This window comes from Oryctolagus cuniculus, chromosome 15, assembly GCF_051225735.1.
Source record: "Oryctolagus cuniculus isolate XC-2025 breed Fujian yellow rabbit chromosome 15, ASM5122573v1, whole genome shotgun sequence".
In the NCBI taxonomy this organism is placed as follows: Eukaryota; Metazoa; Chordata; class Mammalia; order Lagomorpha; family Leporidae; genus Oryctolagus; species Oryctolagus cuniculus.
In genome coordinates this window covers 60,940,732-61,080,085 of record NC_142881.1, presented here as the reverse complement: position 1 = coordinate 61,080,085, position 139,354 = coordinate 60,940,732, and the positions used below count along the sequence as shown (strand labels likewise).

General features: G+C 55.0%; 3 protein-coding genes and 2 long non-coding RNA genes across 17 annotated transcripts; 2 read left to right on the top strand and 3 right to left on the bottom strand.

The window, feature by feature from the left end:
- Positions 1–12,891: 12,891 nt before the first annotated feature.
- FAM241B (family with sequence similarity 241 member B) lies at positions 12,892–15,642 on the bottom strand. Of its 3 annotated transcripts, none has more exons than XM_051823848.3 (4): positions 15,488–15,642; positions 14,537–14,602; positions 14,258–14,397; positions 12,892–13,679 (listed from the first exon to the last, which is right to left on the bottom strand). In XM_051823848.3, the coding sequence occupies exons 3-4, from the start codon at positions 14,360–14,362 to the stop codon at positions 13,407–13,409; spliced, it is 378 nt and encodes a 125-aa protein (XP_051679808.1). In that variant the 5' UTR covers positions 14,363–14,397; positions 14,537–14,602; positions 15,488–15,642; the 3' UTR covers positions 12,892–13,406. The 3 variants fall into 3 exon arrangements, with proteins under 3 accessions (XP_051679808.1, XP_089170235.1, XP_051679809.1); XM_089314109.1 differs by having other exon boundaries at positions 14,537–14,786; positions 15,488–15,620; XM_051823849.2 differs by lacking the exon at positions 14,537–14,602.
- Positions 15,643–42,923: 27,281 nt separating this feature from the next.
- On the top strand, positions 42,924–44,746 carry NEUROG3 (neurogenin 3). The gene is made up of 2 exons (XM_051823854.3): positions 42,924–43,013; positions 43,168–44,746. The coding sequence occupies exon 2, from the start codon at positions 43,169–43,171 to the stop codon at positions 43,814–43,816; it is 648 nt and encodes a 215-aa protein (XP_051679814.3). The 5' UTR covers positions 42,924–43,013; position 43,168; the 3' UTR covers positions 43,817–44,746.
- Positions 44,747–58,058: 13,312 nt separating this feature from the next.
- Positions 58,059–77,856, bottom strand: LOC103351351 (uncharacterized). 7 transcript variants are annotated; one of them, XR_016221672.1, is made up of 5 exons: positions 77,731–77,779; positions 76,532–76,594; positions 75,961–76,093; positions 74,908–75,057; positions 72,597–72,845 (listed from the first exon to the last, which is right to left on the bottom strand). It is a non-coding gene; the product is annotated as an uncharacterized LOC103351351 (long non-coding RNA). The 7 variants fall into 7 exon arrangements; XR_016221669.1 differs by lacking the exons at positions 72,597–72,845; positions 76,532–76,594 and adding an exon at positions 58,059–58,414 and having other exon boundaries at positions 77,731–77,856; XR_016221671.1 differs by lacking the exons at positions 72,597–72,845; positions 76,532–76,594 and adding an exon at positions 71,075–71,091 and having other exon boundaries at positions 77,731–77,856.
- On the top strand, positions 77,854–94,674 carry LOC149122011 (uncharacterized). Of its 2 annotated transcripts, none has more exons than XR_016221674.1 (3): positions 77,854–77,992; positions 81,776–81,829; positions 93,530–94,674. It is a non-coding gene; the product is annotated as an uncharacterized LOC149122011 (long non-coding RNA). The 2 variants fall into 2 exon arrangements; XR_016221673.1 differs by having other exon boundaries at positions 93,413–93,544.
- TSPAN15 (tetraspanin 15) lies at positions 93,232–138,159 on the bottom strand. Of its 4 annotated transcripts, none has more exons than XM_051823850.3 (8): positions 137,914–138,154; positions 111,094–111,279; positions 109,871–109,945; positions 103,103–103,198; positions 100,406–100,522; positions 97,028–97,075; positions 95,323–95,439; positions 93,232–93,543 (listed from the first exon to the last, which is right to left on the bottom strand). In XM_051823850.3, the coding sequence occupies exons 1-8, from the start codon at positions 138,007–138,009 to the stop codon at positions 93,409–93,411; spliced, it is 870 nt and encodes a 289-aa protein (XP_051679810.2). In that variant the 5' UTR covers positions 138,010–138,154; the 3' UTR covers positions 93,232–93,408. The 4 variants fall into 4 exon arrangements, with proteins under 4 accessions (XP_051679810.2, XP_051679811.3, XP_051679813.3 ...); XM_051823851.3 differs by having other exon boundaries at positions 93,409–93,543; positions 97,028–97,071; positions 137,914–138,159; XM_051823853.3 differs by lacking the exon at positions 93,232–93,543 and adding an exon at positions 94,175–94,861 and having other exon boundaries at positions 97,028–97,071; positions 137,914–138,152.
- Positions 138,160–139,354: the final 1,195 nt, after the last annotated feature.

The window sequence follows — 139,354 nt, the reverse complement described above, 5'->3', positions numbered from 1 at the left end:
ATCACAAGCCAGGACTCTGGTGCTAAAAACGGCCTCCCGCAAGGATCAAAGCGCCCTCCCGCCTGGAAGGAGACCCCGAGGCGCGTGAGGTCATCACCCGGGCTCCCGAGGGTCGGGGCCTGCAGCCGAGAGGCAGGCTGGCCAGCCAGCTACAGCCCAGCCCTTTGTTATGGTGTCTAATCCCTGGGGTCCCTCCTGCAGCAGGACATCCGCAGCTTCACCCGCAGTGGCCCCCCAGCCTGGCCTAGGGTCTGCGCCAGAACAGCCCACAGGCCTCACCCGCCCGTGCAGCGAGGCCGCACTCAGTCACGTGCCCGGGACACGGAGAGTGCAAGGGGGCCACTTCCCAGGCCTCGCTGTCACACAGCCGCTGTGTGGGGCAAACCCGCCCCGTTCCTGGTAGAAACTGGGACCCAGCACAAGGGACTGCTAGGAGCTGAGCGAGGGGCAGCGTGAGGAACACCCCTGCTCTTCCTAAAGCCACCGTGGACTCCGCCTGCTGTCCAGCCGGTCCCTGACTCGCTGCCTGGACGGTACAGACGAGCAGACACGCGGGCTGGCCCCAAGGCAGGGAGGCACGCCTGTCCGCTTCCCAGCCCACCTTCCCTGCGTCAGAGGAAGCAGGAACACCTGGGAGAAGCTGGCAGGCTCAGGAGCGGGGCCTTCCCTGCCCCGGCTCCGCGGACACAGCTCAGCCCCTGACCAGCTCCGGCTGGTGCCAAGGGGACAGACCCCCCCCACCTCAGACCACAGGCCAGCCCGGGGCCCAGCTGCAGCTGGGAGGCAGAGGGCTCTCAACAAGATCAGATGCGAAAGCAAGCGCTTCTTAGAATGAGAAAGCCCAAAACAAATGGCAAGTTTTAGAAAGCTGACGAAGCCCACAAACAAAACAAAACCCACAACACCACCCCCACAGAGCTTCGCACACTCTGCATCTCCTCTCCCAGGCTGCCCGCCTTGCTCCCGACCACCACACATGGGCCAGCCCACTCAGGTCAACCCCCAGGCGCTGCACCTGCTGGCCTGGCACCAGGTGAAACCAGGAAGAAAGAATGCACCTGGGGGCCATTCCCAGCCACGGTGACCTTGACATGGACCATGTAAGTGCCACAGCCGTGTGCACACCTCTGCCTGAACCCCACTCTCCCCAGCTCCATAGCCCTTAGCCGGGTCCCGGGGACGCCGGGCCCAACCTCTCCAAATACGAGGCAAAGTAGAAGGAGAGGATGTGGATGATCTTAAACACCTGCAGCTGAAACACAGAAACCCACGATCACAGAAACACAGGCCGTGTGGACACAGTGCCGGGGCCCTGGGCTTGAGCTTCCTCCGTGTCGCTGGCTGCCCTCTGCCAGGCGACTTCACTCTCCATTGCCCGCTTTGCCTGACGCTTTGCTGCGTCACAGGGTGAACGTCACCTCCTCCTGACCCCAGCCTGTACTAGGTCCTCATTCTTATCTGGAGAACCTAGCTGTTGGCCTGCTTAGGACTGGTCACCATCAGTGGTGAGGTTTTGTGTTTACTGTGTGGTGTCCATCTCTACCCCAGACCCGTTCTGCAGAGGGCAGGGGCCCTACGTGTCGCGTGCACCGTGCATTCCCTGAGTCCCTGAGGACCCAGTGGAGCCCTGGGAAACACAACTGGGTGGGAAAACCATGAGCCCCTTAGGGAGCCGTGTGACATTTTCTAAGTGTCGCCTCTAAGGCACTGAGGGGTTATCTGGGCTTCCTCCTCGTCACTCATCTCTGCACAGGATGGACCAATGCCTGCCTCGTCCACGGATGCACACACCTCAAACCACAGCAGAGAGGAGAAGACGGCATGCGAGAGATGAGATGGCATCATGGTGGCCGTCACCACGCTACCATGATTGCTAAATCTATGAAAACATACCAAAAGTGTCAGACAAAACACGGCAACACAGGCACAGTGCTTTAAACTAATCAGAGTGAGTTCTGGAAGGTTCTGAATTAGCAAGACAGAGACACAGGATGGACTGGGTTAATCCCTTGTCACACACAAAACACACTGCATGGGGCCGGTGCTGTGGCATAGTGGGTAAAGCCACTGCCTACAGTGCCGGCATCCCATATGGGCTCCGGCTCAAGTCCCGGCTGCTCCACTTCCAATCCAGTTCTAGCTGTGGCCTCTGAAAGCAGTGGAGGATGGTCCAACTCCTTGGGCCCCTGCACCCACATGGGAGACCCAAAGAAGCTCCTGGCTCCTGGCTCCTGGCTTCAGATCAATTTGCAGCCATCTGGGGAGTAAACCAGCAGATGGAAGACCTCTCTATCTCTCTCTGCCTCTGCCTCTTTCTCTCTCTCTCTCTCTAACTCTTTCAAATAAATACATCTTTTAAAAAACCTCATTGCATTATGTAAGTAGTTCTTAGAAATAAGAAATTAGGCTGCAAAACAGACTTCAAAGGAATGCAAGAGAAAAAGAAAAGGGCAAGAGAGGAAAGGAGGGAGGAGGGGAGGGAGGGATGGTTATGGTCCCAGATCTTGGCAAATGAGGGAGGTTTCCTAGCAGACTCTAGTGTCCCCGGGCTGGGCCAGGCTAGCTGGGTTGTCTGCAGTGTGGCACACGTGGTGAGCAGAACTCTGGGGCGGTAGTCACTGGCGGTGGTGTTGCTGTGGGATTTGGGGCTGCGCTGGGGTGGGGGGACGCTGCCCTCACCCCACATCACATCACAGAAGGTCCCCCAGAAGCCCTGGCCCCGGGGAGCTCCGGCCAGTCACCCACTGTCAGAGGAGAGCCAGGAGCCCGGGCCTGCCTCCATGGGCACACAGCCCCTGGTGCTGGGCAGACCAGGAGGGAGGCGACCACAGGTGCTCCCCTCCCCGGGGCCCCAGCTGCTCTGCCCCCCCCTCCTGCCAAGGCCCTCAGCCTTGGGGGCGCTGTTATTGCCTCTCTGAGCCGCCGCACCCCACTTCTGCCTTCTGCAGAGGGCGTTCCCACCCCCTGGCTGGTCTGCAGAAGGCATGGGGGAAAACGACTCATTAATTAATCTCCTGACCTGATTAATCATTGTAAGGGCTTTCAACATGGGGGAGGGCTACAAGGTGCTTATGATTTCGTGTCAAGAACGCGCTCTCTTCTTGGCAGACCAGGAGGGGGCGGGCGTTGGGCCCAGGAGCTCCTGCGCGGGTTCTCGGCCTGGCTGTCTTGGGCGACTCGGCGCTTCCTGTCCCTCCTCTGAGCCCCAGCCTCTGGCCACCCCTTCCTACCGCATCTCCCTCTTCCGACCTCTTTCCCTGGGTTCACAGCCGGCACGCCTCACCTCCTCTGAAGGAGAACGGTGCCTGGGGACAAGCACCTCGCCAGGCCCTGAGGGCAGAGCCCAGGGAAACCTGCTTCTTGGAGGTGGTTTTAGCCATCTTTGAGGGGCGCCTTGTGGCCCTGGCCTGGCAGCCCTGTGGGGAGGGCCTCCAGGTTGGCCAGGAGTCGGGGAATCCCATCGGGTAGGCAGAATTTCTGGAAAGGAGGAAGGAGATGAAGCAAAGAAGACAAACAGTGCCACAAATCACTCCGCAATGAGGTGAGAGTCTCCACGGCAACCTGCCCAGGGCTGAGCACCGCAGAGGCAGGAGATGCGCCATCGCCATGGAAACCACATCCTAGAAACCCGCTGGTATTGGTCCCCGTTTGCCTTGGCAGATGAGGTGTTGGGGGTAGGGGCAGATCTGCAAGGTCCCTGGGGGGTCACTGGGGTGGGGGTGAAAGCGAGGAAAGTGACAAGAGGGGAGGCAGAGAGGAGGGAGGGGAGAGGATGGAGGGAGAGATGGGGAGACGAGGAAAGGAGGAGCCAGGAGCCAGCCACCCTCTCAGCAAGTGCCCTGTGTGTCAGGTGAGAGAACGTGCCTGTGACCTGAGCAGGTGGAGAGGCTGGAGCTCAGGCGGCTGGAGCTGAGACCCCTACTCTCCCTGCTCCCCACCTCCCTTTGCTCATTTTCACTCACGCCAAGTCAGGTAAACGGACTATGCACCCCTCTGATGGGTCTGGAACTGCAGGAGCCCAACTTGGGGGCTGCAGTGCCTCCCTCCTCCTGTCCCGGCTGCCCAAGTACAAGGGTGTCAGAGAAGGGGTGACTGGAAGCTGCGCCCCAAGCAGGTCTCTGACCCTCCCTCCTCCCAGACGTGGGTTTATCTTTCCCCTTTGGCAGCTGGGTGCCTAGCGCCACCTGCTGGTGGTCACTGGAAGCAAGACAACTGTGACCAGAATTGGAAGGACTCCACTGACCAGGGCAGGGCCTCAGGGACCTACTCCTACCTGCCAGGGGTCAGACCAGGGCCCTCCTCCCCAAACCGCCCTCAGCAGCCTGTGAGCCAGAACAACTCTTCAGTCAAGAGGGTCGCCACACGCACCCCACTTGGAGACCACTGCTGGTCATGGACCAGTCCCCTGTGTGATCTGGCAAGTCAGTGGCCTCTCTGGGCTCCAGTGCCTACTGGGACTGAATGACCCCCCGGGGTCTCTGAGTGCCTTGACCCCAGCCAGAATCTAGCCCCTCCCTGGAGGAGACCTTAGAGCCCCTCCCAGTGCCAGCATCCCCACGGGAGCTGGGGTTCAGTAAGCGCTGCTGCAGCGAGCCCAGCACAGGCAGGCACCAGGGTTCCCCACCATCTTCCCCTTACCCGCTGGGCCCTGAGCAGAGAGGCGGAAGCCCTGCCAGACGTGACCCGGCTGCTGTAGCCTCAGAGCACCCAGGATCCACAAGGGCTCCGAGCGCCCTGCTGGGGGAGGAGCCCTCTGCCAGCCAATGTCGCCACCGCCCCTCGTCACGTCAGGAAGGTGAGAGACCGGGTCCCTAAGCCGCTGGGGTGGACATGTGACTACTGAGCTGTCTGCTGGCCATCAGCAGACCTGCATGGCATCGAGGGCATGGTGCTAGCCCAGGAAGTCACTATGGAGGGGGCTCTGGGCCCAAGGGCCATGCACAAACCGCCACCTGCCTGCCTAGCAGTCCCACGACCTCGTGCTGTTTCCCCGCTTGCTGGGTAGGGGTAACAGCAGCATCTGCCTCCCAGGGTTCTGCTGAGGACGGAATGAGGGGATGCCCGTCGAGGCCTGAGCACAGGGCCTGGCCCACGGCAGCACTCGTCATCACACACTCGCTCCAGAAGGCTCCAGTCCCAATTCCTCCCAGTGAGCACCTGCTGTATGCTGAACGCTGTGCTGGCCGGCAGGACTAGAGCAGCAAACGCCAAGGCCATCCATGGGATCCGCGTGACGGAGCAGGAAGAGGTGGCAGGGGCAGCAGAGTCGTCGGACAAGTCAAGGTGCCCGGCAAGCTGGGACAGGAAGCCTGAGCCATCTCCTTAGATGTCTGGGGCCCAGAGGAACTCAGCAGTGAGGAGAGGGCCCAGCGAGAGAACTGGCATCTGCACCAAGCACCTGGGGTGTTAGAGGGCTCCCCGACAGCTTCCACCTGACCCTGACCTCGACTATGACGTCAAGGGAAGCCCCGAGGCCTGGGCAGCAGAGGACCTGGGTTCAAATCCTGCCAGGTTCCTCACTAATGGGGGAGTCTGCCTGGCCTCGCTGAATCTTCGTCTACCCTTACAACGGTGTGCACAGACCTGTCGGCTGTGGTGGTGGTTGAGCCTCAGGTGGCCCCGGGGCCACGGCCTCTGGGGTCCCTGCTTCTCTGTGACCCCTTCCCTGGGACCCTTCTCACCACAAATGTGGCAAAGGTGACAAAACGTCACTCCCCTGATTCTGTTACCCGGCATAGAATTCCGTCTTGCTAGTGGCCTCGCTCAGTCTGTGCATGGCCAGCTTTGAAGACAACAAGTCCTCCAGCTGCAAGAGAGAGCTGAGACCCTGCCCAGAAGGACCCCAGGGGGCGTGGGAGGGGGCTCCTCCCCAGTGAGCCCCCAGCTGGGAAGCCAGGCCCCACTGGGCAGCCTGGCCCAGAAACCACGATAGCAAGTGTGAGTTGCTTTAGGCTGCTACATTTTGCATAGCACACAAAATACCACACACAAAAACAAATGCAAGTGCAATACTGAAGGAAAGGAATAGATACCTTCACTTCTGTGTGCACATCAACCCCAAGAGAGGGTATTATTACCCCAATTTAGAGAGGGAAAGTTGAGGCTTGGGGGCAGGGCTAAATTTCCCAGGCGCACACAGCTCCTGGGGGAGGAGCCCCTGAGGGAGGAGCAGCTCCGGCAGGGGAGAAGTCGTCTCGGGAGACAAGAGCCTGACCCTGCACAGGGCTGGGAAGTGTCACAGAGCCTCTTAGGAGGATGTGCACTGCTCATTTTGCCGCAGGCCATAGCTCTCCCTATTGCCTGGCACCCAGGGCTCCCTGTCACCTGCCACCCCTGGGAACACCGCAGCCCTCAGCCCCACACAACAAGGGCACTGGTGGTTAGAGTCCAAGTGGAACAGGCCCCTTTATCTCAAGGGCTCAGGGACAAAGGGTTAGAGCCCAACTCCCCTGGGGATGGAGGCAGCGGCACAGGCACCTGGAGGCCGGCGCTGTGCAACCAGACACGCTGAGCTACAGGCCACACGCAGCACTTCCAGGTGTGTGTCCAGGTCACCTGGGGGACCCGGCTCCACGGAGAAGTGTAGCAGAGGAAGAACAGCCCTGAGGAGGAGCCCCTCCCCTCCTGCAGCCAGGGCAGCTAAGGGGGAACAGGGCAATCCTGGGTGGTCTTCCTGGGTGGGCGGGTTGCTGCCTCCCTGAGGAGACGGGTGCAGGCAGCTGTCCCGGGGTCTCCTGGAACCCCCGGCTCAGGGCTACACCTACACTGGTCTCTGGGTTTTCTCATCCCTCCCTCCTTTCCTTCTTTCTTCCTCTCCTCTCCGTGACCACACCCCGCAGTGCTGCCTGCACTTGTAACCACGGGTGACACTTCCTGCAGCTGCGAGGGAGACCACGGGATCCAACCTGGCCACGGCGAGCTCTGCTCTGGGACCCACTTCACCCTTTAGCTGGGCCCGCACCTCGTGCAATCTCTAAGTCTTGCTGAGGGTCAGGCCCTCTGTAGGACACTGGGGGTACAAAAAGGACCACGCGGGGTCCTCTGCCTGGTGTGAGGGCGGAACCACAGACCCTGCTCCCCAGGCAGGGGCAACTGCTTGTGGCTCTGTGGCTGGAACCCCCTGCGGTGCATTTTAAAGTCGCCCAGGTGGCCAGGCTGAGAATCTGTCACGGGAAATGGAGCGCTCGGGCCCAGGCACCTGTGGCGTCTTGCCCGCTCCTGACAGCAGCAGAACCGAGTCACTGAGACAGAAGAGGCGGCTCCCCAGAGTTGATGGGGCTCTGAGTTGCCCAGCAGACTCCCTCCCCGGGCCTCTGAGGGGTCCAGCACCGGTCAAGGCCTCAGAAATAAACATCCTAATTGTGCTACCTGGTGAGTAGCCATTCACAAGATTCTCCTGGAATTTCAAAAGCAGATTGCATTGCAGGTATTCTCCACTTACGGTGGCCAATTTCATGGACAAGCGCCACGGGAGGCAAGCCGACAGCACCCAGCACCCAGGGACATGGTCTCGCACCCACCCTGCCTGACTCCCTAGCCCCCACTACACGTGAAGACCCTGGGGCACGCTGGGTAACTCACCCAAAGGCACACAGTCAGCACAGTCTCTGACTCGGCTGTTCCTTGTCCCTTGTGATTGACAGCCCTGTCACAAATGTCACACTTCTCAAAAGCAAGCCCCGGGCACGTGGTTCTAGGGGAAATGGGAGACCGGGATGTGCCGACGTCCTGGACAAGGCTGTGCTGGACATGGAGAGCAGCCTTAGGAAGCACGCAGCCAGGGCAGGCGGCTATTGTGATGGAGTGGGCTAAACAGCTGCCTGGGGTTCCCGCAGCCCGTGTCCCGGTGTCAGGGTGCCAGCCTGAGCCCCAGCCACTCTGTGCTTCCTGCTAGTGCACCTGGGGGGCAGCAGACGAGGTCCCTGTCACCCACGTAGGAGACCCAGAAAGAGTTCCTGGGTCTTTGACCACTGCGGGCATTCGGGGAATGAACCAGCAGATGGGCGCTCTCTCCTGTGTGTGTGTGTGTGTGTGTTTATGTATGAATCTCTGCCTTTCAAGCAAATAAACAAATCTTTTAGGAAGGAAGGAGGGAGGGGAAGGGAAGGGGGAGGGGAGGGGGGAGGGAGGGAAGAGGAGGGGAGCCCTCCCACACACTGGAGTCACCTCCTGTGCTAGCAGAAAGCCTGCCCTAGAAAATAACAAGCCTGAAGCTTCGGGAGCTGTCTCCTGAACTGACCACTCAAATGCAGGAAACCCTGGCCCAAGCCTGGGCCTGTGATCCCGTGGGCAGTTCCCCTGCCCACTTTTACCCAACCCAGGACTCCCGGATCCACAGTTCACCAGAGGATGAAAGGGCAGACCCAGGCCCTCCATCGGCCAGCTATGCCACTTGTCTGTGGCTTTGCTAAGTCTGAGCCATATGTCCGAGTTCCTCTGGGGGAGGACAGAATGAGAGGAAGCTGACAGACGCTCCTGGCCCAGGGCTCAGCCCGGATGACATCACAGTAATGAGGAATTACAGCGGGACTGCCCGTGCCCTCTGCCAGAGCCCGCAATAACCCAGAAGGCTGAGGCTAGCACTTGTCTGGGGCAGGAGTGACGGCCTGGTCTTGCACAGACCGTCCGCTAGGTGGCACCCTGGGACAATATTCACAACTCTTCTGGTCCACGCACCAACTTGGCCAGGGTGGGAGAAGGTGGAGATGGGTGGGAGAGGCAGAAGGAGGGCTGGGAGGGCTGGGGAACTCGCCCAAGATCGTGCAGAGGTGACTGGGAGGTCATCAGCCAGTTCTGAGTTAAAGAAGGTTTGGTGCTCACTCCTCATGGCTTCCCTTAGCTCCCTTAGCCCAGATGTTCATAAAAAGGTGGCAGAGGAAGGCGGCCCAGTGACGAGGGTCAGGCCAGGTAGCAGCAAAGCCCATTAGGCACCTGCTATGGGGAGGGCCCTGCCAGTGGCCAAGGACCTTTGCATTGCTGAGCCTCAAAGGAGCATGAGCTGCCCCCATATTCCCAGAGGGGAGGGAGGCGGCAGGGTCACAATCTGCCTGACAGCCGTGGTGGAGGGGCCCTCGAGACTCACCCTGGGTGCTGCTGTAAAGAGAATCAGGGCCAGGAAATGCCTCTGACTTTACTCATTTGTATAAAAAGGAGAGGGGCCCACACTGTGGCGTAGCAGGTAAAGCCGCCGCCTGCAGTGCCAGCATCCCATGTGGGCGCTGGTTCGAGGCTCAGCTGCTCCACTTCTGATAGAGCTCTCCGCTATGGCCTGGGAAAGCAGTGGAAGATGGCCCAAGTCCTTGGGCCCCTGCACCCACATGGGAGACCTGGAGGAAGCTCCTGGCTCCTGGCTTCGGATCAGCGCAGCTCCAGCTGTTGCAACCAACTGGGGAGTGAACCATCAGGTGGAAGACTCTCCGTCTCTCTCTCTTTCTGCCTCTCCTCTCTCTGTGTAACTCTTTCAAATAAATAAATAAACCCTGGGGCCAGTGCCATGGCTCACTTGGTTAATCCTCCGCCTGCAGTGCCGGCATCCCATATGGGTGCCAGGTTCTAGTCCTTGTTGCCCCTCTTCCAGTCCAGCTCTCTGCTGTGGCCCAGGAGTGCAGTGAAGGATGGGCCAGGTGCTTGGGCCCTTGCACCCGCATAGGAGACCAGGAGGAAGCGCCTGGCTCGGATTGGCATAGTTCCAGCCATAGTGGCCATTTGGGGGGTGAACCAACGGAAGGAAGACCTTTCTCTCTGTCTCTCTCTCTCACTAACTCTATCTGTCAAATTTAAAAAAATTTTTAAATAAATAAATCTTAAAAAAAGTAAAGATAAATTATTCTATCAGTGTTTACTCCTATTTGCACAGCTGAATTCCAAGATCTAAGACACTAAACACAGGGACTCCCAGTGGAGGGAGGACGGGCGGGTGGGATGGGTGGGAGAGGCTTCTGTGACCTTCTGCGTGTTGCCTGACCTTTGAGCCACACGACACTTACCCAGTTTGCCCAGGGTCACACCATGTCCCCTGTGTGGGGTGCTGTTACCCAGCGAGGGGTGGTGCCCAAGTTGACTGAACACAGTGGACAAACTCGGCACTGAATCACGGGGTAAGTCCCCTGCGGTTCTCTTCAGTCCTCTGAATCCACCACGCTGGTGACTCGGCGAGCCGCTAGCAAGGCTTCAACACCCCCAAAGTCCCAGCTGGCGAACATTTGGACAAAGAAGGGGTGAGCTTACAGCCCTGGGCAGTGCAGTGGCTAGCTACGATGCAACACGGTAATACACACCACTACCCAATGCTAACCAGCTGCGGAGGCTGCTTGCTGCTTCCCATGCATCCAGGTACGTGGTGCTCCCACTCTGAGAGGTGCAGGTGAGGCCCTGGGTGTGCAGGCAGAGGACGGACCGTATCCAAGGTCATTCGTTCACAGGACATGGCGCTGGGGATGGGAGCCCAGGCACTGGGCCTCGGGCAGCCCCGCCCCTACCCCTGCCGCACAGCAGAATCTACAGCGGGCTGCAGGCGGGTGAACAGCAGCTCTCCCGGCCCCCAGCCCTGTGCTCCCCTGCATTTGCTGTAAAGCTGCCCTCCGACTTCATCTCGAGCCCCAGGTTGCAGCCCCTTCTCAGCAGGGAGGAAACCATGGCTCAAGAAGCCAAGTGCACCATCCAAGGTCATGGGCCTGCCAAGGGCAGAGTGTGGCCTGAAGACAGGTGCCGGTCAGCCACGGGCACGGACACGGCCTTCCTCCCTGTCCTCGTGGCAGACATCTGAGTGGGCAGAGGCTCTGACCACCACCCCCAGGCCTCCCCTTCTGACTCAGAGCCCCCAGTTAGGAAAACAGCCCCCGCACCAGGGGCACAGAGCCAGGAGAGGGCTCCTTGGGGGACAGGCAAGATGGGAATCACTGTTTGGCCAGGTCCTAGGCCTGGGGTCGCCCTCCAGGGCAGTGGAAATGTGGTCCTAGGTCCAAGGCAGAGCTTGTGGAAGGAAGGGCCCCAGAGGCAGCTGGGCCCCAGAGGCTGGGCAGGACAGACACAAGTCAGAGCCCAGCAGCCCGCTCACCAGGTGCCCCAAGCAAGGAAGCAGAACCACCAGGAAGGGAGTGCTCCCCGCCTCGCCCTGCCCACGGGCCTGGCGGGTCCCAGCCTGTGGCCCCACAAACCCCACCTGATGCGGAGACACAGGCCCTGGGACTGGCCTGGGGAAGCAGACACTGCACTGAAAGCTACGCTCTTGGCAGGGGTGAGACGAGCATGGCAGCCCTGTCCAGGGGTCCTGTCACAGGTGAGTGGGGTGGGGACACGGACGGAAGAGCCACTCCTCGAGGGGGCGTCCAGATAGGACGCCACCGCGGCCGCTGTGGCACCGCCACTGCCCAGTGGGTGCAGGCCAGAGCTCCCGGGTAGGAGGCGCTCACAGCCACAGGGGCTGCCTCTGCCCATGGTCCCGCAGGTGCTGCACTGGAGAAGTGAGGCCAGCAGAGGTTAGCAAACCGCCCAGAGCCCGCCCTGGGCTCCCAGCCTGGCTCAACCAGAGCCATTCTACTGGGTCTGGAGCTCAGCCAACCAATGGAACAAGAAGTGTCACCTCCTCTTGTCTCTCTCCGCTGGATTCCAGCCCCCAGCCCCTCCCTGCTGGTGGGCTGAACCAGTCTCTGCAGACGCGGCCCCTACTGGGCACCCTGCTCTGCGGCTCAGCCTTGCCTTCAATACCCTCACGCTCTTCACCCCAGGGAAGACACAGCTGTGAGCCAGAATGTGTGGATTCAGATTTATAGCCCCGAACTCTCTCTCTACAGAAACTGATCCATCTCACAGTCCTGCAGCACCGAGGAGAAAAAAAGAGAAAACCCGGCCCGGACACATACGCCACAGGGAGAAGGGGGTTTGAGGGGGCTGGGCTGCAGGAGCCGGGGGAGGGGGGACACTGGGGAGTGGGCAAGCCGATGGGCCAGGGCAGGAGACAGCACGAGGGACAGCCAGGACGGAGGCCAGGGCTGGGCACCAGCCTCTTCTTGCCCAGACCTTCCGCCCCCTCAAGGGCCCAGCACCCTCTCTTCCATGCCCACCATAAAGGAAGCACGTGTCCCAGCTGCTGCCAGGAACTACACCCAGAAAACATTCTTGGAGAAGGACGCCCTGTTCCAGTGCCTCAAACCTCCCCCAGGAATGTCTGGGAGAAAGGCCACCACTCGCCGCCAGCAGCCATGGGCAAGGGGCCTGGGGGGAGAGGACCTGCTCAGCGGCGGTGCAGCAGGGCACGGGGTCAGTGTCCAGCTCCCTCTCCCGCCCTGCAACTGCAACACGTGCCTTCCTCCCCGAACGGCCAGCCTCCACGGGGCCTGGAAGTGGGTGAGGAACTTGGTGCCAGCTCAGGCCACGTCCTCAGGTTCCAGTCTCTGAACCTGTAACCCGCAGCCCAGAGCGAGCACCCGGGACCCAGGGCCCCCTCCCCGCCTACAGTGCCTCCATGCAGGCCCAGGAGCGGAACTCAAGGCGTCTTCTCACGAAAAGCAAGGTGGCTCACCCAAAGGCACTGCTTCTGTATGCTGCAGCCAGAGCCGGCGAGAGTCTCCGACCTGCACCCTGGCTCTCCCGACCTGAAGGCCTCCCCAGCACCCCGGCCAGCGGGCCCCTCTTCACCAAGCTCTCCTTTGAGTCCAGCACCTCAGGGTGAGCCTGGAAGTCACACAGTCATCAGGCACAACGTCCACGCCCAGACTCTCCCTGGACCTCCCCTCCCAGCTCCCACCCAGAAAATGTTAGAAGCCCTCTTCAAGGCCAGATGCCCACTGCTACCCTGTTCCCCAAACCCAGTCACCCCCAGACACCTTCAGCATGCCGTCCAGGTCCACGGGCAGCTGTACGGCGAGTGGCCAGTCTCGTCACATGGACTCATTTGTACTTCAATCTATTTATTGGAAATACCACAATAAATACAATGCCAGTCCCCCTTGTCAGAAATAAAAGGCAGCCAATAGAAATACGTCATTGAAACAAAGATGGCGCTACAAAAATCTGGAACCTTGTGCTCGGACCCCGCCCCACGTCCTGCCCCCTGGGAAGAGGGAGATCAGCGGGAGCTCCAGGGGCCTCAGAACATGATGGTACCTGCCGAGTCTCTCTTCTTACACAAAAGGATTACACAAGAACTAGAAAGAGAATTGCTTTCTTGCTCTGATTCTGTGCTCATAAGTAGGCCCTATGCTATCCAGAAATATCTCGAGTGGACCAGGGCACCCGCTCCACACTGTGGGAATGGGAAGGCTGGCCCAGACTCCCTCTGCCTCATGCTGAACCCAACAGGGAAACCCAACCCACAGTCCCTTCTCTGATCACTCAGTCAAGGCACCACAGATCCCCCACCACATGCCGGCTCCCACACCCAGGCCCTGCCCCATCAGCCCCGGAGGTCACCGCTGACTCAGGTGGGACACCAGGTAGACCAGGCCCACCAGCAGGAGGCCACGCACGCCGAGCATCATGAGCAGGAAGAGGAGCAGGATGGAGGTCACCGGCTCCACGGTGTGGTTGCCGAGGTGCCACTGTGGGAAGCCCATGTGCACCAGCTGCCGGTTGAGGTCATTGAACGGGGACTGGGCAGCTCCCAGCCTGGCACCTGCCTGCTGCTGCTGGCGGGGACCAGGACCCCCTGGGGGCGCACCGTGGCCCCTGTTGAGAAAGCTCTGAAAGGTGAAGACAGAGAGATGAATGCGTCCAGAGAAAGCTTCCAGAGACGAGGCAGGAGCCAAGCGGGAGCCCCCGTACAGCGTCCCCGCACCCCCCAGCCACACCCCTTTCCCATCAATCCCCAGGTGCTACTCATTGGAATCTCAACAACCGAGTCACACGTCCCCAGCGCACAGAAAATGCCAGCCCATGTTTCACACCACGCCCGGGGGCAGGTGGCCGGGACAGGCAGGGCACGGCGGTGGGCAGGTGTTCGTACTACTCATCCCCCCTTTAAAACAATGATTCTGTGGCCACGGGCTCATCTCCCATAGTCTTAGAAAGATGCTGGGTTTGCTAACCAGGTTAAAGGAGAAGGGGTTCTTGGGTATGAAGTCTGGGGATGCTGCCTGGGGAGGCAGGAGGCTTGGCAGTAAGTGCACTGTGTTTTCCCCAAGATCTGACCCTCTGTACATCCCAGTTCAGCTCTCTGCAAAGCGGCACCAGGCTAGGGAAAGAGACTTCTGGGAGCTAGAAAGTAACAGGCGCGGAGGAGGCCAGCTGCTCCCCTGCCACGGAGGGCGGTGGTGTCTACCTGCCGGGGACTGCCACCTCTCACTGCTGCTGCCGCCGGAGCACTGGTCCTCACTCGGGGGTCATCGTCCTGCACAATTTCCCCATTGGCCAGGATCCGCACCATCCTTCCAGGAGCTGCTGGTCTCTGCTGGGCTGCACCTGCAAAGCACAGCCAGGGCTTGGGGAAGGCGGCCGGTAGAAGCCAAGTGGCCTGCAGGTCCCCTCCCTTCTAACCCGCCGGGACCAGGACCACAACCCGAGCCTCCTGTCCCGGAAAAGCCTGGAGGAAATAGCTCACCAGCAGCCGAGGTACACTGGCTCCCCGGGCCGAGCTCAGGCCGGTCGCCGCTCCCAGGGGCTCTGCCTGATCAGTACAAAGGGAGAAGCAGATGGGTGCTCCCTCACAGAGACAGCCAGGAAAACTGCCAGAGGGGTCCTTGGCCAGGGGGTTGATGAGCGAGGCCCAGCAGCAGCAGCACGGGCAGAAGAGGACCCCCCCCAGGGTTGGGGGGGACACACAGCTCAGCTGCCTGGGGCCTCACCAGCTCCTGATGGGGAAACAGAACTGAAGCCCAGAGCATGGGACCTCCCCCATGCTCTCAAAGAGTGCTCCCTGGGTGGACTCGCTAAGGGCTGGGCCTGCCCCTCCAGGCCACCGCCCTCCCCCCCAGATCCTGTCCCTTTGGGTGACTCTAGACCCACACAGTCCCTTGAGAAGGGCAGGCCTTGGCGCAGAGGGCACGCCCCTCACCTCTCAGGCAACACCTGTCCAACTCGCGGGGAACACCAGGGCAGATCCCCCAGCCTTCCCAAAATATGGGACCAGGAAGTCTCCCCGAACCCTAAGGGTGCCCAGGAGCTGGGGCCCCTTCCCCGCCACTCCCCGCGTTGCAGTAAAGGCCACCCCCGGTTTCTATTCTCAAAAGCACTCCTGACATCCAAGCCAAAAGGGGTGAAGAGCTCCAGTTCTTCCGCCTGCGGCCCTGAGTCCGGACCAGGCGGGTACCCCTTCGGGAGGCTGCTTGGCCCTGTAGCGGGCCGGGCAGCCAGTGGTCCTCGGCGGGTCTTTGTGCACAGTCATCCTCCCCCCAACGGTGGGCTCGGGCCTCGGTGCACCTGACACCACCGATGCCCCGCCCAGGCCGCCGGGCCCCAGTCCCCGCCACACGCAGCCGCCTCCGAGTCCCAGCCCAGGCCGGAGACCCGGACTCCTAACCCCTGCGGCTCATACGCGCGCGCGGACACCCACCTGCGGGCGCGGCTCCGGCCCCGCGGCGTCCACTGGTGGCGGCTGCGAGGCCGCTTCCTCCCACCTGACCTCACAGGAAGCGCGCGCCGGAGGGACGCGCCCGGGCGGCGGCGCCGTAGCCCCCTCTGTAGGTCGCCGTCAGAACTGCAGCCGCCGGGGCCGGGGGCCGGGGGCCGGGGGCCGGGGGCTGGGAGCTGGGAGCCGGGTCTAGGGCGAAGCGAGGCAGAGAGGGGCGGGAGGCGGGAGGGGAGGGAAGGAAGCAGTTGGGGGGAGAGGGGAGAGAAGGAGAGAGGAAGGCAAGTAGGGAGGCAGTAGGGCCCAAGGAGGAAAAGTCCCGAGAGGCTTGCCCCTGGCCTGGGAGGAGCGGCGGGCACAGCCCCGTTTTGTGGAGCCGGCTCAGTCCCAGGCGCAGCGCAGCGGGGCAGGTGCATCTGCCCGCCTGCCACAGGCTCCCTGGAGGACGTGCCTGTGAGCCAGGGCCGGCGGGAGGGTAGGCTAGTGGGAGAGGGCACGACGGGCAGAAGAACCATGTGGAAGAAGTGACGTCCACCTCTGCCTGCTTCCCGACGTTTTCAAAGCCACGCACGCCCCTCCGTGTGCCCTGTGGCCCCACGGTGCCGCCGGCGGCTCTGGTGTTGTCTGCCGCTGATGGAGGTGATCACAGCCTCACAGGGCTGCCGTGGACGAGAGTCCTGACGTCCCTGGCGCGGGACAGGTGGTAAACATTGGCTCCGGTTTCCGGAGTGGGCAGATAGTTAAGGAGCCTGTTAGAACCGCGTGCCAGCCAGGACCCGGAGGAAGGAACAAGACCCCACCTCAAGGACTCATAGTTTCATAGTTTGCCACCGTGCTTTGTTTGATGCTGAAACCTAAATAGTAAAAAAATGTTGTCGCAGCTCACTAGGCTAATCCTCCGCCTTGCTGCGCCGGCACACCAGGTTCTAGTCCCGGTTGGGGCGCCGGATTCTGTCCTGGTTGCCCCTCTTCCAGGCCAGCTCTCTGCTGTGGCCCGGGAAGGCAGTGGAGGATGGCCCAAGTGCTTGGGCCCTGCACCCCATGGGAGACCAGGAGAAGCACCTGGCTCCTGGCTTCAGATCAGCGTGGTGCGCCGGCCACAGCACGCCGGCCGCGGCGGCCACTGGAGGGTGAACCAACGGCAAAAGGAAGACCTTTCTCTCTGTCTCTCTCTCTCACTGTCCACTCTGCCTGTCAAAAAAAAAATTGTTGTCCAGGTGCTCCAAGAAGCTGAACCTCGTTTGTAAATTACACACTTGGCAGGTGCAAGGTGACTAGGGGGAGCAGTGCTTGCCGGTAATGACGTCTCTTGGTGAATGTCCCAGAAGTGATTGAAGAGAGTGGACATTCTGCTGCTTTGGGATGGGAGGTTCTGTAAATCTCAGTCGTACAGCGTGGGGTGATGGTGTCGTTGAGGTCTTCCATGTCTTTGATGATTTTCTCTGGTTGTTCTATCAATTGTAGAGGGCCAATACTGAAGCCTCTGCTTATAGATTTGTCTATTTCTCCTTTCAGTTCTACCAGTTTTGCTTTCCATATTTTGGAGCTTTGTTGCTTGATGCACACACATTTTGGGTTAATATGTCTTCCTGCAGGACTGTTGCATCATGTGTGTATCTCTCTGTTCTGGTTTTCTGTAATTGGTGTTGCATGACATATGTTTTCCATCTTTTTTTTAATATTTTATTTATTTATTTAGGAGGCAGAGTTATAGACAGAGAGAGAGAGGGACAGAGAGAAAGGTCTTCTACCTGCTGGTTCACTCCCCAAATGAACAAATGGCCAGAGCTGGGCAGATCCAAAGCCAGGAGTCAGGAGCTTCTTCTGGGTTTCCCACAAGGGTGCAAAGGCCCGAGCATTGGGCCATCTTCCACTGCTTTCCCAGGCCAAAGCAGAGAGCTGGAGCTGAAGTGATGCAGCCGGGACTCAAACCAGTGCCCATGTGGGATGCTGGCACTGCAGGCAGAGGCTTAGCCCACTATGCCACAGCACCAGCCCCTATCATTTGACTTCCAACTTGCCTAATTTGTTGTATGGGAACTGAATTTCTTATACACAGCATATAGTTGTATCATTTTTTCAGAAGTAAGTCCATAGGAATATATGCAGAACCATACAGCTTTACAGTTAAAAAAATTCATACACTTCATAATTACAACTTTAGGAACATGGTGATTCTTCCCACTGTGCCCACACTCCCACCCACACTCTCACCCTCTTCCTCTTCCTTCTCCTATTCTCATTCTTATTTTTTACTAAGATCTATTTTTTCAAAGATTCATTTATTTATTTGAAAGGCAGAGTTACAGAGAGGCAGAGAGAGAGAGAGAGAGAATCTTCCATCCACTGGTTCACTCCCCAGATGGCTGCAATGGCTGGAGTTGAGCCAATCCGAAACCAGGAGCTTCTTCCGGATCTCCCACATGGGTGGCCCATCCTCTACCGCTTTCCCAGGCAATAGCAGAGAGCTGGATGGGAAGTGGAGCAGCCTGGGCTCAAACCTGTGCCCATATGGGATGCTGGTGCTGCAGGCAGAGGCTTAGCCCAATATGCCACAGCGCCGGTCCCAAGGTCTATTTTCAGTTAACTTTATACACATATGATTAACTTTATGTTAAGTAAAGTGTTCAACAAGTAGTATATAAAAAAAAAACTGTTTCTCAACAGTCAAGAGGAGAGCTGTTCAAAGTCTTTGCTTCTTGAAGTGTCAATTTCACTTCTACAGATTGCCTTTTGGGTGCTCTATTAGTTATCACAGGTCAGGGAGAACATATGGTATTTTCCCCTTTGGGACTGGCTTATTTCACTAAGTATGAAGTTTTCCAAATGCATCAATTTTTGTTGCAAATGACTGGGTTTCTTTTTTTAATGCTGTATAGTATTCCATGGTGTGCCTACCCCATAATTTCTTTATCCAGTCTTCAGTTGATGGGCATTTGGGCTGATTCCATGTCTTAGCTATTGTGAATGGAGCTGCAATAAACATGGGGGTCAGATAGCTCTTTCATATGCTGATTTCATTTCCCTTGGGTGAATTCCCAGGAGTGGGATGGCTGGGTCCTATGGCAGGTCTATATTCAGATTTCTGAGCTATCTCCATACTGTCTTTCACAGTGGCTTTACCAGTTTACATTCCCATCAACAGCTTTTGTTGCTTGTTGATTTCTATATGTGAGCCATTCTAACCGGGTGAGGTGAAACTCACTGTGGTTTTGATTTGCATTTCCCTTGGCAGCTAGTGATCCTGAGCATTTTTTCATGTGTCTGCTGGCCATTTGGATTTCCTCTTTTGAAAAATGTCTGCTTATGTCCTTTGCCCATTTCTTAACTGGGTTGTTTTGTTGTTGTTGATGGATCATGTTTTTTAATCCACTCTGGCAATTTTGTCTTTTTTAGACCGTTACATTGGACATAAGTATTGATATGTTTGGACTTAAGTCTGCCAACTTACTTTTTGTTTCTGCTTCTTTCCTGTTTCTCATTTCTGTGTAATTTTCCTTGTCCTCTTGTGGGTACTTGAACATTCTCTAGAATTTCATTTTGATTTACCTGTAGCATTTTAAAGTGTATCTCTCTGTATAGCTGACTTAGCCATCACTCCGAGCATTACATTGTATGTGCATAACTTATCACAGAGTCACCATTTTACTGCTTTGAGTAAAGAACCTAATTCCCTTTGCATCCCTTCACTCTCTCCATTAATTGTCTTAAATATTTCCTCTACATGCATTTAGAACCACATTAGACAGTGTTATAACTTTTGCTTTAACTGTCAAATATAATTTATGAAACTCAAAGGGAAAAGGAAAACCTGTTGTAGTTACCTGTATTTATGTTTACCAATTTATTTTTCCTTCTAATGTTCCAAGATTCTTTTGTTTTATTGTTTCCTTTCTGCTTGGAAAACTTCCTCTAACCACTCTTCCTTCCTTCCTTCCTTCCTTCCTTCCTTCCTTCCTTCTCTCTCTCTCTCTCTCTCTCTCTCTCTCTCTTTCTTTCTTTCTATAGATTTGTTTATTTATTTGAAAGGCAGAGTTACAGAGAGGCAGAGCGAGAGTGAGGTCTTCCATCTGCTGGTTCATTCCCCAGATGGCCATAAAGACCAGAGCTGCGCCATTCCGAAACCAGGAGCCAGGAGCTTCTTCCAGGTCTCCCATGCAGGTGCAGGGGATCTTGTATTGCTTTTCTAGACCATAGCAGAGAGCTGGATCACAACTGGAGCAGCCAGGACTCAAACCGCGCCCCTGTGGGATGCCAGCACTACAGGTGGTGGCTTTACCCATTATGCCACAGTGTCAGCCCCTCCAGTCTTTCATAGGAAGTTTCTTGGTTACAAAAATTTTTGTAAGTTCACTTATCTTTTAAATTGATTGATTGATTGATGAAAGGCAAAGATATGGGGGGGGGGGGTGTGCAAGAGACAGAGAGAATCTTCTGTCAGCTGGTTCACTCCCCAAATGCCTGCAACAGCCAGGGCCAAGCCAGGCTGGAGCTGGGAGCCCAGAACTAAATCCGGGTCTCCCATGTGGGTGACAGGAACCCAAGTACCTGAGCCATCACCTGCTGCCTGGCTCTTACTTAAGGCTTCTGGTTCATCTGATTTTTTTTCCTGTCACCGCTCCATCCGGGGAAGGAGAGGTGCAACACCATTGGTGACAGGTGGGGATGGAAGTCTAGGCTCCCCCCAGCCTCCAGTGGCACTCAGGCTGGGGGACAAGGTGCTCCTCACTGGTGCTCGGAGGTGGGGACGAAGGTCCTAGCTCCCTACTTGGACACCTGCTTCACACCGCTCTGCAGGGGCTGCTGCCGCCTCTTTCAGCCCACAAAGGAGGGCTCTAGGCTTAGCCTTGGCAGGTGTGGGTTTTTCTGTGGCGTTTGGCCAGAGTGTAGCAGGAATTTTCCACAAGTTGTCCATTTTGCGAGGTACCTTTCCATGGCTTGACAGTTTTTTGGCTCTCATCGGGGATGTCTGAGCCAGAAGGGAAGCCCAGGGCAAGCACCCCCATGTCCCCAGCCAGTCTCCCCTCTTCACCGCACAGCATCCTGGGTTGGTTCTGCACACAGCGTCCGGGGTCCGGGGTCTTTAGCTGTACTTGACAGGAGGAATAGAGAAGAGTGTGTCTGTCCCGTGTTCCTGGAAGGAGACATCCAATGTCACCGTCAGAGCCGCTAGGACCAGACCCTTGGGATCTAGGTACGGGGCTAACAGAGCGATGAGTGGTCGGTAGCGTCTTGGAAGAGACTCGGAAGCTGAGATCCACATGAGTCCAAGTGCAGGACAATCGGGAAATGATCATCTTTTTAACAAGTGGTGCCGGAAGATGCGAGAAAAAATGAAATTGGGTCCCTACTGCACATATTCATGCATTTACCAAAACTAGATTCCCAGAGTGTTAGATATGTACAGATATATAGATGTCCATATGAATGGCACCATGAAGGTTTGGAACATAAATCCTAAATGATTCCCCCACAGTCTGGTTAGCACTGGGGGCCGCAGTGAGGTTGTACCCAGGAGGACTTGCGCTGGTGGGTGGGGGAGGCTATGAGGAGCTGGCAGTGTTTAATTTCTTGACCTGCTTAGCGGTTTCATGGACTGTATAAAACAATGTCAAAATGCACAAAGACAAGGGAAGGACAGGACTAAAGAAGGAATTGGTTTATCCAGTGGTGGTCAAATAAATGGATTTATTCATTCACTTGAGGCAGCCTGGGTAGGGACTGGTCTCCATGGCCAGTCAACTTGGATTTGAATTCTCTGACTCTGCCACTCTCTCTGTGCCCTGATAAGCTCATCTGTAAAATGGGGTGATGATAGTACCTAATGTGAGGTTAAGAGTTCTTAGCACGCAGTAGACAGTCCAGGAGCTCTGTTACAGGAGCAAGATTTCCTACACTTGTTCCATATCAGAATCCCCTGAGGGTGTGTGCTGGGCTGGGCTGGGTTCCTGGGTGAGCCTTCACAGGCCAGTGGACTCCGGCCCCAGGCTGCAGCCACAGGCCTCGCATGGGTGCAGCCCCTTGCTTCAATGCAGCCCACTGAAATCCGCACCGGCTTGCAGGCCAGGTCCAGGCTGTGCCCTCTCTTAGGCCAAGAGCCCCAGCCTGGGGAGGGAAGCCCCGGGGGACTGGAGCCGGCAGGACCCCTGTCCTGTGTCAGGGCTAGTAAGAGTGGAAGGAGGTGAGGTGGTAGGGAAGGAGAAGTGGGCGACGTGGAGGAGCCAGAGTGTCTTGGGCGTGTTTCGTGCATCCCCATGGCCAGAGCAGAGACAGAGGGTGGGGGTGGGGTGCACAGAAAAGGAAGCCAAGCAGAGAATGAGGCCAAGGGCTTATTGTGGGGTCTTAATTAGGCCTGGAGGTCCCATTGTTCCTTTCAGCATGGAACATATGTTCCGAGCCTGGCTGAGGTTGGGGCCTGGAATTTCAATGGTGCGGACCCTATGGCCTGCGGGGGAGGGGGTATGGAGAAGACCACCCCTAGCCACGTGAGGACAGACAGTGCATCCAGCCCAGCCTCTCCCACAAACCCTGGAGCAGCTTCTCCAGTGACCTGAGCCCCGGCGCCTGCAAGGGGCGGGGTGTGTCTGTATGACAGAGCCTCAGGAGGGCCTCAGTTTCCCAGCATGTGTGTGGCTGAGGCTACAGAGGAGAAGAGGCAGTCGCCAGTACCCAGCACCGCAGCAGGAGCCGCCCGAGCAGCGAAGGGCCTGAGCTCACAGCCAGTCACCCTCTGTTCCAACGTGCGCTCTGCTGCCTGCTGCTGGGCGAGGGACTCCCTCTCTCCACCTGTTTCCTCGTCTGCAGCACAGGGATGAGTATTCCCATCCCCTGGGTTTGCAGTGGGGACCGATGACAAGGATCCGGTCAAGGCTTCGGGCAGAAACACCTGCAGAATGAGTGTACTGCTCTCATCAGCCCGTCCTTGTCCCCTCCTGGAGCCCAGCATCACCACCCAGCAAGCACACTCAGAGCAGAGAAGCAGTGGTCAGAGAGGACCACAGCACAGGCCCGCGTGGGCTGCAGGTGCTGAGCCCGAAGAGCCTGTGCCAGAGGTGGGGGGCTGAGGGTCAGGAACGGGATGCAAGCCTTTATCAGGGGCGCCACAGGGCTTGCAGGCCCTTTGTGCTAGGTGAGGTGAGCGGGACAGCACCCACTACAGAGCAGGAAGCCAGCCCTCCCCTGAGGCCGGCGCTGCCGATCCAGAGCCTGGCTGTCCTCCAGAACCCTGAGGAGCACCTCCTGTTGTTGCCCTGGGTGAGAACGCAGCATGTGAACACACAGGAGAGCCAGGCCTCTGGGCACCCCTTTCCTGAGCTACTCAGACAGCCCTGGCCGCAGCGGCTTTCAAATGCACTCCAGTGGCTCCCCTGGCGGCCTCCCAGAGCCTGGGAGTCTGCAGGCCCTGTGGGGGGCAGGATTGCAGCCAGGGAGCTAAGTGAGCCACAGGGTATTGCAGTGGGGCCTTAGGATGAGGGCACCGTAAGTGGACAGATGCCTGTGCTGCTTCAGCACCGGCTGCAGGGAACAGGTGTGCAGCTCCCCACCCTGGCCCTGCCCTGCGCCGAGTCCAGGGAGGCCTCCTGAGCCGCACACTTCCCTGGAATTCCATCTGACCAGACCTCTGCCTTCCAGATGGGCTTCTTCCTCAGGGGCATTACCAGGGAACTGGATCAGAAACGCAGCAGCTGGGACTTGAACCAGTGTGCTCCAATATGGGATGCTGGTGTCATAGGGGGCGGCTTAACCTGCTGTGCCACAATGCTGGCCCCAATAAATGACTTTAAAATAGAAAACAAAACAAGGTATAGTAACTTAACTACATAAGAAGGTTGTGGCTTCATCACAGAGAAATATGTCAAGTGATTTTGAAACACAGAGATACGTCATAAGAACTAAACTTCACGAATATGTTAAATTATATTTAGAACTGCATTTTAGTGATTATCTTGGTATCCTTCATTTGAAATCATTATGCTTATAATGGGATAAAGTAAATAAATAATTGTTACTATAGTTAGTAGCCAATATTTCTGCACAAGAAAAAAGAGATGCAAATATAAAGTCGAAGACTCTAACTAGAATCTATGTAATGAGGGGTAGGCATTTGGGTTAGCAGTTAAGATGCTGATTGGGATCCCTGCATTCCTTATCAGAGTACTTGGGTTCAAGTCCTGGCTCCGCTAAAGCACACCCTTGGAGGCAGCAGGTGAGGGCTCAAGGCTTGGGTTCCTGCCACCAGGAAGGGAGAGACCTGGATTGAGTTTCTGGTTCCCGGCTTCAGCCAGGCCCAGCGCTGGCCAGTGCAGAAATTTGGGGAGCAAACAAGGTCATGGGAGCTCCCCTCTGTGTGTGTCTCTCTCTCTTCTTCCCTCCTTCTCAAACAACAAACTTAACCGTGTAATACCAATTTTCAAAGAGAATTACCAGTAGGGGGTCGTGCTGCGTTTTTCTCTTTAAGAAAAGTAGCTCCTGATTGAATCCACTGAACAAAACCTAGAAGTAACAAGCAACCTAGAAACCACACATACCGCCGCGGCTCACTAGGCTAATCCTCTGCCTTGCGGCGCCAGCACACCAGGTTCTAGTCCCGGTCGGGGTGCCGGATTCTGTCCCGGTTGCCCCTTTTCCAGGCCAGCTCTCTGCTGTGGCCAGGGAGTGCAGTGGAGGATGGCCCAAGTGCTTGGGCCCTGCACCCATGGGAGACCAGGAGAAGCATCTGGCTCCTGGCACCTGGCTCCTGGCTTCGGATCAGTGTGGTGCGCCGGCCGCGGCGGCCATTGGAGGGTGAACCAATGGCAAAAGGAAGACCTTTCTCTCCATCTCTCTCTCTCACTGTCTACTCTGCCTGTCAAAAAAATAAAAATAAAAATAAAAAAATAAAAAAAATAAAAAAAAACCATACCCTGAGTCCCCATAAAGGCATTTAGGGCTCTGCAGAGAAGCCGCTGGTTGTGCGTGGGGGCAGTGTTTTCAGTCAGGCTCTTGGTCACGTCCAGATCCAATAGCAGGAAGCTGGACCTTGAGGGCTGTGTCAAAAGGACAGAGGAATAAACCCAAAAGGACTTCCGCTGGCCACAAACCAAACCCTATAGGCATCGGAAGCACTCCGGGCTGCACTGGACTGAAACTCGCCTGAGTTCACGACTGCTTCCTTCCTCTCCCCAAGCTGCACCCAAAAGGACTTCCGCTGGCCACAAACCAAACCCTATAGGGATCGGAAGCACTCCGGGCTGCACTGGACTGAAACTCGCCCGAGTTCACGACTGCTTCCTTCCTCTCCCCAAACTGCACTTGATTCTTGCCTTTCAGCACACTTTGCATTTGTTTGAAGCCAGAGATGAAGTGACAGTAATAAACTGAGGGAAACAGGTCTGAGGAGTGAAGTGTTTTGTTAACCTGGCCAGGACTGGGCTGCCTTCAGTGTTTGCTGTAGCCCTGGCTGCTCAAGTCTACCATCTCCTCCAGTGTCTTTGTTGGGATTTTCCCTCCCCTCTGACCTGTGGTTTCCCTAAAACTTCTTGGATAGAGTCTGTGTCTTCCAGCTCTTGCAGTTCCAATCTACTGTCATTACACCAAAGGTTGATGAGGTTGTAAGTGGGAGGAAGGGAAGCAGTCTGCAACCTTGTGCAAATGTCAGTCTTCTAGTGGGGCTCAGTCCCCAGGCTCAGGAGTGTTTCTTAGCTTAGGTTCCTTGCCCTAGGCTTGCCAGGGAAGCTAGAGGAGACTGGAGTGGATAAGGCTCTCCTGGAAGAGAGGTCGTCACTGTGCAGAACCCTGCACAGAAGGGGTTTTTCTCAGACCTTTGCCTTAGAAACCCATTGAGGTGGCTGAAGGTAAAGTGTGGTGACTTCCCGAAGGCTGGGCCCCCATGTGCAGCCTCCAGCAGGTAAGTGCACCTACCAGGGATGGCTACAGTGGTCCCTGCCACAGGGAAGCTGATTCAGACTGTGATTCTACTCACCTGCGCCTCCAGATTTCAGGGTGGGGGCTTGCCCTGTGACCTCAATTCTCTGATTGGTCCAAGAAAAGCCATTGAGTTTTCAGCCAATTGAGCTTTCTTCTTGTAGGAACGGAATGACGATGTCCAAGCCCTTTTCTTATTGAAGCTGAACTCAGAAGTCCTGTTTATTGGTTCGTTACATTATTTTTTAATAGACAAGTCACCGATTACTTTGGAAGTTGCTGGATGCATCTACCAGAGAAGCAGAGCCACCAAGAGACATTCGGAATAAAGGGTTACTTGGGCCGGCACCGTGGCGCAGTGGATTAATCCTCTGCCTGTGGCACCAGCATCCCATATGGGCACCGGTTCTAGTCCCAGCTGCTCCTCTTCCAATCCAGCTCTCTGCTGTGGCCTGGGAAAGCTGTAGAGGATGGCCAGGTCCTTGGGCTCCTGCACCCACATGGGAGACCCGGAAGAAACACCTGGTTCCTGGCTTTGGATTGGCGCAGCTCTGGCCATTGCGGCCATTTGGGGAGTGAACCAACAATGGAAGACCTTTCTCTCTGTCTCTCCCTTTCACTGTCTTTAAGTCTACCTCTCAAATAAATAAAATCTTAAAAAAGGGAGGGGGTTAGTCACAGGGACTTGAGCTCGCTCAGTGCTGGAGGCTGGTTGTACCATCTGGGTGAAGCTGTTGCTTCTAAGTTTGCTGCCCGAAGGAAGCAGGTATGGAAGATGGACATGAGCTGGTGGGAGCCAAGACAGTGAGCGAGAACTCACATTCATCTCTCCTCTGCCAAGCCCCCACCAACTTCAGTGATGATGTAACATGCACCCTTCAGCATGGACTTAGACACACACCTGGTCCACAAATCAGGGAAGCTGAAGAACAGTGGGACGAGCCAGAGTTCTTGCAGGCCTGGCTCCTGTCCCTCAAGGACAAGTAGCCATCAGGTTCCAACAACATTGGCATGAGCCACACAGTGCCCTAACTTCACCCGTGCCTTCACTCCTACCTTCCAAGTCTTGCACAAAATGTCTATCGTGATGCACACTACCCTGCAACCCTGCAGGGAATGGAATTCTGGAAGCACAGCTGTGCTCACCCAACACACATATACCACACTGTGACACTGCATTCTGAGAACTGGCAAATAAAGAACAAGTTAAGCAATTAACCTACCCTTCCCAAACACATTTCAGTTCAGGGTAGTCTGCTAATTGACATGGACTCACTCACATCTCTGGCACTTTGCAGTCATCCAGGAGGCTTTGGTTCGTCTCTATATGAACCCTCCAGCAGGCTACCTCAGGCCTGTCAGCATCAAAGATGCAGGGTTCCAAGTTCAACGGAAAGAGCAAGTCCCAACAAACAAATGCTTTCTTAAACGACTTTCCTTTTTAGAGAAGTTTTAGGTTCATGGCAGAATTATGCATAAGGCATAGAGATTTCCAATATAGCCCCTACCCCAACACATGCATAGGGTGCCCTATTATCAACATCCCCCTCCAGATGGCACAATATTACAACTGGTGAACCTACACTGACACAGCATTTAGTACTCAAGGGTTTACTCTTGGTATTGTACATCCTGTGAGTTTGAACAAATGTGTAATGGCATGCACACACCATAGTAGTAGTGTCAGAAAGTACTCAGTAGTATCATATAGTACATAGTTTCACTGTTATAAAAGTTCTCTGTGCTCCAACTGTTCATCCCTCTCCCCTTCCCAACCACTGATCTTTTTATACTACCTCCATAGTTTTGCCTTTTCTGGAATTTCATAGTGTTGGAATCATATCAAATGTAGCCACTTCAGACTAGCTCTTCCATTTAGTAATATGCATTTATGTTTCCTCCATAACTTTTCATTGTTTGATAACTCGTTTCTTTTTAGGGCTGAGTAATATTCCATTGTCTGGTGTACCAGGTTATCTAGTCTACTACTGAAGGACATCTCGGTTGCTTCCACACTTTGGAAAATATGAGGAGAGTTGCATCAACATCTGCACATGCTCAAGTCCCTTGTATAAAATGGTGCAGTATTTGCACGTAACCCATGCACATCCCTTTGTTTGATTTAATCATCTCTAGATGACTTATGATGCCCAATTCAATGTAAATGCTGCCTACACAGCTGTTAAACTGTATTACTAAGCAGAAAAAACAGCAAAATTGTCTGTACAGCTGCAATATTTTCTTCAAATGTTCTTAATCTATGGTTGATTGAATTCATGGATACAGAAGCTGTCGATACAGACAGCCAACTGGATTTGTTGATTCTGTCACCAATATCACACTGCACTGATTACTGTAGGTTTGTAATGAGTCTTGAATTATTCAGGTTGTGTCAGTCCCCAACTTTGTTCTCCTTCAACACTGTTGGGGGCCGGCGCTGTGGTACAGTGGGTTAACGCCCTGGCCTGAAGCGCCAGCGTCCCATATGAGCGCCGGTTCTAGTCCCAGCTGCTCCTTTTCCGATCCAGCTCTCTGCTATGGCCTGGGAAAGCAGTAGAAGATGGCCCAAGTGCTTGGGCCCCTGCACCCATGTGGGAGACCCAGAAGAATCTCCTGGCTCTTGGCTTCTGATCAGCACAGCTTCAGCCGTTGCAGCCATCTGGGGAGTGAACAAGTGGATGGAAGACCTCTTTCTCTGTCTCTACCTCTCTCCGTCTTTCAAATAAATAAAATAAATCATTAAAAAAACACTATGTTGGTTGTTCTGGATCTTTTGCCTCTTATATGACTCAAGAAGCAGTTTGTCAATGTCTATAAAATAAGTGGCTGAGATTCGGTTTGGAAGATGTTGAATTGAGTTGGGAAGAACTGACACCTTGACAGTATTTAGTCTTCCTATCCATGAACATGGAATATCTTCACTTACTGAGTTCTTCCCTAATTTCTTTTTTTTTTTTAAATTGTTTATTGGGGCTAGCATTGTAGCACAGCAGGTTAATCCACGTCCTGTGACATCAGCATCCGATATCAGAGAACCAGTTCCAGACCTGGCTACTCAGCTTCCAATCCAGCTCCCTGCTAATTCCATGGAAGGCAGCAGAAGATGACCCAATTACTTGGGCCCCTGCCAGCCATGTGGGAGAATGGGGTAGACTTCCTAGCTCCTGACTCCAATCTGCCCCAGTCCTGATTATTGTGGCCATTTGGGGTATGAACCAGTGGATGGAAGAGAGAGAGAGAGAGAGAGAGAGAGAGAGATAATCTTCCACTTACTGGTTCAGCAAATGCCCATAATATCCAGGGCTGGACCAGACCAAAGCAAGCGGGCAAGAACTTTATCTGGGTCTCCCATATAGGTGTCAGGAATCCAAGTATTTGGGCTATCATCTGCTGCCTCCTAGAAGTATTAGCAAGTTTGAGTCAGGAACCAGAGAGAAGAGTACTGTATACAATACAGTATATAATACAATATAGAATACAAGTACTCTGATGTGATACACTGGTGTCTGACCCACTAGGCTCAATGATCGCACTGGTTATGTGTCTTTAATTTCAAGTTCCACTTGTTATAGGAATATGGCACAGAGGAATGTGGTTGACATTTGTAAATTTACCTTATATCCTTCAATCTTGCTAAAATCACTTAGTTTCAGAAGGGCTTTTTGACAATTCTTTCAGATTTTCTACAGAGATGATCATTTCATCTGTAAAGAGAGTTTTATTTCTTCCTTCCTAATTTGTGTACCTTTTTCCCTTTTCTTATCTTATTACATTAGCTAAGACTTTAGTATGATGCTAAAAGCATGGTGAAAGGGACATCTTTGCCTTAGTCCTGAGTTCATGCTTTTCAAACATCTGCTTCCATCAGATCTGCTAATATCACATTAGCCAACACAATTCAATTTCAAGGGACGGAGAACTAACTTCTTTATCTTGGTTTCAAGGGATGCCCCTCTCAAGTGAGGAGCAACTGTGCAACACCATAGAAAGCTATGCAAGGGATGCATTTGTAGTCATTTTACAGCCTATCACAACTACTATGCTAGAACCCCAGAAAGCTTGTGCAGATAATGTGTGTTGTAATTAAACTTTATATTGTAAGATAATGGTAGATTCATTTGCTATTGTAAGAAATAACTCAATAATTTGGTTCCTTCCAGAGGTAACATTTTGCAAAATCGTAGTAAATCATTACACAGAACACTGACACTGATATAGTCACATACAGAACACTTTCATTACCACACGAGTTCCTTTTGTTGCCTTCTTACAACCGCAGCTCCTCCTTAATCTTTGTCAACCACTAATCTGTTTTCAGTTTCTGTAATTTTCATTTTGAAAACATTATACAATCACGTAGTAAGCAATCTTTTAGAATTGGCTCTTTTTTCACTCAGTATAGTTCTCTAAGGAGTCCAGGTTGTCTGCATCCATAGTTCATTCATTTTCATCACTGAGAAGTATTTCATGGTATGGAAATCTCACAGTTTGTTCAGCCATTCACCCATTGAACAACTGGATTGTGTCATTAGGGGGTTTCCATGAGTAGGGTTTTATGTGAAGATAAATCTTCACTGTCCAATTGGGTTGTTTGTTGCTGAGGCAGGAATGCAGACTATCGATTTAAGACCACTCTTTTTTTTAAAGATTTCTTTTATTTATTTGAAAGACAGAGTTACAGAGAGAGGTAGAGACAGAGAAAGATGTCGCTCCCCCTCTTCGTGGAGGAACGACACAGGACCCTGCGCTGTTCTTTCGTCTGCTCGGCCCTCCCCGGGTTTGCTGCTGGTTCTTCCCGGGTTGGCTACTATCCCTTCCACCTCCGTGGAAGGGCAGTTCCCCCTGGCCGCATTCCCCACTTCCGCAGGGGAGCGGCACACCGCCGGCCGGTTCTCTCGGGGGCTGCACGGGTTCCCTTAGATGTTCCCCATAGATGTTCCCTGGTGCATGCCGTCTCTCTCCTCCTTTATAGTCCTCCTCCGCCAATCCTAACTCGGCTGCCCACACGCCGAGTACGCTGCTCTCCTCCAATCAGGAGCAAGTCCTACAGTTTATTAGTTGAACTGGAGGCAGCTGTGCGGAAGCTGTTTACTTCTCTCCCAGCGCCATATTGTGGGAGAGCAGATGCATAGAATAAGTCCTAATTCAAGTAACTTAGTCTAGTCCGGATTGCTCCCCACAGATCCCCCTTTCTTTTTATTTTTTAGCGTTGATATGCGCCTGTCTTCGGTGTCCCGCGGCACACACTCTGCTCTACTTGCTAGAGTTGCCACAGGCTCTTACAAGTCCTATCAGGCAAACCGAATCCGGGTCCTCTCTTCGCCATTGTGAGGAGGTTTTTAGGCGCTGATGCGTGCCTGTGTTCGGTGCCCTGCAGCGCATGCTCTGCTCTGCCCGCAGGGGCTTACAAAACCTATCAGGCAAACCGAATCCAAGCCTTCTCATTGCCTTTTTGTGGGGGAGACTTATTAGTGTTGGTTCGTGCCTATCTTCGGTGGCCTGCAGCTCATACTCTGGTCGAGCTGCTTGCTGGCGCTTACCGCCTTAATCAGGCAGACCGAATCCAAGCCTTCTAATTGCGGTATTGTGGGGAAGCCTTACTGATGTTAATTCGTGCCTGTCTTCGGTGACCTGCGGCGCATAAGCTGCTAGCCGCCGCAGGTGCTCATCGTGCTCATCGCCTCACTTAATCAGGCAGACCGAATCCAAACTTTCTCGTTGCCATGTTGAGGGGAGGCCTTTCTATTTCTCTATTTCTCTATCTCCGGGCATTCCTATTTCTCCCATTTTACTTCTATCTTCCAGCATTCCTATTTCTCTTTTACTTCTAAACTTCTGTTTCTCTTATCCCCGCAGCCTCCCGGTCTCATTCTTATCCCCGCGGCTTCCCGGCTGCGCCCGCCCCGAGGCTGCTTCTCGGCAGCTTTCCGGCTCTGAGCCGCTTCAGCCCGCGCCTCTCTCATCTGCGCGGCTCCGCTTTCCACGCCCTTCGCGTCTGCACCACGGCCTACGCCAGCCCCGTTCCCTATCTACTTGTGCCCCGCACGCTCTCTCTGCGCACGGCAGCCTCCGCGAGTCACACAGCGTGTAGCTTACGTGTCCGCCACTAGCATTCAATCTAAGTTCCCCGGGCTAGCCTGGCGAATTCAACCCAGCGTACGTCTCCGCCCCACGGTTTGGCTTCCCGTCCTTTGCTCCCCGGGCTAATCAGACGGATCCCAACCAGGCTCACGTTTCAGCTTCTGGTTTCAACTTTTCGCCCCCTATTCCCGGGCTAACTTAAGAATCCCAAAGTGGCTTTCGTATCCGCCTCGGCCTGCCCCCCGCGGCTTCAATTTCCCTAACACTTTTCTCTACCCGGTATGTTTCCCTAAGTTTTCTTCCAACAATATTCCTCCCTTATTTCTCCTGGCCTCTCCCCACAGTCCGCATCCGAGTCTGTTTGTTCTAGCTTTCACTTTCGCTTTTGACCTTAGAGATTTCTCCCAGCTTCCCCCCGTAGTCCGTATCCGAATCTATGCCTAGGCTTTCAATAACTTCTTCCGGCTCCTTTTTCGTCCGGCTTTTCCCTAGGCTGTTTGCTAGTCTCTCTCTCTGGTATTTTCCTGCTTCTTCCCGTTTCTTCCCTCCTAAGTTTGCTATCCGTTCTAGGTTTCCTATCCGAGTCAGGTTTCCTATCCGAGTCACGGCACCATTATGTCGCTCCCCCTCTTCGTGGAGGAACGACACTAAGCCCTGCCTAGGCTTCATATCCGAGTCACGGCACCATTATGTCGCTCCCCCTCTTCGTGGAGGAACGACACAGGACCCTGCGCTGTTCTTTCGTCTGCTCGGCCCTCCCCGGGTTTGCTGCTGGTTCTTCCCGGGTTGGCTACTATCCCTTCCACCTCCGTGGAAGGGCAGTTCCCCCTGGCCGCATTCCCCACTTCCGCAGGGGAGCGGCACACCGCCGGCCGGTTCTCTCGGGGGCTGCACGGGTTCCCTTAGATGTTCCCCATAGATGTTCCCTGGTGCATGCCGTCTCTCTCCTCCTTTATAGTCCTCCTCCGCCAATCCTAACTCGGCTGCCCACACGCCGAGTACACTGCTCTCCTCCAATCAGGAGCAAGTCCTACAGTTTATTAGTTGAACTGGAGGCAGCTGTGCGGAAGCTGTTTACTTCTCTCCCAGCGCCATATTGTGGGAGAGCAGATGCATAGAATAAGTCCTAATTCGAGTAACTTAGTCTAGTCCGGATTGCTCCCCACAGAAAGAGGCCTCCCATCCACTGATTCACTCCCCAGATGGCTGCAACAGCCAAAGCTGCGCCAATCGGAAGCCAGGAGCCCAGAACTTCTTCCAGGTCTCCCACATGGTTGCAGGGGCCCAAAGACCTGGGCCATCCTCTACTGCTTTCCCAGGCCATAGCAGAGAGCTGGATCGGAAAAGGAGCAGCTGGGACTAAAACCAGCGCCCATATAGGATGCAGCCAGGGCTTTAACCTGCTCCCACCCCTCTTTTTTAATACAAGCATTTGGTGCTACAAATGTCCTTCTCAGCATTTTTTTAGATACCGACCACATATTTTGATACATTTGATTATATACATTAATATATTTTATTTTCATTCAGTTCTATGTATTTTTATTTCCTTTGCTATATCCCCTTTAACCTATGGATTATTTAGAAGTGTATTGTTAAATTCCAAGTGTTTAGAGATTTTTCCTATTGGCCTATGTTGTTCAGATCTTCTCTCTCCTTGCTGATTTTCTGTCTAGATTATTGAAAACTCCCACTATTGGCTGGCACCACGGCTCACTAGGCTAATCCTCCACCTGTGGCATCAGCACCCCGGGTTCTAGTCCCAGTCGGGGCTCCGGATTCTGTCCCGGTTGCCCCTCTTCCAGTCCAGCTCTCTGCTGTGGCCCGGGAAGGCAGTGGAGGATGGCCCAGGTCCTTGAGCCCTGCACCCGCATTAGGAGACCAGGAGGAAGCACCTGGCTCCTGGCTTCGGATTGGCACAGCGCACCAGCCGCAATGCACCGGCTGTAGCAACCACTTGGGGGATGAACCAAGGGAAGGAAGACCTTTCTCTCTATCTCTCTCTCTCTCTCACTGTGTAACTCTGCCTGTCAAAAAAGAAAGGAAGGAAGGAAGGAAGGAAGGAAGGAAGGGAGGGAGGGAGGGAGGGAGGGAGGGAGGGAAAGAAAGAAAACTCCGACTATAAATATGGATTTTTTGTTTCTCCTTTAAGCTCTATTAGTTCTTATCTCATGACTTTGAGGCTCTATTGTTTGATGTGTACACATTTCAGATCATTGTGTCTTCCTGGTGTAGTGATGTTTTTACCATTATGTCATGCCTATCATTGTCTCTAGTAATTTCCGTTGTTCTAAAATCTGCTTTATCTGATATTAATATAGCCATTTCTCTCTCTTTATTTTAATATCTACTTATCTCTTTTCCATCACTTTTCTGTCCACCTACTTTTGCTGTTAAGTAGTAAGGTTTTTGTCCATAGCGTGTAGTTGGGTCATGTCTTCTGGGGCCACTCTCTCAACCTCTGCCTTTTCATTTGCCATATTGAAGTCACTTACATTTAAGGCAATTATTGCTAGGCTCGGTCTTGAGGGAGGAATGTAGATTTTTATTTTTAAATTTTACTTTCTGTTTGTTTCCCGGTTTCTGTCTCTTTTTCATTTCTCTTTTTTTGCCTTCCTGTGGGTTACTTAACATTGTTTAAAGATTGCACCTGTGCCTATTTGTGGTGTTTTTGAGAATGCCACTTTGTAAAGTGTTCTGGCAGTTGTTCTGGAACTACAATATGTGCCTTACCATAGCGTATGGGTACTAATATTCTCCCACTTGATGTGTGCAAACCTTACTTCCATTTAGATCTGTTTATCTTCCCCACTTTTAAATATCATTGTTTTAAGTATCACCTGGTATATATATATAATTTTTGTTTCAATTATATATGATTTATAAACTCATGAGGATACTTTATTGTAGGTACCCATAATCCTACTTTTTCTTAAGATTTGCTTATTTATTTGAAATGCAGAGTTAGAGAGAGAGAGAGATCAAGAGACATCTTCCATCTACTGGTTCACTCCCCAAATGCCCGCATCAGCCGGAGCGGGGCCCCAGGCCACTGCCAGGAGAAAAGCTCAGTTGAGGTCTCCTACATGGGTGTCAGGAGCCATCCTTGCTGCCTGCCAGAGTCTGCACTGGCAAGATTCTAGAGCCAGGGTCTGCAGCCAGGACTCAAACCCAGGCAGCACTGATGTGGAGCGTGGGCATCCCAGCTGGCATCTTAGCTTCTGGGTCATCTTTACTACTAGGTCACCCCCAGAAATAAAATATATCACAGACATAGCCCGAAGAGTGAGGGAAATGACAAATGGTATCATACTGTTGGAGGGAAAGTCTAAAAACAGTGAAAAGACATAGAATTAGGAAACCAGGGGCCAGCGCTGTGGCCTGGCAGGCAAAGGAGCCATCCCATATGGGTACCGGTTCAAGTCCCGGCTGTTCCACTTCCAATCCAGCTCCCTGCTGATGGCCCGGGAAAGCAGTAGGAGATGGCCCAAGTCCTTGGGCCCTTGTACCCATGTGGGAGACCTGGAAGAAGCTCCTGGCTTCAGATGGACACAGTTCCAGCCATTGCAGCCAAAAGGGGAGTGAACCAGTGGATAGAAGACTTCTTCTCTGTCTCTCTCTGCCTTTTTTTTTTTTTTCAAAGATTTATTTATTTATTTGAAAGTCAGAGTTACGTGGGGAGAGAGAGAGGTCTTCCATCCGCTGGTTCACTCCCCAATTGGCCACAATGTCTGGAGCTGCACCGATCTGAAGCCAGGAGCCAGGAGCTTCTTCTGGGTCTCCCAAGCAGGTACAGGGGCCCAAGCACTTCAGCCATCTTCTACTGCTTTCCCAGGACATAGCAGAGAGCTGGACTGGAAGTGGAGCAACCAGGATTCAAAGCGGTGCCCACATGGGATGCCAGCGCTGCAGGCGGCAGCTTTACCCACTATGCCACAGCGCCGGCCCCAACTCTGGCTTTATTTAAATAAAATAAATAGATCTTTTTTAAAAAAATAAGCCAATAGAGGAAATAAAACAAAATACTAAAAAATATTTTATTAACCCACAGTAAGGCTGAGTAGGAGCAAGAGAGGCACGGAAGTTGGAGGGAGGGACGAGTGAAGACAAATGGGAAGTTGGCAAACTGAGATCAAACCACAGCAATACTTACATTAGAGGCAAAAGTATCACACACTTCAGTTGAAAGACTTTCAGAAGAGACTCATAAAAAGGCAAAGCTCAACCACATGCTACCCACAGAAGAGACACTTTACATTGAAAAACACACAGGTGGGAAGCTGTGACACAAAGTAGGCTGTAAGACACAGCTCTGCAGACTGGAGACATAGGAGGACATTTCAAAAGATTAAAGAGAATAATTGGTTAGCAAGACATATCAATTCCCAAGAAGTATGAACCACGTAACAGAAATTCAACCTGCATGAAGCTGAGGCAAAGGTTGTGGCGCAGCAGGTTCAGCCACCACTTGCTACGCTGGCTTCAAGTTCCAGCTCCTCTGCTCAGTTCCAGGTTCCTGCTCAAGCCCACCCTAGGAGGCAGCAGATGATGCCTCAAATACTTGGGTCCCTGTCACCCACAAGGGAGACCTAGATTGAATTCCCGGCTCCTGGCTTTGGCCTGGCCCAGTCCAGGCAATTGAGAGCATTTAAGGTGTCAACCAGAGAATGAAAGCTACCTCTGTGCCTCTCCCAGCCCCTGCTTTTGAAAAAACTTTTTTTTTCCTCCCACACAAAAAGACTTTCAACGCCAGATGGCTTCACTGGAGAATTATACCAGAATTTTAATGATGGAATTTTATAAATTTTACATGAACTTTCAGAAAATAGAAAAGAAGGAACACATCTGTATCAGTCAAGATCCAGTTAGGAGACAGAGACCACACAGCCATCTGAACAGTAATTTGAAGTTTAAAGGAGGTTGGAATAATGGGGGATTGTAGAGTAAGAGTTAAAAAGAGTCCTAAAGAAGACTAGAGGCCAGTGCTGTGGCACAGCAGGTAAAGCTGCCACCTGCAGTGCCATCATCCCACATGGCACCAGTTCGAGTCCCTGCTGCTCCTCTTCCAATCCAGCTCTCTGCTATGGCCTGGGAAAGCAGTAGAAGGTGGCCCAAGTCCTTGGACCCAGGTGGGAGGCCCGGAAGAAGCTCTTGGTTCCTAGCTTCAGATCAGCCCAGCTCTGGCCATTGTGGCCACTTGGGGAGTGAACCAGCAATGGAGGACCTCTCTCTCTCTCTCTCTCTCTCTCTGTCTCCCCCCACACACACACCCCGTCTTTCTGCCTTTCAATTTTTTTAAAAAAGTGAAGTGGATAGATTTCCTCCAACTCTTATGCCAAACTCATAGCAATTCTGAGACTCCTTGGTTCTTACTGCTGTTTGCCAAACAGAATCCCCAGGGGGATGAGAAGGGTGGGAAGGAGACATGGGCGGGGGGGAGGAAGTCCCCCCCCCTACACAGTGCCTTTATCCTTCAGAGCCTGAGCAGCAGTTCCCCAGGGGAATGCCCCTTGCCCTGGGAAGCAGATTTAGAAGCGTAGAGACCACATTCAGTGAAATAAACCCACAGAGAACAGGAAGACAATGTGCATGAGGTGGAGGGAGGCTGCCACTCATCTTTAGGAATGAGAAAAGCATCACCCCATGCCTCCTTCCCACCCCTCTCATCCCCCTGGGGATTCTGTTTGGCAAACAGCAGTAAGAACCAAGGAGTCTCAGAATTGCTATGAGTTTGGCATAAGAGTTGGAGGAAATCTATCCACTTCACTTTTTAAAAAAATTGAAAGGCAGAAAGACCGGGGCGGGGGTGAGGTGGGGGGGGGGGACAGAGAGAGAGAAAGAGAAAGAGAGAGAGAGAGAGAGAAAGAGAGAGAGAGAGAGAGAGAGAGAGAGGTCCCCCATTGCTGGGACGTGGGACACATTCCAGAAACAGACCGGGAGAGGGGAAGGGGCTCAAGAGCCTCACACCCACCTCCCAGCTTCCCTGCTCCAGCTCAGCCCTGGAGAAAGGAAAGTCTGAAAGGCGTGCCTGACCTGTCCCTCAGTGTCACAGTGGCCCATGAGTGCAGCTGCTGCAGGAGTTGAAAGATGAAGGGGACAGAGGACCAACTTTTAAACCACAGAACCAAACCTGTTTTCCCCCACTACCATCCTACTGCTACCGCTGCTGACAGACTCCTTGCTGAGAAACTCAGACCCAGGGAAAGAGTGAGTGCACACTGGAGAGGAGGGATCCCCTTCCTTCTGGGGCCAATCGGTCTAAATTTTGCAAACCTGAAAAGAGAATTACAAAGTATCCTCCCACCACCCGCCTTTAATTGCTGGGAAAGCCAGGTCCAGAGAGAACAAGCAAGCTGCTTCCAGTGGCACAGGGGTTGTGGAAAAGCCAGGCCTCCACCCCGGCTTGCCCACTACACACACACACACACACACACACACACACACACACACACACATCCAGTCCTTTTCCCGTGGCATCTTCACTGAAGTCCAGCTCTGGAAACTTACTTCCCACGGGCAAGGGCGCAAGTGGGCAGGAGAAAGAAGTGTGCCAAACGAACTCCTGGGAGGCCTCACGGGGACACCAAGTGCCGGGAATCCCCGCAAGAGCCAGGTGTCTTCACCCAGCGGGCACCTCCAGACCTAGCGCCCCTCTCCGCCCCTCTCCACCCAGCGCAGGGGCTGCCGCCCGGTGCCCTTTCGCTCTGCGCTCTGCCTTCGCAGCCATGCGTTCTCTGGGCAGCCGGCGCCGCGCGCCCCGCACTGCGCCACCGCGCCGAAAGGGCAAGCGCCAGTTTTAGAGGGGACTAGAGGCCCCCGCCCCTGCCGACTTCCGCTGTTTAATTCTCTCTGGGGAGGGAAAATCACACAGCCCGTTTGCCTTTTCAGCCCGAGAGGGCGCGGAGCAGAACATATGGGCATCTCGCGCTCCGCGTCTGTGGCATGGGTCGCATTTTCTGAGGATGCCTGAGTGTGTGTATGTGTGTTTGAGGGCGGGCGTTGGGAACAGACGTGCATCTGTTAAACTTGACAATAAAAATCCGACTTTGACGCGGCCCAGATTGGGGCGGCGGGTGGGGGCGGAAGAGCGAGGGGGTGGGGGTTAGCTGGAGTCTCAAAAGGCGAGGCCAAAGCGCCTGGCCCAGGTATTATGTCGGGAGAAGGTGAGGAGCGCAGCTGCTCCTTCTCGCCGGGTGTGTATGGGAGCGAGGGTGCGTGTGCCCCTGTGAAGAGTACACACCGATCTGCTCAACATATGTCGCCACAAATCACAGTAGCTCTCCCTCCTCCCACCCCCACTCCCCGCGCAGCTCCTGAGCGGGCGCAGAGTGGAGAGAGGCGCTGAGAAGAGGCGCCGCTTCAACAGGTGTCTCAGTGCGCAATGCACCTTTTCACGCATTCACGGTCTCCGCGGGCGGCGGAGATAATGTGGAGACTTTGTTTCCAGGCGCTGTGCGCGAGCTGCGGACACCGGGGGAGGCGGCTCTGGGCAGGGAGGGGGGAATCTAGAAAGAAAGACCTCCGGCGCTCCCAAGCGCCCGGGCCCTCTCCTCCCTTTGTTTGGGGACTCCCTGGGCCGGGGCTCCCTCGTGCGCCCTGGGGGGTGGCATATGGCGCCCTCTCACCTACCCAAGAAAAAGAACCAGCCACCTATTCAAGAGCGCACGAGGTCTCCCGGCCTGGGGAGGGGGAGTCCCTTAGGGAATGGCTTCTGTCCCAAAACCAGGGAGAAGCCCACCGCGCTGCTCACTCCCCACCCAGGCTCTGCCACCCCCTCAGCTGGCACAGCAGCCGTTGGGTGGGGAGCAGCGCGCTGGGCAACACCAGGCTGCGGAAGCGCCCCGGCTCCTGGCAGATGAAATATGGGGCTGGTAAGCCCCTGGAGACCATATGCTTTCAATAAAAGAAGACAAATAGGACCGAGATAGGCCTTGCAGCCAACCTGTTATAAATGAGTGGCAATTGGGCCAATGTACACGGGGGCAGGGCCGGGGGGAAACCTTCTCGGTGCCAAATCCATGTGTCAGCTTCTGAGACAGGTGTGCCCAGGGGCCAGGGGCCAGGTCTCCCCCTCCGGGTTTATCACGGCAAAGGTAATATTGTGCTAACTATGAGTAAACAGTCATTGTGAAAACGAGGGAGAGTTTATCTGAGGAGAACTAGTTGGGGGGTGGCTTAACAATAAACTTGTCCGCCTTGGGAGCAGGTGACGGCTGGCTGTGCAGACTCCCGCGCTAGATGTTTTCCAAAGCACTCCACTTTACAATCTCTTGTAATTATTTATTAAACGAAATCTATTTATTATTATTTTAGCAAACACTGGAGACAGGTGGGGCTTTCTTTTCGCCGTCTCCTTTTGTTTGAAGGGCTGTTTGAAGTGGCCCGTCTCGGCCCGGGCAGCTCGCTCGCCAGATTTTTGTCTTCTCCTCTTTCAGTGCCGAGGCGAAGGCGAGAGAAAGAAGCCCCCTTCTCTGGCAAGCCACTAGCTATTCAGCTTCCTGCGGCCCCCCTCCCTCCCCACTCCGTTCTCAAAGAGCCCCCAGGCAGTGCTAAGACCCCCCTCCCCTGCCGACGGGAAGGCGGTAGGAGCAGCCGCTGCCTTCCTTCTTTTCCAATCTGCCCGCGTTCTCCAGGCGCCTGGCTGTCGCCTCTCTCTTGGACCCTTTCATCCTCCAAGCAAGCCTAGTTCCGAAGGAATCGAGGGGCGCGGGGTTCCTGGAGGCGGTGGATGACTAGGAGCTGCGGGAACGGGCTCTGCTCCGGGCGGGACCAGCGGTTTTACAAACATAGCCAGGGCGCACGGAGCGGTAACCATTTGCGCCTCCGCCGCCAAAAGCTCAGGAATTAACTTTGGATAGGGGTCTGTACGTCCCCGGCAGCCAAGAGGGAGGGCGTTGATTACCAATTTCGAATCTCCAGGGACTCTTCGACCTCCGCCCCCACTTCCTGGCCGGAGCGAGAGCGGCGCGCATCCTTGCCTCTGCAGGGAGGCAGCTGATTCCGCCGCGGCGCGCGCCTCTTCCTAACTGCTTTTTGCGCAAAGAGGAGTGGTGGCGGCCTGAGAGCCCTAGAGGGCTCTGAGCTGAAGGAGTAATGGGGAAGCTGGATTAGAATTCCCGGCGGGTCTCAGAATCCTCTATAATCAAGACAACCCCAAAGAATCCCAGAATCCTCTCAGGCGCAGGCAGCCTCCCTGTGGCTCTGGCCAGTACCCATTAGGCCATGTTCTCGCAACTCCACCTCTATATCAGAGTCTCAGCTGTGGCCTGCTCTTCAATTCTCCAGGGACTCACAAGGGTGCTTGAGTCCCTCGTGGTCAGGGCTCCCTCAAAGGAGCCTGGAGGGGACCAGGGGTCCTAGGAACAGGCTTTGGGGTCCTCTCCCAGACCCTAGTTTTCAAGGCTCTAAATCCTGCAGGAAAGTGGAAAGACAAGACGAGTGTGTGTGCAACCACCTCTCCTTGGCTGGGAGATGGGGGCCATTAATTTTTTCCAGTCCAATCCAATCCCATCAGTCTTCACACACTCAGGACTCCCTCTGAGGTCTCTCTTGCCTTGAGAAAACATTTTCCTCCAAATTAAGAAAAGCAGCCTGCGCAAGGGAAACATCCAGGACTAGGAGTCAGGATGTTAAGTTCTATGTGGTTCTGATAGAATAAGCTGTATGACCTGAGGCACCCTTCCCCTGGCCTTGATTTTCCCATCTGTAAAGGGGACCTCCAGTTTTCATTATGACAGACAAGCTTGTGCCAAGTCCTGACCTAAGGGAGGAGCCACAGCAAAAATGCTGAGCCAAAAATCCCTTCTGGTCCCTTTGATGGCTCCTACCCTGACCCCAAACTTCATTTCCAGGCAGCAAGGGTAGGTGCCTCTGCTCCCAGCCCATCAGCTGAGATCCACAGGAACTGTGAGACCCCTGCCCAATCCTGCAGCCTGCCTCACCCACCGGCCCCCAAGCATCACACCCTCTGTTTTGGAGAGAATTTCACCCACCATGCAGCCTGGGTGGTGGGAGGCTGACAACAGGGCAGACCCTGAAGACCTATATCACCCCCTCATCGGATCTCCAGTCAGCTGGGTCCTGTGGCCTGCTTCCTGCAGATTCGGCAAGGCCCAAGGTACCTGCACCTGCTAGAAATGGAAGCCTTTCACCACCTGGGAGACTGAATCTCCGACCTCAGCTTCCTTCCCAGGCACATCCTGGTCAAGAGAGAGGTATGGAAGCAGCAACCCCTCTCTCCCTGAGTGACTAGAAGCAGAAGAGTGTCTGAGGCAGGGAAGGGAGGGGTAAAGAGGGAAGAGGCACTCTGGAAAGACTTCCAGACCTGCAGACAGGCAGGCGAAGGCTTTGGACAGTCCCTGCCCAGTGCTGCCGGGAACCCCTGTGTGATGCTCCACAGGGAGCCGAGCCAGGTGAAATAGGCAGCCCTTGCCCCCTGTGGTTGGCAGGAGTGGGAGTGGGGGACTAAAGTGAGACACGGCTGATCCCCTTATCCCAGTGCCAGAACACCCACGCATTAGCAAGACCCAAGGCTTGCCAAGAACGCCTGGCCCCCTCTGGACCTCTCACACTCCCCACCCCCAGCTCTGGGCACCCAGGCCCTGGTCAGAGTGCTAGGTTACTGTCTATGAGTGGGAATGGCAAAATATCAGTAGGGGATGGGAGTCTGGAGGAGGGGGTGACAAAATGTCTGAGCCCCCCAGATGGGGATGAGGAGCGCAACTCAGGGAGGGGCAGGGGCTCGGACCCCCCTCCCCAGGGCTCTGAATGGAAGGGGCATAGACCAATCTAACTCCCCGATAGAGTCCCTGCAGCGCCACCCTAGGACCCGTGGGGCAGGAGGGCAGGGTAACCTTTTGGACACCCGGCTACTCAAGCGTCCAGGCACCATCTTGCCGTGCACTTCCGGGCGAGCCGACTGGCCCTCCGTGCCTCCATTGCCCCTTGTGTAACACGCGGGAACTGGCCTTGCCCGCAGGCCTCCTAGGGTTGCCGAGAGGGTCTGGAGAGATGCCGAGGAAAGACGGGATAGGAGCAAAGCGGTCTAGGGCAGCGGGAGGCGAGCCAGACGAGCCTCTTCTCGCTAGGCGAGGCTCTTTGAGGAGCCGAGAGTTGCTGGGACCGAGCCCGCGGGGAGAGAGCAAACAGAGCAGCGCTCCCCTCCCCTCGGCCCCGGTCCTTTGTCCGGAATCCAGCTGTGCCCCGCGGGGGAGGAGCGGGCTCGCGTGGCGCGGGCCCCGGGCCCCTGCGCTGATTGGCCGGTGGCGCGGGCAGCAGTCGGGCCGGCACGCTCCTGGCCCAGGCCGAACGGATAAAGCGTGCCAAGGGGCACACGCCTCGCAGCTCAGACAAGCCCCGCGGTCTCTGCCGGCTGAAAGACAGCGAAAGAGACCCGGGACCCCCTTCACTCTCCTCTTCTCCTCGGAGGCTGAGGCAGGGGCGCTTGCAGCTCAGCTGAACTTGGCCGGAGAAAGGAGCGCTCAGCTCCCCGCTGCTCACTGCTCTCTATTTGCGCCTGCACAACAAGGTAACACTTGGAGGCCACCGAGGGGCGAGCGAGGGTACTGGGGGCCCTCGGATCGGGAGGGGGTGTTTTTCAGTTTTCCCCCACCTGGCCTCGGGATCGGGGACCGCCCTAGGTCACTGTCCCATTCTTACCGTTAGTTCTTACCCTGCGGCAGGATGGTGCCTCATCCTTTGGGTGCGCCCACTCTCCGAGCGACCCATGAGACCGAGCCACCCTTCCCCGGAGCTTCGGACCGCGAAGTGCCCAGCGCCTTGTCCGCCCCGCCTAGCCCCACACTTATGCTCCGGGACTGCGCGGAAGCTGAAGGAGGCGGCTGCCGAGGGGCAGCGAGGAAACTCCGGGCGCGGCGCGGGGGGCGCAGCCGGCCCAAGAGCGAGCTGGCGCTGAGCAAGCAGCGACGGAGTCGGCGCAAGAAAGCCAACGACCGCGAGCGCAATCGCATGCACAACCTCAACTCCGCGCTGGACGCGCTGCGCGGAGTCCTGCCCACATTCCCCGACGACGCGAAGCTCACCAAGATCGAGACGCTGCGCTTCGCCCACAACTACATCTGGGCGCTGACGCAGGCGCTGCGCATAGCCGACCACAGCTTCTACGGGCCAGAGCAGCCAGTGCTGCCCTCTGCGGAGCTGGGCAGCCCTGACGGCGGCTCCCCCGGGGACTGGGGCTCTCTCTATTCTCCAGTCTCCCAGGCTGGCAGTCTGAGCCCCGCCGCCTCGCCGGAGGAGCGCACTGGGCTTCCGGTGCCCAGCTCCCCCGCCTGCCTGCGCCCAGGCGCCTTGGCTTTCTCAGACTTTCTGTGAAGTGGCCACTCGGTTGCTGGGCAGAGGGTACTGGGAGAGGAGGCAGGCGGAGCGACTGCGGGTGGGCAGTGGCGGCCCTCAAACAGACTTGCGCCTCCTGCTCCTGACCGGCCAAGGCGCCCGCGGGGCGGCAGGCTGGGTTCCATCAGGCTGGCAGCAGGCCCTCCGCGCCTCGAAAACCCCTGCCGCCGCACACAAGGCCGGCATTGCGGGCTCGAGCATGGCTCAGGTCCTTCTCCCAGCACCCACTCCCGCACCTCGCTCAGAGAAGAGGAGGATGGTAGCACCACGCCCCCGCAGCCCCCCCCCCACCCCGCGGCCCGATCACCCTACTCTCACTCATGCCCACCCCTCTCACAGTGTAACTGAACCCCACATGTGGTCTCTCGGTGCTTGCTCCCCCAACCCCCACCCTACTCCAAAGACACCGCTTACTTCTTCTACCCGCATCCAGTCCGGGGTCTGGAGCTGCCCCACACCGCGCTTACTTCTTCTACCCGCATCCAGTCCGGGGTCTGGAGCTGCCCCACACCGCCTCAATTTTGGAGGGCGAGCCCCTGCCTTCTCCTCTTGCACTTTTCGAAGCCATTGCCCTCCCAGGCGCTGGAGACCAGGCTGTGAACTGGGAAAGCACCAGCCAGCCAGCCGGTCGCCGGGACCACCTTTCCAGCCTCCTTGCCTCCTGCGCAGGACACGTGAGTTGGAGCAGCAGGTGCCTGGAGCCCCGCGCGTCCCTTAAAAAAGAAATCAATTTGTAAATCATGTGATGCCTTTTGGAATGAGTTTTGGTATGGTAAATTATATAGCCTTTCCCTTGTTCTACACACTTGTATTTATTATGCGATTTCACAGCAGGAAAAGTCTATATTTTGTACATAAGAGTATTTAGGGACTGGTGAATGAACTTTTGAATCAATAAAAACAAAATCCTCAGGACACCTCAGCAAGGTGACTCAGTTGTGCTGCCGAGAGGGGAGGGCTGCAGCCGGTGTGGCTGAAGAAGGGGTCCCTCCCGTGGGCGCTGGGCTGGAGGCCAGGGGGGTTGCATTCCGAAAGCTGGAGTCACTTAAGAGATCATTGGCCCAGCCCCCTTGTTTTCTTTGTGGGGCAGCGAGTTGTCTAATTTCAAAACATGGTTTAGCATAAAGACTAGCGACCAGAGGGCGCTCTCCCCTGTGCTGCCAGCCTGGCCTTGGATTGACTTGTACTTGAGAAGGGGGAGAGTCCTCAGAAACACCACCGCTGGGTTGGGCATCCCAGGAATCTTCCCCAGGCGCTTCAAGGCGTAGCTCATCCCCCTAAGCGCATTTTACGCACCAGGCACTGCTGCAGCAGGCAGCCTCTCAATTCATGGAGCTGCGTAACGGGCAGTGGAAAAGACAGAGGGTCCAGCTGAAACCTCTGGCGCCCCCTGGACACTTGGCTGCCTGGACTGAAATTTTATTGAGAAACGGTTCGAGGTTGCCAGCCCCGCGATCTCTCTCGTGCCCTTACCAGGGATAATGGGGCTGGTTCCCCACCGGCACCAAACCAGTCCCCAGGGCGCTACTGGAACGCCCTCTCCCAGGGCTTTTGGGACCCTTAAGGCCTCAAGGAAGCTGGTGTGCACTGCGGGAATTGGCAGAGTCCGTTTGACTCTTGGGAAAAGGAAACTAGATGGGGGGGGGGGGGCGGTGCCCTACCTGCTAGTTGAACCTGAGAGGTCTCCTTGGGTTCACCTAGGAATGCTGTGAAGAAATGGGGCAACTCTGGTAGGGGCAGAGCTGCCTGGGGTCCAATGATGGAGGACAGGCAGCTTTCCAGGCATCGCCACCTCTGGCCTCTCTTTCTCCTAGGCCACCTCCCCAGTTCATATTCAACTGCTCCTTTCCTCTACTCTCAGGTCCCTAAAGGTAGCTCATAGATTTGTCTCAGTTAAGGGGTGGGAATGGGGACACAGCAAACAAAGAATGAACAGAGGTGTTGTTTCATTTCAGGGCTTTAATCTAAGAGGAGGAGATTAATGGGTTATTAGTGACCTGTGCAACAGCCAGTGTTCCATCTGGGGCACCGCCTGGGGGCAGGTGTCAGCTGCCCAGACCGGGCCTGTGCCTGCTACTTGTTGGTGGGGGTGGGGGCAGGGTGTGGGCAGAGGTAAAAATCAGCGTGATCTCTGCCCTCCAGGGGCAGTAGCATGGATGTAGACCAAATGACTCAAAGCCAAAGCAGTATTGGTGCTAGGCAGAGGTCTGTTACCTGGGCTTGGTTGCCAAAGATTTGCCAAGGGGGTGGCCCTGGGGCTAGGACTCGAGGTTTAGGGAGGAATCTCTCAAGCAGGGAGACCTTCATCCTTTGCAGGGCTGCCGGAAGTGGCACTCAGGTAGGCGGGGAGCCCCTGAAGTTGGTGGAGTGACTGTGGGCACTCTCTCTAGGCTTCCAGCAACTCAGGCAGCTGAGGCCTTTGCTCAGCCCCTCTCCTGCTTTCCAGGGCACTCATCAATGAGCCATTAGTCATCCAACACACACAGGCTGGTTCTCCGCCCGGCAAATTAAAACACACAGGTACAGTCAGAGCAACTCGGCTGCTGGGCTGTTGCTTTGGGTTGATGTCAGAGCTCTCAGCCCCACTCTCCAGGTCAGGAGGAGCTGGAGGAAAGTTTAGGTTTAGTTTAGGGCTTGGTGCCCTGGACAACCTCCACTGATGAGTAGGAAATGGCACTGAGCTGGAAACCTTGGCCCTGCCTCTTTCCTAAGAGAGCCCTTCCATGGAAGGCATAGGAAATAGGGTGTCAAGCCTGACACCACCACCTCCTGAGCATTCTGCATTGAGCAGCTTTTTAACCCAGCTGGATTACTCCAGGTCTCTGTCCCGTCCCCCCCCCCCCCCCCCCCGCCCCGGCCTGGGGCCACTCTGGCTGCCTGCAATCTAAAGTCACCACCACTGTCTGCACCTCAGCTCCCTGAAACCCAGACAGAAGCCCCAGTTGGGACAGGAAAGACCCTTGGGTCGGATGCCTCTTCCCCATCTCATGCCTTTGTCTGAGCCCAAGCGGGAGTCCCAGAAAAACAGCACATGAATCTTGTGGCTCCCCTGCCCCACCCCCACCCCGGCCCCGAGGAACACACAAGCAGGTAGATTTATGGTGCCCTGCCCCCATCCCACCCCAACCCCCAGCCGGCCGTGGAGGGAGGACAAAGCCTCCCTGCAGCCTTTGGAATGCTAATGTCTGGGAGCCCAGCCACAAGGCCAGCACAAAGGCTGGCGGGCCCAGGGCGCACCCTGCCCCTCCTCTCGCCCAAGGATTGCAGGCGGTGTGACCTTGGACAAGTCTCCGAGCCCTAGCCAACTCAGCAGAGAAGTTAGAGAGAGTTTCTAACACCCTGGGTGGGAGGAGAAGGCAGTGAACTTAGTTACAGCCCCCAACCCCATGGCGGGAAGCATGGAAAAGCTCCTCCAGTTCTGGCACTAGGGAGCCTGCAGAAGGGATGGCGGGGGTGGGGGGGGGGGGAGATTCGACTGAGAATGGGATGCAGAATACGAGCAGCATTAATTGTAACATCAGCTTTTCATCCATGTAGTTAGTAGTGGTCCTTCCCACCTCTCCCTTTTAAAATTCTTATAGAGGTGCTCACGAAAAAGGGGTGGGGCAAAGAATGAAGCTTGATAACCTTCCTGGCCCGACCTCTATCCAAGGGCCAGGTGCCCAGGTGGCCAGCATCTAGACACTTCTTGTTTCAGGTGCCCTCCTGCAGCCAGTGAGGGGGACCAGGGTAGGGTGGTCACAGCCACGGGTAGAGAGCTCCAAAGCCCTGGAAGGAAGTGACTGGAGCAAGGCTCTCCATCTCCTGGAGCAAACTAGGACAGGAACTGCGGCCCCAAGCTAGATGTTTGCAGCTCTCTGCTTGCTGGAGCTACAGGCATGCAGTGCAGTGGGAAACAATGTGACAGTCTGCAATCATCTGCATTGCACCTGAAGCCAATGTCTTTGGATCTTGTGAAGCCAAGAGCTCCCCCCACCCCCCAGCCCGGCCCGTAGGACCCTGGTGGAACTCCAGGCTCCTGTCTTCTGCCTCTGCTTCTGGGATCCGTGGGCCAAAGCCGACTGAGCTGGGCCCGCCTGGCTGACTGGATCCAGCAGTTTCTGGAAGTCTGCGGCAGTGCCCCTGGCCATGGTGCTGAAATGATCACAGGGATTCCCATGCCAAAGACGCGACTGGCAGCCAAGAGCTCTCAGCATACAAGACCATCTATCAACCCCTTTCTGCCACGTTTCCAGGCTGGGGTCCTAGGGAGGCCCCTGTAGACACAAAGACCCAGAGGACTGTCAAGTGTCCCTACCGTGACTAGGAAAATACGGCTCTGCTATTAGCTTGGCTTGGATGGGTGACGCTAGCTAGGCCCTGCTGTGTCCTGCTGTGTGTGTGAGTTAGGACCCCTTGCAAACAATGGAACTGGAATTCACTGACATGTGTAGGAATTTCTGATCACATCTGGGAAGACCAGAAACTTTGCCTTCACTCATTCTTTGAGTGTCAATGAAGTTTTAGTTACTCCAAGACCAAAAGCAAAAGTCCTCCAGGTGGGTACACAGCACAGCAGAGTGGTAAGGAAGTCACTTTAGAGCCACATGCTGTGAATTCTCAGTCATGGTACAACCACTCACTGAACTCCTTTGAATCCCCACAGCCTGCTTTCCCCGTGTGTGAAGCTGGGACACTGAATTGGACATTCGACTGATTTGATATGCTTGCTGAGTCTTCTATTCCACCTCGACTGGTGCTTATTTTATTTGACAGATAGAGTTATAGACAGAGAGAGAGAGACAGAGAGAGAGAAAGGTCTTCCTTCCATTGGTTCACTCCCCAAATGGTCGCTATGGCCGGCGCTGCGCTGATCCGAAGCCAGGAGCCAGGTGCTTCTTCCTGGTCTCCCATGGAGGTGCAGGGGCCCGAGCACTTGGGCCATCCTCCACTGCCCTCCCGGGCCACAGCAGAGAGCTGGACCAGAAGAGGAGCAGCTGGGACTAGAACCCTATGCCCATATGGGATGCCGGCGCCACAGGCAGAGGATTAACCAAGTGAGCCACGGGGCCGGCCCCTGGTGTGTCGCTCCCCGTCTTCGTGGAGGAACGACACAGGACCCTGCGCTGTTCTTTCTGTCTGCTCGGCCCTCCCCGGGTTTGCTGCTGGTTCTTCCCGGGCTGGCCACCATCCCTTCCACCTCCGTGGAAGGGCAGTTCCCCCTGGCCGCATTCCCCACTTCCGCAGGGGAGCGGCACACCGCCGGCCGGCTCTTCTCGGGGGCTGCACAGGTGTTCCTTCAGCTAGATGTTCCCCATAGATGTTCCTGGTGCATGCCGTCTCTCTCCTCCTTTATAGTCCTCCTCCGCCAATCCTAACTCGGCTGCCCACATGCCGAGTACGCTGCTCTCCTCCAATCAGGAGTAGGTCCTACAGTTTATTGGTTGAACTGGAGGCAGCTGCGTAGAAGCTATTTTCTCCTCTCCCAGCGCCATATTGTGGGAGAGCAGATGCATAGAATAAGTCTTAATTCCAGTAACAGTATAGTCCGAGTTGCTCCCCACAGATCCCCCTTTCTTTTTATTTTTTGGCGTTGATACGCGCCTGTCTTCGGTGTCCCGTGGCACACACTCTGCTCTGCTTGCTAGAGTTGCCACAGGTTCTTACAAGTCCTATCAATCAGGCAAACCGAATCCAGGTCCTCTCTTCGCCATGTTGTGAGGAGGTTTTTAGGCGCTGATGCGTGCCTGTGTTCGGTGCCCCGCAGCGCATGCTCTGCTCTGCCTGCAGGGGCTTACAAGCCCTAACAATCAGGCAAACCGAATCCAAGCCTTCTCATTGCCATATTGTGGGGAGGCTTATTGGTGTTGATTCGTGCCTATCTTCGGTGACCTGCAGCTCATACTCTGGTCGAGCTGCTTGCTGGTGCTTACCGCCTTAATCAGGCAGACCGAATCCAAGCCTCCTAATTGTATTGTGGGGAGGCCTTACTGATGTTAATTCGTGCCTGTCTTCGGTGACCTGCGGCGCATAAGCTGCTAGCCGCCGCAGGTGCTCATCGCCTCACTTATCGGGCAGACCGAATCCAAGCTTTCTAATTGCCATGTTGTGGGGAGGCCTTTCTATTTCTCTATTTCTCTATGTCCGGGCATTCCTATTTCTCCCATTCTACTTCCATCTTCCAGCATTCCTATTTCTCTCACTTTACTTCTAAACTTCTGTTTCTCTTATCCCTGCGGCTTCCCGGCGGTGCCCGCCCCGAGGCTGCTTCTCGGCACCTCGCCCCGCGGCAGCTTCACGGCTCTGCGCGGCTTCCCGGCGCCTCGCCCCGCCGGCGCCCGCCCCGCGGCGGCTTCACAGCTCTGCGCGGCTTCCTGGCGCCTCGCCCCGCCGGCGGGTTCCCGGCTCTGCGCGCACGCTCCGCGGTCTCCACGCACTTCGCGCCCGCACCACGGCCTCGCGCCAATGCCCCGTGCTCTCTCTGCACGCGGCGGCTTCCGCGAATGTTTCCGCCACCACCGGCATTCAGTCCAAGTTCCCCGGACTAACCTGGCGAATCCTGGCGGCCCACGTCTCTGCCTCTGGTTCCAGATCTTCGCCTCTTGCTCCCCAGGGTGACTTGAAGAATTCCAAGATGGCTTGGCCTGCACTCGCGGCTTCATCCTCCCTAACATTTTTCTCTACCCGGTGTGTTTCCCTAAGTTTTCTTCCAACAATATTCCTCCCTCATTTCTCCTGGCCTCTCCCCACAGTCCGTATCCAAGTCTAAGTTTCTTATAGGTTTCACTTTCACTTTCAACCTGCAGTCCGTATCTGAGTCTAAGTTTCTTCTTGCTTTCACTTTAAATCCTAACTTCTTTCCCACAGTCCGTATCCGAGTCCAAGCCTCCTCCAGGTTTCACTTTCGCTTTCAATCTCCTAGCTTCCCCGCCATAGTCCGCATCCGAGTCTGTGAAAGCTTTCACTTTCGCTTTCAATCCTAACTTCTTTCCCACAGTCCATATCCAAGTCTATGCCTAGGCTTTCAATAGCTTCTTCCGGCACCTTTCTCGTCCGGCTTTCCCCTAGGCTCTTCGCTAGTCTCTCTCTCCGGTAATTTTCCACTTCTTCCCGTTTCTTCCCTCCTAAGTTTCCTATCCGTCCTAGGTTTCCTATCCGAGTTAGGTTTCCTATCCGTCCTAGGTTTCCTATCCGAGTCACGGCACCACTATGTCGCTCCCCGTCTTCGTGGAGGAACGACACAGGACCCTGCGCTGTTCTTTCTGTCTGCTCGGCCCTCCCCGGGTTTGCTGCTGGTTCTTCCCGGGCTGGCCACCATCCCTTCCACCTCCGTGGAAGGGCAGTTCCCCCTGGCCGCATTCCCCACTTCCGCAGGGGAGCGGCACACCGCCGGCCGGCTCTTCTCGGGGGCTGCACAGGTGTTCCTTCAGCTAGATGTTCCCCATAGATGTTCCTGGTGCATGCCGTCTCTCTCCTCCTTTATAGTCCTCCTCCGCCAATCCTAACTCGGCTGCCCACATGCCGAGTACGCTGCTCTCCTCCAATCAGGAGTAGGTCCTACAGTTTATTGGTTGAACTGGAGGCAGCTGCGTAGAAGCTATTTTCTCCTCTCCCAGCGCCATATTGTGGGAGAGCAGATGCATAGAATAAGTCTTAATTCCAGTAACAGTATAGTCCGAGTTGCTCCCCACACTGGTGTTTATTTTTTATTAGCATATTTGTTTATCCAAAATTCTTCTCCCATTCTCCCCTGTTTGTGGGGGATGCCTCCAGGAGAGATTTTGAATGAATTTGGACTTGGTCTGCACCCCTGTGTATTGCAAAATGGCAAAAAGACCAAGGGTCACTCATCAGTTTTCATCTACCCCTCCCGAGATACAGGATTTTAGGTCTAGATATCCCTTATGTACCCTAAATGAGAAGTCCAAAATGTATTCCTCTCCTCTATCCGTAAACTAATGCAGCAGCCTGCTTGTGAGCTCCCCATGTGGCATCATCTAGAGATCTGGGGTTCCTCTTGACTGGCGTCTCTCTCTACCACATCTGTTCACCCCTCAGGTCCTACTGATGGGTCCTTCTCACTTTCTCTTTAGTGTGACCCCTTCTTTACCCTTATGACCACAGCCCTAGTTCAGGCTCTTATTTGTCACAGGAGAGACCACCTAATTTGTCTCCCTACCTCTAATTTTGACACTCTTCTTCACTGTATCCAGAGTTCCTGAGTAATATGCAAATGTAACGTCCTCACTCATTGGAGTAGGGACTGGCACTGTGGGCCAGAGATTAAGCTGTCGCTTGCAACAGCAGCAATCCCATATGAGAAAGCCAGTTTGAATTCGGCTGCTCTCCATCTGGTTGAGCTTCCTGCCAATCCAATATGCCTGGGAAAGCCAGGGAAGATGGCTCAAGTCCTTGGGCTCCTCTGCCACCCATGTAGGAGACCTGGTTGGAGCTCCAGGACCCTGGCTTTGGCCTGGCCAACACCCAGCTGTTGCAGTCATTTGGGTCATGAACCAGCTCCTCTGTCCCCTCCCCTCCCCTCCCCTCCCCTTCCCTCTCCTTCCTCCTCTCCTCTCCTTTCTCCCCTCCTTTCTCCTCCCCTCCCCTCCCCTTCCCTCTCCTTTCCTTTCTCCTTTTTTTTCTTTTCTCTTTTTAAGGTTTATTTGAAAGGCAGAGTTACAGAGAGGCAGAGGCAGAGAGAGAGCTCTTCCATCTGCTGGTTCACTCTCCAAGTAGCCATAATGGCCAGAGCTACTCTGATCTGAAGCCTGGAGCCAGGAGCTTCTTTCAGGTCTCCCACATGGGTTCAGGGGCCTGAGCACTTGGGCCATCCTCTACTGCTTTCCTAGGCCACAGCAGAGAGCTGGATTGGAAGTGGAGCAGCTGGGACTCGAACTAGCGCCCATATGGGATGCTGGCACTGTAGGTGGTAGCTTTACCGGCAATGCCACAGCTCTGGCCCTGTCACTCTGCTTTTCAAATAAATAAATAAATCTTTAAAATATTCAAGTAGTTCTCTGTCACCCATGGGCAAAGGGAAAGATGGTACAAGAGGCATAAACTGATATGAACTGGAGTTCAGTGCCCAGCTGGTTTACTGATTATCAGCATGATAACAAGGCAGTTCTTTAGCTTTTCCTTCAATTTCCTCATCTGCGCAGTGGGGATAATAGTCATCCTTTTAGGATTCAGATTGCTGTAGAGCTAGGTAGCTTTGGCAGAGACTCACCAATGACTCCATCTGGAGTAAGCATACTAGGTGTCTGCTCCCTGAGCTTGTTCAAGGACCTGGGTCCTTTCCTCTTGTACTTCCACCAGCCTCCAGGTCCTTGGCATCTGGATTGGTTGAGGCTGCGCTGCCAAGCAAAAAAGGCCCAGGGAGATCATCTGCAGTCACTCTGCTCTCATCGCGCAGAGAACGCGATTCCCTGCATGGCCCTGCCCACCTGGGCCAGGGACTGTGTGCCCAGGAAGAAGTGAGCATCATGGGTTCTGGTAGGAGATCCACTGCAGGATTGGGGTCGGGATTAACTTGGATTACATGTGTGATTATCACTTGCTTTTATCATCACAAATCACATATGCAGGTGGCAACAATCCCACCACACCAGCCCCTCTTTTTTTTTTTTTTTTTTTTTGGCAGTAAAAATAGTCTTTTATTCCACTCCCAGGATACCTTTCCCCTCTTGTTCCCACAGCAATGTTACAATCAGGAAAACAGAGGTTTCAGGGGGCAGGACTGGGGGAGGTGAGAGGTGATATGGGTAAAGACAGTCCAATCACGACAGGAATTGTTCAAAATCATGATTCCACTTACTTCATCACCTTCTCTCTCTCGTCATCAGGTTCTCCTTTCCACTTCTGACGCCTTTCTTCCTCACCAACATCTTCCTCTTCCTCCACTCTGTCATTATCACCTTCATCCTCCTCTTCACCCTCCTTCTCCTCCTCCTGGTCATCCAGACCCTCCACACAGCCCTTGGCGTCTGAGTCAGATGTCTCCTTGTCCATGAGCTGGGGGTGGGGGTGGATTACATGTGCTAGAACATGCAGGTACATCACCTTATAGCCTAGAAGCATCAGCTCCTGAGGGTCTGAGTGGTGCTGTCGGGGCTGTGGTGTTTCCCTTCATTGCCACTTAGGTTAAAGGTGTACGGTTCTGAGACTTTTTCCATCAATACTTCCAGGTCCCCGGGATTCTGTTGTCACTTAGCTCAAGTTCTGTGAGTCTGTTCAACTTTGGTAAGTCTGTGGCTGCCAGGATGATTGTACTCTAGAATTCCAGATTCATTTGTGAGGCTTTGATCCTGCCTTCACTCAGCCAACAGTGAGGCTTCGGTCCTGCCTTCACTCAGCCAACAGTTGTCCAGGACAAGCTCTTTCATTGCAGGTCTCGGCCGTCTCCGTCTCCTCGGAAGGGCGGATGTCTCATTTTTGTTGTGTCTGCTTGGAAGGAGTGATCCACCAGCCCTTTTTCATAAGGTCTTATTTGCCTTGCTGTTTATCCTCCAGAAATACTGAGCTGCTTGAGCGCCTCCCCTCACACACACTCTGGTACCCATTCTGAGCCCTCCCCGTTTCCCTTCCCCAAACCTCCAGCGTGGACGTCACCTCTCCCCAGAAGCCTCCTCTGTACCATTCTTCCTTCTGTCCCCTGCCCCCGTGACAGCCCATGCACAACAATGTCCCTACGCTTTCCAGGAAGTCACGATTTTCTGTTTGTGCATCCACACCCTCTGCTGGTCTGGGAGATCTTCTCAAATTCACATCTCCAGTGAGAGAACACTGATGCCCCATAGTGGATCCCACGCCACATGTTCTTAGAATGACTGAATGGAAGACATTGCAACTCTGTGATTAGACTTTATTTTTCATTGACAAATAATACTTGTGTGTATTTACAGGGTATACAATGTGATGCTCTTACCTATGTATACATTACAGAAAAATTCAGTTGAGCTAATTAACACATAATCATCCCATCTATTTCTTTATGTGGTAAGAACATTAAAAACCTATTTTGGGAATTTCAAAATAAATAATACAAGTGCACTATTACTAATCACAGTCACCAAACAGTGCAAGAGATCGCTAGAACTTCTCCAGTCTAACTGACCTTGGCACTTTCTCCATCCCTTCCTCCCCCTTGATAACCACCTCTCTGCTCTGTTTCTATGAGTTTGACTGTTTTTTAGATTCCACAGATGAGTGAGATCATGCAGACTTCATTAACACCTTCCAGTTCTATCTGTTGTCACAAATGAGTCTCCCTCTTTTTAACTTTGCATAGCATTCCATCATGTATACTGTATAAACCACACTTTCTCCATCCAGTGGTAGACACAGAGGTTGCTTCTGTATCTTGGTTACTGAGAATAATGCTGGCATGAACATGGGAGTGCAGCTATCTTTTCCATATATTGATGGCAGCTCCTTGGCATATATACCCAAAAGTAGGGGTGTTGGCTATATTTGTTCAGAAATTTCTATCCCTCCACAGACTGGCTAGCACATAAAAGCCAATATTTCTAGAATAAGTGAATGAATAAATAACTCATATAGCAATCCATTACCCTTCCTGCCTCATATTCTCCTCCACACTGAAATAACCTGTCCTTGGCTTCCAACAGATCTTTTTCAGAAAATTCCCCACCTGAATGATGCCTCCTGAGGCAGCCAAGTGGGCGGATGGAAGGGACGCAGTGCTTGGCATCTGAGCGCCAGTGCTTCCCAATCCCATCACCCTGGGCACAGTCCTCAGCTCTCCTCGCCTGTTTCTCCAACTATGAAAATGCAGAAAACTGCAGCTACCTCATTATCTTTCATCAGAATTCCAATAAGATGACAGAAATGTCTGAGCACTTCGTGAGCTTGCCAACAATTTGAGGCTGACCCCATTAGTGTGGTTCCTACAGCTGACTGGCAAAGAAAGCATGGGCCAGAAATGACTTCTACACGTTAACCAGGGAAAGACGGTGTGATTTGCCCAAACGCCCAAGTCTGTCCACTGTGGTAAAAACAGAGTCATCAGCAGCTGTGTTGCCTTAGCTGGGTACCTCAGACTCAAGGTGTCTCATGAGGTTGCTGTCCAGGTGTCAGCCAGCTGATGGCTTGACTGCAGGAGGAGCCACTTCCAAGCTCTCTCACGTGGTGATTGGCAGAATTCTCTTCCTCAAGGGCTGCCGGAGTGAGGGCCTCTGCTCCTCCGGCTGTTGGTCAGAGCCCTCTGGAGCAGCCCGCAACATAGCACCTGGCCCCTCAGCGCAGGCCAACAAGAGGTAGGGAGCACTCGGCACAGGAGAAACAGGCTTTTTTTTTTTTTTTTTTTGACAGGCAGAGTGGACAGTGAGAGAGAGACAGAGAGAAAGGTCTTCCTTTTTGCCGTTGGTTTACCCTCCAATGGCCGCCGCGGCCGGCGTACCGCGCTGATCCGATGGCAGGAGCCAGGTGCTTCTCCTGGTCTCCCATGGGGTACAGGGCCCAAGCACCTGGGCCATCCTCCACTGCACTCCCGGGCCACAGCAGAGAGCTGGCCTGGAAGAGGGGCAACCCGGACAGAATCCGGCGCCCCGACCGGGACTAGAACCCAGTGTGCCGGCACCGAAAGGCAGAGGATTAGCCTCGTAAGCCACGGCGCCAGCCGGAAACAGGCATTTTTAAAATGATTTATTTTTTCTTTATTTATTTGAAAGGCAGAGCAACAGAGAGAGACAGAGACAGAAAGAGGTATCCTCTACCCGCTGCTTCAGTCTCCAAATCATCACAATAGCCAGGGCTGGCCAGGCTGAAGCCATGAGCCCAGAACTCCACCAGGGTCTCCCACGTGAGTGGCAGGGGCCTCAGCAGGTGGGCCATCCCCTGTTGTCACCTCAGGTGCATTAGCAGGGAGCCGGATAAGAAGCCAAGCAGCCAGGATGCAAATCAGCACAGGGACTTGGGTTGCCAGGGTTACAAGCGGCCCCTTAACGCACTGTGCTACGACGCCAGCCCCAAGACACAGTCTTTTTGTAACCTAATCTCAAAAGTGACATCCCACATGCCACGTTCTACTCACTAGAAAGCATCAGTACATCCAGTCCTCAGGGACGGGTGGGGATTATACAAGGGCATGAGTGGCAGGAGGCAGGGATCGCAGGTGGGGGATGGGAGTGCTGTCTATCACACTGGCAGCAGCAGAAATCGTTGCTAACTGCTTCCCACATCGCAGAGACAGGCAAGCGTGCGTGCTCGTGTACGTACACACACACATACACACACACACACACCCCTACCTCCTCAAGGCCATATATACCAGGGTTCGAAAAAGAAAGCCCAGGGATAACGCTAATGCACCCATGTCCTATCCACCATGCAGAGTGGGCATCCCAGCAGGGCCCAGGACGGGCCTGCTACACGCCGGTTTGAGACCCCCCCACCCCAGCTGATCTCTGACAGACCTCCCCGCCCCCACTGCATCGGTAGAGATTTAGGGCGTCTGGGGCCTGGACACCGTACCCACTGGAGGGAAATTTACTGCCTCTGGAGAACCAGAGCCTGACTTGGGGTCTTGAATGCATCTTTTTCCCCTTTGCCTCCGCTTTATTAGGTTAATCATTGCTTGAATCGGTTGCCATGGTTTGGGCAAACCCATGGCGATTCTATAATGAAGCCTGAAAGACTCGGACCCCATTTATCATCCCCAGTGTTTGGGAGGCCCAGAGGCTCCTTTGCCTCCCCCAGGGCCTGGGCACCACCCTTCTGCCTGGGGCCCCAAGGCCCCTTTTAAATGAGGAACAAACAGGTGGCGACTTGGAAGAGGAGAAAAGGAGATCCACACAGGTGGAGTTAGCAGGACACTGCACACAGAGGCACGCACACACGCATGCACACATGCACGCACGCACACACACACACACACTCCAGGAGTCAGAACATATACCAAACATGCAGGCCACTTGGGAGTGGGAGGCTGAATAACAACCCCTCAGTTAGAAGGGGACTTTGGCTGTCCTTAGAAACAGGGGCACCTGTGTCTTCACAGGCACAGGTACTGTTACACCTTTATTTTCCCAGCATAGCTATACAACATTGCAGTAATGCAAGGAGACCTGGACATATGGAGCAAGGCCTGTCGGGGAAATAGAGGCATTCAGTGGCTCAGAAACCTGTTTGAGGTTGCCCCGTGACAGTCCAGCCAGGGTAAACCTTTACTATGGTTACATTTATTACGGAAACTTGCAAAATTAGAGAGAACAGCGGAGTGAATTCTCGTGGATCCATCACCCAGACTCAAGAATCACCAACTCAGAGCTTCACCCCCAACCCAATTCTGCTTCACCCATGTCCCTACCACTGCTCCCAGATCCACAGGTTCTTTAGAAGCAAATCCCAGACATCATACAACCCCCCAGTATCCTGCTCTGCACAGCATAAACTGGGTACCCAGGTGCAGCGGAGGAGAGAACTGGCTCTGCAGACAGACAGCCTGGGGTTCAAGTCCAGGGTCTGCCTCTTCTCTGTCATCAGACGTTCAGCCCACGACCGACCCCGACGGATGCAATGTGACTTCATAAGGCAGCTGTCTCAGTGAAGGGAGCCATCACACAGCAAGTGCTGCACCTGTGAGGGGTAAACGGGGGCTTCCATGATGCCTATTCTGACCACGGCGCCAGCAGCAACAACCCTCGTCCTGGCAGGAAGTCAGCTTGGGGCCTGCAGTACGCAGTCTCCTGGAATGGAGGCAGGTGCCTCGTGACACTGCACTGCCGGGCACTGGATTCTGAGAACACAGTCTCAGCAGTGAGCCTGGCTCCGGTGCTAATAGCCCCCACCACAGCTGTACCCAAGTCTATACCCCAATCCCCACAGTGGCAACACCAGGGCCCCCTGCTCCTTGCACCTGGGGCTGTCCCTGATCTCATTTGTGTGCAGGCACTGCTACACTGTGCGAGGGCATTTCAAAAAGTTCATGGAATTAAAAGCTTATTTTGCAGCCTGATACTGGTACAGAAACAGATGGATAGACCAATAGAACAGAATAGAAACACTAGAAATCAATCCAAACATCTACAACCAACTTATATTTGATCAAGGAGCTAAAACCAATTCCTGAAGCAAAGACAGTCTCTTCAACAAATGGTGCTGGGAAAACTGGATTCCCACATGCAGAAGTATGAAGCAAGACCCCTACCTTACACCTTACACAAAAATCTACTCAACATGGATTAAAGATCTAAATCTATGACCAGACACCATCAAATTACTAGAGAACACCGAAAAACCCTGCAAGATATTGGCACAGGCAAAAACTTCTTGGAAAAGACCCCAGCACAGGCAGCCAAAGCCAAAATTAACAACTGGGATTGCATCAAATTGAGAAGTTTCTGTATTACAAAAGAAACAGTAAGGAAAGTGAAGAGGCAACCAACAGAATGGGAGAAAATATTTGCAAATTACACACACTGATAAAGGATTAATAACCAGAATCTACAAAGAGATCAAGAAACTCCACCACAACAAAACAAACAACCCACTTAAGAGATGGGCCAAGGACCTAAATAGACATTTTTCAAAAGAGGAAATCCAAATAGGCCAACAGACACATGAAAAAATGTTCAGGATCACTAGCTTTCAGGGAAATGCAAATCAGAATCACAATGAGGTTTCACCTCACTCTGGTTAGAATGGCTTTCATGCAGAAATCAACAAACAACAGATGCTATCGAAGATGTGGGGAAAAGGGCACACTAATCCACTGTTGGTAGGAATGCAAACTGGTAAAGCCACTACGGAAGACAGTTTGGAGATACCTCAGAAATCTGAATATTGCCCTACCATACGACCAGTCATCCCACTCCTCGGAATTTACCCACGGGAAATTAAATTGGCAAATAAAAGAGCTATCTGCACCTCAATGTTTATTGCAGCTCAATTCACAACAGTTAAGACATGGAATCAACCTAAATGCCCATCAACGAAGACTGGATAAAGAAATTATGGGGTATGTACTCTATGGATTACAACATAGCAGTAACAAAAAAAATGAAATCCAGTCATTTGCAACAAAATGGAGGATTCTGGAAAACATCGTGCTGAGTGAAATAAGCCAGTCCCAAAGGGACAAATATCATATGTACTCCCTGATCAGTGACAACTAACTGAGCACCTAAAAGGAAACCTGTAGAAGTGAAGCTGACACTATGAGAAGCAATGACTGGATCAGCCCTCGTCCTGACTGTCGAGGGACAGCTTACTATTTTATTCCTTTCAATATTTTCTTTTTCTACTTAATACCATTGGTTGAGCTCTTTACTTAACACAGAATTATTCTTAGGTGTTTAAATCCAATAGAAAAATCAATCCTTGTTAAAAATGAGACTGAGGGGGCTGGCACTGTGGCACAGTGGGTTAAAGCCCTGGCCTGAAGCACCAGCATCCCATATGGGCACTGGTTCTAGTCCCGGCTACTCCTCTTCCAATCCAGCTCGGCCTGGGAAAGCAGTAGAAGATGGCCCAAGTCCTTGGGCCCCTGCACCCGCATGGGAGACCTGGAAAAACTCCTGGCTCCTGTCTTCAGATCGGCACAGCTCTGGCTGTTGTGGACATCTGGGGAGTGAACCAGCAGATGGAAGATCTCTCTCTCTATGTCTCTACTTCTCTCTGTAACTCTTTCAAATAAATAAAATAAATCTTCAAAACAAAAATACAAGTGGGAATGAGAGAGGGAGGAGATGTACAGTTCAGCACACATTTCCTCAGACTTACTCCTAAGGGTAAAGCTAAAAACTTGCCATGGGACTTCAAATCACATTAAGTTGGCAGGTACCAATGCCATCTTACTAGTCAAAGTGAACAGTTTAAGTTCATAACTGACCATAAAGAAAGGATTAAGTGTCAAAGGGATCACATAGATAAGACCAAGTGTCTGCTAATAATAATAGATAGAATTAAAACAGAGGGAATGATCCAACATGGGAAGTGGGATACACAGCAGACTTGTAAAATGACAAATGCCCTAAACAGCACTCTGGGCTCAGAATCAGCCCCTAAAGCATTCAGATCTGGCTAAAAAGCCCATGAGAGTATCTCAGGCATGGAAAGCCAAGACACTGTGGCAAAAAATGACCTAAATGAAAGATCTCTGTGAGTGAGATCTCAATGGTAAGAAGGGACCATCAAAAAAAAGGAGGTAACTTTCTCTGAAGGGAGGAGAGAACTTTCACTTTGCTTATGGCCTTTTCTAAATAAGGTCGGAGTTTGTGGACTCAAGAGGCTTCCATAGCCTTGGAAGCTCATGACAAGAGCCTTGGGTGATTACTAACGTCATAAATAAGAGTGTCAATTGTTAAATTAACAACAGGAGTCACTATGCACTTGCTCCTCATGTAGGACCTCTGTCCTTAATGTGCTGTACTATGAGAATTAATGGTAAAACTAGTCTTCAAACAGGACTTTATATTGTGTGTATCTGTGTGGGTCCAAACTATTGAAATCTTTACTTAGTATAGAGTTGATCTTCTGTATATAAATATAATTAAAAATGAATCTTAATGAAGAATGGGATGGGAGAGGGAGTTGGAAGTGGGACAGGAGTGGGGGTGGGAGGGCAGGTATGGGGGGAAGAACCGTTATAATCCAAAAGCTGTACTTATGAAATTTATATTAAATAAAAGTGTTCTATATAAAAAGCTTATTTTGGTGCAAATAATTGAAATCCAGCCATCATTGTTCCTAATACTTAATTCCAGTAAGTTTTTGAAGACTGTGTGTGTGTGTATGTGTGCGCGCACATCCATGTCCTTGCACACTCGCTTCTGTGTCTGTGTCCCTCCATAAGAACAGACTTCCCTGTGCTCAGCTATTAAGGGAGACCTCTGCGCCCTCTTGCACATGTGGCTGACTGACAGAAGGGAGGCAAACTGGCCAAAGGCAGGCATGAAGACTGGAAGTCCCCAGGCCCTGGGGGAGGTGGGGGCAGGGTGGGCCTGCAGCAGGAGGAGGCCGCCCATCAGGGTAGTTGTGCAGCAGAGCCTGAGTCTCCGTAGCTGACCACTGCAAGGGCGGCTCATTCCAGGAGGTCACCGCCCCAGCATCACAGCTCTGAGAGGTTCTCCTGGTGCAAAGAGCACACAGCCCCCAGACCGCTCCGCTTTCTCTCCCTGATGTTTACTCTCCCTAAGCACCATGCTCTGCTTTCTGTTTGTGGGCCTATGAGACCAGAACCATTATTCTCCTTTGACAAACGTTAAAAGTGAAGCTGGTGGGCTGGCGCCATGGCTCGATAGGCTAATCCTCCGCCTGTGGCGCCGGTACTCCGGGTTCTAGTCCTGTTCAGGGTGCTGGATTCTGTCCCGGTTGCCCCTCTTCCAGGCCAGCTCTCTGCTGTGGCCAGGGAGTGCAGTGGAGGATGGCCCAAGTCCTTGGGTCCTGCACCCGCATGGGAGACCAGGAGAAGCACCTGGCTCCTGGCTTCAGATCAGCTCGGTGCACCAGCCCAAGCGGCCATTGGGGGGTGAACCAACGGAAAATGAAGACCTTTCTCCCTGTCTCTCTCTCTCTCACTGTCCACTCTGCCTGTCAAAAAATAAAATAAAAAAGTGAAGCTGGCAGGAGTTTAAGTCATGTGGTTCCAAGCACCCCATTTAGAGCTGTAGTTGGACTTGAACCCACACCCTTGATCCCCAGCTGCCACTTTGCATCCGTAACATGCTCTCCTTTCTCTTTTTAAAGTTTTGACTTTAGACATTTTCAAACATGCATAAAACAGAGAATAGAAGAGGGTACCTTCAGGCAATACCACAAAGCTTCCGCACTCATCAGTTCACAGCCAGCCTTGTTTCATCTATCTGCCCATTTCCCCAAATGTGTGCATGTATGTGTGTGTGTGTGTGTGTGTATGTGTGTAATATTTTGAAGCACACCCCAAATATCAATCCTCTCACTGGTAAATATTTCAATGTCATTTCTAAATGACAAGGGCATTAGAAAAAACACAGCCACCTGGGGAAGGAAGGGAAATATCATTTTGCTCTTAGAATTGTACCTGTAAAGCACATTGAACCTGCTACAAACTAACTAAAATTAAATTTAAAAAAATAATAAAGGAAGAAATCCACACAGCCATCAGACCTAATTAAATGAACCCATCCTTTCTGTCATAGGATCTGATATTCATTCATATGCAAAAGATTCCAATTGCTTTTTTCTAATGTACAAACAAACAGCCTCTTGCCCTGGATTCCAGCTGCCTCCTGCATTGGAGTCCAGGACCAAGGCTCCAGTACCAGCCCCGACCCTAGGGCTTGGTTGGAGCAACCTTAAATGCTCCACTTCACCATCCACCGCCCCCCCCCCAGCCTGGACCCTCCAGTATGGTGACAAGCCTCCTGGTTTTTAGGCAGGTCCCCTGGCCTAGGCAAACACAGCAGGTGGGTCACCCTCCCAGCGCCCACAGCCTAGGGCTCACCCCCTCCCTCCTCCTCTTGATCACCCATCAAGAGCAAAGGGAGCTCACCACGGAATTTAAGGATGCTCAAAATGGCAAATAATTTATGAAAAGCTTTGAGGAGGACCTGGGCAGCTGGGCTCTGGCAATGAGAGACCCTGAAGCCCCCAGGCGCCAGCCCACAAGGCATGGGGGGGTGCCTTTTCACACCCTGGGGGCCAAAGTCAGCCTCCTCCTCCCTCTCTCTTCCCCTCTCCAGATCTAATGACAATCCAAAGAGTTCCTGATAGGGTTTTAAAAGATGCTCTTTCATTCACTTCCACCAAGCATGAAAACCCAGCTTCTTTGTCTGCATTCTTTGCCCCAAAGGCCTGGCCTGCCCAGGGCCTGCAGCCTCAAACTTGTCACTCACTTTTCACTTCCTTTTGTTGGATTCGCCTTTATTTCATTCTTCTGTCTCCTCCATGCACCCTCCTCTCCCCCTCCTCACTCCATCCCTGTCCTTCTCTTCTGCCCGCCTCCAGCACTTCCCAGTCCCTCCCAGGACACACAAAAAAAGCCAAAGACCAGTCTGGGAATTTCTTTACAGTCCTCTGGGCCATCCCCCCACCCCCAGCCTGTCCTCACTCATTGCTTTCAAACAGTGGTAGCCAAAAGCCAGCAGGGGCTAGGAAGGCCCCAGGATAAAGGAACTAACCCACCGCACTGGGCTAGAAATGGCCTCAGGGCCACTGAGTCCCTGAGCATTGGCTCCAAGGCTGTGAAAGGGACCGGCCAAGGTCCCAGCAGAGTCAGTGGCAGAGCAGGGTCCGGCGCCCAGCGTGCCACCCTCTCAGCCCGGACTGCCCCCTTCAGAGCGGTGGCTGCTCCTCTGTCCACTGTGGCTCTTGGCTGCCTATGCCCTGGGGCCCCTGACCAGCCCATGACTGCGTGCTTTGAATGTCAGCACGTGCCAGCTGTTCAGCGGCTATGGAGGTATTTTTAATCAAATGCAACTGAAGGGATGTGGGCACCAGGCCGCCCCTGTTCTCCCTGGGCTTCTCATCAGCCATCTTTTGGGTGCTGGCTTTGTTGCCAGGCCCAGGACTCTGAGCTCAGAGGAAAGCATCAGAAATTGCACAAAAATGTGTCAACAAAGGTATTCATATTATCATCTTTTATCATGGTAAAGTGGATACAAAGGAAATGTTCAACACTATAGGCAGGTTGATTTTTTTTATAGCAGGATACTTCCAGAAGTTAATGGAAAATGCACTTTTAATTTGAAAACATATGTACACCTGCCTGTATACCACCAGCCATCGGTGCTCAGTGATTCTCAGAGTAACACGTTCTACCTTTACCATCAGACTAATAGGCCTTCATCTTTGTGCACCAAAATAAAACTACTTTTTTCAATTTGAGAGGCAGAGAGAGAGAGAGAGAGAAAGAGCGAGAGAGCGAGTGCACTCCATCCACCAGTTCACTCCTCAAATGCTTTCAATGGCCAGGGCTTGGTCAAGCCAAAGCCAGGAGCTAGGAACTCAATCGAGGTCTCCCACGTGGGCAGAGGACCCCAATCACATGAGCCGTCATCACCGTCTCCCAAGGCCTGCTTTAGCAGGAAGCTGGGGTCTGCAGTCAGAGGCAGGCTTGAACCTATGCACTCTGATATGAGATGTGGGCATCTTAACCCCTAGGTCAAATGCCCACCCTAAACTTACCTTTAGGGGCCAGTGCTGTGGCACAGCGGGTTAACACCCTGGCCTGAAGTGCTGGCATCCCATATGGGCACCAGTTCTAGTGCTGGCTGCTCCTCTTCTGGTCCAGCTCTCTGTTGCGGCCTGGGAAAGCAGTACAGGATGGCCCAAGTCCTTGGACCCCTGCACCCATGTGGGAGACCCGCAAGAAGCTTCTGGCTCCTGGCTTCCGATTGGCACAGCTCTGGTCGATGCAGCCAACTGGGGAGTGAGCCATCGGATGGAAGACCTCTCTCTCTCTCTCTCTCTGCCTCTCTCTGTGTAACTCTTTCAAATAAATATTTAAAAAAAAAACTTACCTTTAATTTCCATGTTTTCACAAACTCTTGAAGTACCTCATATGGAGGATACTTTGCCCTATCAAAACTTGTGTTGCAAAATAAAGCTTACTGGGGCAGGTGTTTGGTGCAGTGGTTAAGACACTGTTTGGGACACTATATCCCATCTCAGAGTGTCTGGGTTTGAGTTCAAGTTCTGCTTTCAATTGCAGCTTCCCGCTGATGTACACCCTGGGAGGCAGCAAGTACTGGGGCACCTGCCACCCACATGGGAGACCCAGATGGCGTTCCTGACCTGGCTTCAGCTTGAAGGCACTGAACCAGCAGGTGGGAGCTCTCTGTCCCTGTCTCCCTGTCTTTCAAATAAAATGAAAATAAACAAGTAAAAAAGTTTTAAAATAAAAAATGCTTACTGGTCTGAAGAAATGTTCACAGTAGGTTGCTAAGAGGGGAAAACAAACTGGATTTAAGTAGGATAGCAGGCAAAGCAGCTTGCAAAATACCCCACTACAAAATATATAGAAATTCTAGATTGAGACATGATAAACATTCTTTTAAAGACACAGTAAAAACTGTTTATACAGAAGATACATGCACGTTTATTATGCCTGGGAAACATGTTGGAAGACATTTACTAACTACACAATGTGATTGCAGGATTTTCTTTCATCACTAAGTTTTAGGTTTCGCCCTCAGTATATTATTTTCTGAGTACTGGTAAATGTTATCATTGAGAAGCTTTAATTAATGAATACAGAGGTACTTTAATTTTAAAAACACTTTTGGGGGTGGGCATTTAGCCTAGCGGCTAAGTCTGGTGAAGGCCTGGGTTTAAGCCCCCTGTTCCAGCTACGGATTCCAGCTTCCTGCTAACTTAGACCCTGGGAGGCAGTGGTGGGTAGCTCGGGTAATTGGCTTCCTGCTACCTGCATGGGAGACCTGGATTAAATTCTCAGCTCCTGGTTTCAGCCTGGCTCCACCCCAGATTCTCAAGCATTTAGAGGCATGAACCAATAGAAAGGAACAGAGAGAGATCTTCCATCTGCTGGTTCAATCCCTAAATAGCTAAAATGGCCAGGGATGGGCTAGGCCAAAGCCAGGAACCTGAAACTCCATTTTCTCCTCCTCCTGTCCCAACTAGATGCAGGGGCCCAAACACTTGGGCATTCCTCTGTTGCTTTCCCAGGCACATTAGCAGGGAGCTAGATCAGAAGAGGAGCAGCCAGAACTTGAACCCATGTTCACATGTGATTGTTCTGCGGGCAGCAGCTTAACCTGCTGGACCAGAATGCTGGCTAGGGGCCAGCGCTGTGACATAGTGGGTAGAGCCACTGTCTGCTGTGCCAGCATCCCTTGTGAGTCCTGGCTGCTCCACTTCCAACCCAGCTCTCTGTTACGGCCTAGAAAGCAGCAGAAGATGGCCCAAGTGCTAGGGCCCCTGCACCTGCTTAGGAGACCAGAGGAAGCTCCTGGCTTCTAGCTTCAGATCAGCCCAGCTGTGGCTGTGAGCCAGTGAATTGAAGATCTCTCTCTCTCTCTCTCTGCCTCTGTAACTCTGCCTTTCAAATAAATAAATCTTTAAAAAATAATAACAATAAAATAAAATAGAAATGTCTTTGGTGGGACGACAGGAATGGCTTCTCCAGTGGAATATCTGAGCTGGCGGAAAGCCTCGCAAGGCTATCACAGGTCAGAAGGGCTTGGGCAGGCCCTTGGGGACCAAGGCGTCTTGAGCAAGGAGCCAGAAGGGGATCTGAACTCCCGTCTCCCAACTCCAAGGCTAATGCTCCTCCCTCTGCCCTCTCCATTTCCCACTGTACCTCGTGGAGTTGGGGGAAGGGATGTAAAGGAAACACTGAGCTCTTCCTGCACGCTCTGAACTGGGTCGGGGCTCTGGGAGTTCAGGGTAGATCCCCAAGCTGCTCCAGAAATGAACTCCCCCATGTAACACATCTACCAGAAACCAGAGCTTCGCTGCTGCACCTTTAAGGTGGTACTTTTTAAGGAATCTTCCTGCAGCCGGCTGAGGAGTGGCCCTCCAAAAGGTACATCTACCAGGACCTGTGAACGTGACCTTATTTGGGCAAAAGGTCTTTGCAGAAGCCATTAAGTTAAGGAGCTCAAGATGAGATCTTGGGGCAGGACCAAATCCAATAGCAAGTCCCTACAAGAGAGGAGGGGCTGGCGTAGTGCAGAGGGTTAAGCCCGAGTTCAAGTGCTGGCTGCTCTACTTCCAATCCAGCTCTCTGAGAAAGCACCTGGGAAGGCAGTAGATGATGGCCAAATGCTTGAGTCCCTGCACTCACTGGGAGTCCCAGAAGTTCCTGGCTCCTGGCCCCAGCCCTGGCTATTGCAGCCATTTGGGGAGTAAACCAGTGGATAGAAGATCTCTCTTCTCTCTCCTCCTCCTCTCCCCTCCCTCTCTCCCCTCCCCTCTTCCTTCTTCTCTTCTTTCTCTCTCTCTCTCTCCCCCCCCCTCTGTTACTCTGCTTTTCAAATGAATACATAAAATAAATCTTAAAAAAAAAGAGGGAGAGAAGCAGCAGCAGGCACTAGAAAGAAAGGGGAAAGCCATGGAAGACAGGCAGAGACCAGAGCTATGCAGCCAGAAGCCAAGGGATGCCAGGAGCCACCAGAAGCTGGAAGAGACCCCAAAGAATCCCCTCCCAGAGCCTCTGGACTGTGCACAACCCTGCCAGCACCCTGCTTTTAGATCTCTGGCCTCCAGAATTGGGAGAGAGATGTTCTAAGCCACCTGGGTTTTGGTAATTTGTTATGATGGCCCCAGGAAATAACTACACCCTCTTGAAATCACTGCATCCCTCAACAGAGCTGTGCCATAAGTCAAGCAAGTGGCAAACAGGAAAGCGCAGTCAGCTCCCCACACCTTGCAAATGACAGCTGTGGGCCATTCCACGCCCGCCTGGGTCTCCTGAGATGAATTTCTTTTTTTAAGATTTATTTTATTTGTTTGAAAGGCAGAGTTACAGACAGAGAAAGAGGGAGGGAGAGACAGAGTGAGAGATCTTCCATCTGCTGGTTTATCCCCCAAATATTGGCAACAGCCAGGGCTAAGCCAGGAGCTTCATCTAGGTCTCTCACATGTGTGCAGGGTCCCAAGCATTTGGACCATTCATTCTTTCTCCGGTGCTTTCCCTGGGCACATTAGCAGGGAGCTGGATCAGAAGTGGTACAGCCAGGACTCAAACTGACGCCCACACAGGATGCCGGTGCTGCAGGCAGCAGCTTTACCAGGTATGACACAGCACCAGCCCCTAAATAATTTTTTTAAATAAGAAAGCACATGGTATTGCAGATGTGTGTCTGTGTGTGGGTCCTGGACATCTGCAGAAGGGACTTGGCTCCTTTTGTTAGCCTTGCTGCCTGCGAGGCTAACACAGCATGGAGGAGCCTGGGCCAGGGAGGCCGTGCATGGTCCTTGGAAAGAGCTGTCTTCCCGCAGTGCCTCATCCATCAGCACTGACAAACCAGGCCCCCCACGAGGGCTCTGGCTGCTGCTGCCGGGCAACGGCAGGTACAGAGCGGGAGCCCTTCCTGGGCCCTCACACCCTCCTCTTAGGTCAACACACAGAGGGGGCTCTGTTGGCCTGCTTGGGACGGCGAAGATTAATGGAGCAGGTGCAGGCCGGGGTGGGGCAATCACCTGGGCTGACAAGGTCCCTCATGGAGATTAAGTGCCCGACTGGACCCGATGTTATCCAGCCTGGGCTTGGATTTGGCCAGAGGTGGGCAGGAGCCAGTGACACCACATCTGCTGGCCGCACTGCCCTGGCCTCACCTGGCCTCATTCAGTCTCTGTGGGGAAGCCTCCACAGAAACCCCTGCAGTCCAACCCAAGGCATCCAGCTTTAATGTTTTTCTTGCTTCTTCAATTTCCTGGGTCGCTCGCAGCAGAAACGTGTAGAACAGCAATTTATTTGAAATCACCTGTTACCCCTACTGCCGAACATTAACCACTGTTCACATATGGCAAATATAGCGACCTTCCACGTATCTACACTGATGCAAATACATATACAAGCTGGGGGCCAGACATCACTCCATGCTTTTGGTCTTATAATCTTTTTACACTTCACATATTATGAACATCTTTAGTGCTAGTAAATGAAAATCAACTTTATCATTTTAATTGCTCCATACATTCTGGGCACTGAGGTACTGTATCATAATGAATTTCATCAGAAGCTCCCTGTTGGAATTTACTTGTGTCCAATTTTTCCCCCTCATAAATCACAGTGAGACGAACATGTTTCGATGTCTCCTTATACCTCAGTAACTGCAGGGGACTGGTTCCACGGTCCCCGGCAGATCCCTCAAGTCCCCTCCACAAAACGTGCAGTATTTGCATGAAATCTAAGCACATTCTCCTATATACTGTATTTTTAAATTTTTTTTATTTATTTGAAGAGCAGAGGGAGAAACAAAGAGCCACCACTCCTTGATTTACTCCCCAAGTGCCCACAATGGCCCCCAGCGGAGGCTGAAGCCAGGAGCCAGAACTCAATCCAGGAAATCCGAGTCTGCACCAGCAGTCAGGAGCAGGGCAGGGTTTGTTTGTTTTTTGTTTTTTTGTTTGTTTGGCAGGCAGGCAGGCAGAGTCAGACAGTGAAAGAGAGAGACAGAGAGAAAGGTCTTCCTTCTGCTGGTTCACCCCGCAAATGGCCGCTACGGCTGACACTGCGCCAATCCAAAGCCAGGTGCTTCTCCTGGTCTCCCATGGGGTGCAGGGCCCAAGCACTTGGGCCATCCTCCACTGCACTCCCGGGCCACAGCAGAGAGCTGGACTGGAAGAGGGGCAACCAGGACAGAATCCGGAGTACTGGCACCGCAGACAGAGGATTAGCCTAGTGAGCCACGGTGCCAGCCGCAGGGCAGGGTATTGAACCCAGGTCCTCCATTATGGCATACAGGCATCTTAACTGCGAGGCTAAGTGCCCACCCCATATAATTTCAATCATCTCTGGATTGCTTAAAATACCTAATATTGGGTTAATTCTTGTTATACTGTATTTCATTTATTCATTTTATTCTTACCTTTATTTATTTGAAAGGCAGAGTTACAGAGAGATCTTCTATACCCTGGATCACTCCCCAGGTGGTGGCAGTGGCTGGGGCTGGGCCAGGCTGAAGCCAGGAGCCAGGACCTCCATCCAGACCTCCCACTTGGGTGGTAGGGGTACAAGCACTTGGGCACACTAGTAAGGAACAGGATTGGAAGTGGAGCAGCTGGGACTTGAACCTGCACTTACACAGGATGCCAGCATTGCAAGTGGCAACTTAACTCACTGTGCCACAACACCAGACACTATACTGTATTGTTTGAAATGACAAGAAAAAAAAGTCTGTATGTGTTCAGCATAGATGTTACTTTTTTTTGAATATTTTTTGATCTGTATTTGGTTGAATTCATGGATACATAACCCTTGGATACAAAGGGCCAATAGTTTATCTTTTTATTATTTTTTTAGGAAAAGTTCCTCAAAGTAGAGATGCTAGGTCAGAGTTTTTATGCCACTTCAGGCTCTGGACACCTATGGCTCCAGGGTTGGGCCCGTGGTCGTCCACTGTGGACTGCCTGGAGGAAGCATGGTGGGAGGAGGCTGGAGGTGGGGTCAGTCTAGCATGGACCCCACCCTCCAGGTGTTTGCCTTCCATCCAGGGAGAGACGCCGCTGAGCGAGCAGGTGTGGAACTCCATGAACTTGGGCAGCAGTTCTCTGGGAGCGCCCAGAAGTCAGGGTGGACATGAGAAAGAATTCCTGAGGGAGATGAAGTCAGGGAAGACTTCCCAGAGGCAGTGACATTTCCTGTGAGCCTTGAAAGAGGAGAAGGATGTGACTGCTCCACGTGAGCACGCCAGGTGGGGTCAAGAGTCATGGAGAAGTGCCCCACACTAGGGGAGAGGAAAAGGAGGCAGCCAGGGGTGGGGCTTGTGGCGCAGCGAGCATCCCAGGTCCAGCACCATCCAAGTGCCAGTTCAAGTCCCAGCTGCTCTACTTCTGATCCAGCTCCCTGCTAATGCCCCTTGGAAGGCACCTAAAGGTGGCCCACGTACTTGGGCCCCTGCCACCCATGTGGGAGACCTGGATGGAGCTCCAGGACCCTGGCTTGCACCTGACCCAACCCCAGCTGTTGAAGTGCCATTTGGGAATTGAACCAGCAGGTGGAAAAAATCTGTCTCTCCCTCCCTCTGTGACTCTGCCTTTCAAATAGATGGATACATAAATCTTTTTTTAAAAAACATTGGAGGCAGCCAGCACTGCCCACGGCGACACTCCCGCACTACACCAGCGGCGTCCATAGACGCAGAGCCATTGCCCCTGGTGGACAACAGAGGAGGAGCTGATTGTCCCATTGGAGGTGAAAAAGCCCAGGCTCCGGGCCTTCAACTGTGTTCCTTGACTGATGCTCTGCACAAGCAGCCGGGACTCAACTCCAGGTCTGTCTGACCTCGCAGTCCTGGAGCCTTCCCTGGGCCCTACTATGATCAAAGCTGTTACTTCTCGGCCTCACTGTGGGGCTATGAGCCCTGTGGAGTACAACTGGGGTCCCCAAGCCAGGGGAGAACAGGACCTGAGGCTGTGGGGATGGAAGGCAGGGACTCCTGCAGGCTCCCCCCCACCCCGCCCCCAGCTCCCCCTGGTGTCCTCTGCATGGGGCAGCCAGCTGGCACCTGACCTTGGCAGTGACTCACATCTGAGCTGGGGGGAGGTAGGGGATCTGTCAAGGTGTCCACAGAGGAAGGGACTTAGCTCTGCCCTCTCGGCTGAGCCTCTGGCAGGGGTGGGTAGGAGAGGAGCCAGTGCGAGGCTGTGTTTCCTGTGTCAAACCTGGGCCCATGGAGTTCTGCCTCTCGTCCCCTGCCCCAAGTCCAGCTTACCATAGTGGACCCTCAAGCAGCCCTGAAATACTGCCCCTCCCCTCTCCTGTCCTGGCTGGGGAGGGCCTGCCTGGCAGAGAATACAGCAGAACACACGCTGCCTGCGAGCCCAGGCACCGAGCTCCTGTCACAGGGTGAGCGGTGACATGCGTGAATGGCACATATCACTCAGGGGCATGGTCTTTGGGCACCTGGAGAGGCCAAGCACACTGCAAGGGCCCGGCTGCTTCTTAAGTCTCGACTATTTTTCAAGAAAGGTTGGAAATTCAGACGTGTTTGCAAAATCTTCCTAACGTCAGCTACCAACTGCAGGCAAAATTCCAACGCAATTTAGGCCAAACAGATTAAGTCTGAACGGAGCCAAGCGCTTGCACCTCTGGTCAGATCCAGAGGTCATAAAGGCCAGGATGAATGAATGACTCTTGGGTATTATCCCGCACAATCCCTTTAGGATTTTTTATTGTTATTATTTATTTGAGAAGTAGAGATACAGACAGCGAGAGGTAGAGACAGAGAGAGAGAGGTCTTCCATCCGCTGGTTCACTCTCCAGATGGCTGCTGGTTCACTCTCCAGATGGCTGCAACGGCCGGAGCTGTGCTAATCCGAAGACAGGAGCTTCTTTCAGGTGTCCCACATGAATGCAGGAGCCCACAGACTTGGACCATCTTTCCCAGGCCATAGCGGAGAGCTTGATTGGAAGAGGAGCAGCCGGCACTAGAACCAGCACCCATATGGGATGCCGGCACTGCAGGCAGAGGATTAACCTACTGCGCCACAGCGTCAGCCCCTCCCTTCATTTAGATGAGGAAACTGAGGCCAGGATGCCTGTCTCCCCTCTGTGCTTCGTTTTAGGTCATTTCCAAGGTGAGGTCCTCAAGGTCACAGTTTTTTTTCAAGGGCACACGTGTTTTCTTCTGTGAATATTGAGCTGTTCATCCTATCTCATGAAATTTTCATTTCAAATATTGTGTTTTTCATCTCCTGGGTATTCCACTTCCTATCTCATTATGTTCACATTTTTCTCTGCATCCCTGGGCATGAGTATATTTGTAAGAGCTACTTTAATATCCTTGGTTATTAATTCCATCACCTCAGATGTTTATGGATGTATTTGCATTGGTTTTCTCCTAGTTGTGGGTAACATTTTTCTGCTTTTCATTTCTAATCATTCTCTCTTGGATGTTGGGCAATGCAAGTTTATATTGTTGAGTGCCGGATTTGGTTGTTTTCCATTCACGAGGGCTTGTGCCTTGTTCTGGAAGTCCATTAAAAGACCCACATAATCTTTGTGGGTTTTTTAATTTATTCATTTATTTGAAAGAGAGTATTAGAGAGTTATAGAGGGTTTTAGAGAGTTTGAGACATCTTCCATCTGCTATTTCATTCCCCTAAATGTCCACAATAGCCAGGGCTGGGTCAGGCTGGAGCCAGAAGCCTACTCTGGGTCTCCCACATGGGTACAGGGGCCCAAGGACTTGGGCCACCTTCTACTGCTTTCCCAGGCCATAGCAGAGAGCTGGATCAGAGTAGAGCAAAACAGGACTTGAACTGCCAGCATTGCAGGCAGCAGCTGTACCCACACCACCACAGCGCCAGCCCATTAGCTTTTTTAAAAATGAGTCAATCAGGGCCAGCGCTGTGGCTCAATAGGCTAATCCTCCGCCTTGCGGCGCCGGCACACCAGGTTCTAGTCCTGGTCGGGGCACCGGATTCTGTCCCGGTTGCCCCTCTTCCAGGCCAGCTCTCTGCTGTGGCCAGGGAGTGCAGTGGAGGATGGCCCAGGTGCTTGGGCCCTGCACCCCATGGGAGACCAGGAGAAGCACCTGGCTCCTGGCTTTGGACAGGCGTGGTGCGCCGGCCGCAGCGCGCCAGCCGTGGCAGCCATTGGAGGGTGAACCAATGGCAAAGGAAGACCTTTGTCTCTCTCTCTCTCTCACTGTCCACTCTGCCTGTCAAACAAACAAAAAAAAAAGGTCAATCGGGCCAGCGCTGTGGCCTGTGGCACAGTGGGTTAACGCCCTGGCCTGAAGCGCCAGCATCCCATATGGGCACCAGTTCTAGTCCAGGCTGCTCCTCTTCTGATCCAGCTCTCTGCTATGGCCTAAGAAAGCAGTAGAAGATGGCCCAAGCCCTTGTACCCATGTGGGAGACCCAGAAGAAACTCCTGGCTCCTGGCTTCGAAGCTTCAGATTGGTGCAGCTCCGGCCACTGCAGCCATCTGGGGAGTGAACCAGCAGATAGAAGGCCTCTCTCTCTGTCTCTACCTCTCTATAACTCTGTCTTTCAAATGAAATAAATCTTTTTAAAAAAAGTCAATCGTGGCCTTACTCCACAGCTAGTTTAGCCCCACTACTGAATTAAGAGTCTCTGATATCATTCACCAATGTGGATGCCTCACGTTTTTACCAGTGTCTCTCACCCTGGCTATAGGATCTCAGATGACGCCACAGTCCTGAGAGCTTTCTGTCCTACAGCTCCCAGCAGTTACCTTTTCCGTGAAAGCTGGGTTTTTGACTAGCCTTGTAGAGTTCTGCCTGCCACTTGAACAGATTTACGTTGAAAAACTCAAGACCACTCTATGCATATTTCTCCAACTCCCTCTGTAAAGATTTCTTGGCCAAGTACTTGGCCCTGAAAATCCCAGCTATTTCAACCTCCTGCACTCTGTTTTCTGTGTCCTCAACTCATCTGGTAGGGCTCCCAGTCCCTGCCTCGTGGACCAGAAACCAGCAGGTGCTCATGGTGCTCACCTCATTCATTTCTGTTCTCTCCCGGATTATGCCCCAGCGCTGCCTGCTGCCCGCTGTCTGAAGATCATTCTCCGTATTTTGTCTGTGGTCTAGTTGTTTCCGGCAGTACATAAGTCTGCCCCAGTAACAGGTCATCCCTGAAGCAGAAGTCTAGAAAGAAACGTGTGCAGTGAGGAAATGTTCCTTCCTTGTTAGCTCCTGCACAGCAATGGGGATCAGGACCGTTTATGGCCATGCTTGATGTTCTGTTTGATCATCCAGCTCCAGGGCTTCTGGGGCAGTAGTCCAGCCGTGAGACACACTGTGACAGGGCGGCCTCTGGTTTGGCCTGCCCCATGGCCTCTCCCAGGTACAGCACCCCTTCCTTTGGAGCACGACTCCGCCCCGGTTCCCTGAGGCCTGCCCGGGCTGCCAGTCAGGACACCAGCCTCCCAAGGCACAGGGATGGGTATGGGGCCCGGCTCAGCCCACTCTCTTCTCCTCTCTGCTTCAGCTAGTCCTCTGGGGATGCCTCTGTGATCACAGTCCTTGCTCAAGATTTGTACACGGGTGCTGGGAGAGAAGCGCTTTTTCCTGGGCTGGGCTGGGGTGATGTAAAGCGACAGCTCTCGCTGCAGCCACTCACCGCCCTCTCCCCATCTCTGCTGTGGACGACATGGGGGTAGAAAGCCCGAGGGGAGGGGCAGGGCCCCTAGCATCCCTGTTCACATGAGCTGATTAATCTCCGTTCATACTGGTCTGAGATGACTTCCATTACTTTTAACCAAAATAACCTCACTTCTTCTGGCTTCTGGGTCTTAGTTCAAGTGTCTGCAAAGGGTACTGTGTAGACTCCAAACAGAATGTGTAGGGAAAAGATCTAGGACCTCGTATTTCTGAGCAGGACGGCGTGTGCAGCAACATGAAGACTGGACAGGGCCAGGGCCTGGTGGCCCATACGTTCTCCCAATGCTGGGCTCAGGGCCTCACTCAGAGGTGACATCAAAGATTTTCTGGCCACGAGAAGGGATAAACGCAGATGGACGCACAAGGAGTGTTCAGAGAAGTGCTTACCATGGGGCGGAGGCTGCAGAGCTAGGTGGGTGTGGAAGAGGAAGAGCAGAGGCCACGAGCTTGGGGACGGCAAGGACACAGGACTGGAAGCAGCAAGAGATTTGGGCTAAGATGTAGACGTACCGGGCTGTGACTGCAGGAGAGAAGCAGGGAGTTACGTCAACAGCCAAGTAAGAGATGGTGGAGTTACAGCCCCAGGGAGGGTGCCAACGCCAGAGACATTTCAGAGGTGGGATCACCTGGGTGATGGGATACTGGGATAGTGGGATGGGGGGTGTTGATCAGAAGGAGGGATGAGAGGTGAATCGATGGGAAATGGGCCAAGAGTTTCTCTTCTGGGGGCCCGAGAGAGGATTGGAGGGAAGCCCGCTCAGTGGGTGGCCTCTCTTAAGCTGAGACACCCAGGCAGGCAAATCTTGCAGCCATGGGACTTGTGCAGGATGGATGTGGGCGTTTGGGAGACATCAGGAAAGAGATAATACGGAAGAGGGAGAGAACCTCCTTCGAACAGGAGACTGGGGATGGCTGAGGAGGCCACCGAGAGCTCAGGCCCACTGAAGGCGGAACTCACATTGTCCAGTCTCCAGAGGTGTTGTGGTCTGAAGACCGAGCACTCAGCTCCACCGCAGAGGCCCTAGGGAGGTCCATGGGCCAACACACACTCAACGCTCAGAGCGGCAGGCACAGGCCAGGCACGCAAGGCTGAGCCTCAAGAAGGGGTGCGGTGGGAGGGATTTCCTGGGGGTCGAGTGTCACAAGGAGGTGAGGACCAACAGGGGCTGGACAGGGAACAGAGCAAGGGAACACAAGGTTTCCCAGCCTCTACTGTCTTCTAGAGGAGGGCTTAGGCACTGCTGGCTCCTTAGTCAGGACTGTTCTTTGCCGTCTCTGCCTCTCCTGCACACCAGGGTTCCTCTTGGAATCACTGCCAGACTGCGGACCCTGGGGACTGCGCGTGCCCAGTGGCTCTGGATCAGACTTGCCTCCCCCCCACCTCACCTCCCCGGAGGGGAGCAGAAGGTCCCCAGAGCCCGGAGTGGTCCCTGACCAGCAGGCCTGAGTGGGTGGGATTTGAGGTGAGCCATGCCACCTGGCACAATGCCCCTCCCTCTGCACCTGTGTTTCCCGGGATGGGGGCCAGAGCTGTCCCTCCGTTGGGGTCTAAACTCTCCTGAAAGCTTCCGTGGGAAGGAGACAGGTGACACCTCCAGTTTGGAGAGGGCACTGGCAGGCGCTGCCCCCAAATCCTGAACACCCCCACCCCACTCCTTAGCAAGGCCCCCTCACTGTCCTGGGGCGGGAGAGCTCTGCAGGTTGGGGGAGGGGAGAGGGAATGGGGAGGGAGCCACGGAGGGGCGCGCTGTGTGGCCTCCAGGCCGGCCGGCTTTTGAGGCCGATTTGCTCTGCCTAGGCGGGAGGAAGTGAATGCTAATTTCCTCCCGGAGGGGGTCTGCGAGGGGAGGGAGAGGCGCCGCCGGGCCCTCCACCTCCCGAGGCCCCTCACCGTTCTTAGAACCCGCGTGAGCACCCCGCAAAGCGCAGGGAAGTCGGTGCCCCCGAAGAGGCCCTCGTTCTCGGCCAAGGGAAGAGCAGCCAAGGTTAAGGGCAGCCCGGCCTCGGGGCCGCCCTCCTCGCGCCCTGGGCCTCGCTGGTGCCGCTGTTTGAAGGAGGAGCTGGGTGCCCCGCCCGGCCAGCACGGAGAACCCAGGGGGCTGCCGGGCCCAAGCCCTCGCCGCCCCCAAGGCTTATCCGCCCGTGTCTCCGAGTTACCTTCCTTTATAGAATGAGCTCTGCGCTTTCGCCTCACAGCTGCGCGTACGCTTTCTGCTTAAATACTAAACTTGAGGAAAACTCTCAACACGTGCGGAGAAAAAAAAACGAGGAAGGGGCAAAGGCTAAGAAGCCGCAGGTGAGGAAGCCTGGCCTGTGGCGCAAGCAGGGCCCCTCAGGCAGGGGACTGGCCCCGAAGGAGCTACCCCCTTCCTCCTCGCTCCTTCCCGGCTGCCAGGCCCCTCCGGAGCCCCTTTGTGAGGTAATTGCATTTCTCCCCTTGTTAGCTTGCAATGAAAATGTCATCTCTTCCAGGCCACCGCCAGGGAGGGGCCGAGGCCCCATTCAGAGGCAGGGCCCGAGCTGTGAAGCTATTCAGGCCCGCCGCCGGCCCGTGGGGCAGCTGCCGCCCGCCCGTCTTCCCAGAAAACGCCCCGCCCTCTGCGCCGCAGCGGCCCCGACCGGGCAGGCGACCGGTGGCCGGAATCCGAGGCCCGCTGGATTGCTGTAGCCATACGGGAGGGGACCGGGAGAGGTGGGGCTGTGTTCCATGGGAGCTCAAGGTGTCAGGGGCGCTTGGGAGACTTAGAGGGACTGGCAGGGGGCTGTTGAGACAGGAGGGTGGCCACAGGGCCTCCCCTTGGAGATCTGCCAAGTGGTGGAGCTGGATAAGTCGCGCGCCATCTTGGTGCTCCTCCGCTTCGGCTCAACCCGCAGATGGAGGCATCTTCCTGGCCCTCGGGGTTCCTAGTGGGACACAGCAGGGGACATGGCTTCCATGGACGCCAGAGGCCTTCCCCTTGACCTTGGGAGAAAAGTGAGAAAGTGGGGGCCACGGGATGGAAAGGTGGTGATGTGTGTCTCTAACCTTGCAGAGTATCCTCTAAGGGCTGGCGTTGTGGCGGAGCAGGTGAAGCCACCACCTGTGATGCTGGCATCCCGTAGGGGTACCGGTTCGAGTCCTGGCTGCTCCACATCTGGTCCAGGTCCCTGCTACTGTGCCTGGGGAAGCAGCAGAAGTTGGCCCAAGTGCTTGGGCCCCTGCCACTCATGTGGGAGACCTGGAGTGTCAGGAAAAGAGTTGCAGATTGGCGCCTCCTCACTCGGGGCACCATAAATGTTAGGAAAAGAGGCGCAGAATAGAGAGGAGGCAGTGTGGGAATCTGCAGCCAGACCGGATTTATTCAGAGAAAATAAATTCCTAGAGGTGGGTGACCAACTGCCAGCGTGCACACTAATGGAACACGTGGCAGGCCCTGACCTCAAGGGCCAGGCCTTTGTATATTTTAGGAGGGCTAGGGATGGGGGTGGGGTAGGGGACAGCAGGTGGAGGGGAATTCCCAGAACTGGTCTTTCAGGTGGGCTTGCAGGGTGGACTATGAAGGCAATAGGATGTGAGACCCAGTTGAGATTCAAGGACAAGGAATACGTTCCAGTGTTTCTCTATCTTTTGGGCAATGAGCAAGAATGGCTGAGGCTTCTGTCTTGGTTCCATCACTGAAGAGCTCCTGGTTGCTGGCTTCAGCTTGGCCCTGCCCTGGCCATTGCAGCCATGTGGAGAGTGAAAACAGTGGATGGATGATCTCTAGCTCTACTTTTCAAACAAATAAAAGATTGTTTTAAAAATCAGAAGGCGCCCCCTAAAGGAAGAGAGAGGCCTCGCCCCCACCCATGCCATCCAAATACAGAAGCTGAGGGCCAGACAACTGAAAACTTGCTCATAACCGCCCATCTGCTAAGTAGCCAAGAAAGGCTTCGAATCCAGCTCCTTGGCACTCCGAAGCCCACCTCTCCTAACTGCTTAAAGAGAAAACAAGGTTTTGGATGGCACCAAATTCAAAACATGGCCGGGGGAGGCTCTACACCTGTTTGCTCTGCTCACAGCCCAGGTGACGGGTGAGGATGCAAACGCACATCTCTGCAGAACTCCCTCTCCACCCGTGGACACCTGAGCAGCCAGCCCTGCAGATGGAGTTCAGTCCCCGAGACCTAGACTAGAACAGGAAGTTATCCAGGAGACAGGTGGGGACTCGGCACAAGGGAACACTTTCTGAGAAAAGATGGAGAGCATTCTTTTCAAGAGTAGGGCTGTGAGGGGAGGGGACCCCCGAACTGCTGGGATTCAGCAGCCTCCTTACTCAGCAGTGCCCCTTGGAGCCATGGAGCCGGCCATTCCTACCACCAACCATGACTGCAAGCTTCCTGCGTGCTTAGCCTCTCCCAGATCCGCCCCTCCCTCTACCCCTAGTTTTCCTTCCTATCACTGGGCCCCCTCAGACAGCCCTTCCTGCGCATCCTCTCCTTGCTGAGCCGCCCAGGGTGGATCATGCTCATCTTCCCATCAACCTCAAATGGCCCCTCCTGACTGTGCTGCTGCCTCGCCCTCGAGGTCTGCCTTGGGAAATTCACCTGGGCACCTCTGGTCCTCTTGGGCCCCTACACCCTGGACCTTGGCACCACCAAGGCTAGGGACACAGAGAAGGGCCAGCCTGTATCTGGGCTGGCCCGGAGCCCTGGCTCACTATGCCTTCAAGGAAGTCGCTCTTCCTCCTTTATTTTTATTATCTCGTGGTAAGGATTAGCTGATGGAGCAGTCATGAGCCAGGGCCTGGAGCCAGATTGCATCACTTTGAATCTCAGCTTTGACACTTTGTGGCTTTGGACATCATTTTATTTCTTTTTATGTCTGGGTTTCCTCATGTGTAAAGTGAGGTTAATAACAGCAGTTCCTCCAAGGAGATTGAAGATCCAACGACTGGATATTAGCTGGTCTTTAAAGACAGCCCTCACTGATTCAAAGTTCTGGGCAGCCCCCCCTCCCCTCAGTGTTGAGTCTGGGCTGATCAGGGACTGACAGATGATGGTAGGGGAGTTCCTGGGTCAGCCCGGCCCTAGTCTTTAATAGGACTGACAGTTTCTGCATTCTCCCTCTTGGTGGGCGTGGCCCTGAGCTGCCCTGCTGGAGGAGCCACCTGGACAGGTCACTTGAGGGGAGGCCCCAAGGTCACATCGAGCAGGAGTAGAGACCAGCCATCCCGTCATCACCCCAGGTTCCAGGCTGAGTCTCCAGGTGAGCCCAGGTGCAGCTGTTGGTCAATTGTAGCTGCACAAAACACCCCAAGGGAGACTACCAGAGGAACTGCCCAGCTGAGCCCAGCCACCCCATGGAACTCTGCGGGATGAGAAAGCCACTCAATTTCTAGATGGATTTCTATGAGCAAGGAGCAGCCAGATCAGCAAGCAATACGCTTAGAACGGAACCTGACTCTCAGTAAGCACTGGGTGTGCTGGCTCATGGTCACTATGTCCTAGGAGTTCTTGCTGCCATTTGTACCACATGTGCAGGGGAAGGGCAGCAGGCCGTAAGAGGAGAGATGTGGAGTCAGAGAAGCTTCCTAGGAGAGGCAGGTCTTGAAATAGGCTTGACTGGTGGGCGGATGCCTTGTGTCTACCTCTTCTGAAATGAGGTAGAACTTGGTTGGAGGTCTCTCTCTTCCCATGGGCCACCACACTGTCTTGAGGCCCACCCACCATACCCAGCAGTCTAAGCCTCCTGGCTCGGGAGTGTGTTCTGAATGTCTCCAGGCCTGAGATCTGTAGGGCATGCACTGGTCTCCCTCTACTGCTTGGGCCCAGGGCTGGTTTCTTTCTTTTCTTTTTAAGATTTATTTATTTATTTGAAAGGCAGAGACAGAGATCTTCCCTCCACTCCCCAAATGGCTGCAACAGCCAGAGCTGGGCCAGTCCGAAGCTAGGAGCCAAGAGCTTCTTCAGGGTCACTCAGGGTGCAGGGGCCTGAGCACTTGGGCCATCTTCTGCTGCTTTCCCAGGTGTATTAGCAGGGAGCTTGAACTTGAACCAGTGCCCATATAGGATGCTGGTACCACAGGTGGTGTCTTTGCCTGCTATGCCACAGCACTGGCCTCAAAACTTGATTTGTGAAAAAACCACACACTCCAAGTATAGTCTGGTGTGTGGTAGACTCCCAGAATGAGGCAGCCATTACTGTGGTTATCTGGTAATATTTTCAAAATTTTCCTTTCAGAATGGTTTCATCAATGCCTGCATTTTAGACACTGACTCAGGACTCCTCCAACAGGTATGTTTTAAAAGAATGCTTGTTATTGGTAGTTAGAAAAGTCACTTTTTATATTGATTACATGTTAATATGGCTTGGCTATATTGGGTTAAATCAGCTGTGTCTGGCTTCTAATGCAGGCATGTGAAACACCAAGGAGGCTGATGGGAAGGGAGTTTTGTGGGGAAGGAGGCAGGGAGGCCCCAGGCCACAGCAGGAATTCTGCTTCCTAGCTGCAGTGATTTCACCAAGGGTGGCTCCTCTCCTGTTATCTGATTACACCGCGGTGCTGTTCACGTGAGAAAGGCAACATGAGAAAAATTGCTTGATCTGTTCTCTTCATGTGGCAGGTTCTAAGATGTTAAATTGCTCCTCTGGCATGCTCCACGGGAGACAGACTAGTTTTCCTGTTATTTCTGTTCTTTGTTTTTGGTCATTGTGAACTCATAGGCTAAACATCTGATAGACTGTCAATCCATCATAATTGAAGCTCAGATTGTCCCGTCCTGGTCAGTGGGAGCCTCTTCGAGTTGCTTCTTGGGTCCTTTTGATGCCATCCTGGTAGCCTAATGACGTCATGTTTGGTAAAAAAAAAATGTTCCAGAATGTTCTAGACTGACTCATGTGTTTCCTGTCCCGGAGTAGGAATCTTCTATTTCTCAAAAATTCTTATTTCTTTTCACGGGGAGTGGTATTTCAACACTGTAAGCTGGGCCCTAGGAATGTCCATGGGAGCCAGGAAACAGAAGTAAAATATATACTGGGGGTGACCAGCCTGCCACGAAGTTCCCACTTGGGGCGCCCGCAGTGCCACAGCAGAGTACCTGCTTTGAGTACAAACTACTTGACTGCCCAGCTAATGAGTGCCCTGAGAGGCAGCAGATGATGGCTCAAGGACTTGGGTCCCTGACATCCATATGGGAGACCCAGATTGAGCTCTGGGCTCCTGGCTTTGGCCTGGCCCAACTGGCTATTGTGGGCCTTTGTGGAGTACACTAGAGATGGGGAGATCTCTCTCTACTCTCCATCATTCTCTCTCTCTGCTCCGTCCAAATAAATAAATAGTGTTTTAAAAGCAGTGTAATTTTGGTGAAGTCATGAAGACATTGCTTGGGAGTCCTGCATCCTGTATCAGAGTGCCAGGATTGGAGTCCCAGCCATGCTCCCAACCCCAACTTCCTGCTAATGTACACTCTGAGAGGCAGCAGTGGCAGCTCAAATCGTTGGGCCCCTGCCCTTGAGGTAGGAGACCTGGATGGAGTTCCTGGCTCCTGGATGTGGCTGTCCCAGCCTCAGCTGTTGTAGGCATTTCGGGGGTGAACCAGCAAATGAAAGATCACTCTCTTTCCCTTTCAAATAAAATAAATACATTATTTTCTAGAAATAGTCCTGGCTATCAACACATAGAGGGTGAAATGATTAGAACATCGCATGTTGCATATATGAGGGGTCTTCAGAAGTTCATGGAGAATGCAGATGCATGAATTTCAAGACTTTTGCACCCATTTAAAAATTCTATTTTTCTACAAACATTTTGAAGTACCCTAGTGCAATAGTCGCAGGATAGCAATACTGCCACAGCCACTACCAAGCTGGTGACTGAAAGATATCTTTGCAGAGGCTTCCCCTTCTCCTCCTGCCCCCACGGGCCTGGGGGGGTCGCACTATAATCATGCCTGGGACCCTAGAGCCGGCGCACTCCCGCCAGTCCTCGGCTGCGTCTCTCTGCTCTTTCTGGTTGTGTGAAGCTCGTTCCTCCATGGATTCCTCAGGAGCGGGTCCTGAGATAATGTTTCCTGAGCTCATGCATGTTGTTAACAATTTGCCTCTGCTTTTGTAATTATTTTTAAAGATGTATTTATTTATTTGAGAGACAGAGTGGCAGAGAGAAGGAGAGAGAGGGAGATCTTCCATCTGCTGGCTCACTCCTTAAATGCCCACAATGTGCAGGGCTGGGCCAGGCTGACTCCAGGAACCTGAAACTCCACCCACATCTCCCTCATGGGTGGCAGGGACCCAAGTACTTGAGCCATCTTCTGCTGCCTTCCCAGGCCCATTAACAGGGAGCTGGAATGGAAGTGGAGCAATAGGATTCGAGTCAGCACTCTAATATGAGATGTTTCAGCGCCAGTTCCAGAATCTTAGGTTCTCCTAAAAGCTTGATGAGATAAAATCCACACACCACATAATCTGCTCATTTAAACCGCAAAATGCAGTGGTTTGTAACATATCCTCAGTTAAGTGCAGTCATCGTCACAGTCCATTTAAAGCACTGTGACCACCTTCCAAAAGACAGCCCTCCTCTGTCCTCCCCCAGCCCCAGGCAACCACCAGCTTCTGTCTCTGTAGATGTTGCTGTCCTGGACATTTCGCTCGACTCAAGTCATGTAATACTGTGATCTTTGGGGAGTGGCTTCTTTCATTCAGCGCAATGTTTTAAAGATCCGTCCAGAGTGGGCATGCTTTTTTTTGACTGCTTGGGACACCCACATCCCATATCAATAGAATGCCTAGGTTCGAGTCCCGGCTGCACCTCTGAGTCCAGCTTTCTGCTGATGTACCCTGTGGGAGACAGTAAGTGATGGCTCAGATACTTGGGTTCCTGCTGCACATGTGGAAGCCTTGAATCAAGTTCCAGGCTCCTGGCTTTGGCCTGGACCAGCCCTGGCTATCGTGGGCATTCGGGAAGTAAGCCAGTAGATGGAAAAATATCTCTCTCTCTCTCTCTCTCTCTCTGCATTTCCAATAAATAAGTAAATATTTTAAAAGTTTCACCCATGTTGTAACATGTGTCAGAATTTCATTACTTTTTATGACTAGACAATAGTCCATAGTATGGATATGATACACTTTATCCATTTGTTTGTTGGTGGACACCTGGGACAGTTCCACCTTTGGGCTATGATGAATAATGCTGCCATAAACATCCATGTGCAAGCTTTTATGTGGACATACATGTTTCCATCACTCCTGGGTGTCTACCTAGGAACAGAAGTGTGGGGTCATCTGGGGACTCGGTATTTAATCACGTGACATTGTCAGCCCGTTTTGCAAAGTGGCTACACCCTTGCACATGGCCATCACCAAGGTGGGAGGATTCCACCTTCCCCATGGCCTTGCCAACACTTGTTATCACCAGACTTTCTGATTCTACCTATCCTAGTGGATACAAAGTATTATTTAAATCACAGTTTTATTTTTAAGATTAATTAATTTATTTGAAAGGCAGAGTGACAGAGATTTTCCATCTACTGGTTTACTTTCCAAATGCCCACAACAGCCAGGGCTAGGCCAACTGAAGCCAGGAGCCAGGAACTCCATCCTGGACCCTGACATGGGTGGCAGGGCCCAAGCACTTGGGCCATCTTCTGCTGTCTTGTAGGCACATAAGCAGGGAGCTGGATCAGAAGTGGAGTAGCAGGGCTGGCACTATGGCTCAGTGGGTTAAAGCCCTGGCCTGCGGCATTGGCATCCCATATGAGTGTTGGTTGGAGTCCTAGCTGTTCCACTTCTGGTCCAGCTCACTGCTAATGTGCCTTGGAAAGCAACGGAAGATGGCCCAAGTCCCTGGATCCCTGCACCCACGTGGGAGACCCAGAGGAAACTCCTGGCTTTGTCCTGGCCTGGCCCTGCTTGTTGCGGCCATTTGGGGAGTGAACCAGTGGATGGAAGACCTCTCTCTCTCTCTCTCTCTCTCCCTCTCTCTCTCCCTCTCTCCCCCTCTCTCTCCCCCCCCTTCCCCCCACCATCTCTGCCTCTCTCTGTAACTCTGCTTTTCAAATAAATAAATCTTGGGGAAAAAAAGAAGAAGAAGTTGAGTAGCCAGGACTCTGGCAATTCAAGAAGCAGCTTAACCCACCACCCCACAGCAGCCCCTACATCATGGTTTGGCATTTCTCTGATGACTAATGGTGTCAAGCATCTTTTTAGAGCACAGTGGACATTTATTTGTACATCAAACTTGCAGCACTGTCTGTTCAGGTTCTTTGCCTAGTTTTAATCAGTTTTTTTTTTTTAAATTATTGAGTTAGACCAAGTCATCAATTTTTTCATTGCATTTTAATCTTTTTTTTAAAGATATATTTATTTTATTTGAAAGACAGAGTTACAGAGAGAGGTAGAGAAAGAGAAGAAAAAAAAAAAAAGGTCGTCCATCCGCTGGTTGACTCCCCAGGTGGCCGCAACGACCGGAGCTGTGCTGATCCAAAGCCAGGAGCCAGGAGCTTCCTCCAGGTCTCCCACGTGGGTGCAAGGGCCCAAGGACTTAGGCCATCTTCTACTGCTTTCCCGGGCCATAGCAAAGAGCTGGACAGGAAGTGGAGCAGCCAGGTTTCGAATTGGTGCCCATATGGGATGCCGGTGCTTTAAGCCAGGGCGTTAACCCACGGCGCCACAGCGCCGGCCCCTGCATTTTAATCTTATGTGTGGTTATCGGCATTTTAAAGTTTATTTTTGTTTGTGGACTGGTTTTGTTAATTAATCCTAAAAACCATTTACTTCTCCAGTTCTTCCAGTTCACTGCTGTAGAGTTGCACATCAGGTTTGCTTATAATTCCTTTCTTGTCTTTCAAACCTGTGCTTATCCCATGTTTCTTGTTTCTAATGCACATTTTAGCTTCTCCCTTTTGGTCCCAACCTTATTCAGGATTGTCAAGCACTAACTCTTTAATAAAAGCTAAAGTTCAGTTTATTGGCCGGCGCCGCGGCTCACTAGGCTAATCCTCCGCCTTGCGGCGCCGGCACACCGGGTTCTAGTCCCGGTTGGGGCGCCGGGTTCTGTCCCGGTTGCCCCTCTTCCAGGCCAGCTCTCTGCTGTGGCCAGGGAGTGCAGTGCAGGATGGCCCAGGTGCTTGGGCCCTGCACCCCGTGGGAGACCAGGAAAAGCACCTGGCTCCTGGCTCCTGCCATCGGATCAGCGCGGTGCGCCGGCCGCAGCGCACCGGCCGCGGCGGCCATTGGAGGGTGAACCAACGGCAAAGGAAGACCTTTCTCTCTGTCTCTCTCTCTCACTGTCCACTCTGCCTGTCAAAAAAAATAAAATAAAATAAAATAAAATAAAAAAATAAAAGCTAAAGTTCAGTTTATTAATCTTTTTTTTTTGTGTGTGTGTGTGTGTGTGTGATTTTCTGGTTCTCCATTTATTTATTTATTTCAACTTTTACCTTTTTTTGAAGTCTGTCTTCTCCTTTGCTTGCATTTTATTTCTTTTATTATTTTATATTAGATTGGATATTCACTCAAGTTTCTTTAAGACTTTAATTCTGGTCTATACATTGAAAAATGGCTAAAATGCTAAAATTTAGGTTACATATATTTTACCACAACAAAATAATTCACCAAAAAACATCAAAGTGTATATGAAGTTCCTGAAGAAAACATAAATTCTCTATAGAAATCCTTAATGGTCAAATATTTACATCTGATCACTTCTATTTCCAGTTTTTTATTATTTATTTATTTGAAAGGCAGAATTATAGAGAGGCAGAGGCAGAGAGAGAGAGAGAGAGGCAGGTCTTCCATCGCAGGTTCACTCCCCAGATGGCTGCAGTGGCTGGAGCTGTGCCAATCCAATGCCCAGGCTGGCTCTCTGATGCTGGAGCAGGGGCCCAAGCACTTGGGCCATCTTCTACTACTTTCCCAGGCCATGGCAGAGAGCTGGATCAGAAGTAGAGCAGCCGGGACTTGAACCCGTACCCATATGGGATGCTGGCACTGCAGCTGGTGGCTTTACCTGCTAGGCACAGCAACCACCCCTAGTTTCCAGTTTTAAAAGAAAATGAGTGGGGCTCATGCTGTGGCGTAGCGGGTAAAGCCGCCGCCTGCAGTACTGGTATCCCATATGGGTGCTGGTTCGAGTCCTGGCTGCTCCACTTCCAATTCAGCTCTCTGTTATGGCCTGGGAAAGCAATGGAAGATGGCCCAAGTCCTTGGGCCTCTGCACCCACATTGGAGACCCTGAAGAAGCTCCTGGCTCCTGGCTTTGGATCGGCACAGCTCCAACCATTGCAGTCAACTGGGGAGTGAACCAGCAGATGGAAGACCTCCCTCTCTCTCTCTCTCTCTGCGTCTCCTTTTCTCTCTGTGTAATTCTGATTTTCAAATAAATAAATAAATCTTTAAAAAAGAAAAAGAAAATGAGTAACACTGTACAGACAGGGCCAAATCCCACTTGGCTCCCAGTTCCATCTCCTTTCCCCTTTCGGAGTCTCCTACACCTGAGACGCCTCCTTCCGGCCCTCGTTTTCATCCTGTCCCTCTTGCAGCGACACCCGTAAGCAGCAGTTCTGTCTCAGTTTGCATAGATGACGTCACGCTCTCTGTGTCGTCACGTGTGGAGCTTCCCCACCCACCGCCATGTTGCTGCGGCACCTTCCTTTCCCGAGCTGGGTAACATCGGCTGCACCTGGCTAGCTGTCACTCCGCGAAGGGCAAGCCCTTAGTGCCCATTTTCCACTAGGAGAAGCAGCGTTGCAGTGGAGTGCTTCTGGAGCCCGCCAGTGCCCGTGCCTGGGACACAGGTGGTTACGGTTCTAATTCCTGCAGCCCAGGGCCTGGGCACCTCCCCCTGCACTCAGGGAACGCTCAAATATTTCTTCTTTCTCTGTGTGCATTGAAGAAAGCAGAGAAAAACTGCCATTGGTTTTGTGCATTTTTTAACTTTACTGGGGATTTTTCACTTTTTAATCAAGAGTCTGCCCCTCCAAAAACCTTGATGGTTGCTTGGTTCCCTTCAGGCCAGAGGTGCGTGTGTCTGGCAGGGGTGGGGGCTGAGACTCCTGCAGTCCAAGTCCTGACGCGCTCCTGGTGAGGTTCTGTCCTCATGCTTTTCCATAGCAACCTGGGAATGTTTTCTCCTGCTCTTTTGATCTTGTACTTGACTTTTACACTTTGGGGTCTACTATTTGTTGCATCCATATGCACATTTTAACTGAGCTGTGGTATTTTTTGTTTACCACAGCCTCCTAATAGAAATTGTTCTGACCTAATTGTTCTTTATTTTTTTTTAAAGATTTACTTACTTATTCGAAAGAGTTACACAGAAAGAGAAGGGGGGGGGGGTCTTCTGTCTACTGGTTCACTCCCCAGATGGCTACAATGGCCAGAGCTGGGCCGATCTGAAGCCAGGAGCCAGGAGCTTCCTCTGGGTCTCCCATGCGGGTGCAGGGCCCAAGCGCTTGGGCCATCCTCCACTGCCTTCCTGGGCCACAGCAGAGAGCTGGATCAGAAGTGGAGCAGCTAGGACTCAAACCAGCACCCACATGGGATGCCAGCACTGCAGGCTATGGCTTTACCCGCTACGCCACAGCGCTGGCCCCCCTATGTTCTTGAGTACCTTACATCATAGAGCCTGACATATGCATGTGCTTTTTTTTTTTTAATTTATTCATTTGAAAGTCAGAGTTACACACAGAGAGGGAGAGACAGAGACAGAGAGGTCTTCCATCCGCTGGCCCACTCCCCCAATGGCTGCAATGGCCAGAGCTGGGCCAGGCTGAAGCCAGAAGCCAGGAGCTTCATCTGGGTCTCCCATGGGGGTGCAGGGGCCCAAACCCTTGAGCTATCTTTCCTAGGCCATTAGCAGGGAGCTGGATTGGAGGTGGAGCAGCCAGGACACAAGCCAGTGCCCATGTGGGATGCAGCTTCTCAGGTGGTGGCTTTATCACAGCGCCGGCCTCTGACATACACGTGATCTGATTGTGCCATTTGAATCTCGTGCTGAGGAAGACGGCACACTGAGTCATGAATTTACTGGACAAATGCTTACTGAGAACCTGCTCTGTGTCTTGTAGTTGCTAGTGCTACAGTGATTGTACGACGCAATCTGCAGGGGGATGTTGGGGTTTGTAGCACTCAGTGACCAGGCAGTGGCTGACATTCCCGACACAGGGTTCCCCTTCTGGCTGTGGGAGCCGGTTGCGGATACTCTGCTGCTCGGATGATTTATCCGGGGGCTCACTGGGTATGGGGAGCGGAGTAGGAGCCATGGCACGTTTGCCTCAGCTGCTGGAGGAGAGGACATGGGAGAAAGGAGATGAAGGGGGGACAGGTGGCATTAAAGGGCGTCGTTACATCTGGCATGGCCGCCTCCTGAAAACTAGGCTCCCTCTGGAGAAGAAATTAAGGCCTTGAGGGGGACGGATGCTTGACCGTGCTGACAGTCCCTGACCCTCAGGGGCCCAATCAATGCAGGTGCCAAGTGCTCCAGGCCACTGCGGTCCCTTGGTTGGCACGTGGATACAGAGCACCTGCCGTGCACCCTGCTCCACCATCTCAGCTACAGGGAGAGAGCAGAGCATAGATTAAAACCCTGCTGTCAGCAGAGGGGACCGTTGAAACGGAAGCAAATCAGTACAAGAGCGCAGTCAGTGCCCGCCACGTTACCACTGCTCACCGTCGGCGTGGCCGGCTCAGCGCACAGAACAAGGGCCTAGGGCTGGCCTAAGAACTGCTCATGCACCGTCTCTTGTCGTCCTCACGGGGACCCAGGTTTCACAGGTGAAGAACCTGCCCTGCAGAGTCCCAGGTGCCTGTACGGTCTCAGGTCTCGGCATCCGAGTCCAATACTCTCCCCTTGCCAGGCCCTGCTGTGGCTGTCTGAAGGCCAAGGTCTCCCTCTGGTGGTCACATGACACCTAGGGCTGCGGCTGTGCTGGCTGGGAGGGGTCTGCCCCTGGGGGGCGGTTTAGAGTAGGGGAAGGAGGCAGCACTGGACTGACAGGTGGTCCTGGTTCCACCATCTGGCTCAGAGGCAGGCAGAGCAATAGGACTTCTGGCTCCTCCCATTTATTCACGGACTGTGGCAAGAGCAAGTCAACTTCATCCCCTGCAAAATTGGAGTGATTAAGCCTTGCCTGTTGCCATGGTGACTACACAGGACGAAGAAAATATGTTCAGCACAGTGCCTGCTACACAGACCTACTGACAGCCAAAAATAATGATGGAGGTTAAGTTTCCTACTTTGTAAAATGGGGGTAGAGATGTCTCAACTATGCCAACCTCAGAGAATAGTCATTTGCTCATTTCATAAGCGCCTACTGTATACCAGCATTCACGATATTTTAGGCTCCCTCACCTTGTGGTCTACTCTTTTGTGGGTAGTGGTTGAGGGTACACTCCAGCAACTGCACCCAGAAGGTTCCCAGGCTATTGGGGCCAGGGAGGGTGGGGTTAGCGGGTTCTGGGCTCTGCGCAGCGGGTGGGCAGCGCCACCTAGTGTCCATGTAAGTTCTCATTTTCTTGCTGGAAAGATCAGTGTTTTTTTGTCTTCCTGGGCTCTCAAGACTTAGAAATCAGGTTCTCTCCCAGGGCTCACCGGCTGTGCCAGAGCCGGCAGCACTTACCAGTCCCCAGGAGAGTGGAAGGCAGGCTCCATGTTGACTAAGATAGTCTAGCCTTAGCTTCTGTCCTCTGAGGAATAAGAAGTCATTAAATAAATCCTTGCACACACAGAGTGCAGGTGAGACTGGGGGAGGGAGGAGGCGTGCGGAGGGTTAGGAGCTGGGTCTTCCTAAGTGAGATGATAAAGAAAGCCTTGCAACCCAAGAATGAACTGGGTCAGTCCAGGGACCTGCTGCCTGGAGCAGGAGCCTGGTGGTGAGACCAGAAGGGCAGACTGGACCTCAGATGCCAGACTGGTGTGATGTGGGGGAGCAAGGGCCCTGCAGGCAGTCGTGCATCCAAACCCCAGCTGCAGCATGGGCTGCATGAGGGGCCGGCACCTGCTGTGCAGTGTGGTGACTGTGGGCCACTGTGGGTGAGGAGAGGCCAGCACAGAGTCAGTGAGTGGCCAGCATGAAAGGGGGACACTGGTGACTTGACTGACTGGGGATGGATGGTGCAGAGGTCACCCCAAGAAGAGGCGATCGGGGGCTCAGAGTCCATGTCCCTCCCAGGGCCCTGGCGCAGCCCTGGCACCACATGGGGCCCAGGCTGTAGCACCAACCCCATCCACCAACCCCATCCGAGACAAAGGCTCAGGACTGGCCCGCCTGCCAGGGCAAACTCGGGGTTTATTTCCCCATGGGTAGTACCTCCCTGGCCCACCGCATTCACTCATGTCCTTTGTCCACAACTGACTGGCTGCTGCAGTGGGCACTCAGCTAGGTGCTGGGGGTACTGTAGGGATCACACAGCTCTGGACCCCATTCGAGTTTTCTCGTTCCATCCAGGGCTGCAGGATCCAGCTCCCTGAGCAGGTGCAGTGAGGCGTGCGTCCCCCCGGCCCACCCCACCCCTCTCTTCCTGCCTTCAGATTCCTCTGGGCCATGGTCCGAAATACCCGAGACCTGGGTAGCAGAGTCAGTGACTGTGGGGCCACTCTTTTTTTCTTAAATTTATGTATTATTTTATTTGAAATGCACAGTGACACAAGAGGGGTTTCCCATTCATTGGTTCATTCACCAAATGGCCACAACTGCCTGGGCTGGGTCAAGCCGAGGCCAGGAGCCTGGAACTCCATCCAGGTCTCCCACATGGATGCAGGGGCTCAAATACCTGAGCCATCCTCCACTGCTTCCCAGGTGCATCAGCAGGAAGCTGGATTGGAAGTGGAGCGGCTGGGACGTGAAACTGCATTCTGCTACAGTTTCCCAAGCACCTGCTGCGCCACAGTGCCAGCTACATAGGCACCAACCCCTGAGCCCGAGGCCACATCGTAGCCAATGGGGGCAGCAGTCCAGGACGGGGCAGCCACGAGTGGTGCTGGAAGGAGGGCAAGACCAGGTGGCCAGGTCTCCAGGGTCCAGGCAAGGTGACTTTGGACAAGCAGACTCAGTCCCAAGCACCGCTCAAAGCCTCTGACCTCTTGCTCCCAAAGGCAGCTGCCCTCTCCTCTCGGCACAGGGAGAGGCCTCAGAAAATGGCCAGAACCATGAGGCCATCAGCCAGACATACAGCTTGACATGGCCTTGTGCCTAGAAGTCAAAATGGAGCAGGTGGCAAGCAGTTGCCATGGCAACCCTGCAGGGACGCCACACCTGGTCTCTCTCACCTGGTTGTGTGTGCACACACGGTTCCATCTGACCATCCGGTGCCTCAGTCTCCCCACCAACAACGTGCGTTTACAAGCACCACCACCTACAGTTGTGAGGATCGATATCTAGACAAGTTCCTGCAGCAAAGGATACAGTATGATGTTTGCCATGGCTGCATTGCTCTATTTTAATCATCTCTACTACAGTTTCTCCACCTGGAACTCCACCTGGGTACAGGGGCCCAAGCACTTGGGTCATCTCTTGTGCTTTCCCAGGCACATTTAGTAGGAAGCTGGATATGAAGTGGAGCAGCCGGGACTCAAACCAGCGCCCAAATGGGATGCTGGTGTCCTAAGCAGCAGATTAATTCATTATGAGCTTAACCCATTATGCCATGCCTGCCTCTCCCCTGCCCTTTCTTAGGCATCAGACAATGAGGCTTATATAGTCTGCACACTGAGCATCCAACTCTTTTTTAAAAGATTTTTTATTTGAGAGGCAGAGGCAGTTGAGAGAGCGAGTGGGAGAGGGAGAGAGAGGGAGAGGAAGGGAGGGAGAGGGAAGGAGGGAGGGAGAGGGAGGGAGGGAGGGAGGAAGAGAGATATCTTCTACCTGCTGGTTCACTCTTCAGATGGCTGCAACGACTAGAGCTGTGCCACTCCGAGGCCAGGAGCCAGGAGCTTCTTCTGGGTCTCCCACATGAGTGCAGGAGCCCAAAGACTTGGGCCATCTTCTATTGCTTTCCCAGGCCATAGCAGAGAGCTGGATTAGAAGTGGAGCAGCCGGGACTTGAACCAGCACTCATGTGGATGCCAGCACTGCAAGCAGCCACTTTACCCACTACGCCACAGCGCCGGCCCTGAGCATCCAACTCTTAATGGGAGGGTTCTGGGGGCACTTCTGATCCTGAGGGCGGTTCTTCAGGTTTTGCTTCTGTTGCCCTGGCTGCTAAGAACCTCACAGAAAATCCAGAACCCAAGAACTGATCCGCGCACATGCTGCCATCTCCAGCAGGGGGCGCCCAGCACAAAGCTTTGCTTGGTACCAGTCCCTGGCAGAATCAGCTGCATAGGATGGGAGCTGGGAGGAGCTGTTCCCGCTGTGCTGGTGGCGGGGGTGGGGGTGGGCGGGCAGGTGTGGGCCCCTCGGCTCTCCTCGTCCCCACCTGCCCCACTCCCCGGTGGTGCAGCCTCATGCCAGATGCCATGGGTCTTGGTCTGCCAGCCTGGGCAATGGGTGTGTCATCTCTGCCTCCAGCCCTGAGCTGCTCCTGGCCTCGGTGTCCCAAACTATGCTCACCCCAGCATGGTCTCTCCTCAATCCTTGCACCAAGGGCTTAAGGTTACCCCCTCCCCACCCAAACAGCGCAAATGAAAGGCCAACAACAACAAAATGCATGTCTTCATTGTTTGATTAATGGACTGGCTGGGAGGGCAGGCACTCAGCTTTGGTTAGTCAGAAACTCCCGTTAACTGTGTACAAAATATGAATGTTACAAAAATCACATAGAAAAATAGGGTTAGTGAAGCCGCAGCCCCTGCCCCACAGGCACGCACTTCTCTCCCCTCGGTTACGGATCACTACAGAAAGACTCCCAACTGGGGAATCAACAGTGCACCAAGGCACTGCCAGGAATGCAATGGACTCTGAGCTCAGCCCTGGAGAAGAGACCCCTCCCTGCCTTGTGGCCCAGCGGGCCTCAGGCTCCAGGAGCTCAACCATCAGCCTGGGGTGCAAATCCTCTTCTGGGAGGGCCTCAGGCCCTGCCCCTGGGGAGGGCGTGGCCATGGGAGCCCGTAACAGCATGGCGCACACAGCCTGGGTTTCGGTCAGGCAGAGGGGCCGTGGTGCTGTCCAGCCCAGGGCACGGCGTGGACTCAGAGGCGCTGGGCCACGTGAGCTGCTGGCGCTGCTGTCCCGGGCATGATCCCTAACTGGGGTAGCACAAGCAGCATCCCGTGGCCGCCGCCTCCACGCGGGGCTTGGCGCCCGGCCCCAGGAGCCCATCGGTGACAGAGTGCTCCGTGATGATGTCCTCCACGCGGGTGATGTAGAGCAGCGTCAGCAGCACCCCCAGGAACTGTGTGGAAGGGCAGGGCTGGCCAGAGCTGCTGGCCAGTTCCCAACCCCAGAACCCCCAGCAGCCAGGGCACTGGGTGACCTGCCAAACTCCAGTGCCCAGCACGTCCACACTGACCCTCCCAGGAAACCCTGGAGACCTCTGCACCCCATTAGCAAGGGCCTTCCACTCTGGGCTTCCCCCTCCACTCCACCTGTGTCCCACACTCTCGAGGGGCCCCGGGCATGGCACTAAGCCCTGCTGAGCCTCGCTTTCCTCCTCTGTGAACAGAGCACAGTAACTGCCCCTACCTTGCAGAGAGTCCATGGAAGGGCTTCGCAGCCCACGCGCTGGCCATTGCCCTCTGCTCCCAGCCCTCCCCGGGGAGGCCAGGCCCCGTTCCCAGAGCCGCCTCCCCTGGCTTCTCTGTGCCTCTCCTCCGGTCACCACACCACTCTTCCCTGAGCCCAGGGCCCACCCACCTGGGGGAGCAGGATGCCCAGCAGGAGGCCCGCCATGATGGTGTAGTTGTCCATGAACCAGATGAGCACGGCGTTGGTGCAGCCCCGCACGTAGATGACGTCCTGCACGCTGAGGCGCTGTGCAGGGAGAGCCCAGTCAGCTGCGGGCACTTGCTGCCCACGTGGCCACTCGCTCAAGGCCCAGGCTATCCCTTGACAGCTCAGGCCTCCGTTTCCCATGTGCCATGGGAGATGGGGGACCTAGACCACCCTAGGTGGGCAGCACTGGGGACCCAGATGTGCCCACATCTGGGAGAGCACAGGCTCAGGGTGCTCCCAGCTGCCTGTTTCTGGGATGGGTGCCAGGCACTGGTGCAGGCAAAAAACCTGCTCAAATGACCAGAACCAAAGCCCAGCTCAAGTACACAGGGAAGTGTTTTCTGCATGGTGTAAATCCACAGTGAATTTTCTAGAACTACTACTATGTAAACCAAGGAATGATTATCCAAGTTGAGCAACCCTAATGCAGAATTCTTTTTTTTTTTTTTTTTTTTTTGACAGGCAGAGTGGACAGTGAGAGAGAGAGACAGAGAGAAAGGTCTTCCTTTTGCCGTTGGTTCACCCTCCAATGGCTGTCGCGGTTGGCGTGCTGCGGCCGGCGCACCGCGCTGATCCGATGGCAGGAGCCAGGAGCCAGGTGCTTCTCCTGGTCTCCCATGGGGTGCAGGGCCCAAGCACTTGGGCCATCCTCCACTGCACTCCCTGGCTACAGCAGAGAGCTGGCCTGGAAGAGGGGCAACCGGGACAGAATCTGGTGCCCCGACCAGTACTAGAACCTGGTGTGCCGGCGCCGCAAGGCAGAGGATTAGCCTAGTGAGCCGCGGCGCCGGCCCTAATGCAGAATTCTTAATGCTTCAAAACCTCAAACTGTTTGCAGCCTGACCTGGTACCACATGGGAAATTCCACACAGTGAGCAGTCACGCTGGGACACGTCGCAGAGCTCTGAGCTGTTGCACATGCCGTCCCCTTTGTCAGTGTGTGCAGAGTTCCCAGGTCAGGTGTGGTGGGAGCCTGCCCCATCAGTGAGTGGCACTTGGGGATAAGAATGAGGATGTCGCCCATTGTTGGTTGTTGACAAAGTGACTGTGGGCTCTGGAGTGTTGAGAACCATTGCTGGGCTATAGCTGGGGAACCTCAGCTTGCGTCCCCTGGGCCAGTGCCACTGCTGACAGTCCAGGGCCCCCACTATGCGAACTTCTGCTCCGTCACCGTTATTCTCAGCTCCCTTTCCAGAATCCCAGCTTCTCTCCTGGACTGGTGGGGTTGCCCAGGAAGCTGCCCTGGGGAAGACCCTCAAAGGGCTTGCCACCCTCTGAGAAACTCTGGGTCCTGAGCAGAGGGAACCCGTGGGAGTGGTCCTCAAACTAAGGGCAGAGACAGACAGGTGCCGAGCATGCTGGGAGTCCCACCGAGGGCTGCACTGGCCTCATGGGACAAGCCCACAGGAGGTCTCAGCAAAGCCTGGCAGGGGGCTTTCCCCACCGGCAGTCTGGGCTCCCGAGCCCTTCTGTGCCTGGGTGGGATTGGGAAACCTTGGCAGTCCTGGCTCCACTTCACAGCCAGGAATGTTGGGAAATTTCAGCAGTCAGGAGCAACCCCGCCAATCATCCTGGGGGTGGGACAGGACAGCAAGGCCTCTAGGTAAAGGAATTCCAGAGACATTACCTCCTTGTCGATGGTTTTGTAGCCACACATGGTGTTGACGACATCTGTCTGAAACAGAAATGTGTATCACAAACACTTAACGTGGTGCTTACCCAAAAAGACACTGCTGATCTACCCATTTGGCAGAAGAAAGAACTGAGGCACAGACAGCTGCCCTGTCCAGCATGGATGGAGCTGAGATTCCAAGCTAGGCAGACTGGCTTGAGCCCGAATTTAACCACACGGTGCTTTAAGAAATGCAAGTCGCAGGACCACCCCAAGAGCAGCCCAGAAATGCAGGGAAAAGGGTCCTGGCCCAGCCCCTGCTCTGCTGGCTTGGTCTACACTGTCTCAGAGGTCAGACTGGGGCTGTTCCTGCTCACTGGCCCTTAGGGAGGAAAACCTCCGACCACAGCTGGGATCCTGCCAACATGGTTACCTGTGGACAAGGCCACGGCTCCTGGCTGCGCTTCCTGCCCCCACAGACCTCAGCTCTACCAATGTGGGGCGCTGCAGGAAGTTCCTTCCAGAGAGGAGAGTTGGTCTCTGAGACTCCTGGCCTCTTATTAATTCAGGTACAGAGGAAACTGCCCAGGCCCTGGACCCCATCAGATCCTGTGCCCTGTGGTCTCCTTGTTCATCTGCCAGGTAAGACGGCCAGACCCTGTGTCCAGCCTGGGCTTCCTGCAGCCCTGCCCACCCCCATAATGGAGTGAATGTGGATGCTTAGGGGACCCCAGGGGTCAGGGACGACACAGAAGGCAACAGTGGAATGGCCGCCCAGCATGGCCTCTGGCGTCACCCCTCCTGGGTCCAGTTCCTGCTCTACCATTTAGGAGTTCTGCACTGGCCTTGCTTGGTGGGATGGGCACACAGAGGCCCTCAGTAAACAAGTCTTCGATGCATGTGCACACAGATGTGTGCATGACTGGGGGAGGGAGGGAATGCATTGTGTGCACCGACACACGCATGGCTGAGGGAGTGACCAGGTCCCCTGGGCTTTTCCACAAAGCAATGACAATCCATGACCCCCACCACACACACACACACACACACACACACACACACACACACAGGCTGATGTCAACACAGTGAGACACATGAGCAAAGTCACAGTTAGGGGTGCGTGTGCAGGGGCCCAGCAGCCGACTGCGATGCTGCTTGGTGAACAAGGCCCTCATAGGAGGTGCTCTCAGACTAACACCTGTGGAAGGGGCAGAGCCAGAGGCAGGGGCGGGCAGAGGGAGCCGAAGAGCAGTGATGGGGGCTCAGTGAGGTTCTGCTGTGGAATCCATGAAGATGACTGGGCAGGGGAGCCAGGCGTTGGCACCAGCACGGTGACCACCCCGGAGCTGGCACAGTGACACAAGTCTTGTCATGAGGTAGGTCATAGTTATGTCCCTTGTCTCCCTTTCTAGAACACAGATTCCATGAGGACAGGGACTTGGATTTGTTCTTCTGCAGCACAAACACCTGGAACTGCAGTAGGCACACAACAGGTGCTCAATGAACGAATGTGCAATCCTGTGCCCTCACTCCCAGCACACCCTCATGCACCTGTCCCGCAGGTCTGACCCCCTCTAGGGGTCACAGTCATGGCCATGGCAGGGCCACAGTGATGACCGATGCTAAGGGGGCGCTTGGGGAGAGCTGTAGACTCGGGGTGGGGGATTCTGCTGCATACCCAGCTCTGACATTTGGAATGAGCTAGACGACGTCCAGGGCCCAGCTCTCCCTCGTGGTGGGAGGGCGGAAGCCCTTCTTTGCTTTCCAGAGGCTGGGATTGTGAACAAAGTCTCTCCAGTCAGTGATCCTGCACTCTGCCCTGGGCCAGGCCCTATAGACTCGCCTGAGCCCCAGCGGAGCTGTGCTGAGCAGGCACCACTCCACCTCCCCCGGCCTCCAGCCCCGCCCTTTCAGAGGTAGATTGAGAACACCTCCTACCAGGGCCCCTGCTCACTAAGGAGCACCACAGTCAGCTGACCTGTGACTGCTGGGTCCCTGCACACTTACTAGCCCTAACCCGATTCCCGTGTCCACCTGTGCCCTGCCATGGCAGCCACGGTGACCCCAAGTCAGACCCACCTGCATGGCCCCGTCACTCAAGGGCACACTGCAGTTCTTCCTGTGACCTGACTCCACCTCCTGCCCTTCCTTCCCCAAGGTCACTCAGCCCCAGCCACGCTGGCCACCCCAGGGCCTCTGCACTCGCTGTTCTGTCTGCCAAGGACCCTCTTCTCCCAGATACCTGCCCGGCTCGCACCCTCGCTTCCTTCAGGGTTTAACTCTGAATCCACCTTCAAAAAACCGCCATCCTCCACACTGCTGCTTTGCACACTGTTTCCTCCTGAGTTCTCTTGTCAGTTTCCCTCATGGTAATGTTACCTTCCGGTGGGCAGAGACTTCTTAGAGTTTTTTTTACCTCTGGAACCTAGAACTGTGTCTGGCGCACAGTAGGTTCTCAACCAGTATTTGCCGAATGAACAAATGGGTGAATGGATGCAGGTTGGGCTTCCACATCTGAACACGGACAAGTTCAGGTTCCCCCTCCCCACCCCAGCCCCGGGGCCAGGCTTCTGAAAACCCTGGGCTCCTCTCCAGCACCCCTGTTGCCAGAGATCTACCCTAAAATGGCAGCTACAGTGCGTGGGGCAGCTCCCTCGGGCCGGCCTTTTTAGGGTGCGGGCAGCCCGGCACACGGGCGAGGCTCCCACCGCGGCTGCACTGCAGTGGGCACGGAACGGCGGAGATGTCAGAAGAGAAACTTTCCATGGCTGCTTGCAGCATGAGTAACGGCCAAGCTCTCTGCCGAGTTCCAGTCCAGAAACCAAACAGCTCCCGGCCGCGGTAGGCAGATGCGGGCACTGACGGAGTGCTGACTGCCCGGCACAGGACACCACGTGACGGAGGAGGTGGCCGAGCTGACGGTGTCGTGCTGGCACATCACGGACCCCGCTCCAGGTGCCCTGAAGCCCACGGGAGACGCCCCGTGTGCAAGCCTGGCTCTGCCTGCGGTGAAGCCACAGAGCCCCCTGCCTGGAAGTCCCCTCCCTCTGGCCCCTCCTGTCTGTGCGGCACTGCAAGGCGGGGCACCCTCGCCTGGCCCAGTCAACCTGGGCAAGACCGCGAACTTTTCCATGCCTCAGTTTCTTCTTCTGTAAAGTGGATACGTCACAGTGGCTGCCTGGCAGGGCTGTTGCAAGGAGAGGGTGAGTTGGCACAGCCAGAACAACAGATGCTGACAGCACCGACGCAGACCACCCCCTCCCTCCAGCGTTTCCCCTCGCAGGACTCTCGAGGCTCTGACCACACCCTCCTGCCCACCCCGTCGCACCCCCACATCCTCAGAAAGCCCTGCCAGGTGGGCTGCACCTGCCCGCACCCCAGGGACAGCGCTACCGTGTTTCTGAAGCAGCAGGTGTAGGGCACCCCGCAGGCCAGGGGCCCGGGGGCATTGCAGTCGTGGTACTGGTTCTGGCTCCAATCTCGGTAGTCCTCGCCGCCACAGCACTTGAACTGAGAAAGGAAGCAGGCAGGAAGGCGGCGCTGCAGTCATCCCCAAGCCTTGGTCACGGGTGTGCGTGTATCGGGGGGACACGGGGTGGGGAGGATCTCGCCAGGAGACGGTGCCCTTTAGGGTGGGAGAGGCCCTGGCAGGGGAGCCACAGCGAACACGAGCGGCACACCTGCCAGGTGACAGCTGAGACCAGCAGGCTGCCAGGAGGTGGTGAGCACCCTGTCCCTGGAGAGTCGTGCAAGCCCCGGCTGGGCTGCCTCCGTGCAGACGTCAGGGTGGCGAGGGCACCTCTCCCAGACACCCGCACCTGCCTTCACGCTGTGTCTGCAGTACCAGGCCTTTCTGTCCACGAGGCCAGAGTCTCTGCAAGTCCCTTCTGCATGCTGACCTTCTCCTAACCCGGCTCCCCGAGCCGTGCCGCCCCAGCTGTGCTGGACCCGCCCTTGGCAAAGAGGACGTAGGCACATCCACGTTCTGCCCTGTGCCTCCCGAGCTCAGCCATTCCTGGCTCTCCTCCCCTGCACCACGGCCAACACCTGGGGAAGTGGTTAGCAGTTCCACCGCAGTGCTGCCGTGTGCTGGGCTCTCGCCTGAGTATCGCAGAGACCAGGGAGGACATGAGCTGCCCACGTGGAGAGGACAGAGAGTGAGCACCGCGTGTGACATGGGAGGGAGGGGAGCCATGCACCCAACATGGAGAAACAGGGAAAACGAGTGGACAAGGGCACTCTCAGGCTGGGGGGTGAGGATGGCTTTCTGAGGAGAGGACATTTCATTGGAAAGATGAGCAACAGGAAAAGGCCAGCCGACACGCGCAAAGGCCCGCGCAGGACTGTGCCTGTATTTCATTAGCAGGTGCAGAGGTCGGTTTGTCCAGAACAGAACAAGAGAGAGTGGAGGGGATGCTGTTGAGAGGGCAGCAGAGGGCAGCGCGGGCTGGACCCTGCAAAGCCTCGTCAGCCAGAATACACAGGCAGCCAGGATTATATTACAGGGGCGACAGGAAGCCACTGGACAGCTCAATCAGGGAAGTGCCGTGGTCAGAGGGGCTGGTAGAAACAGACCCTCCCGGAATCCCCTTGGTGCCCCCTTAGCTCTTCAGGCTTCAGGACCAGAAGTGCCTGATTGCAGTGCTGTTCAAAGGGCCCAAGTTCAAATCCTCCCAGCACCATTCCCAGCTGTGTGATTTCAGGCAAGCTGATCAACTTCTCTGGCCTCAGATCCTCATTGGTAAAGCAAGAAGAGCACTGGCAGCTTGGCACAGCTGAGCTGTGGGTACAGCAAGAGGCTCTGCATGAAGTACTCGGCACAGGCCCGGCACCACGCAGGTGTCCAGGGAGCACCAGTTACCTCCTACCCCACCCTGGGAAAAAGGAAATCTCCAAGCCAGCCGCAGGCCAGTTCCAATAAAAACAACCCACTCTCCTGGAGCTGTCTTGGCTCTCCCAGCCAGAGCTGGCAGGCTAGGGCCTCCCAGAGGCTGCACCTGTCCTGACTACAGAGGTCTGAGCCAAGGGAGTGGCCATTACAGTGCCCTGGGTGTGACTTGGACGAGAGTCCAGGCCAGCTGGAGCCCCCAAGGTCAGGTTCCAGGCAGCACTGCCAGTGCTTGGTGATCCTCTGGACCCTCAGATGCTGCTCCCCTCACTTCCTGGGACACTGACCACGTGGCTGGCACTGACAGGAATATAATGAGGCTGCCCCTGTCTCAGCACTTCCCCTAAGTCGAGGTAGCCCTACGACTGTGTTACCCCCTTACACAGATGGAGAAACTGAGGTTCAGGGCTCAACGACAGGGATGTAGCACAGCAATTGAGGACAGTGGCCAGCCCTCCACCTGCTATTATTATTGCACCACTATGATTATGGCAGTGTCGGGTGGCCTGCGGGGAGAGGGGCAATATCCCCAGAGGACACATGATCATGCCATTGAAGGAAGGGGAGGGGGTCTCAGTCTGGGCCTCAGTGTGGAGGAAATGCAATCCAGACAGAGCTCTCTCCCCATCCCAGCAGGGAGTTGGCAGAGGAGGTTGGGCCCAGGGAGGTCATTTTCTCATCTCCAGGAAGCAGGCTCCTCGTCCAGCGGAAGGGGCTACCTGGGACACTACAAGGCGGCCTGAAGCTCCGGCTCACCTTGTTGCATTTGCAGAGGGGGCTGTTCAGTGGCCCAGTTGCTGAGACCAGGGTGTCCGTCCCACTGTAAGGTGCTGAGACAAGAACTCAAGGATCAGGGTTTGGGGGTCATCTTCCCAAACCATCTGCCACATCAGGAAGAGAGGGACAGAGAACACAGACCCTGGGACGCACAGCACACAAAGCCCTGCTGACGGCGAGAAAGCAGACACAGGCTCTGCACTCACCAGCCCGTGACCATTCCCAGGTCTCCCGCTAGAGAGCCCCAGCTGCCCCATCCTTGGTGGGCCATCTACAGCCCACCCTTGCTTCTCAGCCTGGCCAGCCACCTGCTCTGGGAATGCAGAAGTCACCCACCTGAGCCATCAGCCCACCCTTGTGAGCAGGGACCAATCAGGGCAGAGGACATGGGAGGCAGAGCTCTGACCCAGGGCCCCTCGGCTCACCTGCTTCTGAACAAAGTCCATGATGTTTTTGAAGTCCAGGTCATCATAGTAATTCTCAATTCCTCTTCTGATGTTGTCGTTGAGAAACTCAATGGTCTATTGAGAGAGAGAGAGTGACAAAGGGAAGCGCCACCACCCCCAGCGTCCCAGCCAGACTTCCTGGAAGCCCAGGCTGGCACAGAGCGCCCTGGGCCGGAGCTGCCCTGCCTGCTGCCTCCAGTCCCCAGCTGTTCCCTGTGACCAGCCCGCCCACGCCCCTCCATGCACCCGATGCCATTTGGCACCCACATCTCTGCTATGGCCGAGTAGCCACCATTCATGCTGCTTCCTTCACAGATCAGCAACCCAGACCCTGAGAGGCCAGGGTCCTGGTGGGGGCTCAGCTCCTAGCTCTGAAGCAGCTGCAGCTGAGTCAGGGCGAGGCTGTCCTGGTCCCACTGCCCAGGGCAGACTGGAGCTGAGACTGCCTTCGCCCCACACTCCTCCACCAGCCAACCTCTTGCTTTACAGATGAGGAAACTGAGACTTGGGGGGTGGGGGGCAGTGGCAGGACTTGCCCTGAGTGGCTGAGCAGACCTCGCTGGTCAGGGGCCCCGCCAGGACTGGCTTTCAGGCCTCCTGACCTCTGCCCCTCACTGCAGTGCTGTGGACGCACAGACAGCGGGGCAGGGACAGCCCCCTCCGGGAGGCACACTGGCAGGCCGCCCTCTGCCAGTCACGCCGGGCTTTTTGGATCAACAGCCGGCTGTTGTGCCGAAATCCGGGAGCACAAAAGGCCCCACAGCGGGACAAGCTGGGGGTGGGAGTGAGGGCAGCCCAGCTCCACGCTCACTGTGACAATTGCGGCTTTCAGAGCCCCGCGCAGGCTATCAGCAGAGGCTGGGGACAAAGCTGCATTCTCTGCAGACAGGAGCCAGACAGCTCCCGGGGGAGGTGTCTGGGGTGGGGGGCCTGGGCTCCTGGCCCCCTCCCAGCTCATGCCCCCTTCCAGGACCTCAGTTTCTCCCTTGTGAACCTATCCAGCCAGGAGGATGAGGTCAGCAGCAAGGGAGTGCCAGGCCTCAGTCCCCGAAGCTACCCAGGCCCCAGGCACTTCCCGAAGCTTCGGAGCCTACAGACCCGGGAGGGAAACTCTGCCTCCGGAGGCGGCCGTGAGATTTAAACCAAGCTGGGAATGCGCACATGGCAGGTCCCGGTGCCACTCCAGAAACAGATACTCTGGTACCTGCCACGACTTCAAAGGAAAAGGGAACAGTGAGGAAACCGAGGCCCCAAGGACCTGCTGCAACAGAGTGGCCGCTAGGGCAGGAGGCCCAGGTCCGCCACGGCCTCTGGCCTGAGCCCCTGGTGCACCCCCGCAGCCCAGAGCACACCGCAGCTCGTCCCCAGTGGCCCAGTTGCTGAGACCAGGGTGTCCGTCCCACTGTAAGGTGCCGAGACAAGAACTCAAGGATCAGGGTTTGGGGGTCATCTTCCCAAACCATCTGCCACATCAGGAAGAGAGGGACAGAGAACGCAGACCCTGGGACGCACAGCACACAAAGCCCCGCTGACGGCGAGAAAGCAGACACAGGCTCTGCACTCACCAGCCCGTGACCATTCCCAGGTCTCCCGCTAGACCCAGCCGCCTGCCCCCTCTCCAGAGGACCTCAGGGCATGAGGCCTTCCCAACCCTGGTGCCCGCTCCTCTGGATGAGGAAGGGCCAGGCCAGCTGGCTGGGGCGTGGCTAGGGGCCCAGGACACACGACACCAGGGTGGGGTCACTCTGCTCCCCAGGGTGGGGCAGGCAATGAGCTCACAGCATTGGACCGCGTGAGGCAGGGACCCTTGGCGGGGCTCAGCGCAGGGATGACACCAGGGACAGGGACATGGCTAAGGCCACCCAGGTAGGGAAGTGCACGGTGGGTTCTTCTTTGCTCAAGGCACCATAGAGAGCCTCCTGGGCCCCTCCAACCCTCTGCTGTGGGGGATCCCCCAGAGCTGGTGACAAGGTGGGATGGTGGCAAGAGGCCCAGGGAAGGGAGGAAGAGGGTGGCAGAGGGGGCGCTGGTGGCCTGTGGGGCTGTCCTGCCCTCTCTCCCCAAACCAGCCCTGTCCCTGGGCACTTTCCAGGGGCGCTGAGCTGGGAGAGGCTTCTTTGCAAAGATCAGGTCTCTCATCTGCTAGGCTGAGCCGGACTGTGCAGGGAACACAGGGTGACAGATGGCTCAGGGCTGCCCCAGTTCCCATCAGGAGGCTCCTGCTGGGTCTGGCGAGTGCGCATTGCTTCTGTATCGTGTGTGTGTGTGTGTGTGTGTGTGTGTGTGTGTGAGTGAGAGAGAGAGAGAGAGAGAGAGAGAGAGAGAGGAGGGAGGGCTGAGGAGACAGTGAGACACTGAGCTCTTCTTGCTCTGTGACTGGATGATGGGGGTGAAGGTGCAGGTGAGAGGTGAGCAGGTTGTGCAGGTTGTCCCCTGTGACATTTACATAAATGCTCACAGCATTTGGAGGACATGCCCCATGGGAGGGTGGCAGGGACCAGAGAGCCCTGTCACCAAACACACCCAGTGCCACACAGAGCACCCGGCTCGGAATCAGGTCACACCAGCAGGGGCAGCGCCAGCGAGGCGGAGAAAAGCACCTTTCACGGAGCGCTGGCGCAGCCTCCGAGGGTCTCGTGGGCTGGAGTAAGCAAGCACCAAAGGCACAGGCTGTCCGAGCGTGCTGTGCAGAAGAGCTGGCCTTTCTGGTTTCTCTTTAAAATCTAGTTCTAAAAATAGCTGAGGCCTCCGCATCACCACCACCCCATCCCCGCCCCGGTGCTCTGAATGAATGAGGGCTCCAAGGAGCCACAGGTGTGAGGAGGAGAGCGGAGGCGCCGGCTGACTGCATGGGGCCCCGGCCCCTCTGGGGATGCAGCCATCCGGGGACCCCACAGGCTGACCAAAGACTTCCACATCAGCTTCCCGGCTCTAAGGCCTGTGCAGCTGGACCCAGGGCCCGCCCAGTTCTCAGAGCTGAGAGCAGGGGTGGCTGACCGGGGCCTTTCTTCCCTCCTGGGGTGGAGCCATCATTTCTGGGCTTTGCCCAGTCCCTCTAGCAGCTGAGAGGGTCCTGTCCTCATTGACCCCAACGCCAGCCCTGGCCCAGCCTGGCAAGCAGGGATCAGAGAACCTTGCGGGCTGGAAGCAGAGAGGCTGTGAGGCCGTCCTGGAGTATCCGCCAGAGCCGTCAGACCTGGGGGCATCACAGGCTGGCTCCTTCAGTGGCGATGGCTGGGGGCGAGAGGATACATAGCAGTGTCCCAGGGGCTGGGGACCTCAGCCCTCCCTCACCAAGACTGCACACAGTGGAGCCTACCCACTGTGGAAATCTGGCCAGACCTGAACGTTCTCTGCTTCTGGAGCCACTAGCAGCTTTGCTCTGGGTGGGAAGGATCCATATATTCAGGCACTTGGCCAAGGCAGACCACAGTGCCACCTCCCTTCTGCCCCTGTCCCCGAGGCCATGCCCAGAGCTAGCTGGTGCCAGAGCTCTGATAAAGCGAATAGGCTCTGGGGGCCAAGCAGTGCATCCTGCTGGCACTGGGTCTGACCACAGCACCCTCTTCTCAAGGCCTTGCTCTGCTGGCAGGGGCAGAAGGAAGACGGCATGGGCTGGGGGTACACACACCAGTGACAGCCCAGGGTCACCCAGGTGTCCCTGTCCAGTTTGGCCCTGCTGGAAACACATGGCCGCCTGCTCCACGTGCACACCCCTGCCTCTCTCCCCAGGAGTCCCAGCACAAGCTGGGATGGCAGCATACGCCAACAAGGGTGAGACCCAGAGCGTGGGGCTGGCTTCTCAGGCCCACCTCCCCCTGTCGATCCCTGCTCTGTGTGGGGCTCCCCAGGGCAGGGCCGCTGGCCCCTGGGTGAGTGGAGGACCTGCTTCAGTCTGACGGGGAGATGTGGGGGGTGGCGCCTGGCAGCAGAGCCCTCACCCGGGGCAGGAGGCTGTGGGGCACTTCCTACCTTTCATGGCCCGGCTGTGCCTGTGACCTGCACACACCCTTGCAAACCCAGCATCAAATCATTAGCCCACAGATTTGTTCCCATGTCCCTACAAGAAGATTCCAGAGTTAGCAGGCAGGCAGTGGCCTTGGTGACTGGATCTGTCATGTTGTGGCGCAGAAAATCTTTCCTCTATTCTTGATGAAGAAAACCAGAGTATTGGGGATTTGCCTCCTCCTGGAGGCTGACCTTGGTTGCTCCTCACTTTTTCTCTACCTTGTACCACCCCTTCCTATCACCGTTCACAGCCGGCAGCTCCTTGTCTATCCTCTTCCAGGTCTGCCTCACACGATGATACTGCATGAGAGCTGGGGGAATGGGGGGTGCTACTTTTCTTTATGCAGTATGTTCCCTTCAGTTATGAAACAAGAAGGAATTTGGGGAGCCAGGGAAATGATGTAAAGGAGAAAATAAAAATCTCCCAAGTCACACCCTTCAGAAGCGTTGATAAGCCAGTGCTCAGATTTCTGTCTATCTTTCCAGACCTGTTTTTCTCATTGGGTAATTCTATATCTGGGGTAGACATTTGGCACAGTGGTTAGGACACCCCTGGGACACCAGCACCCCTTATCAGAGTGTCTGGGTTCAAACTGCAGCTTCCTGAGAACACAGGCGACAGCTCAAGTACCTGGGTCCCTGCCACCCACAAGGGAGACCCAGATTTGAGTCCTTGGCTCCTGGCTTCAGCCTGACCCAGCTGTGGCCACTGCAGGTATTTGAGGAGCACCCAAGCAGGTGATCTCTCTCTCTCCCTACTCTCTCTTGCTGGCTTTCAAAATAAGTAAATAATGTATAATTTTGTATTCTGTTTTTAAATGCATTGAATGATGGCCCACCCTCAGTCTCCAAACACCTCGGAGCTCCTGAGCGTGAGGGCCCTTCCTGGGCTGCACACCAGCACCCTCCCCACGAGGGGACACTGTCCGAGGGGACGGAGCACACCTCCCAGGCCCTGGCATCCGCTGGGCCGGGCGTAAGTGGAAGCTCTCACCCTTGGCCTCTGAGTCAGGAGGACTGCAGGCCCCTGGAGGCCCCATTGGCCAATGCCTTTGTCGGCTCAGCTCCCTCGCTTGGGAGAAGGGGATGATTTCATGGCCCTCATTGACCCACGGGGCACTGGAAAATGACCGTCCAGCGGCCGTTGTGCAAAGATGCTAGAGACGAGAGCCGCTGTGCACTTAGGAGGTGACTGTTTCCTAGGGCAGGGACACTGCTGACCAGGGACGGTCTTAGGCTCCAGCCTGGTGGACACCAACCGTGACCTCGGGGAAGCCGCTGCTGGGAGCACAGGGATAAACCCACTCTCTCCTCAGGGCTGCTGAGATCCAGCCCCCAGCCAGCAGCTGCCCGCTCAGAGCACAGCGTCTGGAAAGTTGAGACAAGGCCAGGGAAGGAGCAGGTTGCAAGGCTGGGGTGTGGTGGGGGGGAAGACCCCCTGGGCTGCCTCTGCCTTGCTGTGTGCTCTTGGCGGGGGAATATTCCTAACCTCGCTGTGCCTCAGCAACTCCACTGATGTGATAGGACACGCCCCTGTCCTCTCCTGGGGCTCACACAACAGGAAGGAGACTCCTGGATTCCAGGAGGGCACACAGGCTGGGGGTGGGGGGCACACAGAGCAGGTGCAGCCCTACTCCCCCCTGGAGCTGGAAGGCAGCCACACACACAGAGTCTGGGCGGTGCAAGGGCTCTGCCCTGCCCAGGGTCGGGACAGGGGCTGCAGCATGGGGCTCAGCTTTGGACACAAGAGATCATTGGGCTGCAGGGCTGATGCCTGACCCACGGCGACTGCCCAGGGGCACCAGGAGCCATGCTGTATGGGGTGGAGGCAGGGGAGTAGACACATTGGACTGGGATTCTGAAAACGCACTCTATGCATCAAACCCTGCTTGCAGCACTAAAGTGGGATGAAGACAAAGGAAGGTTAGAGAAGAAGACGGGGCAGGGCTGGCACCAGCCCCGCCCACCACCACCTTCTCAAGGGGCCTTAGGCACAACAAGCTAATGAGGGTCTGCCATGGGGCGACCCCGTGCTATGGTCATCCCACTCACACTTTCCTCCAATCTGCCACCCGACACCAGGAGCCAGGAGTTGTGACCGCTGAGGATCCAAGAGGCTGAGTGACTTGCCTGGGTCACACAGCCTGCAGTGAAGGAGTTGGAGGCCAGGAGCCACAGAGACCCTTCCAGCTCCCAAGGGCTCTGATCAGGCAAACCCTGCCTGGGCCAGGACGCCAGGATCCCTCCCAACCTCACCCTGGCACCAGCACAGCAGATCCGGTCAACACTGCCCCCCGCGCACACACCCAGTTCCGCCACTTGGCCCCATCTCTGTCTGAGCCATGGACAGCCATGTCAGCTGTCTGCCCACTGTCCACTCACCACCCGGCAGCCAGAGTGAAACAAAAACTGGATCACAGCACTTCCCACACAGAACTCCCCAGAGATGTCAACAGCCTTGAGAAAAAGTCCCGAGCTCCTGCCCCGTGGCCATAAAGGACCCATGGGATCTTCCCCAGCACCCGCGCGGCCGCACCCGCGCGGCCTCACCTCCACCCTCCCACCCTCTCCCAGGAGCTCTGCTGCAGCCTGGGGGCCTTGCACGTCAGGTGCGCCGGCTCAGTGCGCGTCTCCTCCAGCAGCCAGGGCTCTGGCCAGGCGTCCCTGCCCTCTCATTGCAGCCCCGCCAGCTCACAGGCCGTGCCACAGGGGTGCTCAAGACTCAATCCCCAGGCCCACCTGGTTCCGGAAGATCAAGGCCATCACGCCGCCAATGAGCTCCATGATGAGGCAGATCCCGAGGATGTACATAAACTGGAAGACAAGATCCGGAGACTTGCCTGGAGGGGCTGCTGTGAGATCCCGTGCAGCCAGGAAGCTGCCTGGGGCAGCTCGTGCTGGCTCCTGGACTGGGTGCCCCAGCTGGCGTGGGAACACAGGAGGCACTCAGGCCCTGGAGCAGCCAATCCCGGAGCCAGGCCCGGGACAATGCGTCAGTGCCACAGCCAGCCAGATCTCCACGTTGTCCCCAGGGCCCTCAGCGGGGCAAGGTGGCACATCACGCCTCCCAGTCACCGTGGAGGAGACCTGGGCCTCACTCCAGGGAGCAGAGGGGACAGGTATGGTCCAGTGGGTGGGCTGGGGCAGTGTTTCCAGCTCTCCCCGACAGCCCCTCTAAGTGGCTTCCCAGATCCCCCAGAGTGGGTGATGGGGGCCTGAAGCTTAGAGGATGCACACCCACCTCTGCCCTCTGTCAGAGAACAGGCATGGTTCAAACGGATTCCAGAAACTTCCAGCCTCAGCCACGACCTGCCTCATCGGGGCTTCCAGGTGCTCCCAGGTGAAGGGAGACAAGGAGATGAGGGCACCCACGTGTACAGAGCGAAGATGCCTGCCTGCCTGGTGGCCCAGCTCCGAGGACCCTCCCTCAGCCACAGCCAGGGGTCGTCTCCACTCCCTGACCCCAGGATGGCCACCAGCATCCAGGGGCCTTGCTGGAGTTACCAGGACGGACTCCCTAGGACCAAGAGCTGTGAAGACTCAGTGTGTGTCTGCCGGCAACAACCCCATAGGAAGCTGGGGACAACGCTGAGCAGAGCAGTCCCAGGTGGGCGGTGAGAGAGAATGCCCAGCCCCGCCCATGGGCACCATGCAGCCCCTGTCCAAGGTGGGACGGTGGGACACATGAGCCAATGCCCCTCTTGGGGCTCCGCTTGCTGGCATTTGAATGCTGTTTCTCTTCCTTGCAGCGAGGCCCAGAGAAACAGAGTCCAAGTCAGGATGGGGTCAAATCGGCCTGTACATGCAAGGCTGTGGCCTGGGCACTCCTGGGCATGTGTGGGCAGGAGCTGGTGTGAGAGAGGCAAGGACCGCCAGCCCCGCGCTGCCCAGCGGCCCAGGGACAGGCTCCCCGGCTCCCCGGGCCTCCAGCGCAGGGTTGGGGGTGGGGGCGGCTGACTCACCGCCTGGAGGAGGCACAGGTTGTCCCGCAGGGAGGCCAGCACACCGATGAAGGAGACGATGAACATGACGACCCCCAGCAGGAGGAGGAGGATGGCAGGAGCCAGGAAGGCACTTTCCAGGGTCTTGTATTTCTGCCGCTCGACCTCCGCGTAGATCCCCACGGACAGGACCAGGCCCCCGATGAGCTGCAGCAAGGAAGCCAGGAGTGAGGGGAGAGAAGGAGTCGGTCACCTGACCTCCCTGCAAAGAGCTCCCTGGGGGCCGTGTACCTGTGGCCAGGTGACCGCGTAGCACGCCCCCAGCTTCCGGGTGCAGTCCTGGCCCCCAACACCTCAGTAGAGATTTTAAAGGGGCGAGGGAGGTAAAATGTGGCCATTGGGTGTCCTTGTAAGAACACAACACAGACACCCCCCAGGGGAGGGCACGCAAAGGCATCCAGAGAACAGGGCCCTATGCAAGCCAAGGAGAGAAGCCTGGAACTGACCTTGGCCCCCAGACCCTGTACTCCCGACCTCCAGGGCTGTGAGAAGGGTCTGTTGTTCGCGCCACTTGGTTTGTGGGACTTCATGTTGTGGCAGCCCTGGTACACGAGCACAGACCCAACCTAGCGATGCCACGGCAGACGAGAGAATACAGCACTGGCTGGAGGGCCAATCACAGTTCGCGTCTTGGTTCTCCAGCCTGCTGGCCTGGGCCTTGGACGGGCATCGGGCCAAATGAACCTGAGTGCCCATTGGGAAGGTGGATGCGAAGACACTCATTCCTGTCCTGCTCACTCCTCAGCTTTTTGCAAGGCTTTGGCAAAAGCCCAAAGTGGGAAACATGATGAACTTGAATGCACAGGGCCACGGCAATGCAAGATGAGCAGGCCTGGCGCCCGAAGGGAAGCCTAGAGCTGCCGGGGGCAGGGAGCACCTCAGTCGGTGTCGTCTACGAGGAATCCACGTTCTGGCTGCCCGCTGGGAAGGCCAAAGGCTGGAGCAGGAGGAATTTTGAGGGGGTTTTTAAGCAGAATCCCTCATCACCCATCATCAGCTTTTGTAACAGTGGGAACACTATAGGCACTGCTAACGGAACACATTGTGAGTTCCCATCAGCAATCCCGGGCTGCTTCCTGCTCATCACACAAGCCAGGGCCTTTTGCACAGGCTGTGCCCACCTCGACAGCCCTTCCTCCCGACTTCCACACGGCTCGCTCCCCTCCTCCTTCCTGCTCCCTGTGGGCACTGAGGGTACCTCATTTACCAGAGGGAAGTTCCGACCCCCTGGCCCTGTTCTCTTTCCTGCCTTTGCCTCTGACCAGCTTAACATGCTCTGTTACCAACTGTTTTCATTGTCTTCCACACCGGAACATAAGCTCCAGGCCGGGGGCCGGGGGGCGGGGGGATTTTCCCACGGCTGTGGGCATCCCCTGGCCTGACACTGAGGAAGTACAGTCAAGCTTTGTAGGCAGCATCCGCTGAGTGATTGGGAGCTGGGCTTTCCTGCGGAGCCCCTGGGTTTGAGTCAGACCCCGTCTACCCAGCCTCCGGGGCCCAAGGATCCAAGGATCCTTTCTGGGCCATGTGCTCCGGAAGGCAGGAAACAAACAACTGGACTTCTCCACCGAGCTACCCTGGCAGAGAAGCCGGACGCTGTGGCGCTGTCAGCCAAGGTCCCGGTGAAGGAAGTGAGGGATATGGCAGGCGGGGCGCTGGAGGGTTCCGCCGGGCACAGCCACCTGCCCCAGCGTGAGCACCCGAGCACAGCAGTGCACAGCGGAAGCTGCCCCTCCAGCCACCCACAGGCCTGCCTCAGCCCTCAGTGGACTGCACCAGGCCTCCTCGCTGACTGTCACATCAGCCCCCACTGTGGGCCCGGGACTGCCTCCTCAAGTGCACTGAGGCTACTGCGTCATGGGGAGTGCCCATGGCGAGTGGCAGCCACGCCCAAGTCCCGCTCAGGTGGGCGGCGTCACCAGGACACCCAGGACATCCTGCGTCCAGCGCCTGCTGCCTTCCAAGGCTGAACACCAGTCCCCTGGGTTTGAGAAGCTCCCTGAGACCCAAGCCCTCAAGTCGAGAAGGGAGGGCTGAAGGCACGGACAATCGCGCCCGCCCGCCACTTACTCACTCGTTGGCCACAGCAGGGAAATGGGGAGTGTAGTGACGTCATCAAAACTACCCACTTGGGTAAATGTTAAATTCTAGAACACAGGAACACACATGTGTACACACATATATACATACACCCAGATATACACACACACGTGTACACACATACCCAGATACACACACATATACACACATGTGTACACACACACACAGAGAAACAGTGGCCACAGGAAACAATACAGCTTTGATAGAAAAAGATGAACCAGAAACTACCATGCCCAGTCCTGCTTCAAGGCCCAGAATGGGATAAAATCATCCTTCAAGGCTGGTCTCAGCCCCCAACACACTGAGAGCAACAGTGAGGAGACCTTTTTTTTTTTTTTTTCCAAGATTTGTTTATTTATTTGAAAGTCAGAGAGAGAAGGGGAGACAGAGAGAGGTCTTCCATCCACCGATTCACTCCCCAAGTGGCTGCAATGGCCAGGGCTGAGTCAGCCTGAGCCAAGAGTCAGGAGCTTCATCCGGGTCTCCTACTTGGGTGGCAGGGGCCCAAGCATTTGGGCCATACTCCACTGCTTTTCCCAAGCCATTAGCAGGGAGATGGATTGAAAGTGGTGCAGCCAGGACACAAACTGGTGCCCATATGAGCAGTGCCCAACCAGCTACACCACAGTGCTGGCCCCAAGGAGCCTTTTAAAAGCCAAGTCCTCCCACCTTTACAATTACTGCACCTGTAAGAACCCACTCATTGGCCCACGACCCTGAAGCCAGGGCCCAGAGCACTTCCTACCCCAAAGCTGTTAGCAGATCAGAGCCCAGGCGCAGGGTCCATAAAATACTTGGAGACATAGCCAGGGGCAGGAGAGATGGGTTTTATCTTCCTCCCTGAAGAAGAGGCATTTTTTTTGTTGTTTTTTGTTTGTTTGTTTGTTTGTTTTTTTACAGGCAGAGTGGACAGTGAGAGAGAGACAGAGAGAAAGGTCTTCCTTTGCTGTTGGTTCACCCTCCAATGGCCGCTGTGGCTGGTGCGCTGCGGCCGGCGCACTGCGCTGATCCGATGGCAGGAGCCAGGTACTTATCCTGGTCTCCCATGGGGTGCAGGGTTCAAGGACTTGGGCCATCCTCCACTGCACTCCCGGGCCACAGCAGAGAGCTGGCCTGGAAGAGGGGCAACCGGGACAGAATCCGGCGCCCCGACTGGGACTAGAACCCGGTGTGCCGGCGCCGCAAGGCGGAGGATTAGCCTAGTGAGCCACGGTGCCGGCCCAAAGAGGCAAATTTTCACCTCCTCACTGAAACAATTACTGCATCTTAGTATTTGCAGAATTGAATTCATACACTTGTGAGGGTTCTGTTTCCTGTTGCTAGAAACAAAATAAAAATAGTTCCTCTCCGGCAGGAAGGGCCAGGGGCTGCCCTCTTGGCACAGTGGCCCTGCTGCAGCCTGCCCCAGTCCCTCCTTCCTGCCCACGGCTGGCCTGGGGCTGCAGTGCTCTGCTTTGGAACCACCCCTGTCACCAGACCGTCCCTGACCCCAGGCCCCTCCGTAAAGGCCATCAGTGGCTTCTCTGATTTTCACAGGCTTCCCAGGCCCCAGGAACACGCCAGCCCAGCCTTGCTGGCAGAAAACAAAACTTCCCTTGCTCTGATCTCACTCCCCCGTTAGAAAGCTTTCCCATTAGCCTTGTGACATTTCCAGACCACGAAAGCCATGGGAAAAGCTCCCATGACAGCACCAGCCAGGGCCTCCCCACACCGCTGCAGGTCCTGGTTCTCTTGGCGGGGGGGTCCTCATCCAAGTGCCCCCAGGGGCAGGGGCATGGGGCAGAGGCCAGCAGAGAGCTCCCCAGGAAGTTCATAATTTCCAAATGGCACTTCCATCTCCAATGACGTCAGCTTATCCATCTGGGTATAAAATGATCTGTCAATGCCAGGCTGCCATCCCATCCACTCCTGCTAATTATAGCCCTTCCTTCACCACCCGCCCAGGCCCATTTGTCAAACAGGACAGCTGCAGCCCCCAGCTGGGGCTAGGGGCATGGGGCCACGCCCATAGGAGGCAAGAGGGGAAAGGCCCACGGCTGGTGGGTGGGAGCCCACAGGCCAGGCCCACCAGGCCCCGGGACGTGAGCTCTGCAGGCAGCAGAGGAGCCCGTCGCCCGGCGTGGACTGAGCTCTTCGGCCTGGCACGCAGCTTCCTCCCATACTTCTGCTAGGAGACAAGAGGCATTGGCAGCGCCTATCCCTGCCAAGTTCACCCTCAGCTGGGGCCAGGCAACACTTAAATAAGGGAAGCTCTCAGGTCTGTTTCAAGGGGACCTGCAAGATGCATTTTCACTCCAAAAGGCACAGGTCAGGCCCTGTATCAGGCTCCATAGGGTTACAGCGGGGGCAAGACTGCGAGAGGGGAGAGGAAGAGAGGCCAGACATGACAGTCCTACCTATGGGTGGAATTCAGGGAGTCTGACCCGGGGATGGAGAAAGTGACAGCTTCACTTCCATCAGTCTCTCACTGAACTGTCCCCTGTGTCTTTTTTTTTCTAAATATTTATTTATTTTACTTGAAAGTCAGAGTTACACATAGAGAGGAGAGGGAGGGGGAGGGGGATGGGGAGGGAGGGAGAGAGAGAGAGAGAGGGAGAGAGAGGGGGAGAGGGAGAGGGAGAAGGGGGGGGAGGGGGAGAGAGAGAGAGAGAGAGAGAGAGAGAGAGAGAGATCGATCTTCCATCTGCTGGTTCACTACCCAGTTGGCCATAATGGCCGGAGCTGCGCTGATCCAAAGCCAGGAGCCAGGAACTTCTCAGGTCTCCCACACAGGCACAGGGGCCATCTTCTACTGCTTTCCCAAGCCACGAAGAGAGCTGGATCAGAAGTGGAGCAGCCAGGACTTGGACTGGTGCCCATATAGGATGCCGGCACTGCAGGTGGCAGCTTTACCCCTATAGCACAGTGCCGGCCCCTGCCCCTTGTGTCTTGAGCATAGGCCTGAAACCATGGTGGTGTCCCCAGCAGCCAGGATGCTGTCACCAATAGAAACGACATCAGCGTTGGTCTCTTCCGCACACTCAGGATCACTGCAGCATCTGATTCATGACCAGGCCTTGCAACCTAATGCATTGCTAGGGGAGCACACGGCGTGACCACATCACAAACTTGGTTTTACAAAATTTTAATAATTTGATCGCAATGCAATTGGTTTCTTTTGCAGTCCTGTGTACTTTATGCATTTCAATATTTTGTTCTAGGGAAGGGTGCCCAGGCTCCCCCAGAGAGCCAAAGAGGTCCCTGGCACAAAACCAGTGAGGCGCTCCTGGTCTATGTTAGGATGTCATTCCAGCTGTGGACCAGTGTGGGGGCTCAAGGAATGCAAGGGGGTGGGGATTTGGCTCAGCACCTAAGATATCTGCATACCATGTAAGAGTGCTCAGCTTCAGGCCGGCACCTCAGCTCACTAGGCTAATCCTCCGCCTTGTGGCGCTGGCACCCTGGGATCTAGTCCCGGTCAGGGCGCCGGATTCTGTCCCGGTTGCCCCTCTTCCAGGCCAGCTCTCTGCTGTGGCCAGGGAGTGCAGTGGAGGATGGCCCAAGTGCTTGGGCCCTGCACCCCGTGGGAGAGCAGGAGAAGCACCTGGCTCCTGGTTTCGGATCGGCACAGCGGGCCGACAGCGTGCCGTCCGTAGCGGTCATTTAGGGGGTGAACCAATGGAGGGAAGACCTTTATTTCTTTCTCTCACTAACTCTGCCTGTCAAATAAAAAGAAAGAGTGCTCAGCTTCAAGTCCCAGCTCTGCTTCCAATCCCAGTTTCCTGCTAATGCACACCCTGGGAGGCAGCACGTGATGGCTCAAGTACTCAGATCCTTACCACCCACGTGGGAGACCCAGACCAAGTTCCAGGTTCCTGGCTTCCACTCGGACCAGCAGCCCCAGCTGTTGCAAGAATTTGGGGAATGAAACAGCAGATGGAAGATTTAAAGGTAATAATAAATAAAATGAAAACCCAAGAGGGAGGGGCAGATATCAGAACATCAGGATGGGGCCGGCGCTGCGCTGCAGTAGGTTAAGTAGCTGCCTGCGACGCCGGCATCCCATATCGGAGTGCCCTTCTCAAGTACTTGGGAAGGCAGCAGATGATGACCCAAGTCCTGGGGTCCCTAGTGGGGAACCCCAATGGAGTTCCTGCCTCTTGGCTTCATCGTGGCCCAGCCCTGACTACTGCGGCCATTTGGGGAGTGAACCAGTGGATGGAAGATCTCTGTTTTTTTGTCTCTTCCTCTTCCTGTCACTCTGCCTTTTGGATAAATAAATAGATGATAAAATATTTATCACCCTCCCCCACCACCAAAAAAAAGCACCAGGATGGGCCTCCTGGGGGAGCAGTGCTTCTGGGAAGGAGGTGAGAAATGGCTGCCTGCCACCCACTGCCCTTCTGTCCCAAGGTCAATCCTGCCTGACTCTGGCCCAAGCACCCCCCACAGACAGCCACGTGCTCAGCACACTTCTGCCCCAGCCTCGCTCCCGCACACATCACCGTGCTGGGAGGAGGCCCAGAGGCAGGGATAGAGACAGGAGCTGGTACTCTGGACCTGCATGTGTTAGCTCCGTGCCCTTGCCCATGTCATGCCTCCCCTCTGGACCCCAATAGTACCGCCCACTGCCACGGACACAGCAGTGATGCTGGGCCAGCATCCTGCCAAGTGCTACCCCTGAGCCACCCTCCTTCCTCTGCACACCCAGGGACCGGCCATGCTCATCTCCAGACCAGGAACACAGAGGCTGAGCCACAGAGCGCCCCGAGAGGCCGAGTCATCACAGGCACACCTGTCAGTCCAGCCTGCCCCCAAGGGTCTGAGGCTGCCAGGCCGGGAATTGAACTGCCTGGGGAAGCAGGAGAGGTTGCTCTGTCCTAAAGGGGGCTGACGAATGCTTATGGAACCTTCTCCACCCAGAGGCAGGCCCAGGACTTTTCATTACAGATGCTCTCTGCCTTCAGCAAGGAGACACCATCACCATCCAATGCTGTCCAGCACAGTGGCCACCAACCATATGTGCTCACATTTAAGTGAATTAAATCGAAATAAATAAAAGTGAATGGCTGAAACCAACCCGAGCCACACTCCAAGAGCTCACAGGCCACACGTGGGGAGTGGCTACCATACTGGGCATCACCATCGTCATGGGACGTCCTGCCGGCCGGGCTGCATTCTGCAAAGGGACACCAGTCCCTGGCCCACTGTGTCCTGACTACAGCCACCAGCGTGTGAGGAACCGGGCTCCTCCCAACCCCACCTCCAGCCAGCTGTTGGAAGAGCAGCAGAGGCTGCCTCCGCTGCCAGCAGGGGCCCAGTCCCTGCTCTTGGTCAACGGAACTTTACTGTCAGCTCCGCCTTGACCTCCACCCTTCTAAAAAATTACATAAACTGCAGAGAGCTCGGTTAACTGTAGTCTTGGGCCCAGTCTTCCTGTTCCCTACAGATCTGCCGTGACCACTGTCACACCCTAGGGTTTCACACATGCCTATGCCTGCCCAATTCTCTCTCTCTCTCTCTGCTCCATTGGTCATTCTACTTGCCCCTAAACAAGCCTCCCTTTTGTGATGACCACAGCTTTCCAACACATTGTGGCAACTGGTAAGCCAAGTCCCTCTTCCTGTCTTCAGAAGAGTCCGGGTATCTTGGGAAGTGGCTTTTTCTACATACTTAAAATATTTATATATTTACTTGAAAGGCAAAGAGACGAGAGAGAAAGAGAGAAAGAGAGAGAGAGAATCTTCCATCTGCTGGTTCACTCCCCAAATGCACACATAGCTGGGACTTGGCCAGGCCAAACCTAGGAGCCTGGAACTCCACCCCAGTCTCCCATGTGGGCAGCAGGGACCCAAGTACTCGGGACAGCACTTGCTGCCTCCGAGGGTACACATTAACAGGATACTGGGATCAGAAGTGGAGTGGAGACTCAAACCCACACACTCCAACATGGAACGTGGGCATCCCAAGCAGCATCTTTTTGTTAAAGACTATTTATTTGTGTGAGAAGTAGAGTTACAGAGAGGGGGAGAGACAGAGAGAAAGGTCTTCCATCCACTGGCTCATTCCCCAAATGGCTGCCAACAGCCAGAGCCAGGAGCCAGGAGGAGCTTTGTCCTGGTCTCCCACGTGGGTGCAGGGGTCCAAGGACTTGGGCCATCTTCCACTGCTTTCCCAGGCCATAGCAGAGAGCTGGATCAGAGGAACAGCAGCTGGGACTTGAGCCAGTGCCCATGTGGGATTCTGGCACCGCCGGCAGAGGCCTAGCCCACTCTGCCACAGCGCGGGTCCCTAAAGCAGCATCTTAACTGCTGTACCAAACTCCTACTCCTTCTGTATACATTCTAGAATCACCTTAAAGTTCCATGAAAAGCCCCTCTTGGGGTTGACTAGAAGCACACTGAAGCTACAGACGCCCTGGGGGAGTCCATCAGAGTTTCCCCTCCATGAGCACGGCTCATCTCTCCCTTATTATTTCTTTTTTAAAAGATTTATTTATTTATTCACTTCAAAGGCAGAGTGACACAGGGAAATTTTCCATGGGCTATTTCACTCCACAAGTGGCTGCAACAGTCGGAGCTGGGCCAAAGCAAAGCCAGAAGCCTGGGTCCCCATCTGGGTCTCTCATGTGTGTGGCAGGGGGCCAAGCACTTGAACCATCCTCTGCTGCTTTCCAAGGCGCATTAGCAGGGAGCTGGATCTGAAGTAGAGCTCCGATATGGGTTTCCGGCATCGCAGGTAGCAGCTTGGCCTGCTGCACCACAGCACCAGCCCCATGAGGATTTCTCCATCGACAATTCTCTGCATCTCCCTCAAGCTCTCCTGTGGCTCTGGAGCAGCTGGGAAAGACTGGCCGGGGTGTCTCCCCAGCCTCTCGCTGGGCCCACGGAGGATGACATGGCCTTGGGAGAACACACCTCCGCGAGAAGCAGAGTGGGCACCGCTGTCTGCTTTGCTGCCTTCCTGTCGGCAGACACCGACTTAGAAGACGCCCATATGCACACTGCACATTGCAGGCTGTCAGGGAGCGAGGCAGAGAGGCAGCCGGCCCCAGTTATTCAATCGGGGCAGAGAGAGGCATTTTATTTTATTTTATTTTATTTTATTTTATTTTATTTTATTTTATTTTATTTTATTTTATTTATTTGAAAGACAGAGTTACAGAGAGAGGGAGAGAAAGAGAGAAAGGTCTTCCATCTGTTGGTTCACTCTCCAGATGGCCGCAATGGCTGGAGCTGCACCAATCCAAAGCCAGGAGCTTCTTCCAGGTCTCCCATGTGAGTGTAAGGGCCCAAGGACTTGGGCCATCTTCTGCTATCCCAGGCCATAGCGGAGAGCTGGATCAGAAGAGGAGCAGCCAAGACTAGAAACGGTGCCCAGATGGGATGCCGGCACTTCAGGCCAGGGCTTTAACCCACTGCGCCACAGCGCCGGCCAGAGAGGCATTTCTGATCAGGAGCCACTGCTGACACGCGAAGCACCAGGTAAGAGCTGATCACGCCCAGGGCAGATGGGGGGCGGTCAACAAGGAACTGACCGGGACGTCCTGAGACAAGAGGCAGAGCAGGGACTTCCTCCTGGAGGCAGGAAAGGGCGGCGGTGGGCTGAGTGGCGCAGGATGCGCAGTCTGGTTTCCCGCCCCGGGGCCCAGTGCCTCGGCAGCAGGAATGATTGTGGGCCGTGAGCTCACTGCAGCTGCTTCCAAGCCCAAAGAAGGAGCTCTGCGGTGCTTTCCAGGGCTTAGGAGGAGGGTGACTCACGCAGAATTTGGAAACCATGGAAACAGCCGAGGGAAGAAGGAGAGTCAAAAGCACATTGGCTTCCACCAAGCACCCCTCTCCTCAGCTTTCCTCCCCCCGCCTCTCCAGGACGCCCCACGTGTCTCTCTCTACTTTCTGTGTGTGACCCCAGGGGGCCAGAACCCGCCTCCCACCGCTGGGCAGGGGAGTCTGCAAGTTACCTCCCAAGAGCTCGGCCCTGGGGGGCTCAGGCCAGCCCCCAGCCCAGGCTGACGCATGAGCCAGAGGTCACCCAGAACAGAAGCCAGGGCTCCCCGAGGTGTCCCTGCAAGCCTGGCCCTGGCCAGCTCGAGTCACTGCATACAGGCCCCAGCTCACAACCGGGGCTCCTGCCCGGAACACCCCAGGCTGCTGAGACCGTGCCCGTCATGGCTGCTGGCCGCCCCTAGGAGCCCAGAGGGCCCGGGCTGCCCTCACTCAGACCCCTGAAAAGAAGGCAGACTCACAAGGTGACCAGCGGGCTTTGCCCTGTACGGTGGCCTCTGGTTTAGGCCCTGCAGCTCTGCAGAGCCCAGGGAGTGGTCTGGACAGGGCCTATCCTTTTGCTGACCTAAGGCCTGTCTCTCCCAGAGACCTGCCAGGAGCCAGCACTGCGAGCTCACCTGCCCGACCCCTCTGGGCTGCTCCCACAAAACAGCAGGGAGCCACCCGCAAGGGCACAGGGAGTGGTGTGTGTGTGTGTGTGTGTGTGCATGCACAGAGGTGAGGAGGGAAGGGAGAGACGCAGGCAGTCCAGCCAGCAGGTAGAGGGGTCTGGAGGCCTTGAAGCCAGCCTGGCTGACATGGGTGTAGGTAAATTGAGGGCTGCCTCCATACCACTTCAAAACGCAATGCTAGGGCTCACTGACTGATCCTGTGAGTGTCCGGTGTGGCTAGTTTTTTTTGTTTGTTTGTTTGTTTTTTGACAGGCAGAGTGGACAGTGAGAGAGAGAGACAGAGAGAAAGGTCTTCCTTTGCCGTTGGTTCACCCTCCAATGGCCGCAGCGGCCGGCGCACTGCGGCCGGCGTACCGCGCTGATCCGATGGCAGGAGCCAGGTACTTATCCTGGTCTCCCATGGGGTGCAGGGCCCAAGCACCTGGGCCATCCTCCACTGCGCTCCCTGGCCACAGCAGAGAGCTGGTGGCTAGGTTTTAATCTTGATTTGGCCCCTAGAGTCCCAAGTTAAGGGTCACACAACAGGCTGGACACGCACCCCGATCATGGTGTCAGGAGGCGGGCCTCACGGGGGGTCCTGAGACCCTCATTCCCGAGAGAGAGGCTTGGCTGTAGCATCCTGGGCGGGCCCTCTGCTTCCTGCCTCTCCCTGAGACCCCTCGTCACAGGAGACGCCTGAGAGAGGACAGAGGTGCCCTCGCTGTCCCCCTTGGATCAAGGCACAAGCTTCTAGCACCGCCTCCTAGAGCAGCCTCAGAAAAGAGGCCAACTGTTCTCTGAAAATCATGAAGCCACGTGACTCTGTCCTCCAAGGCTCCACTAACAGCCCCCCTCCCCCAGGAAGCCTGCCTGGCTCTCCCCAGCCTCAAGAACCTCCCTCCACTTCTGAACACCTGTGAAACCAGCCGTACTGGCATTTACGATTACTGACTATGCCCTCGGACAGACGACTGCAGGAATCTGCAGCCACACACACATCAGCCTTGACCTCGGCACCCTCGCCGTCCACACACAGCGTGCTGCACACGGATGCCCGCAGGCAGTCTGGTGGCTTAGCGCCCGCCACACTCTCCCCACCGAAGCTGGGTGGGACGGGCTGGGGCCCAAGCCCCATCAGAACGGCCCAGCGGAGCACAGTGGCCCTGAACCGAGCAGCTGGGCAGAAGATGCTCCACCTGGCAGGTGTCCGCACGCCTCCCTCCCTCCTCAGTCACCGCGCGGGACGCTGTGGTGCTATTCCCAGAGATCCTGGGTTATCTCCAAGGGCGGGCAAGTCCCTGTGCTGAATCCCAGGGCATCACTCACCGAGTCAACACACACTCAGCACTTAATGAGGATAAGTACACAAATGAACAGGTTAAGACCCAGTTCCTGCCCTCAGAGAGCTTGGCACAGTGAGAGACACACAGGCACACCAAGAAATGTAGCAGAGTCAGGAACACTCTGGGGGTAGAGGTAATCCAGTGCAGGGCCACTGGAGGTGCTAAATCAGATGGGCAGATCAGGGAAGGCTTCCTAGAGGAGGTGACATTTGAACCGAGTCCACTTAACAGACACTCAGGAATTCCTGAGGTGCCCAGAGGGATAGGGGGTTCCCGAAGCCCCTGAAGGGACTACATAGACAGCAAGTCACTGTGGCTGGGACCACGGCCAGGGAGGCTCACAGAAGCCACACTGACCATGAAGGCCAGGTCTCAGCTGAAGCCCAGAAGTCTGTTCATTCATTCATTCATTCGACATCTGTTCACTGGGTGGCTATCCCGCACCGCTGTGGTTTTAAGTCGCTGGTCTTGGTGCTTGTTCTCAGAACTCCTGTCCACTCTCCGGTATCCCTGAGCCCCTGGAGCTTTGGCCTCGCTGATTATTCACAAATCAAAACAGAGATATATTGTAAGCATGTACTCACTCACTGAGAAACAACAGGCACACGTGTTAACTAGTGAGAGACAGCACACTTGTAACGCGGAAGTAATGCAGTGTAGAAGGAAGCCCTTGCTGCAGAGTGGCACCAGCTCTGCCCAGGCCCTGCCCCGCCTCCCTGGGCAGCCATGGCACAGCCACGGGCCTCAGCCAGACCGGCCTCTCGGACAGAACGCGAGCAGCAAAGGCAAACACATTCCCAATTTCCTCGAAAGGGATTCTGGCCTCACGGACCCCCGAAAGGAGACCCTGTCACAGGTCCCTGGGCCCGCTCTGAGGGCCGCTGTTTTGGAAATCGGGGCACAGCTAGAGCCACAAACCAGGCCCGATGTCCCAGCTTTGCAGGCGCTTGTGTTCCAGCTGAAGAAATAAATAACAAAATACCTAGTGTGTGACGGGTGCAAGGGCTGAGGACAAAGCAAAACCGGAAAGGGGCTGTGGGCGTGGCCAGGGAAGGAGGCCTTTGGGACCTACAGCAGAGAGGCAGGGACAGAAGCCAAGGCCATGGGAAATGTCCCAGTGTCCAAGGGAGGGCAAGAGGAGGGGTTGCAGGGGGAAGACAGAGGCGATGGGGAGGGGCCGATCAGGTTGGGGCAGCCTTTTGGGCTTGGCGAGGACTCTGGCTTTTGCTCTGAGTGGATGGAAGGCGCTGGAAGCTTGCAGAGAAGTGAGCTGCTCCGACTGTGCATTTTAAATGAGGGCTCGGCTTGGGGCTAGAGGTGTGGGGGAGGCCAACCAGGAGGCCGCTGCAGGGGCCTAGAGGGTGGTGGCAGCGCAGTGGGCACGTACAGGTGGTGAGAAGCAGGCAGGCTCGATGCAAGCTGAGGCTGGAATGAGGAAATCGCTGAACGAATCTGAGAGAGGGCGTCACCCGCTCAGGTCAGCTTTCAAAAATTCTTTCGCCTTGGTGTGAGCATTGTGGCTCAATGGGTTACATCACCACTTGGGGCACTGGCAGCCCACATCATAGTGCGTGGCTCAAGTCCCGGCTGCTCCACTTCTGATCCAGCTCCCTGCTAATGCTCCTGAGAAAGCAGCAGAAGACAGCCCAAGTGCCTGGGCCTCTCCCACCCCCATGGGAGACCTGGATGGAGTTCCAAGCTCCTGGCTTCAGCCTAGCCCAGCCCCAGCCTTTGTGGCCATTTGGGGGGTGAACTAGAGGATGGAAGATTTCTTTCTTTCTCTGTAACTGTCTTCAAAAAAAAAATCTATTGCAAGGCATGAACTGGATTGTAATGCTGGATCCTGTTCTTTTAAAATGTATTATGGGGACTGATGTTGTGGTGCAGAGGGCTAAAGCCCTGGCTTGAAACCCTGATATCCCATATGGGCCAGTTCTAGTCCTGGCTGCTCTACTTCCAATCCAGCTCTCTGCTATGGCCTGGAAAAGCAGTAGAAGATGCCCCAAGTCCTTGGGCCCCTGCACTCACGTGGGAGACCTGGAAGAAGCTCCTGGCTCCTGGCTTCGGATTGGTGCAGCTCCAGCCATTGTGGCCATCTGGAGAGTGAACCAACAGATGGAAGACCTTTCTCTCTTTCTCTACCTCTCTCTATAACTCTTTCAAATAAATAAAATAAATTTAAAAAATGAAATGTACTATGAAAGATATTCTATGGACAATTGAAGAAATTTTAGTATGGACTAGGTGAAAATGGCACGTGATTATATGCACAAATGTCCTTTTTTCTTTCTAGGAAACACTTTATTTAAATTGTCATCATGTCCACAACTTACTCCACAATGGCTGATGTTACAATTATCTGTCCTAGCCACGGGCCCAGGGTGCTTACGGCATCATTCTTTCACCTCTTCTATATATCTGAAATTCATTTAACAGTAAAAGGTCCACAATGCAAGCAGGCTCTGATCCCATGCCTTCCAGAGGATGTCTGGAGCAGGCCTGAGGTCGCAGACCAGACCAGACCAGCTGCCCGCAGGGAACTCTTGGGGGGCCGCACACTGAGCTGGGCAGCCTCCCCTGGCCTGGAAGCAATGCCCAAGCCAGATGTTTCGTGAGCTGCTCACTGGAGCTAAATACAGGCTCTCCCAGAACCTGTCTATTATGCACTGCAGTGAGCATGACAGGAGGGCTTGGAACAGGCACCCCCTGTGCAGGGGGTGGAGACCGGGAGGGGACACTGCTGTCGCCTGAAATCCCCCTCTCCTGTGCTTGAAGAACATGGGACAAGAGATGAGGCCCACCACAACAACACCTGGCAAGGAGCCCTGGCAGAAAGTGTGGCTGCGCCGCCAGGGTGGCCTGGAGGCCTGGGCTGTGGTGAGCTGTGAGCAGCACCTGCCAGCGAGAGGCGCTCCCACCCTGGGGAGCTGTGCGTCCCTGGACAGACCGGCGCCCTCCACGCACCACCTCCTCTCCTCTGTGAGACAGGACTGCTGTGGTCCCTCAGAGGAGCCCTGGCGTGGCAAAGCCGCTCTGAGAAGCGGGAGAGGCTGGCACACATGCTGCAAACCCCTGTCCTTTCTTAATACAAATTTTTTTAAATTTATTTGAGAGGCAGAGAGACAGAGAACTCCCACTGGTTCAGTCCCCAAATGCCCACAGATGCTGAAAGTGGGCCAGGCTGACGCCAGGAGCCCAGAACTCAATCCAGGTCTCCCACGTGAGTGGCAGGAAGCCAACAACTTGACCACCGCTGCCTCCCTCCCGTTAGCAGGAAGCTGAGGTCAGGACCTAGAGCCAGGATCAAACCCAAGCACGTCTACATGGAGTGTGTGCTTCTGAACGACCTGGCTAAACGCCGGCTCCCCAGTTCCTTCTCCACAAGTCAGCAGCACACAGCCTGTGACACAGCCACGAGGGACCACAACACCCAAGTTCCAGAAAGCAGAGAGAAGGAGCAACTGGGAACTTCCACTGTCTCCCGAGCTCCTCTCTCCCTCAGGCCACGCCTCCATCAGGCCACGCCTCCTCTCAGGCCACACCTCCCCTCGGGCCACACCTCCCCACAGGCCACACCTTCCCACCAGCCAGGTTGGCCAGTTACTGGTATTATTAATGACCTGGTCTCTTCCTTTAAACTCTTATTTACTAAAAATAAACACGACCCAGATCCAAACTAACTGAACTTGCAGGCGTGAGGTGCTGGTTCTCTGTACTACACATGACAGTCAGAACAGACATATTAAACTTTTAAATATCCCCCCAGGAGCAGACAGATGGCCGCAAGCAAAGCTCATCCCACTACTTGGCAGATGGAGCCCACGGCCGGGGGAGAGGGTGCCACCCCCGGGTCACACGCCAGCCCACAGTTAGCAGCATGAGCAGCTGTGACCGGGTCTCCCGGCTCCCAGGCTCTCCCCACACTGGCTGTCCTCCATCAGCAGGGACAAGGGTTCCCACGCCCCCGTACATCCTTTCCAAAACAAGAAGGGGGGGGGGACCTTCTGAAAGACGGAGGGTACCAGCTCCATTTCTCCCGGGAACCCAACCTGTTCCGTCAAGGCTGCTTGCCCCCTCCTCTCCCACACAGGGGTGGCCGGCAGCCCACTCCCTGGGGAGCCCCGGCCCCCACCCCTGGTGGCTGCCCCCACTCCAGTGCCCTTGCTCAGCCAGTAGCCTCGAGGAGAATGGCAGAGCTCCCGGATGCCAAGGGTGTTTGATGAGTGACGAAATGACCCAAGCAGTGGACAAAGAGCCACCCCCACAGAGTTCCTCCCCCGAGGAGGCAGCAGCTTCCCCGCAGAAGGAAAGCGCGCACCTGCGTCTCCAGCACGCGCCAGCGAGTGACCAGCGAGTGACCAGCGAGTGACCCAGCGTCTCCGAGCCCCTCTCCCTGGCGCCATCCAGGCAGTAACAGAGCCCGGGCAGAGGACCGCTGTAGGATCCCACACGAGGCCGTCGGGAAGGCACTGGGCCCGAGCACCACCAACACAGGATGCCGTGAGAGAACAGCCAGGCCACAGAGGGCGGTGTGGGGGAGGAGGGCCAGTCTGGCTGAAAGGTCATAACTTTTTTTTTTTTTTTGACAGGCAGAGTGGACAGTGAGAGAGAGAGACAGAGAGAAAGGTCTTCCTTTGCCGTTGGTTCACCCTCCAATGGCTGCCGCGGCTGGCGCGCTGCGGCCGGCACACTGCGCTGATCCGATGGCAGGAGCCAGGAGCCAGGTACTTATCCTGGTCTCCCATGGGGTGCAGGGCCCAAGCACTTGGGCCATCCTCTACTGCATTCCCGGGCCACAGCAGAGAGCTGGCCTGGAAGAGGGGCAACTGGGACAGAATCCGGCGCCCTGACCAGGACTAGAACCCGGTGTGCTGGTGCCGCTAGGTGGAGGATTAGCCTATTGAGCCACGGCGCTGGCCCATAACTTTTATTTATTGATTTGAGAGGCAGAGAAACAGATAGAGGGAGCTCTCCCATTTCTGGCTCATTCTCCCAAACGCCCTCCAAGAGCCAGGGCACTCCATCCAGGTCTCCCACGTGGGAAGCAGGGACCCAGTTTACTTGAGCCATCACTGCTGCCTCCCAGAGTATGCGTTAGCAGGAAGTGGGGTCACGAGCTGGCGCCAGGAATCAACCCCGGGGTACTCTGATGTGGGTCACACACCAGGCCAAGCACCTGCCCTAAGAATCAAGCTTAATTCCATGTGAGGCCAGCACCAGAGGAGACCACACAAGGAGGGGGGAAGACACAAGTAGATGAGAAACAGGGCCCCGGCCCACCTTGGGGTCTTTGGGCCCCTGAACAACTCCGGCTCTTAGGGTATTTCTCCCAGGAACGTGAGTCCATGCTCCTCAGGGACTGAAGGGGTCAAGTGGCCACTGCCGCATTATGGGAGCTCTGAGCCTGACTCTGTCTAAACCCCCAGCCAGAGCCCCCTGGGAGGCGCTGGCCAGGTCCATCTGCTATGACCACAGGCCTCTGCAGCGGCACCCTGCTAGGACTCAGCGGGTGCCAGCAGAGCAGGGACAGGGACGGGGCTGCCATGGCTGTCCTGCAGCCCCGCACAGGGTCAGGCAAGCCTGCCCTCTACACCCCTGGCCAGAGGTTGAGTCAGAAGCGAGCCAGGGTTCCAGCCTTGCCAAGAATGTTCTTTCCATGAGAAGTCCCCCATCAGGCTCTGTCCTCGGGCGCTGCAGCAATGGCATTCACGGTGTGGACACTTACTAGAGAGGCTGCCGCTGGGTGGAAGCCCGGAGTGGTATCCACTGTCCACTGCGGGTTGCCCACTGGTGAGTTTTAGCACCAGGCACGCTTGCCGAGTGGCCTGGCTCGGTTCCTCCTCTCAGACACCCTCCACAGCCCCTCTGAGCAAGCAGCTACAATTTATGTAAAGTAATTTTTATTTATTTTCCATGTGAAAGGTAGAGAGACAGAGACATATAGAAAAAGATCTTCTAACCATGGGTTTACTCCTCAGATGCCTGCAACGCCAGGGCTGGGAGAGGGCAAAGCTGGGTGCCAGGAGCTCCATCCAGGTCTCCTGCATGGGTGGCAGGGGCCCAAGCACTTGGACCATCACCTGCTGCCTCCCCGGGGTGCGTTAGCTGGAACTGGAAGTGGGGCCAGGCACTCCCACACGGGGTGCAGGTGCTTACCCAGAAGTTTCAGCTGAACTGTGCCACCGAGGCCCTTCCTCAAAGCTCAGGTACTTGCTCCTGCTTTGCACGTTCCTTCCCATGCTCCTTGCAAGGGGCGGTCCCTGGGAGAGGTGTGCGGGCCCTGGGGCCTTACTCCCTGGAGGTGTGGCTGTTTCCTGCTCAGGGATCCCTGCGCCCAGCCTTCAGTGCAGTCCACAGAAGAACAGGGTGTTCAGGGCCCTGTCCTGTCGCCCCACCCCCACCCCAGCAAGGCAACCCGGCAAAGCAGAAGGGGTTTGCATTTAGTCCTAGGGCTGTCTAGCAAACAATCGCCAACAGGGTGGCTGAAGACAACAGTGTACATTTATCCTGGAGGCCAGAGTGAGAAGTGAGGGGGTAAGCAGGGCCGCAGGCCCTCGGAGGCTCTGGGGAGAGCCCTGCCCTGTCCCATCCAGCCTGCGCGCGCCTCCGCCTTCCCCTCCGAGCGTCTGTGTCAGAGCACAGACAGCAGGGAGCCTGTCCCAGTGTAACTGGTAGGTGGGGCCTGGACTCGCGGCACCCACCCCTGCACCCCCAGCCACCCCTACAATCTCCCACACTGCACCCAGCCAGGCCGGGGACAGGAAATGGGATGGGTGGCCATGTGACAGAAGAGACATCCTGGGAGGGACTTCCAGCCACCTGGGAATTGGAGGCTCCCCGCTCTACCCCGGGCAGGAAGAAGGGAGGGCTCCAAACAGGAAAAACAAGCATGGACGGGGTCAAAGCTGCTCTCCTTCCACACCAGGCACGCATCGGCCTCCCTGCGGGAGGTAGGCCCTTTCGGGAGAGACAGAAACTCAAAAAGCACCACACTCTCTTTGGTGAAATCCTCTCGACTCAGCATGGGCATGAAGGGCACATCTCAAACAAGGCACTTCCTTCTCTGGGCCTCAGTCTTCCCTTCCATAAAATGGGCCAAGAGCTCCTGTCCTGCCCGGCTCACTGGGCTGCTCTGAGGGTCCAGGGGGGTGCAGCCAGGAAGCAAGGCCAGCGTGCACAGCGGCAACTGGCGCTCACCCAAGGCCCTCTCCAGCGCACTCCTCTCCCTCATGCACAGAGAAGCCTCACTCTGCAGCCGGAAGCTACCGGAGCAGGGCCCTCCCACTCCCAGGCTCCTCTCCGCTGGGCCTCCAGGCCCCTCTAGCCCTCTGCGGCCTCCCCGGGCCTCCCAGGCAGCCTGGCTCACCCTGGCCTCTGCTGCCTTATCTCGACTTGCCCCCTCTCACGTGCGGACCTCTGTGTGGGGAAGGCGACACCCTAGACCAGAGAGTCGAGCTCGGGGCTGACAAAGGTATCGCCTTGACCGCCATCCTCCTGACGCCCCCCCACCCCGCTTCATCACACCCTGCCCCAGGCGCCCAAAATGTGTCTCCCCGGCCTGTTTCTCCCGCGCTAGGACCAGCTCTCAGAGCCTTACAGGATGCCACTCAGAGTGCCCGATCAGAGCCCGCAGGCCTACCGCGCGACCCACAGCCTCCCCTGGCACACCACCGCAGCCCGGGGACAAAGGCACAGGAAGGGCCCAGTGCCTGCAGAAGGCCACGTGCACCTCTGTGGCCAAGGGCACAGCCACCACCAGGGGCTCAGGCCGGCAGAGCATCTCCCACAGAAAGCGGCCCCTCCAGCAAGAGCGACTCCAGAGGCTCGGGCACACCCATGTCCCCAGCTGCCCAAGCCATGCGAGGCTCCTGGGACAGGCTCCTCCTCCTGTGGACCCCGGAGCTCCCCTGGGGCTCTGGCATCTCTCATCTCCCAGGAGCCTCCCTGCAGCCCTCAGGGGACTCCATCCACGAGAAGTCCAGGGGTAGCCGGGAGAGCTGGCCCTGCCTCCAGGTCCTGGACTCCCCTCTGGGTTACCTGGACACGAAACTCCTCATCCAACAAGGCCCCAGCCTACCTCTCCATCCACCCACAACTCAGCCCCCTGCGGGCTTCCTTCTCACTCCCTGCCACTCCCACCCACCCCCCACTCCTCAATTTCCTCCTTAGCCAGTGATGCTTATTTACTGGTTGGCCTGCACTAAGCCTGTTTTGTTGTTCCCTGTCACAGGGAAAACTCCTTGTGTGATGAACACACCAGCTGTCCGCACCCCAGGGAGCAGGCCTGCTCAGGATCGGGCACTCCTCCCTGACCACAAGACGGCCAGTTAGGCCCAGCATTGCAGTGCAGCAAGTTAAGTCACCACCGACGATGCCTGTACCCCATATGAATACAGGTTCAAGTCTTGGCTGCTTCACTTCCATTCCAGCTCCCCGCTAACATGCCTTGGAAAGCAGTGGAGGATGACCAAAGTACTTGGGCCCCTGCACCCACACTGGGGACCCAGATGAAGCTCCTGACTCCTGGCTTCAGCCTAGTCCAGCCCTGGCTGTTGTGGCCATTTGGGAAGTGAACCAGTGGATGGAAGATCTCTCTCTCTCTATGCCTTTCAAATAAATAAAATACATTAAAAAAAAAAAAGTCCATTCAAACCCATTTGTGTACAGAAGTTCTCTCTGGAAAGACTTTTTTTTTCCCCAACCTCCTTTGTCCCAGTTTACCCAGGAGATCTCGTGCCCCTGTGAGTGCGGCAGGCTGGTACAGAAATGTCATTATCAGCCTCTTATCTGCTTTGCTCCAAGCCCCACCCCAGGGTGGCAAGGTGAGTCACCCAAGAAGAGAGGTGGGGACAGCGGGCAGCAGGGCAGGTGGCTTTTCCTGCTGCTCCAGGAACCAAACAACCCAAGGTGGCAAGGTCCAGGCCCGCAGGTTACAGCAACCCCTCCCCCGCCAGAACTCCACACCAGGGGCCAAGGAGGCTTCTCCAGGCCTGAGGCTGCCTCCAGGAACCAGACTGGGGAGCGAGCTGAGGCTTTCCCACAGAGCTCTGCGGCTGCAGTCCTGAGTCAGGGGTCCAGGGCCAGGTGGGGGGAGGGGAGGGCCTCCCGGGGCCCAGGACAGGCTGTGACATCACGTCTGACTGCCCATTAGGCACGGCTGGCCACTTCGCCCAAAGGAAGCTGCCCCACTTTCAGCTTGAGTTTCGCTGTTTTCTCTTTGAAAATGGGCCTGGCCGATGAATCAAGCACAGTTGGAAAAATAATAAGGAAACAAAATGCCGAGATCCAGGTTCAAGGAGCAGTGCAGGCTGGGGGATGTGCACTGTGTAGAAGAGCCGCCCTCTCCCCGGGAGAGAAGGGTCCTGAATTGCTTGGATTTTTGTGTAACCAGGTGCACGTATTATTTTCACTAAAACAGTGAGGCTCTTTTCAAAAGTAAAAATCTCCTGCTGAAAACTAAATCCACTTTCTTTTCTGTTCGGTTTCAGTCTTGCTTCACTGGGGAGCTGAGGGGCAGGGTAGAGGCCTGGGTCCTTTTCCCTCCCTCTGATACCAGGAGGGAGTATCTGTGGGGGCTGGAAAGGTCAAGGGGACTCACTGAAGAAACCACAGAGAGGCAGCAGAGTCCGGTCTTGGGCTGTCTCTCCAGGCCTCTGATTCTCCAGGGTAAAACTTACAGGATGCACGAGAGGAGTCTTGAGGCGCCCGTCTCGTTCTGTCTACGGCTTTGCACACTGAGGGCAGGAGGAGGGTGGAAAAGGATGGCTGACCTGCAAGGAGTTGACGGAGTGCCTGCCACGTGCCAAGGGTCATGTGCCAAGCCATCTCACCTCCTCAGCAGCTCCTACAGACAAGGAAACTGAGGCACATGGAAGTCTGGGCCCATATCACTTAACGCAGTAGCACCAGAGCTGGGATTTGAACCCAAGCTGTCTTGCACGGAGTCCACTCTAAAAAGAATCCCAGGCCAAGCTCTGCTAAGCAGGTGCATTCTCGGAGAAGGCAAGAGGTTCACACTACCCCTGGCATGCACCTCCTCCACCACCTACCCACTCCCACTCCCTGCTTCCCAGCCCCTCCACCCCCACCAAGTTCTGTTCCTCTTGGTTAGTCGACACCCCCAGCCCCAGTATCCCTACCCTATCGATCAGGCAACAGGCCCAGTGCTTTCTACAGAGCCAGGGGCTCCCTGAGGAGCTCAGCCCATGGTGTACATCCAAGGCCTCAGCAAACCTGACCGCTGCTCGCCTCTGCCCTGGGGCTGGAGCCCTGCCCTATATGCACAGGCGGGACTCATCACCATGTGCGCCTACTGGATGCCCAGCCCCAGGCCTGGCGCTAGAAGGAGACGAATGGACCCCACCCCTGACCTCCAGGAGCCTGCAGGCCAGCAAGGAAAGCAGAGCGTAACCAGATCTCTAGGATACCCTGGGCACTGCTAAAATTAGCAGCATGTCCGCAGCAGTCTGAGGGCAGCTGTGTCAGCGTGGGAGGAAGAGGCGGGGAGTCCCTCTGGGTGGGCTTCTTTCTCAGGGAAACATCTGAGGGACGCAGGGGACACTGGGCTGAGACTGAGGAGACCAAGTGATCCAGAAATATGCCCTCGGGACCCTGGGTCCCCTCTCTAAAAACAAGAGGCCCCTGGTGGGGCCTGTACGTCACTGTCTCATTCACACACCCACAGATGAAGAAGTTCTTGTTCAATTCCCTCTGACCGCTCTGGCCACACCCGGGAGCCAGTCTTGGTTTTGGTGCTAGTTTGTCCTTAAGGTGCTCAGCCCTTGCCCACCTGCCTTCTGAGCTGAGATGGGTGTCAGGGCCATGGCCTTCAGCACTTACAACATTTTCATTAGGATTTCAAGACCGTGTCTTGCTTTCCTTGCACTATATTTACTTTAACTGCTACCTGCTAGCTGTGACGAGAGGTGTCAGACTCCCACTGGTGGTAGTGATAGAATGCCTCCTTTAAAAACTAAATTTAAAAATCCACTTTAGGGCCGGCGCTGTGGCGCAGCGGGTTAATGCCCTGGCCTGAAGCGCCAGCATCCCATATGGGTGCTGGTTCGAGACCCAGCTGCTCCACTTTCAATCCAGCTCTCTGCTATGGCCTGGGAAAGCAGTAGAAGACGGCCCCAGACCTTGGGCCCCTGTACCCACGTGGGAGACAGGGAAGAAGCTCCTGGCTCCTGGCTTCGGATCGGTGCAGCTCCGGCCATTGTGGCCAATTGGGGAGTGAACCAGAGGATGGAAGACCTCTCTCTCTCTTTCTCTGCCTCTCCTCTCTCTGTGTAACTCTGACTTTAAAATAAATAACTAAATCTTTAAAAAAAAAAAAGTCACTTTAAAGAAATATCTAAAGTGGGCAAGCACTGGCACGTCAATTAAGAAGTTTCTTGAAAGGTGCACAGCCCATACTCCAGTGCTGGTTGAGTCCCAGCTCAGTTCTGATCCAGTTTCCAGTTAACACACACCCCAGGAGGCAGCAGGTGGCCAAGTTCTTGGGTCCCTACCACTCATGTAGGAAACCCAGATTTAGTTCCAGGCTCTTGGCTTCACTCAGCAATGGCCCAGCTCCAGCTATTGCAGGCATTTGAGGGGTGGGGGTGTGTGTGAACCAGTGGATAGAAGATTTCTTCCTGTCTCTGTCCCTCTGGCTTTCAAATAAATAAATTTGTAAAAGATTTATTTTATTATTTATTTGAAAGTCAGAGTTACACAGAGAGAGGAGAGGCAGAGAGAGAGAGAAAGAGAGGTCTTCCATCCGCTGGTTTACTCCCCAATTGGCCACAACAGCCAGAGCAGCACCAATCTGAAGCCAGGAGCCAGGAGCTTCTTCTGGGTCTCCCATGCAGGTGCAGGGGCCCAAGGACTGGGGCTATCTGCTGCTGCTTTCCCAGGCCATAGCAGAGAGCAGGATAGGAAGTGGAGCAGCCAGCACTTGAACTGGCGTCCATATGGGATGCTGGCACTGCAGGTGACAGCTTTACCCGCTAGGCCACAGCACCTGCCCTTCAAATAAATAAATTTTTTAAAAGAAATATATAAACAATATTACAATGGATATAAACTCTACATAGGTATACTTAACATCAAAATTTTAAATGTGCTACAAAACACATCAAAGCAGTTTCACACTGCTGGATGCTCCAATGGCAATCACCACTGATGAGAAGGGGTCGTGTCTGGAAGAGGGCAGGAGGGGCTCTTACCTCCACTACCCACGCTGCTGGTGGACCCAGTGGCTGACGGTCCAAGCTCATGTACTTTGTGGGAACTCCGCAGGCCGTGTTCACTTGTGATTGGCACGTTTCTGTTTGTGTGTTGTACATTCACACACCCTGCAACCCGGCCCCTCCACTCCAGGAATTAGCCTGCAGACCCACACAACTATGCAAAGGGACACATCGGAGGATTCTTGCTGCATCACTGGCCTCAGTAACAAACGACTGGAAACAGCCTCAGGGGTCCCCAGCCAGGAACTGTAAATTTTGGCAGAGCTCAATGTCCATGCAGTTATGAAACAAAACGAGGCAGCCCTTGTCAGATCTTCAAACTGCATGTGGGTTTAAATATAAATAAAAAAGTAAGAGGCTGGGGGCTAGCCACAGCTCTGTGCACAGTGCACTGTCCTGTGCGGGAGGAAATAGAGAGAGACAAATGCCTGTGCCTGGTCATTCTTTGCTTGGATAGCTCAGGTAAGAACCACAAGAAGCCCCCCACCAGATTAGGGGCGGCCAGGAAAGAAGAGCGAGGGGCAGACCTGTCACGGACCACCAAGCTTTGCTCCTGGATTACCTACCATTCCCATGTGTTTCCTATCAAGGATAACTTCTAAAGCAAACAGCCTTACAGAAGGTATACGGCCTTGGGGAAACACAGCCCCCTCCAGACCCAGGATGAAAGTGTTAGGGCTTCGGGCGTGTAAAGGAGGTAACCCTTGCCCTCCTCCCGCTTCTCCCGAGGACAGCACTGCAGATAATGGGCTTTCCTGTAAGTGGTTTCCAATTAATAGCAGACTCAGTCCAGGACAAATTACTCACTCAACTGAGCCCCGCCCTGCAGGCACACTCTGGCACCTGGGGCTGCTCTGGCAGAGTGCTTGGCATGGGTGGGGAGATGGGTAAGCAGAAATACTTCCAGGGATGGGAGGCGAGGGTCGGGAAAGGCAACCTTGGCTGGCTGAAAGCAAAGGATTTTGAGTCCTGCCCTGCCCCTCTAGAAGCGAAGCGAGTGGGCGGTGACAGAACAAAGCCTGGAAAAATCAAGTTCCATTTTGTTGTCTACATCTTTCGCCTTTGTCTTGCACTTGTCTTGCTCAAGCATCACTAACCCTACTGCCAATCCAGTGAGGGGCAGAGCAGGGTATCACCCATTTCACAGATGAGAAAATGGAGGTGGCCTTCCCCTTCTTACCTTCCCATCCACCTACCTTAGCCTTTCCTTTCCATTCTGACCCACAGCCAGACAAGGGGCAGCAAAGAACCCCTGGGAATGAAAGGGACCTACTGGAAGACCACCTGCCTTGCAACTTTCAATCCACATTAGTTACCTGGAGAGCTTCAGCAAATTTTAAAATTACCTATGCCAGGGCCCAACAATCTGAAGATCCCCCCCCCCACTTCATTCTGATGCAAACTTGAGTGAGAACCACTGGACTACAGCTAAAATCACCACACCCAGCCTCCCAAGAGCTTCTGCCAACAGGTCCTTGCACCATCCTCAGGCCCTCAGCCATCCTGCTCACCTCTCTTCCACACTACCTGGAGTCAGAGCACCGGCCTGAAGCTGCCCCAGGCGAGTGGTCTAGATGGAAAAGTCAGTTAGCACTTCTGCAGCCAAAACTTCAGCCTACGTCTCCCCAGTGAGGCAGGACTAGAATCGGGATCTCCAGCCTGCCAGGCAAGGTCACACCCATGAGGCACAGGTGCAAGCCAGGTTAGACGGCAAATCCAGCAGCTCCAGGCAGCAGAACAGACCCAGAGAGAGAGCTACGGAACTCGGGGTGTCAGTGAATCCCCCAACCCAGGACCCTGGGCAAGTCTGCCCCTGAGGCATCCTGGGGGCAGGGGTGGCGCAGATTCCTCGCCCAGCCTAGTCCCAAGTGGCCTGATGGGAACCCAGGGCTCCTCGGGCCAGCTTGCACCACCAGTGTCCAGACTGCCTGCTCACATTCTCTGGAGCTCTCTAGAGCTGCTCTCTGGGCTGAGTTGCATTCGATCTCCACAGGCATCCTAAAAGTGGGAAATAATTATGGTCTGCAGAAGAGGAAACTACGGCCCAGAGGGATGAAGTAACTTCCCCGAGGTCACTCAGCCAGAAAGTGGGAAGGGCAAGATTTGAAGCCTGGTCCATGTCCAACCACGGCCGCCCTGCCCCCTCGCAGGACCAAGGGGAAGTGGAGCCCAGGAGCAGCGGCATAGTGACTGAGCCCCCAGGAGCCGCCCAGCCTTCGTCTAGGGGACTCCATGCACATCTTCCTTGCACAGGGACAGCGTCTAGCTCCGAGGCATCCCAATAAATAGTGCTGAACAGACCCGGAACCCGAGTCTCCCAAGCCCGACCACCAAGTTGACCCCTTCTCCACAGGCGGACCGGGAGACCCTCAGAAACGCTGAGCCTCCCGGGCCGCCCCTCTGAGGCCCCGCGCACTCGCCAGGTGACCCCGGCCGCTCATCAGGTGCACACAGGTGAGCCGCGTCGCGCACGATGGGCGACGGACTCAAACACTCCCGACCGGGCACGGGGCGGCTGAAAGGAACCAACGGCTGAGCTCCTCAGGCAGAATTTCCCAGTCGCCAGGGAGAGCGGGACAAGGAGCCAGCGAGCGCTCCGGCGCCTTCCCTGAAGCGGCTCCGTCTGGACCCAACTCCAGGGCGGGGTTGGGGACCCCCACACCCAACGCTGGGCCCCGCTGGAGTCACTTACCCAGAACACCGTGGAGTAGATGATGAGCGAGAACTTGAGCCAGAGGTAAGAGAAGCGAGCGCAGTAGCGCACCTGCTCCGAGTCCCCGCGGGGCATCCTGGGCGCTCCCCGCGCGGGGCGCCGGGGCTCCCCAGCTCGGGCTCGGTCCCTCCGCCGCCGACCGAGGCCCCACCTGCGGCTGTCCGGCTGCGCGCCCGGTCCCCGGCGCTCTCTCCCGGACTGACACGGGCGCGCCTCAATCACTGACCCTGCCCGCGAGCCTGCCAGCCCCGGTGGCCAATGGGAGCGAGCCAGTGGTCCAGCCTCTGGGAGGGGGCGGGCCGGGGCGGGGCTGTGGCCGTGGACTCTAGAGGAGACGGAGGGAGGGGAAGGGGAGAGGGTTTTGCAAAAGAGGTAGCGTGCAGCTCTGGAGGCGCCGCTGCTGCCGGCGCGGAGGCGGCGCGTGGAGAAGGTGGACGAGAGGTGAGCTGGGGCGACGGCCAGCGCTCGGCGGACACGGAGATTCAGCTGCTGCCGCCAAGAGGGCGGACCGTGGAAATGGGAGCGGAATGAACTGCTCAGGTGTTAAAAGTGCACGTGAGCAGTAGGAAATTGGGGGTGCCCAGCCTCCATATGCAGAGCGCTGTGTCCTGGAGCGTGTAGGGACCGCAGCGGGGCAGAGCTGGAATCCGGTTCCTCCTACACCAGGGCTGCTCCAGGCCTTTCCCCAAGAGATGTTGGAAATCCCCTTCTTCGAGGCCCCCAGGGGCTTCCTGGAAGCCATCCCCTAGCCTGCACCCAGCTGAGGTCAGCAGCCCCTCCCTCGCCCACTCCAAGCCCGTGCCCAGCAGAGCACCTTGGGGCCTGGCCCTTCTACCTGGGGCCATAGGTGGCTGTGAGTCTGTCTCCCCTGCTCGCTGGTCTCGGTTTTACTCAACGATTGTTTTTCGTCTCCCAGGTTTTGCTCAGGTGGGGGCTTGGGAGCCAGGCCATCTGTGTTTGTGGCATTCAGTAATTAAATGCGTGGCTCAGAGGTCAGGAGCTCCACCAGTGCTGGGTGGGATCCCTGCTGGTGATTTCAGGAATAGCACCCCTGTCGAAGCCCCCTGCCCCGGGCTCCTGAGCCAGGGCAGACTCACAAAGAGAAGCAGAGGGACAGAGGCAGAGAGACAGAGACCAGAGCTGGAAGAAAGTAAGGGGGTGAGGGCGGGAGGCGATGCCCTGTCTGGAAGAGTAAAAGGAAATGGGTTTACTGTTACAAAGGGAGCCGGGCCTGCAGATGGAAGCAGGGGCTGATGCAAGTCTCCCTCGGATGAGTAACCCAGGGCCAAGAGGCCAGCCCGGCAGTGTTCTGAGTTGGCCTTTCTGCCCTCTGCGGAGGAGAACCAACTTGTGGCTCATGTTTGGGGGCCAGTACACCACCCAGGCCTGCTCTCACTCCCGGAGGGGCTAGCCTAGGGGC

Bases quoted from the DNA above. Each gene is read 5' to 3' on its own strand.
- FAM241B (XM_051823848.3), bottom strand. From the start codon at position 14,362: ATGGTGCGGATCCTGGCCAATGGGGAAATTGTGCAGGACGATGACCCC. The intron at 13,680-14,257 runs GTAGACACCACC...TTCACCTTTCAG, and splicing joins GAGGTGGCAGTCCCCGGCAG to AGCTTTCTCAACAGGGGCCA.
- NEUROG3 (XM_051823854.3), top strand. From the start codon at position 43,169: ATGGTGCCTCATCCTTTGGGTGCGCCCACTCTCCGAGCGACCCATGAG.
- TSPAN15 (XM_002718443.6), bottom strand. From the start codon at position 138,009: ATGCCCCGCGGGGACTCGGAGCAGGTGCGCTACTGCGCTCGCTTCTCT. The intron at 109,946-111,093 runs GTGAGTCAGCCG...CTTGTCTTCCAG, and splicing joins ACCTGTGCCTCCTCCAGGCG to TTTATGTACATCCTCGGGAT. The intron at 97,076-100,405 runs GTAGCGCTGTCC...TTTCTGTTTCAG, and splicing joins CCTGCTGCTTCAGAAACACG to ACAGATGTCGTCAACACCAT.